This window comes from Akebia trifoliata, chromosome 8, assembly GCF_017979445.1.
Source record: "Akebia trifoliata isolate Shusen 1 chromosome 8, ASM1797944v1, whole genome shotgun sequence".
Classification (NCBI taxonomy): domain Eukaryota; kingdom Viridiplantae; phylum Streptophyta; class Magnoliopsida; order Ranunculales; family Lardizabalaceae; genus Akebia; species Akebia trifoliata.
This window is the reverse complement of record NC_141382.1, coordinates 3,609,549-3,753,727: the sequence shown is the minus strand read 5'-3', so window position 1 is coordinate 3,753,727 and position 144,179 is coordinate 3,609,549. Positions and strand designations below refer to the sequence as shown.

At 33.1% G+C, this 144,179-nt stretch overlaps 8 protein-coding genes, 1 long non-coding RNA gene and 6 pseudogenes across 23 annotated transcripts; 11 read left to right on the top strand and 4 right to left on the bottom strand.

Annotated features, from left to right (window-relative positions):
* Positions 1-3,115: 3,115 nt before the first annotated feature.
* LOC147395543 (secoisolariciresinol dehydrogenase-like) lies at positions 3,116-6,349 on the top strand. Its single transcript, XM_086452275.1, has 2 exons — positions 3,116-3,279; positions 5,344-6,349. Exons 1-2 carry the CDS (start codon positions 3,242-3,244, stop codon positions 6,215-6,217), a joined length of 912 nt encoding a protein of 303 aa, XP_086308401.1. The 5' UTR covers positions 3,116-3,241; the 3' UTR covers positions 6,218-6,349.
* Positions 6,350-17,065: 10,716 nt separating this feature from the next.
* LOC147395542 (secoisolariciresinol dehydrogenase-like) lies at positions 17,066-24,300 on the top strand. Of its 3 annotated transcripts, none has more exons than XM_086451641.1 (2): positions 17,066-17,191; positions 19,198-20,162. In XM_086451641.1, exons 1-2 carry the CDS (start codon positions 17,154-17,156, stop codon positions 20,069-20,071), a joined length of 912 nt encoding a protein of 303 aa, XP_086307767.1. In that variant the 5' UTR covers positions 17,066-17,153; the 3' UTR covers positions 20,072-20,162. The 3 variants fall into 3 exon arrangements, with proteins under 3 accessions (XP_086307767.1, XP_086307770.1, XP_086307768.1); XM_086451644.1 differs by lacking the exon at positions 19,198-20,162 and adding an exon at positions 23,344-24,300 and having other exon boundaries at positions 17,077-17,191; XM_086451642.1 differs by lacking the exons at positions 17,066-17,191; positions 19,198-20,162 and adding exons at positions 21,221-21,353; positions 23,344-24,289.
* Positions 24,301-39,989: 15,689 nt separating this feature from the next.
* On the top strand, positions 39,990-43,438 carry LOC147395541 (secoisolariciresinol dehydrogenase-like; annotated as a pseudogene). Its single transcript, XR_015180872.1, has 2 exons — positions 39,990-40,147; positions 42,440-43,438. The product of XR_015180872.1 is annotated as a secoisolariciresinol dehydrogenase-like (transcript).
* Positions 43,439-52,872: 9,434 nt separating this feature from the next.
* On the top strand, positions 52,873-56,829 carry LOC147395540 (secoisolariciresinol dehydrogenase-like). The gene is made up of 2 exons (XM_086450960.1): positions 52,873-52,989; positions 55,941-56,829. Exons 1-2 carry the CDS (start codon positions 52,952-52,954, stop codon positions 56,812-56,814), a joined length of 912 nt encoding a protein of 303 aa, XP_086307086.1. The 5' UTR covers positions 52,873-52,951; the 3' UTR covers positions 56,815-56,829.
* Positions 56,830-67,452: 10,623 nt separating this feature from the next.
* Positions 67,453-71,232, bottom strand: LOC147395539 (primary amine oxidase 2-like). 7 transcript variants are annotated; one of them, XM_086450375.1, is made up of 10 exons: positions 71,090-71,232; positions 70,835-70,890; positions 70,651-70,757; positions 70,364-70,421; positions 69,773-70,157; positions 69,572-69,685; positions 69,150-69,434; positions 68,986-69,036; positions 68,194-68,252; positions 67,453-67,711 (listed from the first exon to the last, which is right to left on the bottom strand). In XM_086450375.1, the coding sequence occupies exons 3-10, from the start codon at positions 70,691-70,693 to the stop codon at positions 67,627-67,629; spliced, it is 1,080 nt and encodes a 359-aa protein (XP_086306501.1). In that variant the 5' UTR covers positions 70,694-70,757; positions 70,835-70,890; positions 71,090-71,232; the 3' UTR covers positions 67,453-67,626. The 7 variants fall into 7 exon arrangements, with proteins under 7 accessions (XP_086306501.1, XP_086306502.1, XP_086306503.1 ...); XM_086450376.1 differs by having other exon boundaries at positions 71,070-71,154; XM_086450377.1 differs by lacking the exon at positions 71,090-71,232 and adding an exon at positions 70,990-71,074.
* On the bottom strand, positions 70,898-74,624 carry LOC147395538 (uncharacterized). The gene is made up of 3 exons (XM_086450382.1): positions 74,054-74,624; positions 72,230-72,278; positions 70,898-71,447 (listed from the first exon to the last, which is right to left on the bottom strand). Exons 1-3 carry the CDS (start codon positions 74,159-74,161, stop codon positions 70,975-70,977), a joined length of 630 nt encoding a protein of 209 aa, XP_086306508.1. The 5' UTR covers positions 74,162-74,624; the 3' UTR covers positions 70,898-70,974.
* Positions 74,625-78,945: 4,321 nt separating this feature from the next.
* LOC147395537 (secoisolariciresinol dehydrogenase pseudogene) lies at positions 78,946-79,923 on the top strand (annotated as a pseudogene).
* A 1,253-nt stretch (positions 79,924-81,176) lies between these two features.
* LOC147395536 (secoisolariciresinol dehydrogenase-like) lies at positions 81,177-82,448 on the top strand (annotated as a pseudogene). The gene is made up of 3 exons (XR_015180716.1): positions 81,177-81,230; positions 81,310-81,824; positions 82,164-82,448. The product of XR_015180716.1 is annotated as a secoisolariciresinol dehydrogenase-like (transcript).
* Positions 82,449-89,795: 7,347 nt separating this feature from the next.
* LOC147395535 (uncharacterized) lies at positions 89,796-92,289 on the bottom strand. 2 transcript variants are annotated; one of them, XR_015180682.1, is made up of 3 exons: positions 92,162-92,289; positions 90,169-90,346; positions 89,796-90,060 (listed from the first exon to the last, which is right to left on the bottom strand). It is a non-coding gene; the product is annotated as an uncharacterized LOC147395535 (long non-coding RNA). The 2 variants fall into 2 exon arrangements; XR_015180683.1 differs by lacking the exons at positions 89,796-90,060; positions 90,169-90,346 and adding exons at positions 91,475-91,570; positions 91,810-91,888.
* Positions 92,290-94,791: 2,502 nt separating this feature from the next.
* Positions 94,792-97,362, top strand: LOC147395534 (secoisolariciresinol dehydrogenase pseudogene; annotated as a pseudogene).
* Positions 97,363-97,757: 395 nt separating this feature from the next.
* Positions 97,758-98,985, top strand: LOC147395533 (secoisolariciresinol dehydrogenase-like; annotated as a pseudogene).
* Positions 98,986-109,702: 10,717 nt separating this feature from the next.
* On the top strand, positions 109,703-112,999 carry LOC147395532 (secoisolariciresinol dehydrogenase-like). The gene is made up of 3 exons (XM_086449238.1): positions 109,703-109,792; positions 109,937-109,996; positions 111,983-112,999. The coding sequence occupies exons 2-3, from the start codon at positions 109,959-109,961 to the stop codon at positions 112,854-112,856; spliced, it is 912 nt and encodes a 303-aa protein (XP_086305364.1). The 5' UTR covers positions 109,703-109,792; positions 109,937-109,958; the 3' UTR covers positions 112,857-112,999.
* A 17,041-nt stretch (positions 113,000-130,040) lies between these two features.
* Positions 130,041-134,240, top strand: LOC147395531 (secoisolariciresinol dehydrogenase pseudogene; annotated as a pseudogene). Its single transcript, XR_015180641.1, has 2 exons — positions 130,041-130,129; positions 133,311-134,240. The product of XR_015180641.1 is annotated as a secoisolariciresinol dehydrogenase pseudogene (transcript).
* Positions 134,241-136,607: 2,367 nt separating this feature from the next.
* LOC147395529 (uncharacterized) lies at positions 136,608-142,670 on the bottom strand. 3 transcript variants are annotated; one of them, XR_015180542.1, is made up of 4 exons: positions 142,445-142,670; positions 142,260-142,312; positions 139,861-139,996; positions 136,661-136,815 (listed from the first exon to the last, which is right to left on the bottom strand). XR_015180542.1 is itself a non-coding variant. In XM_086450678.1 (3 exons), exons 1-3 carry the CDS (start codon positions 142,366-142,368, stop codon positions 136,664-136,666), a joined length of 360 nt encoding a protein of 119 aa, XP_086306804.1. In that variant the 5' UTR covers positions 142,369-142,432; the 3' UTR covers positions 136,608-136,663. The 3 variants fall into 3 exon arrangements, 2 of the variants coding, with proteins under 2 accessions (XP_086306804.1, XP_086306805.1); XM_086450678.1 differs by lacking the exon at positions 142,445-142,670 and having other exon boundaries at positions 136,608-136,778; positions 142,260-142,432; XM_086450679.1 differs by lacking the exon at positions 142,445-142,670 and having other exon boundaries at positions 142,260-142,422.
* Positions 138,077-139,305, top strand: LOC147395530 (expansin-A1-like). Its single transcript, XM_086450680.1, has 3 exons — positions 138,077-138,110; positions 138,237-138,549; positions 139,023-139,305. Exons 1-3 carry the CDS (start codon positions 138,107-138,109, stop codon positions 139,303-139,305), a joined length of 600 nt encoding a protein of 199 aa, XP_086306806.1. The 5' UTR covers positions 138,077-138,106.
* Positions 142,671-144,179: the final 1,509 nt, after the last annotated feature.

Genomic DNA, 144,179 nt, shown 5'->3' with positions numbered 1-144,179 from the left:
AACAAGTAATTTAAGAAATTATGGTGTAATAAGTAAGAGTTAGGGTGCCAATAGTAACTCTAAAATTATAAAACACAAAAAGATAAAATTGCTTCGTTTCTGGTCAAATTCGTCTTAAAAAATAATACTTGGCGGCATTTCAAAAGCTCGATTTAGAAGGTGGTAATCAGGTTCATGCGCTTTTTAAAACAAAGTCTGCGGTCAATAAACCATTTTTTTTGTATAAATGTTATATTTCTATAAAACGACTTACTCTTTGCACCTCCATAAAATTCCTTATTCAAGGCCCATTTAGACCTTATGCAACAACTTACTCTTTGCACCTCCATAAAATTCCTCCAATCTCAACCTATCTTACCTAAGTATTCCGTCTGCTTAGTTTGAATTTGATTTATGGATTGCCACTTGAGAACGAATCGGGTTTGTAGGTGCAAACAGAGATGAGAGAATTTGAAGGTTGAAGTGACGAGTAGGGTAAAAGAGTGACTGAAGATGATAGATTTTGGGAGAAAAAAATCAAGATTTAATTTCATTGATAGGTTGAAGTTGAATGTATTTTTTTTATTTTTTTTCATCAATTTATTAAGAAAGACCAAGGTCAAAAGGGTATACTATCAACTTAAAATTTTAAGGGTATATGTCAATCTGTCACTAGGGTGAAAAGAAATTATGACAAAATACTGGAATTCGTTTGGTTTGCTAATTTTCATAAACCCAGAGTGAATTGTACTACAAACTGGTTCGCAGTTTGGTGCCTCAATAACGGATTGGGTAACCCTGATCCCAACACACCTATCTCCCCATCCTAATTTTTTTTTTTTTTGTATATTCTTTGCACCCATTGTCGCCACCTAACCTCATTCGTTGTTGTTCTTCTTCCTTGCATAAGATTTCAATGAGAGTTTTAAGAAAGATTTCATGGTATAAGAAGCAATATCCTTACATCTTACAAAGTAGGCTACAGAGATCATGAAAATCTCAACTCATAATTTAGAGATTATTAGGAAATCTCAACAAAAATAAAAAAAATAATATCAAGTTGAAGCTTCATTATACAATGAGAAAGATTCGGTAGCTAGGTTCCTATCGAATCAATTTAGAAAAATTCAATAACTTGCCTACTGTTTCAAATTCAGTAGGATCCAATAGAGTCCTTTCAAATAAATATAGTATAATCATAATAATTCACAACAGAAATTTTTGTTGTGGTCAATTTGATCATTTCACACTTTTCAATTCTCTTTTAAGGGGTGCATAGAGTCTACTCATTCATTGGGTGCAAGTGGAAAACCTCAAATGTACACATACTTTTAATATTTAATAATCGAAAATCACTTCATAGACTCTAGGATCATGTTTCTAAATGCACCCTGATGGAATCTTAACACACTAGTTAGTAAAAATAGGACTTAAAATGGTGTTTGGGTTGGATATGAGTATATTTATATTCATATTCCATTTTTTTTATTTAGATCCATATATGAATTCAACTCAGATCTTACTAGCTAAAATCATATTTGAATCATTTTATTTTTATCAAACCCATATATGAATTTGACCCAATTGATTTAATTGATTCAGATTAGTTAGGATCAGAAAAGTTATTGCAATAAATATCATTAAAGGTGTGACTTGAACTCAAGATCACTTCCTTTATTAAAAGAGGTCTTAGCAACTATGCCCAACACTTGTTAGTTAAAAAAATATATCTTGACAAATATAAAATATAATTTACAAAGTAATATATCATTCAGATCTTGACAGATATAGGGATGGATCAGTATCCGACCTAGATCCGACTCAGGTCAAGAGACATCAACTCATATCCGACCCATTTTTTTTTTTAAATTCGAATATACTTTTAGGAACCAAACCCGTTAAATTTGGATTCAGAATCACTTGAATTTTGGATAAAATCCGACTCATTTTAAGCCCCAAGTAAAAATCATTCTTTCTTAATGCCCCTCCCCCAAGAAATATCAATCTCAAATTATATTCAAATTGTTGAGATTAACCATTAAAATCATCGATTTGAATTGTTGATCTCGACAATAAATCATTGATCTCAATGATTCATGTTCAAATGTCGAGATTGATGATTTATAATCGTTGATCAAGACATTATAAAAAGTCGATTTCAACGATTGTAGCAAAGGTTGATATCAATGATTTGTATGGTAATACAAGGGCAAAGATTCAAAGAGGGGTAAGATGCCACTTAGTAGTAAAAAAGAGTTTAATAACCAGCTGTCAAATTGCCAAGGATCAGTTACAAGACATTTAGAAAGAAACCCTTGGCTAGGTTCAGTAAGTAATTTTCACTTCAACTAAACATAAATTAATGAATGCTTATATGACACACTTTTAGTGTATGGACTTGATGCATGCTAACATGGTAGCACATAACTTTAGGGGGAAAAAAAAAAAAAAAGTTTCTCTCTCCTGTCTATAGTGAAAAAAATGAAATTTTCACATCTAATTACTCTAAGACATTCAAAATCATGATCCAATGAATTAGACTTGTAGAGGGTAAAATTATATAAAGATAAAAAAAAAATATTTTTCCCCATTGAATTTTATTTTAAATGTGGATGCTCGATAGCCATCCGTTTTATACACTATGGATCAAGTTCGAAAAATAATAAATTTTTTTTTTAATATGAATATTTTTAGATGACTGTGTTGTTGGATTATTAATATGATAATCAATGTAGGTCCAATGATTTTTTTAAGATTTAAAATCTAAAAAAATAAATATATAGGTAGAGAACGGTGAAGAGAGAGAATTATTATTATTTTTTTAATAAGTTATTTACTTCACCATCAGCGTGCATTACATCCATCCACCAAAAGTCTGTCATATTAACAGCACTCTAAATTAATTCAACCCATTAGAACTAGGGTCATACCGTCATCATCAAATGATTTGATGATTTTTGGTTCCATTATTGATTTATTTTTATTTTTATAAAACAACTTATTATTTAGGGTGTCGTCTATTTCAAACTTACTAATAAACAAAATTAAAAAATCTAGAAGAAAAAAAAACGGAGTCAAAGACGAGGGGTCGGTTGTATCTGAATCCTCCATCTATATATTCTTCCATTTCTCTTCTTTCATTCCATCTTCCTCCATCTCTGTTTTTTCGCTAAGTAATCTTTCATTCTAACTTCCTCCATCTCCATCTCCATCTCTTTTCTAGTTAACCCATCTTCGCAGATAATCTACACAAAAGGAAAAGATGAAGGCTGCCCACTTAATAGCTCCAGTTGCAAGAAGGTATATCTTTCAAAACTTAAGGATGTGTTTGGGTACAGAATATATAACTCTGTCCTGAATATATTTGTCTAATATTATTTACCTTACAAGGATTATTGGGGTGTGAACCCGGAGGGGGTCGTTCAATGGCAATTTCCGATCCAATAAGTAGTGAGAGTCCATAGGTTGTGTTCGATACCCAATATGAGCAATATTTTCTCGGGGCCACTTGCGTGGGCGCTCCCTCACTTCCCTGTTGCATGTGGCGTGCGGGAGTTGCATGTGCCCAGGGAAGAGACCCATATGCCTTGGCTCCAACCCTGATTCATCCGGTCCCCCTAGTCGGACGTAAGTCCAGACACCCCGCCATCCAAAAATATATATATATTGGGGTGTGCAAGACGTTAATATTATCTTCCATATACAGTGGTTCTATAGAACATTTAAATGGCTCCACCAGCTAATTAAGTGAAGTTTTTTATTTTTATTTTTTTATAACTGATTTTTGAATGCTTATTTTTCCAATATAAGATTTTTGGTCTGATTTTCATGGGATGGTTCTATCATGATAACATTAATGGTACAAATATTCTGTTTTTTCTTTCACCAAAAAATTTCCTTTAGGAAAATCCATAATTTTATTCATAGTCCTAGATTCCATTTTTATGACCTGCATTTTGTAAACCCCACGTTCCTATTGGTCCACCTGTATAAGAATTCCAAATTTGCAAAAATACCCACCTTCTCGGCTACTACCATGTTGGGAGTCCACCAATACACAAGGAACAATAGAAATGTGGGGTCTGAACAGGGGGGTCTCCAAAATAGACTCATAGTTTTTAAGCTTGTCGTGTGGACTCAAAACTGGTCCAGATTGGATTTCCAGGTGAGCTTCTTAATTTGACTGAACCAACTAATCAAGTAGCCCACTTGTTAACATGATCTCGTCGTCTTGAAAATGCACAAAGTTGGATTAAAATCTTGACCAAAATATTTTGTTGTATATATTAATATCTTTTAAAGTTTCATATAAAAAAAAAAAAATTTTATTTTAAATATTTTTGGCCACTCACGGATTTATCCCAACTTACTTGGTATGTGTGATTTGTTGGATAGTATATATACCCAAAGGATTTGGGCAAGATATGGAGCTCTAAGAGGCTAGTTGCCTCATTTTTGCTAATCCAGCCTACAGGTCCATACACTCTCATCATTAAAAAAGAAAAATTAACTTTTATTTTTTATTTTTAAATATTTATAGAATCAATACATTTTTATTGATTCATTTGAGTCATTTAGGAGTTTTTGAGCTGACTCAACTTGATCGATATTCGAGATAAATCATGTTTTCAATTTTTAAAACCATAATCCTAATGTGTAATATAACTAAATGGTCTAATTGCAATATTGTTGAAAAGATTTTGAAAATTCGTTCCAAAATCAAAGAAAAAAAGAAAAAGAGAATAATCGCAAAAGATTTTTTACGTGATTAAACCTGGGTATTACTTACATCCATTGGTTCGAAGAGTCATTCTACTATATTTCAAATATAATATTACATGATTGCATTCCACCATCTCCACAGATCTCATTTTCCTCTTATTTCTCCTCCCGTTTATATCGACTTTAATCTTTTTAGATAAATAAATAAAAATCCTAAACCTACAAGAGACATTCAAGCCTCTTCAGATTACAATTTTCATATTCACCCATGTCCAAATACAGTAATAATTCAGAAGGGAAGAATCCTTTACATTATTATCCATCTAGATCCGAATAATATATTGCTTTGAAAATTATATTCTCTTGTCCTTCAAGATATCTTTATTCTATTACTTTAATAGAGGATTAGTTCTTATAAATAAATAAAAATTATAATGGTAAAATAGAATAATATAGCAATGAAATAGAATTACAGGAAAAGAAAAAAAAAATGTTGTACGGTCTGAAATTATCTGATCCAACCGATTTGAATCAGGATAAAAATTCAGATATGGTTATGGATATACTCAGATCTGATTTGAATTCGATCCATTCAAGCCGTAAGTGTTAATTATGAAAATTTAAATGTATTTACTTGTGCAGGTTAGAAGGCAAGGTAGCAGTAATAACAGGTGGTGCGAGTGGGATTGGTGAGAGCTGTGTGAGGTCTTTTATCCGTCATGGTGCAAAAGTTGTCATAGCTGATGTCCAAGATGATCACGGCCTATCCATTTGCAATGACATCGGCTCGGATGACAATATATCGTACATCCATTGTGATGTTAGAAATGATTCAGATGTTCGAAATGTTGTTGACACTACCGTCTCGAAGTATGGAAAGCTTGATATCATGTTTAACAATGCTGGTATAATTGGAGAGTTTGAACCTAAAATAGTAGATATCGATAATGAAGAGTTCAAGAGAGTGTTCGATGTCAATGTACATGGTGCCTTCTTGGGCGCAAAGCATGCTGCGAGAGTTATGATACCAGAAAATAAAGGAAACATACTCTTCACTGCAAGTTTATCTTCGGTCACTGCTGGCTTGACATCGCATGCATATTCTGCATCAAAGCATGCTGTGGTGGGATTGACAAAGAACTTGTGTGCCGAGCTTGGACATTATGGAATTAGAGTAAATTGTATCTCTCCTTATGGGATTATCACCCCGCAAATGATTGCTATGAAGATGAGAGAATTGCGCCAGGGAAAGGAGGTGCCTAATTGGTTTACTAAATCGAAAGGGCCGATGATGAAAGGGGAAGATTTAGCTGAGGCATCTATTTTTTTGGCTAGTGATGAGTCCAAGTATGTGAATGGTCTCAACCTCATTGTCGATGGGGGTTTTAGCACAACCAATCAAGCTTTCTCCATAGGTACTGAGGAGTCCAAGTTTGTGAACAGTCTCAAGAACCTCATTGCTGATGGAGGTCATAACACAACCAATCAAGTTTTCTCCGCAGCTATGAAATTTTGAAATCCTATTTCTATTAGTAGAATACTTCTTGTTCTATGAAGGTCAAATAAATTAATATCATTATTGTGCATGTTATGTTCGAAATTGTAGTTGTGGATTGCAAATGTGAAATTGAACAAATATTAAAAGAAACTTTGGTAAGTAAGGTTCGTTCCACAGGAACAATAGTGATTCAAATTTTTTTTCGAATTGAAATCAAAATAAATTTTGAAAATAGATTTTAAAATTAAAATAGATTATAGAAGAATTACAACTAAGAAGGAAAATGAAATTAAAACAATGGTAGAAATTAAAGTAATGTAAAAGAATAGAAAGATCAATTCAACCTTTGCAAGTTATCTTAGTAATTTAAGAACTCTAATTCAATCTCAATCCACGCAATAAATCATTGTTCGTGAATTGAAAGATAATTCGATTAAGTCTAATAGATGAATCCAATAGTAGGTGATTAGTGAATCAAGATGGTATTATCAGATTTATATATCAAGTTGTCTTTAAGCATAATTAAGCTTCATCTTATCTAAGCATGAATCATCAAAGTGAGGACAATCGATACAAATCGGATAATCCAAACTTAATAAACTTCACATAGGCACAGTTAAAATAAAAATATTATAATTGCTTAAACTAGATCAAGATAGATTCGTTCCGGCATCATTGACCTTTCTATAGAGAGTCTAGCCAGTCATTGCGATGAGCAAGTTGCAACAAAATAAAACAGAGAAAATATGGTGGAGAAGAGAGTGAGACAATCTATGTTGCAATTTGATTCTCAAACTTTAGCTTGAATCTCTCTTATTACAAAGCTTCAAAATAAACTAAGAACTAAACTAAGATTACAAAAAGAAAAGAGAAGAAATGGTTCTTTTAGCTCTCACTCTAAAAGAACTCTCACACAAAAATTAGAAAAATACAGAGAAATTAGGAAGATCAAGAGGGACCCCTTCCTTTGGGACAACTCCTCAATTTATAAATTTTCTATTCGGATTTTTGGGTTGTCTTTCTGCGATATTTGATTCGAGAAGAGTCCACCGTTACAACGGTCCTAGAACTTTCAGTACAAATCTTGAGACATAAGTCCTCGAGATTACCACTAAGCACTAGGGGTCTATCGTGACACTATGACGTGGTGGATTTTGGCTCCAAATTTTGGGTGTATAATCCATATTAGCTCCCTCATTGTAACTAAAATTGTTACAAAATTATTTGTTTAAGAAATTGCCTCCTTTTAAACCTACAAATAATAAGAAATTTTATTAGTTTTAATAATTTTGCAATTTAATACAATTTGCTTTTATTTAAGTAGAAATAGCAATCACGTTGAAAGCACCCTCGATCCGCGAGTAACAAATCCATTTTTTTTTTATAGTTTGGGAGTCATCACCTAGTTATTATAGTCTAGAACCGAATATTGACTCTAAATAGATAAAACATTAGATCTACAAAAAAAGAACGAGTCCGAGGACCACGTTATGGGGTTGGAAGGTGTTAGGCACCAACCTCACTCGACAATCGCCAGTCTATACTTTTTCGCAAAAAAATTACATTACTAAACCGACCTAAAAATAAATAAATAAAAACAATACTTGGTTGATTGCGACAACTGGTTCCCTCTGAGCTAACGGAGAGCTTCTTCGTATGAGTTTTCTTATTTTTTTCTCTGTCACTAGATCTGCTTTTGATCTTCAAGTTGAGGTATCCTCCTCCTAGAGTATTTTCTGATTTTTTAGATATTTTTTTAAGATTTCTAGGTGTTTTTGACGGGTTTCTAGGTGTTTTTTGAGTAGAAACTAGGGTTTGGATGTTAGATAGGGAGTTGGGGCTTCAAATTTAGGATTTTGGGAAGGCTATGGAGTGTTTCTAATCTATTTTTCCTAGGTTTCTCTTGACCTATGAGATTGGGTTGTGGAGACTCCTATTTATAGATTTTTTAGAAGAGTTGGTGTTTAATTAGGTTTCTTTTAGATAAAGTGAATTAGGATTTTGACTTAAGTCTTATTTAATTGACTAGGTTTCTTTAGATTTTTACGTATAATGAAAGAATATATTTTTGATTTTTGGAGAACCCCCTTAATTATATTTTAATTCTTTAGACCCCCAGATGGAGGGGTCCTTTAATAAATATCAGGAGGTTCCACTTAAATAAGTGGGCAACCATCAACAATTTTACCTAAAAGCTTGATTGATTGGTTTAAAAATTTTAATTTTAATTAGGATTTCACTTTATATTAATTAATGTTTTAATTATTAATTTTAAAATTTTAAATTCTTAAAATTGAAAAATTACTGTTTTGCCCCTAAAAAAGACTTTTGCATTGAAAAGTCATTTTTTGATGTTTTGAAATGTTTTGGATTAATTTTTCGTAAGGAATTCGGTGAGATTATCGGTTTGTGTCACTCATGAATTTTTTGGCATGAAATGATCATGGACCTTATGAAGGGTATTTTCGTAATTTTGTTAAATATTATGAAAATTGACGAAATGGTTTATTTGGTTTTAGTTTGTTGTTTTATATATTCGAAAGGATTTTCCTTAGCGTAATGTAAGCTCTAAGGATGTTTTGATGTTATGGGTATTTTGATAATTTGATCATTTTTTAGTGATTTTTCCCGTAAAACTTTTTTTGTCTGAAGAATGATGATTTCTATGTTTTGAGGTCATATTTTCTTAGCGTAGCGTGATTTCTAAAGTTTTGTTTGCTTGAGATACCTCATCTGAATTTCTGAAACATATCTAGTAACAAACAAAAACATTGGAATATGCATCCATCATTGGGAACCGTCACAATTGGGTTGATGAGTTGATTAATCAGGCGAGTGCGAAAATGGGGTGTCTACACACGTGTCGATAAATCTTGTGAAATAATGGTCCCAAAAATGGTTTTATGGGACCTTATCATGTTAAATATGTAAGAATATTTCATATTTTTGTATGACCCACACACCCACCATGTTTTGGGTAAATTTTTTTTTTTCTTTCTGAAATACTATTGAATTCTATAAAAGCTTAAATCAATCATAATAATTCCTATGACAAAAATCCTCTTGCTTGCTTAGATAAAAGAAAAGAAAAAAAAAAGAATGGTTTTCTGATATACTTCCCCATCATAGAACTGTAGATCATTTGCCTCAGGATACGCAAACCCATAAATCTTTTTCTTATGTATCTCGAAGCAAATGATCTACAGTTCTGTGATCGGGGTGCATGTCAAAGGGGGGCGTTAGATTATCACGACTTAAAAAAAAAAATCCTATATCAAGTAAAATAGCAAAACGTATAGAGTCTAGAATAAAAAGCTTCATGTTAGGAAGCATAAGATAAAATGAAGAATAATGTTGACGTGATCTCAAGATTGTACCTCATATCACACTTTCTTGATGTGGAAGTGTATAGCAATCATAGATGATTTTCATCGAGACATGATAAATAGTTATCTTCCACTTCTTAGGTAAAATTTTTTAGCCTAGGTAGCCTTTAACCACAAAATTATTTTATTTAAACCTTCAAGCATAAAGAACAAGATACAATTCTTGAAGCAGAAGATGATGAGATTTTTTTCATAGAAAATTCTAGATTATTTTATAAGGGGTTAAAGCATGGTTAAAAATGATGAATCTAAGATGAGGTTAAATAGATTAAATTTCATTTATTATAAAGATTGAAGAGCTTGAATATGAAAGGAAATTAAAGATTTTTTACAGCAAAATGAAAATGAAGGTATGTAAATTATTTTTTAGAATAATGATTTCCTGATGCTCTCCTAGGCCCCATCATAGAATCGTAGATCATTTGTCTCAGGATACATAGAACCATAAATATTTTCTTGTGTATCCCGAGGCAAATGGTCTCTTCTGTGATAGGGGAGTATGTCAAAGGGGGGCGTCACATTATCACAACTCTATTTTTTATTAGCTTAGGAAAAAATATAAAGGTCAAAGGTGACATAACAAGAATTTGAAACCATAGGGATACCTCAAATATTCACCAAAATGAGAAAGTATCTCGAATTAGAAAACTGGCGAATATAGGGTGTGTTTAAATCACCCCCAAATATTGAATGAGGGGACAACAATGTCAAATGCGAGTTTTCATCAATTTGGAAACATAGGGATCACCCCATATAATGAGGGAGGGAGCGACAAGGTTAAAGTGAGTCATTTCATTAAGTTTCTGAAAACATGGTAGATACCTCAAATATTTACTAAAATATTGAGGTGTTTGAAATCGACCAAAATATTTAGTGAGGACAACAAAATCAATGGGGCATGTCATTAGTTTGAAAACACAAGGGATTATCTCCAATACATCAAAACACGGAAGGGCTATAACCCTAACCGCCCCCATTTGGCTCTGCCCCCTAGTGAGATGGTGACCGACTTCACAAAAAAATAACGAAGAGAAAGAACGATCAGACTTAAAGGCATGGTTTCGAAACCTAGTTTTTCACATGTTTGAAGACTCAGTGAGGTTGAGTATTCTAAGTAATAATTGTTTTTATAATTATATAATATTTAAATAATAATTATTTTTCTATTATAAACTTGATTGAAAGAAGCAAAATCTCATTTTATATAAGATCAAAAATATTTAAACTCTTCAAAATAATTTTATTTAGGGTGAATTACTATTTCGAGCGCTTAAAATAAGTTATTTACGATTCTGGCTCACTGTCCATTTTAATTACCAAAATGTGCATAATCACATTTTCGTTAAAAAAATTAAGAACAAGATGACTATTTTGTAGGTTTAAAGTAAAATTGTCACTTTAAACCTAGGAAATTGTCACTTTAAAAATCTCCAAATTCGTTATCGTTCACACTGCTTTACCCTAACGCATATCGTTCGTGGTTAGAACGGCGATTTGTCAAAGAGAAACCATGCTTTCGAGTCAAGCCTGGTTTGTTTATGCAGTTGTTTTACTCGCTTTCTATTCATTCACGTTTTGGTAATTAAAATGAATAGTGAGCTGGAATTGTAAATTCTTCAAAAATTGATCACTTTTCTGTAAATATCTCTTTAATTAAAATTTTTTTTTTAAAAACACGCGCACACACAGACAAAGGGATTTATGCCTGAATTTGGTCAGGTTACCGAATATATATGATGAAATTCAATGGAAATTCCCACTCTAATTAATGCCTCCAAAGTTAAGACTTAAGAGAACCCTCCTTAAGTCATCTTGGTATTTGGCCGAACAATGAATTTAACAACAACCCAACGAAATTTAGAGTAAGACTAGTCTTACTAAGGGTCGTTCAAAATTATTCTTTTTTAATACCAGTAGAAACGTGTTTCTAATTGCATCCAAAATTGTTGGGCGGTATGATCTCTCAACAAACCTAAAATTATTCTTTATTAATGTCAAACTCATATCATATTCAGATGTTGATCACAATGAATAATTTTCACTTTAAAAAATTAAGCCCACCAACTTAATAAAGTGTTGGCTGCAGGACAACTCTTTCCTGATTGTATTTGATCTAAGATTATTTTGCTTACACGGATTATTGGGGTTTGCACTCATAATTTCTTATCTTGATTTCTTTCACACTCATAATTCATATTTTAATATGTATACTTTTGTTTATCTATACATCAAAACTAATGTGATTATTTTTATTAGATAAAGAATTGCTTCATTATTGATGCTTTGTTTGAAGTGTTGTTCGTATTGTCATACAATGATTATATTACAATTTTAAATGTTTTTTTTTTCTTAAAAATTATGATTATTAATTAAAAAATAATTATTTTAATTAATCTTATTATTTTTGTTCTCAAATTATATTTTCTTATAATTTAATGTATATAAAATTTTGAAACATATTTTTAAAAATAATTATTAAAAATTGGAAAATGTTGGAATGACACAGGGTATTTACTGTGATTCTCACAAGTTTGACGTAGGAAGTGCACATAAACATAGATGTGTTTCCTCATGATACGAGTAAAAACCATCTACGGTTATGTATGCATGTCCACGTCCGAATTGTGAGAATCACAGTAAATCCTGTGTCACCCCAGCACGACTCTTATTGATTTTTAGATCTTTTACACGCCACTTATCTTTACATAAACCCTTATTAATATTAAATTACCATAATATTAATGAGGAATGCATTAATCCCAGCAACCCAATTTAGCTAGGGTTCGACTGGGTTGAGCATTTCGTGACGTAATAACTTGAACCAAATTTTTATAATATTTGAACGGTTTGTTTTAATTTTTAATTCAGAGGTGTAATAAGTAAAAGTTGGAGTGTCAACAGAAACTCTAAAATTTATAGATCACAAAAAGGTAAACTTCCTTCGTTTATGGTCAAATTGTCTTAAAAAAATAATATTTGGCCGCATTTTAAAAGCTGGATTTAGAAGGTGGTAATCAGGTTCATCTGTTTTTTTTTTTTTTTTTTCAACTAAGTCTGCCGTCAATAAACCATATTATATAAATGTTATATTTCTTTAAAACGACTTACGCGTTGCACCTCCATAAAATTCCTTATTCAACGACCACTTAAACCTTATGCAATGACTTACTCTCTGCAGCTCCATAAAAATCCTCCAATCTCAACCTATGTTACCTAATTATTGGGTTTGCTTAGCTTGAATTTAATTTGTGGTTTGCCACTTGAGAATGAACCCGGTTCGTAGGTGCACACAGATATTAGAAAATTTGAAGATCAAAAGTGACAAGTAAGGTAAAATAATGATTGAAGAAGGTAGATTTTGAGAGTAAAAATCAAGATTTTATTTTATTGACAGGTTGAAGCCGAATGTATTTTTTGCATTTTTTTCATCAATTTATTAATAAAGACCAAGGTCAAAAGGGTATGCTATCAATTTAAAATTTTAAGGGTATATCTCAATCTATCACTATGTGGAGGGGTGGAATGAAATTATGACAAAATATTGGAATTTATTTGTTTGCTAATTTTCACAAACCCAGAGTGAATTGTACTACGAGCTGATTCGTGGTTCGGTACCTCAATAACGAATTGAGTAACTGTGATCCCAACACACCTACACAATGTGAAAAAAGCCCAAATTTAACGATCCTAGGCCGTCAAATTTCATAAAATTCGATGGACAAAGGGGTTGAATTGGCTTCGAATTTTTCATTATCAGATTTTTTTTTTTCGACATGATGAAACTATCAAATTAATGAAGAATAGGAGAAATTCGATAGCTCTAAGCCGTCAAATCTGAGAATATCTAGAATTTTGACGGTCCTAGACCATCAAAATTTAGTTTAAAAAATTCATGGGCTTTGGCCCGTCCATTTTCTTTGTGGGATTTTTCAATTTTCATGTAGTGCTACCACCCCATCCCAACTTTTTTTTGTATACTCTTTGCACCCATTGTCACCACCAAACCTCATTCGTTGTTGTTGTTCTTCTTCCTTGCAAAAGATTTCGATGGTTTTCAAGAAATATTTCATGGTATAAGAAGCAATATACTTATATCTTAGATAGTAGGCTACACAAATCATGGAAATCTCAACTCATGACTTAGAGGTTATTAAGAAATCTCAACAACAAGAAAAAAAAAAAAATCAAGTTGGAGCTTCATTATATGATAACAAACATTCAGTAGCTAGGTTCCTATCGAATCAATTTGTAAAATTAAAATAGCTTACCTATTGTTTCAAATTCAGTACAATCCTATAGAATCCTTTCAAATAAATATAGTATAATCATACTAATTCACAACGGAAATTCTTCTTATGGTCAATTTGATCATTTCACACTTTTCAATTCTCTTTAAGGGGTGCATAGATTCTACTCATTCAGTGGGGGCAAGTTGAAAGCCTCAAATATACACATATTTTTAATATTTAATAAGTGAAAATCACTTGATAGACACTAGGAACGTGTTTCTAAATGCACTCTGATGGTATCTTAAAAAACTAGTTTGTAAAAATAGGGCTTAAAAAGGGTCGTGCTAGGCTTGGATATGAGTATATCTATATCTAATTCCGATTTTGTTTATTTGGATCATAACTGAATCCAACTCAAATCCTACTAACTAAATTCATATTCGAACCATTTTATTTTTATCAAACCCATATCTGAATCTGACCAAATTGATTTTAAGTGATTCGGATCGGTAGGAATCAAATGAGTTATTTCAATAAAAATCATTAAAGGTGTGACTTGAATACAAGACAACTTCATTTATTGAAAGAGGTCTTAGTAACTATGTCAAACACTTGTTAATTGAAAAGATATATCTTAAAAAATATAAAATATAATTAACAAAGTAATATATCATTCAGATCTTGATAGATATAGGGATGAATAAGTATCCGACCCAAATTTGACTCAGGTCAAGAGATATTAACTAATATCCGACCCATTTTTTAATTCAGATATACTTAAAGGAGCCAAGCCCCCTAAATTCGAATTCGGAATCACTCGGATTTTGGATAAAATCCGACCCATTTTAAGCCCCAAGAAAAAAATCATTCTTTCTTAATGCCCGTCCCTCATGAAATATCAATTTCAAATTATATTCAAATTGTTTAGATTAACCGTTCAAATCGTAGATTTGAATTACTGATCTCGACAATGAATCGTTGATCTCAATTATTGATGTTCAAATGTCAAGATCGATGATTTATAATCGTTGATCAAGATATTATAAAAAGTTAATATCAATGATTGGAGCAAAGGTTGATATAAATGATTTGTATGGTAATATCAGGGCAAAGATTGAAAGAGGGGTAAGATGGCACTAGGGTGTTGTTTGTTAAACTGAAAAAAAGAAGTGCTGAATAGCTTTAAGCGCTGAATTTAAGTACTAAAAAAGTTGTTTGTTTAGATGCTGAATCATAATTGTTACACATTGCTGAAGTTAGTAAATTGTCTTTGTTATCCTTACAATCATATTATACATTGTTTGCATGTTTCAAATGTCTATTTCTTATCAAACCCAATAAAATATATTATTTCTTATAAAATTAAAATACAATTCATTTTTAAATAATAAATAATACTCAAATCTTCAATTTATAAATAATAATTTCTATTTATAAATGCCCTACAAATTTCAAATTAAAAATAATAATGTTATACAATTCACCAAAATTTGAAATCAACAATAAAAAAACTTAATTTTTGATGAATAATTTTCGATGGAAATGAATGATGTGTAATTATAAAAATACCCTATGAATTAATAAAGGCAACTCACACCATAGCCAAATTTTTTTTTGTTTTATATGAGTTAAAGTTTTTGGAATGAGCAAATTTTTAGTGAGGATGATCTATATGGTCTAGAGACTATCCTCACCAAAAATCAGTTAATTTTGAAACTTCTAACTCGTCAAAAATAGTTTTCAAGAAAAAACAAAAAGACGATTTGAACTTGTTTTGATAGGGTTAGAAGTTTCAGGATGTGTTGATTTTTTGTGAGGATGATCTCCTCATTGTAGACATCATCCTCATCAAAAATCAACTTATTCCAAAAAATTTAACTCATATAAGACAAAATAATTTAGCCATGGTGTAGGTTTATTAAGTTGTGGGGTGCTTATATACTAATGAGGAAATCATCCTCACCAAAAATCAACTCATTCTAAAACTTTTAACTCATATAAGACAAAATACTTTAGCCATGTTGTGGGTTTATTAATTTGTGGGGTGCTTATATACTTATCCATAGGATATAAGAGGTAATATCCTTTTAAGAGTAATGGCATACTTGTCCGTGCTAAAAAAAAATGAAGGGCATACTTGTCCATATCGAAAAAAGCGAAGTGCTTATCGCTTCAGCACTTTTTTCAGCATCAAAATAATGCTGAATTTATTTTGCTTATTTTCAGCAATAAGAGCTGAAAATATACAGTAAACAAACGCTCTATTTTGACAAAAAGTACTGAATTTATTTTTTTTCAGCAATAAACACAAACAAACACTACCTAAGTAATAAAAAAAAGTTTAATAATTGCACTATCAAATTACCAAAGAACAGTTACATGGTATTTAGAAAGAAATCCCTCGACCAGGGTTCAGTAAGTAATTTTCACGTCAACTAAACATAAAATTAATGAGTGCTGATAATATGACAGACTTTTGATGGACGAACTTGATGCAAGCTGACATGGAAGCACATAACTTATTAAAAAAAGAAAAAGAGAATTTCTCTCTCTTGCTCATAGTGAAAAAAGAAATTTTTAGATCTAATTTACCTTGTGACATTCAAAATCATGATCTAATGAAATGGGGTTGTAGAGGATAAAATTTTATGAAGTTAAAAAAAAAAAAAACAGTTATTTTTCCTCATTGAATTGTATTTTTAAATGTGGATGCTTGGTACCGGTCCGTTTATACACCATGCATAAAAATCGAAAAATAATAATAATAATAATTATTATTTTAATATAAATATTTTCATAAAATCTAGACGTCTGTTTTGGATTGTCAATGTGATAATCAATGTGGGTCCAACGATTCTTTTTTAGATTAGAAATCAAGAAATATAAATATGTGGACAAAAAAGGGGTAGGAGAGAGACCTTTTTCTCCTTTTTTTTTTTTTTTTAATAAGTTATTCTGTGCTTTGACGGTCAAGTCCGTCGTGTTATCAGCACCCTAAATTTATTCAACCCAATAGAATTAGTGTCATGATTTGACAATTTTTAATTCCATTATTGATTTATTTTTATTTTTATAATACAACTTAATATTTAGGGTGTCATCACTTTCAAACTTACTAATAAACAAAATTAAAAATCTAGAAAAAAAAAAAACGGAGTCAAAGACGACGGGTCGGTTATATCTGAATCCTCCATCTATATATTCTTCCATTTCTCTTCTTTCATTCCATCTTCCTCCATCTTTTTTTTTTTGCTAAGTAATCTTTCATTCTATCTTCCTCCATCTCCATCTCTTTTCTAGTTAACCCATCTTCGCAGATACTTTACACAAAAGGAAAAGATGAAGGCTGCCCACTTAATAGCTCCAATTGCAAGAAGGTATATCTGTCAAAACTTAAGGAAATGTTTGGATACAGAATATATAACTCTGTCCTGATTATATTTGTCTAATATTATTTACCTTACAAGGACTATTGGGGTGTGAACTCCGAGGGGGTGGTTCAATGTCAATTACGGATCCAATAAGTAGTGAGAGTCCGTAGGTTGTGTGTTCAATACCCAATATGAGCCATATTTCGTTGGGGCCACTTGCATGGGCGCTCCCTCACTTCCCTATTGCATGTGGCATGCGGGCGTTGCACGTGCCAAGGGAAGAGACCCATATGCCTTGGCTCCGGCCTTTACTCACCCGGTCCCCCTAGTCGGACGTAAGTTCGGACACCCCGCCATAAAAAATAAAATAAAACTATTGTGGTGTGCAAGACGTTAATATTATCCTCCATATACAGTGGTTCTATAGAACATTTAAATGGCTCCACCAGCTAATTAAGTGAAGGTTTTTATTTTTATTTTTTTATAACTGATTTAGAATACAAAATTTTTGAATTATTATTTTTCCAAAATAAGACTTTTGGGAAAGTTGGTCAGATTTTCATGGGATGGTTCTTTCATGATAACATTAATGGTACAAATATTCCATAATTTTAGATTCCGTTTTAATGACCAGCATGTCGTAAACCCCACGTTCCTATTGCTCCATCTGTATTGAAGACTTCCGAATTTACAAAAATACCCACCTTCTAGGCTGCTACCTACCAAGTTGGGAGTCCTCCAACACACATGGACCAATATAAATGTGGGGTCTGATCAGGGGGGTCTCCAAAATAGACTCATAGTTTTTAAGCTTGTCGTGTGGACTCAAAACTTGACTGGATTAGATTTCCAGGTGACTCAGCCTCTTAACTTGACGAAGCCAACTAATCAAGTAGCCCACTTGTTAACAAGATCTCGTCATCTTGAAAATGTACAAAATTGGATTAAAACCTTGAACAAATTATTTAGTTGAATATATTAATATTTTTTAAAGTTGCATAACTAAAAATAAATTTTATTTTAAGTACTTTTGGCCACTCACAAGGATTTTTCCCAGTTTACCTGGTATGCGTGTTTTGTGAGGTAGTATATATACCCAAGGTATTTAGGCGAGATATGGAACTCTAAGAGGTTAGTTGCCTCGTTTCTACTAATCAAGCCTACGGGTCCATACATTCTCATCATTAAAAAAGAAAATTTAGTGATTCATTCGAGTCATTCAAGAGTTTTTGAGCTGACTCAACTTGATTGATATTCCAATCAAGTCGTGTTTTCAAGTTTTAAAATCATAATTCTAATGTGTAATATAACTAAATGGTCTAGTTGCAATACTGTTGAAAAGATTTTGAAAATTCATTCTAAAATCATAGAAAATAAGAAAAAGAGAATAAACACAAAAGATTTTTTTATGTGATTTGGCTGAGATACTACTTAATTCCATTGGTTCGAAGAGTCATTCTACTATATATCAAATACAATATTACATGATTGCATTCCACCGTCTCCATAGATCTCATTTTCCTCTTATTTTTCCTCCCAGTTTTTATTGACTTTTATCTTTTTAAATAAATAAAAAATCCTAAACCTACAAAAGACATTCAAGCCTCTTTAGAGTAAAATTTTCATATTCATCCATGTCCAAATACAGTAATAATTTAAAAGGGAAGAATTCTTAAGATTATTTTCCATCTAGATCCGAATAATATATTGCTTTGAAAATTATATTCTCATGTCCTTCAAGATATCTTTATTCTATTACTTTAATAGAAGATTAGTTCTTATTTAAAATAAAATAAAAAATTATAATGGTAAAATAGAATAATAAAGCAATGAAAAAGAAATATAGTTAAAGAAAAAAAAAAGTTGTACGGTCTGAAATTATCCGATCCGACCGATTTGAATCAGGATAAAAATTCAGATTTTGTTATGGATATACTCAGATCTGATTTGAATTCGATCTGTTCAAGCCATAAGTGTTAATTATGAAGTTTTAAATGTATTTACTTGTGCAGGTTAGAAGGTAAGGTAGCAGTAATAACAGGTGGTGCTAGTGGGATAGGTGAGAGCTGTGTGAGGTCTTTTATACGTCAGGGTGCTAAAGTTGTCATAGCCGATGTCCAAGATGATCTAGGCCAATCCATTTGCAATGAAATCGGCTTGGATGACAGTATATCGTACATCCATTGTGATGTTCGAAATGATTCAGATGTTCGAAATGTTGTCGACAGTACCGTCTCGAAGTATGGAAAGCTTGATATCATGTTTAACAATGCTGGTATAATTGGAGACTTTGAACCTAAAATAATAGATATCGATAATGAAGAGTTCAAGAGAGTGTTCGATGTCAATGTACATGGTGCCTTCTTGGGCGCAAAGCACGCTGCGAGAGTTATGATACCAGAAAAGAAAGGCAACATACTCTTCACATCGAGTTTATCTTCGGTCACTGCTGGCTTGACATCACATGCATATTCTGCATCAAAGCATGCTGTGGTGGGATTGACAAAGAACTTGTGCGCCGAGCTTGGACATTATGGAATTAGAGTAAATTGTATCTCTCCTTACGGGATTATCACCCCGCAAATGATTGCTATGAAGATGAGAGAATTGAGCAAGGGAAAGGAGGCGCCTAATTGGTTTACTAAATCGAAAGGGCCGATGATGAAAGGGGAGGATTTAGCTGAGGCATCAATTTTTTTGGCTAGTGATGAGTCCAAGTATGTGAACGGTCTCAACCTCATTGTCGATGGGGGTTTTAGCACAACCAATCAAGCTTTCTCCACAGGTACTGAGGAGTCCAAGTTTGTGAACAGTCTCAAGAACCTCATTGCTGATGGGGGTCATAGCACAACAAATCAAGTTTTCTCTGCAGCTATGAAATCTTGAAATCCTATATCTCTTACTAGAATACTTCTTGTTCAATGAAGGCCAAATAAATTCATATCATTATTATGTGTGCTAAATATGTAAGAATATTTCATATTTTTGTATAACCCACACACCCACCATGTTTTGGGTAATTTTTTTTTTCTTTCTGAAATACTATTGAATTCTCTAAAGCTTAAATCAATCATAATAATTCCAATGACAAAAATTATCTTGCTTGCTTAGAAAAAAAAAAGAAAAAAAGAATAATGATTTTTTGATAGGCGCCCCAATCATAGAACTGTAGATCGTTTGCCTTAGGTTACGCAAACCCATAAATCTTTTTCTTATGTATCTCGAGGCGAATGATCTACAGTTCTATGATGAGGGTGTATGTCAGAGGGGGGCGTTAGATTATCACGACAAAAAAAAAAATCCTTTATCAAGTAAAATAGCAAAACTTATAGAGTCTAGAATAGAAATTAAGCTTCCTGGTTAAGAAGCATAAGATAAAATGAAGAATAATGTTGAAGCTTTTAGATCAAATCACCTTGTGACATTCAAAATCATGATCCAATGAAATGGGATTGTAGAGGATAAAATTATATGAAGTTGTTTATAATATTAAAAAAAAAAAAACTGTTATTTTTCCTTGTTGAATTTTATTTTTAAATGTGGATGCTTAGTACCCGTCTGTTAATAGAAATATTTTCATGAAATCTAGATGTCTGTGTTTTTAGATTGTCAATGTTATATTCAATATGGCCCAACAATCCTTTTCTAGATTTGAAATCTAGAAATATAAATATGTGGACAAAAAAGGGGCAAGAGAGAATTTTTTTTCTTTTTTTTTAATAAGGTATTATGTGCTTCTCCGTCGTATTATCGGCACTCTAAATTTATTCAACCCAATAGAATTAGTGTCAGACCTTCATCTTCAAATGATTCGACAAATTTTTATTCCCATATTAATTTATTTTTATTTTTATAAAACAACTTATTATTTAGGGTGTCATCACTTTCAAACTTCCTAATAAACAAAATTAAAAAATCTAGAAAAAAAAAAACGGAGTCAAAGAGGGGTGGGTTATATCTGAATCCTCCATCTATGTATTCTTCCATTTCTCTTCTTTCATTCCATCTTCCTCAATCTCTTTTTTTTTTTTTTTTTGCTAAGTAATCTTTCATTCTATCTTCCTCCATCTCCATCTCCATCTCTTTTCTAGTTAACCCATCTTCGTAGATAATCTACACAAAAGGAAAAGATGAAGGCTGCCCACTTAATAGCTCCAATTGCAAGAAGGTATATCTGTCAAAACTTAAGGAAATGTTTGGGTACAGAATATATAACTCTGTCCTGATTATATTTGTCTAATATTATTTACCTTACAAGGACCACTAGGGTGTGAACTTCGAGGGGATGCTTCAATGGCAATTTCAGATCCAATAAGCGGTGAGAGTACGTAGGTTGTGTGTTCGATAGACAATATGAACAATATTTCCTCTGGAGCACTTGCGTGAGCACTCCCTCACTTCCCGGTTGCATGTGGAGTGCGGGCGTTGCATGTGCCCAGAGGAGAGACCCATATGCCTTGGCTCCGGCCCTGACTCATCATGTTCCCCTAGTAGGACGTAAGTCCAGCCACCCCGCCATAAGAAAAATACAAAACTATTGGGGTGTGCAAAACATTAATATTATCCTCCATATACAGTGGTTCTATAGAACATTTAAATGACTCCACCAGCTAATTAAGTGAAGTTTTTTTTTATATTATTATAACTGATTTAGAATACAAAATTTTTGAATGATTATTTTTTCAATATAAGATTTTTAAGAAAGTTGGTCTGATTTTCATGGGATGGTTCTTTCATGATAACATTAATGGTTCTTTCATGTTGTAAACACCACGTTCCTATTGGTCCACCAATATTGAAGAATTCTAAATTTACAAAAATACCCACCTTCTAGGTTGCTACCTACCATGCTGGGAGTCCTCCAACGCACAAGGACCAACATAAACGTGGGGTCTGATCAGGGGTTCTCCAAAATAGACTCATAGTTTTTAAGCTTGTCGTGTGGACTCAAAACTTGACGAGATTGGATTTCCAGGTGACTCAGCCTCTTAACTTGACGAAACCAACAAATTAAGTAGCTCACTTGTTAACATGATCTCGTCATCTTGAAAATGCACAACGTTGGATTAAAACCTTGATCAAATTATTTAGTTGTACATATTAATATTTTTTAAAGTTGTATAACTAAAAATAAATTTTATTTTAAGTACTTTCAGCCACTCGCACGGATTTATCCTGACTTACCTGGTATGTGTGGTTTTTGGGATAGTGTATATACCCAAAGGATTTGGACGAGATATGGAACTCTAAGAGGTTAGTTGCCTCGTTTCTGTTAATCAAGCCTACGGGTCCATAGGAAAAATTAACTTTTTATTTTTTAATTTTAAATATTTATAGAATGAATACATTTTTATTGATTCATTCAAGTCATTTAGGAGTTTTTGAGTTGACTCAACTTGATCGATGTTCAAGTCAAGTCGTGTTTTCAAGTTTTAAAACCATAATCCTAATGTGTAATATAACTAAATGGTCTAGTTGCAATATTGTTGAAAAGATTTTGAAAATTTGTCCCAAAATCATAGAAAATAAGAAAAAGAGAATAAACGCAAAAGATTTTTTACGCGATTTGGCCTAGGTACTACTTACATCCATTGATTCGAAGAGTCATTCTACTATATTTCAAATATAATGTTGCATGATTGCATTCAACCATCTCCACAAATCTTATTTTCCTCTTATTTTTCCTCCCCATTTATATTGACTTTTATCTTTTTAAATAAATAAAAAATCCTAAACCTGCAAAAGACATTCAAGCCTCTTTAGATTATAATTTTCATATTCACCCATGTCCAAATACAGTAATAATTTAAAAGGGAAAAATCCTTTATATTATTATCCCTCTAGATCCAGATCCGAATAATATATTGCTTTGAGAATTATATTCTCATGTCCTTCAAGATAATTTTATTCTGTTACTTTAATGGAAGATTTGTTTTTATTTAAAATATTTAAAATAATTATAATGGTAAAATAGAATAATTTAGCAATGAAAAAGAAATATAGGAAAAGAAAAAAAAAATGTTGTACGGTCCGACTGATTTGAATCAGGATAAAATTTCAGATATGGTTATGGATATACTCAGGTCTGATTTGAATTCGATCCATTCAAGCCATAAGTGTTAATTATGAAAATTTAAATGTATTTACTACTTGTGCAGGTTAGAAGGCAAGCTAGCAGTAATAACAGGTGGTGCTAGTGGGATTGGTGAGAGCTGTGTGAGGTCTTTTATCCGTCATGGTGCTAAAGTTGTGATTGCCGATGTCCAAGATGATCTAGGCCTATCCATTTGCAATGACATCGGCTTGGATGACAATATATCGTACATCCATTGTGATGTTAGAAACGATTCAGATGTTCAAAATGTTGTTGACACTACTGTCTCAAAGTATGGAAAGCTTGATATCATGTTTAACAATGCTGGTATAATTGGAGACTTTGAACCTAAAATAGTAGATATCGATAATGAAGAGTTCAAGAGAGTGTTCGACGTCAATGTACATGGTGCCTTCTTTGGCGCAAAGCATGCTGCGAGAGTTATGATACCAGCAAAGAAAGGAAACATACTCTTCACCGCGAGTTTATCTTCGGTCACTGCTGGCTTGACATCACATGCATATTCTGCATCAAAGCATGCTGTGGTGGGATCGACAAAGAACTTGTGCGCTGAGCTTGGACATTATGGAGTTAGAGTAAATTGTATCTCTCCTTACGGGATTATCACCCCACAAATGATTGCTATGAAGATGAGAGAATTGAGGCAGGGAAAGGAGGCGCCTAATTGGTATACTAAATCGAAAGGGCCGATGATGAAAGGGGAGGATTTAGCTGAGGCATCGATTTTTTTGGCTAGTGATGAGTCCAAGTATGTGAATGGTCTCAACCTCATTGTCGATGGGGGTTTTAGCACAACCAATCAAGCTTTCTCCACAGGTACTGAGGAGTCCAAGTTTGTGAACAGTCTCAAGAACCTCCTTGCTGATGGCGGTCATAGCATAACCAATCAAGTTTTCTCCGAAGCTATGAAATCTTGAAATCCTATATCTATTAGTAGAATACTTCTTGTTCTATGAATGTCAAATAAGTTAATAGCACTATTGTGTATGCTAAATATGTAAGAATATTTCATATTTTTGTATGACCCAGCATGTTTTGGGTAATTTTTTTATCTTTCTGAAATACTATTGAATTCTATAAAACTTAAATCAGTCATAATTGTGGACATGGGATTTTCATCATTCTTAAACATCCCTCGACTTTGGGGGATTTTGGAGTCGCCACCATTCATTTTCGGAAATGGGTGTGAATGGTTATCCAAATTTGTATTTTTTGAAAAACATGTCATTTTGACATTTGATGACTCTCGTATGGATAAGGTACATGGTCCAACCTTGATTCAAGGTAAGGGGGTCCATTTATGGAGTAAGGAAGGTGTTAGGCACCCTACTCCATCCACCATAGGTGATAACCTCGGATTCGGTCTTTTAAAAATAAAAAGGAAAATAAAATAGAAAAGATTCGATCTATACCCTCAAGTATGAGGGGCTTTTGATATTGGTTCAAACCATTGAGTCACTCTTATTGAAGAAGGGGCCCTTTGGTGATTTAAACCATTGTGGTATGTGCAAATATGTAGGGAAGGGGGTGAGTAGAAGAAGGGAGTTGGGGGGTGTTCTTTTGTCCAAACCCACATTGTTCCTTCCTTGACTTCCTTTAACTTTCCTTGATGAGTCTTCTTTTTCTTTTCTTGATTTGTTTGAGAGAAGGTTGAGAGTTGAGAGTTGTGAGATGAGTTGAGAGCTGGGTGTTGAGAGTAGAGTAAGAGTAGAGAGTTGAAAGAGTTTTAGTTTTAAGATGTGTTTTTCTTAATTTTTCATTAGGTTTTGGATATTGGATTTTTCATTAGGGATTGAAAATTGAGAATGAGAGGGTTTTTTTAGAATTTGGGAGTTATTTTTAGGGGAATATGGGGTGAAATGATGGGAAAGAATAGAATGGTGTGGGATTTAAGAGAGGGGTGTGTATAAATTGATGGGGATTGAAGGGTATTTGTGTAAGAAGGTTAAATGGGTGAGTTTTGACCCAAATGGTTTGGATCCTACCCAACCCATTTGGGTGGAGTGTTTGGTGAGGTGAGATGATGGGTGTTTAAGATGGTGATTGTAATTAAGTGGTGTTTGGTTTAAGAGAATGAAGGATTTAAGATGGTGGTTGATGATATTTTGGAAGGGTGAGGGAGATGATGCCATGTGTCAAAGTGTTGCAATTAATGGTTGAAATGAGTTGATGGGAAAGGATGAGTGTTTGATTTGAGAGGATGGTGTAGGTTTAGGTTGTAGAGATGGGTTTTGTAGGGAATGATGGGGGTAGATTAGGGGGAGGTGTATGTTATAAGTGTTAATTTGAGAGAATGGATAGGATAGGTTAGGGAGGGTGTAGGTTGTAGGTGTTTGATTTGAAGGTATAGATAGGATAGGTTAGGGGGGTGTAGGTTGTAAATGTGGGTAGATGATATTTAGAGAAAAGTAATGGGATAGTTAAGGTAATGGGAGTTGGTGATTGGATGATGGAGGTGAGATGGGATGATGACATGTGTCATACCTTGATGATATTGGGTGATTGGTTGTGATGTTAGGCTTGAGTAGAGAATTGAGTTTGGGTAATGGGTAGAATAAGGATGGGTTTGGGTTTACATTGGGTTGAATTGATTAGGCTTGAGTAATGGGTTTAGGTTGAATGAGTTGAATTGAATGGACTTGGGTAATGAGTAGAATAAGGATGGGTTTGGGCTTCCATAGGTTTGAGTTTAAGAATGTAGGAGGGTGATGAGATGTTTGGATCCATGGGCCACGTGAGTAGTCTTGGGCCGTTTATTGAAAAATAATAACAGAATTAATTGGATTTTTGTAGGTTTAGGCTTCAGGGCCCATTCCATTTTTTTTCGATTTTTGGGGCATTTTGCATCGAGGACCCGGTCAAATTTGGGTGTCTACAATAATAATTCCTATGACAAAAATCCTCTTACTTGCTTAGGAAAAAAAGAAAAAAAAAAAAAAGAAAAAAAAAAAAAGAATAATGATTTTATGATATATGCCCCCATCAGAGAATTGTAGATCATTTGCCTCAGGATACGCAAAATCATAAATCTTTTTCTTATGTATCTCGAGGCAAATGATCTACGGTTCTGTGATGGGGGTGTCGGATTATCACGAAAAAAAAATCCTACGTCAAGTAAAATAGCAAAACTTAAAAGTCTAGGATAGAAAGCTTGTTGGTTAGGAGGCATAAGATTGAATGAAGAGTAATGTTGAAGTGACCTCAAAATTGTACCTCATATCACACTTTCTTGATGTGGAAGTGTGTAGGAATTATAAATACTTTTCTTTGAGATACGAGAAATAGTTATTTTCAACTTCTTAGTTAACAGTTTTTAGCCTAGGTAGCCTTCAACCACAAAATTAATTTATTTTAACCTTCAAACATAAAGACCAAATACAATTTTTGAAGTAGAAGATGATGAGATTTTTTTCATAGAAAATTCTAGATTGTTTTCCAAGGGGTTAAAGCATGGTTAAAAATAGTGAATCAAAGACAACGTTAAATAGATTAAATTTCATTTACTGTAGAGATTGAAGAGCTTGAATATGAAACGAAAATTAAAGATTTTTGGCAACAAAATGAAAATGTACGTAAATTAATTTTTAGAATAATGATTTTCTGATGCCCCTATGCCCCATCATAGAATTGTAGGTCATTTGCCTCGGGATACTCAGAACCATAAATATTTTCCTTGTGTATCCTGAGGCAAATGGTTTATCTTGTGATGGGGGCATATGTCAAAGGGGGGCGTCAAATTATCACGACTCTATTTTTTATTAGCTTAGGAAAAAAGATCAAGGTCAAAGGTGACATAACAAGAATTTGAAACCATAAGGATACCTCAAATATTCATCCAAATGTAGAGAGTATCTCGAATTAGAAAACTGACGAATATAGGGTGTGCTTAAACCACCCCAAATATTGAATGAGGGGACAACAATGTCAAATGTGATTTTTCATCAATTTGGAAACATAGGGACCTCCCCATAAAACAAGGGAGGGGGTAACAAGGTCAAATGTGAGACATTTCATCAAGTTTCCGAAAACATAGTGGATACTTCAAATATTTACTAAAATAGAGGGGTTTGAAATCAACCAAAATATTTAGTGAGGGCAACAAAATCAAAGGGGCATGTCATTAATTTGAAAACACAAGGGATTATATTCAATACATCAAAGCATGGAGGGGTTGTAATTCATGGAAACCCTCGCTGCCCTTGGATGAGATAGTGACCGACTTCACAAAAAAGTTATGAAGAGAAAGTACGATCGGACTTAAAGGCATGGTTTCGAAACCTAGCTTTTCATCATGTTTGAAGACTCAGCGAGGTTGAGTATTCTAAATAATAATTGTTTATATAATTAGATAATATTTAAATAATTATTATTTTTCTATTATAAACTTGATTGAAAGAAGCAAAATCTCATTTTATATAAGATCAAAAATATTTAAATTCTTCAAAATAATTTTATTTAGGGTGAATTACTATTTCGTGAGCTGAAAATGAGTTATTTATGATTCCGGCTCACTGTCCATTTTAATTAACAAAACATGCATATTCACATTTTCGTTAAAAAAATTCAGAACATAGTGACTATTTCGCAGGTTTAAAATAAAATTGTCACTTTAAACCTAGGAAATTGTCACTTTAAAAATCTCAAAATTCGTTATCGTTCACACTACTTCACCCTAGCGCATATCTTTTGTGGCTAGAACAGCAATTTGTCAAAGAGAAACCATGCTTCCGAGTCAAATTTGGTTTGTTTATGCAGTTGTTTCACTCATTTTTTATTAGTTCATATTTTGGTAATTAAAATGAATACTGAGCCGGAATCGTGAATTCGTCAAAAGTTTGATAACTTTTTCCTAAATATCTCTTTTATTTATATATATAGGGTAGCGTTCAATGGCCAACTTTTTGGCAAAACATTTTTCAAAACATGAGTTAGAAGTTTTGGAATGGGCTGATTTTTGGTGAGGATGATCTCTACGGTGAGGAGATCATCATCACCAAAAGTCAGCCCATTCCAAAACTTCTAACCCATGTTTACTAGTTGAAAAATGTTTTGCCAAAAAGTTTGCCATTGAACGTGACCCATATATATATATATATATTTTTTAAACACACGCACAAAGGGGTTTATGCCTGAAATTCAATGGAAATGCCCACTCTAATTAATGCCTCCAAAGTTAAGACTTAAGAGGACTCTCCTTAGTCATCTTGATCTAATCAGAGATTAAAACCATACCTCAAGGAGTCAATGACTCATGATATTTGGCCAACCATTGAATCTAACACCAACCCAACAAAATTGCATCTAATTGGGCGGTATGATATTTCAACAAACCTAAAATTATTCTTTATTAATGTCAAACTCATATCATATTCATATGTTGATCACAATGAATAATTTTCACTTTAAATAAACAATAATTAATCCAACCAAATTGACCCAGGGTTTTTGACCATCATCCGACGGATTTGATACTTTTGCTTCGAACATCTTTGTTTTTTAGAAATTATAATTATATACTGTGTCTTCAATTTAAAACCTACCAAATAAAATGAAATTAATAGACTTGAAAAAAAAATTATTTTGTAGGCACCAAAATTTTGAAGAGGCCTTTACAAATTTACAAATAAAAAATTCCTAATTTTATTAATGAGCCTCAAATCCAAATTGAGTCCATTAAATGGAAAATGCCTCTTACAGGCCACATATGGTTTGGATTTGGGCTTTCGCAAATAAAGCTCATGATCTAAATAAAAATCAAGTAATCCACACATTAAATATTGAGTCTTATACCCAAATAAATGAGTTTGGTCCAATAATAATCCATAGAATCCTTAAATGGGATTGGGACAAATTTAGCCTTTTAAATAAATAAATTAAATATCTTTAAATTGGGGGTATAATTGGAAAGTTAAATTATCTTTAAGTCTATAAATACAAGAGCCTCTCTCATTGAGAGGGGATCTGAATCACTTTCTCTCAGAAGACAGGAGTTCTCCCTCTAGAGAAGAAGAAGCTCTCAAGCCCTCCTCTAGAGACAAAATAAGGTTCTTCAGATATCCGGACTCCGATTAAAGAGAAGATCAAGCATAAAGCCCTTTTCCGGAAGTCAAGAAAAGATTCTCAACCGATAAAACGCGAAGTCCGGAGAGAAGAAAATCTACAGAAGCCTCTAAAAAAGATCAAGCACAAAGTAAAGTCACCGTCCAAGCATCATTCTCAACCGATAAAGCGCGAAGCCCGGAGAGAAGAAAAGTTACATACATGGTCACTATTTTTTTTGTATTTGACTGTTAATCAGAGGAAACATTGAGATCTGTATCCATTTTTCATCAAAAATCAATAAAAATCATTTGCGATCTTATTTCACAAATCTCGAGGTAGATCTATGTTTTTTACCATCATCCGACTGATTTGATACTTTTGCTTCGATCATCTTTGTTTTTTTGACATTATAATTATATACTGTGTCTTCAATTTAAAACCTACCAAATAAAATGAAATTAATAGACTTGAAAAAAAAATTATTTATTTATTCTTCCACTTCTTTTCTTTGTTTCCATCTCATTGCTATCAACATTTACGGTGAGTTAAATTGAAGTACTTATTGAAGAGTACAATATTATTAGTATAAAAATTACAAAATTATCAATCTATAAGAATTTTTATTTTCTTTTGGGCTCATTTTCTTTATTTTTCTTAATAGCTCCAGTTGCAAGAAGTTAAGCCCGCCAACTTAAGAAAGTGTTTGGGTGCAGGACAACTCTGTCCTGGTTATATTTGATCTAAGATTATTTTGCTTACACGGGCTATTGGGGTTTGCACTCATAATTCATATTTCAATATGTATGCTTTTGTTTATCTATACATCAAAACTAATTTGATTAGATAAAGAATTGCTTCATTATTGATGCTTTGTTTTAAGTATTTTTCGTTATTATCATACAATGATTATATTCTAATTTTAAATGTTTTTTTTTCTTGAAACTTGTGATTATTAATAAAAAATAATTATTTTAGTTAATCTTATTATTTTTGTTCTCAATTTAAATTTTCTTATAATTTTATGTATATAAACTTTTGAAACTTATTTTTAGAAAAAATAATTATAAACTTTTAGATATTTTACACGCCACTTATCTTTACACAAACCCTTACTAATACTAAATTACCTTAGTATTAATGAGGAATGCATTAACCCGACCAACCCAACCTAGCTAGGGTTCGATTGGGTTGAGCATTTCATGCCCAAGGTTAAGTTGAACAAGGCGGCGAATTGATCCCCAACCCGACCTAACCTAGTCGAGTTGCGGCCTTATATAGAAAGGGAATATATATATGGGTCGGGTTCCGTAGACCCCCATTACGACTCACCGTTTTGTCTTATATGGGCAAAAATGTTTGGAATGGGCTGATTTTTTGTGAGGATGATCTCTATGGTGAGGAGATCATCCTTGCCAAAAATCAGCTCATTATGAAACTTCTAGCCCCATGTTTACAAGTTGAAAAATTTTAGACCGTCAAATTTTTGTAAATCAATTTTGATGGGGTTAGAAGGTTTGGAATGGGATGATTTTTTGCCAGGATGATCCCCTCATCACAGAGATCATCCTCACAAAAAATCAACCCATTCCAAAAAAAATTTCCCATATAAGACAAACGGTGAGTCGTAATAACACCATCCTATATATATATATTTGCCAATTTTCATTCATTTACCAAATTTCTAGATAAAGTGTTTTGTCTTATATGGGCTAAAATTTTCAGAATGAGCTTATTTTTTGTGAGGACGATCTCTATGGTGAGGAGACCATCTTCACAAAAAATCAACCCATTATGAAAATTTTAATTCTAGTTTATGTGTTTAAGAATTATAGATCGTCAATTTTTAATCGTTAATTTGTAAACATTTTTCATGGGGGTTAGAAGTTTTATGAAGGGCTGATTTTTACAAAAAAAATCAGCTCATTCTAAAACTTTTTGCCCATATAAGGCAAAACTTTGTCCAAGATTTTGACTATTAAACCATCTTAGGAAGACAACTTTGGGAGACAAAATTTGTCCTATATAGCTTAAATAATTTAGATTGGACTGATTTTTTGTGAGGATGATATCTATGATGAGGATATCATCCTCACAAAAAATCAGCTCAATCTGAAACTTCTAACCCCATTAAAAATGATTTACAAAACTGAAGAATTGTAGATCATCGATTTTTATTGTAAATTTGTAAATCACTTTTGATAGGGTTAGAAGTTTCAGATTGGACTGATTTTTTGTAAAGATGATCTCCTCGTCAATCTAATCCAAAACTTTTAAACTGTATATGACAAATTTTGTCAACCAACGTTGTCGTCCTTAGATTGTGAACTGACCATGACCTAAAAAGTTGTTTCTAAGACCCTATTTACAAAGATTTTAAAATTTAATAATACATAAAATCTCCTAAATAGACATAACATGTTGATAGTCCATGTTTATTATTGTTTTTGAAGAAATTGTGAATTTTCGAACAAATTATGATTATTTATTTGTGATAAGCCAAAGTCGCAAAATTCAAAAAGATGGACCAAGACAATTAAAAATATATATTAAGATTCAAGCCCCAAGACAAGACTACGGACTAAAGACCAAATTCATTGGACCTATAAGCATTGCGGCACGATGATGTCAACGAACTGAACATCGAGATTCGTGCAATGTTGAGGCAACGTGATTTGTAACGTAGCAAGTTAGGTTTCAAAGTCCTAGTAAAATACAAAAGTGTTCTAAATCCTAAAAAAACCCTAATCTAGTCTCTATAAATAAGAGATCAGACCAAAATTGAATCTTATCTCATATCCTCTGAGGTCATTCTCTCCTTTCTTCTTCTTCTACCTATTTTCTTTTATTTTTTAGTTTTTAGGTTTACTTTTTGTTCAAGCTTTGTAAACAGAAGGAATACTCTGTCAGTTTCAAGTCAAGATTAATAAAATGAGTATCACTTTCTTCCCAATCTCTTCTCTATTTAATTTTTATTTTGCTTTTATTATTCTTGTTGTGATCTATGGCTAAACTTCTATTAGAGAGGCCGATGAAACCTAAGAAAAATCATCTTAAATAATTTTATTTATTTCTAATTATGCTTCAATTATCTATTGTGATACCAATTTATTAAATAGTGATCATTAGATAAAATATTTATTCTCATAATTTTAATAGTTTAATCTTAGATAAATTCAAGTTAAATTATACTTTGTTGAGATTTAATATTTAATCTTTTGATTTCGTCTTATCAAATATCATCATAGAATTTAGATTCAATATTTGAATTAACAGGTTTCATCTTCCGATCCAATAACATTAGCTTTGTTGATTGGATCGAGATAATAAGTAAACAAATAAATTAATAAAATGAATTATCTTAATGGATTTGACTGATCTAATTCTTTACATTGTGATTCATATTCTTGTTTATTTTAAATTAATTTTATTTTAGTTTTCTTGAATACTTTGAACTATGATCATTCCTAATAATATAATGTATCAAATGTTGAACAACAGTGTCTAGCCCAATCCGTGTAAATTAAGGCATGAGGGTGCAACATTGTATCTCAAATTTAATGCAATGATAAAGGGTCATATTTGCATATCGAAGAATGCATTCTACAAAAAGATAATTGACACCCCTTTCTTGCCTATATAGCGAAAAAAAAAAAAAAAAAAAAAAACTTTAATACAAACTTGAATCAATGTATTCAGTTGGCTATTCCATGCATACTTCTTCAATCAAAAATCCATGTAAGAGTAAAGGATATCTCTTTATGGCCAGCATGTTTTTATCGACTTGGATTCTCTTTTCTTGGTTAGTGCTTTTAAGAGGAGGGACTTTTATAGGGAAGGTTGATGAATGACAATATAATTTGGAATTGTCAAAAAGAAGTTTCTTCGACTGTTAGCCATGTTTTCGAAAAGGTAATACAATGGCTGACTCTCTCACGGCCCATGTAGGGGGACAATAGATCATCCAGTGAGTATAATTAAATGAATGCTTTACCATTCCCTGTGAGACAATCTCATGGGTGATTTACTAGGTCTTTTGGGCATCTACGTAATGCATGTAGTGGGTATGCCCCTAATATTGTTTGTATAATTTTTTTTCCTTTCTATATAATTCTCCATTGCTTGCATATATAGATGCGCATAGGTAATAGAAATAGATTTCAAAAAAAAAAAAAAAAAAACACTTTCATTTTCCTTTTTATTTATGCATATATGTCAATAACGTAGAAATGGAATGAAAGGAAAATGGATGGTTAAGGCAGACAAAACAAAGTACTTATTTTGAGGGAGAGAGAGCTGCACACACAAACCTTAGCTTGCAGAGGAGAGAAACTCAAATTCAACTCCATTATGAAATCATGATAATAATTATCCACTGTCCCCAAGCACTTCAAACTTGTCTTAATTAAGAGACAAATCAGAAGCCATTGAGGGAGAGTGAGTAATGAATGCCATAGTGTGGCTCAAACCCAACCTACTATCCACTTTGATCAATCTACTCCACATATATAAGTATGACAGTTGTCATCCACTCCCCCACCTGGACTTCAAACTGACCTACTATAAGACAAGACAGAAGCCCTTGAGGGAGAGTGGACAATGGTTGCCCTGTTCAAACTCCCACACACCACACTCACAAAAAATAAAAAATAAAAAATTTGTTTTTTTTCTAATTAACCCAAGTATTTCAATCTTTCTTGCTTACCCATCTTAACTACTAATGGCATGAGTCCTAATTGGGTTCTTGTCCTTGCTCAATCTAAACTGGACTGAAGATCTCTCCTTCTTATTGGTTACAAAATATGTAATAAAACAAGTCAATATAAATTGGTGGGACCTTCATATTTTTGACACTTGATAGTAGTGGCAATACCAGATCCCTTTAACTCAGACTACAATACTAATAAAAGTTAGCCCTTACTAGCCTGGGTAAGCCACTTTTGTTGAATAAAAACAAGAATAAAGCGGCTTTGCATCTCATCATTATCCATGGGGGGTCGTTATCAGCCATGGATAACAAGTACACAGTTTGTTCAATATTAGAGAGAAAAGAAGAATAGTGTTGACATTCCATAGATGCCATACTTTTTTATCCAGTGGTATATTACAAAGAATCGTGATAATCGGACGCTCCTGCTTTATACGCTCCCTTCATGGAACTATAGGTTCTTTTCTAACTTAAGCATCAAAGTCTCTATGGTACAAGAGACAGAGAAAAGACCTCAAGGACTTAAAGACCAAACGATGAATAGGTAGAGAATCTCAAGGTATTCACTAAAGAAACCTCTACAATTATTTATGATTTTGTGAAGGGAGCGTATGAAAAAAGAATGTCAAATTATCACGACTCTATTACAAGTGGACCATGGTATGTCATTCAATTCAATTTCAATAACCTAAGCCACCTTGTTTCAATTGTGATAATCTATATTTATGAAATTATAATATTCATTATATTTGTTTGTTGACAAAATTCGGGACCCACCAATCACAGGAGCCCGAGTGCATTGAATGCATCATCAATTTACAAATTTACCCTTGTTAGACGTGGTGTGTCACACGCTAGAGAGTTAGTGAACACTGTGATGAGAAATTCTATGAGCAAAATTCATTCCAAAATCCTGGCTCCTCCCCTAACTGAAAGGGATTTATACCATGAATTTGGTTTAAAAAGTTTCCGTATTTTATTCAAAATCTTAAAGTCTTGGTGAATTATAATGGAAAATCTCCATCTAATTAATGTCTCGGAGGTTAGAGGACTCTCATGATTCATATTAATAGGGGTGTCAATGGATAGTCAAAAATTCGAATTCAAAAAATTGGATAGCATCAAAAAATTTCAAATTCGAATAGTTTTATATATTCGAATCCTTATCGGATATGGATTCGGATATTAACATTTAGAATCCGATAATATCTGATTCGAAATAATATATAATATTTATTATTTTATTTGATTAATTTTTTTATATAAATAATATAATATATATTATTTATTTTATTTATTTATTATATAAATACTATAATATATAATATAAAAAATGCTAATAATGAAAAATCAGTTGGATAAGAAAAAATTATGTTTTTTTAATGTACAAATTATTTGAATTCTAATGGGATATTATCCGATATCCAATAAGATAATCGGATTCGAATTCGGATAGAGTTTTAGAACATCTTTTAAATTCGAATTCGAATTTGAATATTAGATAAAAATTTCGGATTCAAATTTGGATATAGTTGTATCTGAACCAATAAGCATTCGTTGACAATCCTACATCTTGATCTGCCAGAGAGATTTAAAACTATAACTCATGGAGTCAATGACTCAAGGAATGATCTGGCAGATAGATTTAAAACTATAAGTCAATAATGACTTAAGCTATGGCTGACCATTGAATTCCACACCAACCCAATTAAATTTGTACAACACAAAACAAGTCAAATATTCATTCCTTTCTGCTGCAAATTGTCTTAAAAAAAATACTTGGCAGTGTTTTAAAAACCGAATTCAGAAGGTGATTCACCGGGATTTTTAAATAAAGTCTGCGGTAATAAACCATATATATATATATATATATATGCTATATTTCTGTGAAAATGTATAGGGGCATTCTATATGCACCCACTTAGTCTTTGCACCTCCATAAAATTCCTCCAATCTCGACATATATTCTTGGGATACATCTTTTATCCCAATCAATGGATCTCACATATAAACCGTCAGGAGTAGTGTAAACATATGAGTTAATTTTTTAAGAGTCTACCAATCCTGATCCCATACAAAATATTAAATACTCAACATAATAAATGGAAATCTCAACCATTTACTTATTCTTTTTATTTTAATAGGGGTCTAATAAGTAAAAGTTGGCGTGTCAACAACTACTTAAAAATTTACCATCCTTTTCAAAGAATTACTGAGGATAAATTTATATATATATAATCTGAAAAATCGTTGTTTTCAGACATTTAATTACCTATTTTATTCGGAATTCAACCCACAAATTGGGAATGCTTTCGTGCCACAGTTACCTTGACCTTGAAATAAAAAATCATCGTTTTCTAAATTGAATTTGAAATCGCATATGTAATCAAATGTCTGAAAAACATGCATTTTCAGGTAATTTTTTGGGTCTATTTTTCATATGTAATTTTTTTAAATAATAAAAAATGAATGTGCAACAAACGTGGAATGTACATAAAACCATAGATTTTCCTTATGTATCTCGAGGAAAATCTATGGTTCTATGCACATTTCACATTAGTTGAGTATTTTTTTTTAAGATTAGCATTGCTGTAATTTTTTAGAGCTACTATTGGCACCCCAACATTTACTTATTACACCCTATTAACAAAATATCTCAATGGTTGAAAGCAAGTAAAAGTTGGGGTGCCAATAGAATATCTTTCTCATTAGATTTAGGAATTTATATGACCCTAAGCCTAATGGTAAAAAATTGTTGAATTTGTTTGAGTGTGTTATAATACTATGTAACGTTGACGTAATAACTTGAATCAAAATTTTGTAATATTTGAATAATTTGTTTTAATTTTTAATTTTTAATTAAGAGGTGTAACAAGTAATTTAAGAAATTATGGTGTAATAAGTAAAAGCTGGGGTGCCAACAGTAACTCTAAAATTTATAGAACACAAAAAGATAAAATTCCTTCGTTTCTGGTCAAATTCGTCTTAAAAAATAATACTTGGCCGCATTTCAGAAGCTGGATTTAGAAGGTGGTAATCATGTTCATCCGTTTTTTTAATCAAAGTCTGCGGTCAATAAACCATTTTTTTTTTTTTTTATATAAATGTTATATTTCTATAAAACGACTTACTCTTTGCACCTCCATAAAATTCCTTATTCAACGACCATTTAGACCTTATGCAACGACTTACTCTTTGCACCTCCATAAAATTCCTCCAATCTCAACCCATGTTACCTAATTATTCAGTCCGCTTAGTTTGAATTTGATTCGTGGTTTGCCACTTGAGAATGAATCTGATTTATAGGTGCAAACAGAGATGAGAGAATTTGAAGGTTGAAGCGACGAGTAGGGTAAAAGAGAGAATGAAGATGATAAATTTTGGGGGAAAAAATCAAGATTTTATTTTATTGACAGGTTGAAACTGAATGTATTTTTTTAATTTTTTTTCTTCAATTTATTAATAAAGACCAAGGTCAAAAGGGTATGCTATCAATTTAAAATTTTAAGGGTATAAGTAAATCTATCACTATGTGGAAGGGTGAAAAGAAATTATGACAAAATACTGGAATTCGTTTGGTTCGTTGATTTTCATAAACCCAGAGTGAATTGTACTGCAAACTGGTTCGTAGTTTGGTACCTCAATAACGAATTGGGTAACCCTGATCCCAACACACCTACTTCCCCATCCCAACTTTTTTTTTTTTTTTTTGTATACTCTTTACACCCATTGTCACCACCGACCCTCATTTGTTGTTGTTCTTCTTCTTCCTTACATAAGATTTCAATGAGAGTTTTAAGGAAGATTTCATGGTATAAGAAGCAATATCCTTACATCTTACAAAATAGGCTACAAAGATCATGAAAATCTCTACAAAAAAAATAAAATATCAAGTTGAAGCTTCATTATACAATAACAAAGATTCGGTAGCCAAGTTCCTATCGAATCAATTTAGAAAAATTCAATAACTTATCTATTGTTTCAAATTTAGTAGGATCCAATAGAGTCCTTTCAAATAAATATAGTATAATCATAATAATTCACAACAGAAATTTTTGTTGTGGTCAATTTGATCATTTCACACGTTTCAATTCTCTTTTAAGGGGTGCATAGGGTCTACTCATTCAGTGGGTGCAAGTGGAAAACCTCAAATGTACATATTTTTAATATTTAATAAGTGAAAATCACTTAATAGACACTAGGAACATGTTTCTAAATGCACCCTGATGGTATCTTAACAAACTAGTTAGTAAAAATAGGACTTAAAAAGGATTGTGTTTGGGTTGGATATGAGTATATCTATATTCATATTCGAATTTTTTTATTCAGATCCATATATGAATTCAACTCAGATCCTACTAACTAAAATCATATTTGAATCATTTTATTTTTTATCAAACCCATATGTGGATCCGACCCAATTGATTTAATTGATTCAGATCAATTGGGATAAGAAAAGTAATTTCAATAAAAATCATTAAAGGTGTGACTTGAACTCAAGACCACTTCCGTTATTAAAAGAGGTCTTAGCAAATATAAAATATAATTTACAAAGTAATATATCATTCAAATCTTAACAAATATAGGGATGGATCAGTATTCGACCTAGATCCGACTCAGGCCAAGAGACATCAACTTATATCCGACCCCTTTTTTTTTTTTTTTTTAATTCGGATATATTTAAAGGAACTAAACCCGTTAAATTCAGATTCGAAATCACTTGGATTTTGGATAAAATCCGACCCATTTTAAGTCCCAAGTAAAAAATCATTCTTTCTTAATGCCCCTCCCCCATGAAATATCAATCTCAAATTATATTCAAATTGTTGAGATTAACCATCCAAATCATCGATTTGAATTGTTGATCTCGACAATGAATCATTGATCTCAATGATTCATGTTCAAATGTCAAGATTGATGATTTATAATCGTTGATCAAGATATTATAAAAAGTCGATTTCAACAATTGGAGCAAAGGTTGATATCAATGATTTGTATGGTAATACAAGGGCAAAGATTCAAAGAGGGGTAAGATGCCACTAAGTAGTAAAAAAAAGTTTAATAACCAGCTGTCAAATTACCAAGGATCAGTTACAAGACATTTAGAAAGAAACCCTTTGGCTAGGTTTATTAGGTAGTTTTCACTTCAACTAACATAAATTAATGAATGCTTATATGACAGACTTTTAGTGGTTGGACTTGATGCACGCTAACATGGAAGCGTGGAAAAAAAAAAGAATTTCTCTCTCCTATCCATAGCGAAAAATAGAAAGAAATTTTCAGATCTAATCGCTGTGAGACATTCAAAATCATGATCCAATGAAATAGAGTTGTAAAGGATAAAATTATATAGAGTTAAAGAAAAAAAAAACAATTATATTCCCCATTTAATTTTATTTTAAATGTAGATGCTTGATAGCCATCCATTTTATACACCATGGATCAAGTTCGAAAAATAATAAATTTTTCTTTTTTTTTAATATGAATATTTTCATGAAATTTAGATGTCTGTGTCGTTGGATTATTAATGTGATAACCAATGTGGGCCCAATGATCCTTTTTAAGATTTAAAACCAAAAAAATAAATATATAAGTAGAGAACGGGTAAGAGAGAGAATTATAATTATTTTTTAATAAGTTATGTGTTTCACCGTCAGCATGCATCAAGTCCATCCACCAAAAGTCCGTCATATCATCAGCACTCTAAATTAATTCAACTCATTCGAACTAGGGTCACACCGTCATCATCATCAAATGATTTGAAATTTTTTGGTTCCATTATTGATTTATTTATAAAACAACTTATTATTTAGGATGTCATCAATTTCAAACTTACTAATAAACAAAATTAAAAAATCTATTAGAAATAAAAAAACGGAGTCCAAGATGAGGGGTCGGTTGTATCTGAATCCTCCATCTATATATTCTTCCCTTTCTCTTCTTTCATTCCATCTTCCTCTATCTCTTCTTTTTTGCTTAGTAATCTTTCATTCTATCTTCCTCCATCTCCATCTCTTTTCTAGGTAACCCATCTTCGCAGATAATCTACACAAAAGGAAAAGATGAAGGCTGCCCACTTAATAGCTCCAGTTGCAAGAAGGTATATCTTTCAAAACTTAGGGAAGTGTTTGGGTACAGAATATATCTCTGTCCTGTATATATTTTTCTAATATTATTCAATGGCAATTTGCAATCCAATAAGTGGTGAGAGTCCGTAGGTTGTGTGTTGGATACCCAATATGAGCAATATATCCTCGAGGCCACTTGCGTGGGCGCTCCCTCACTTCCCTGTTGCATGCGGCGTGTGGGCGTTGCCAGGGGCGGAGCCAGGTTTTTGTTTTCGTGGGGGCAAATTACAAATAGAAAAATTTTCTGATTTTCTATGGGGGCAAAGCAGTAGAATGTTAAAAAATTTTGTGGGGGCAAATTACAAATAGAAAAATTTTCGAAACTTCTGTGGGGGGCAAAGCAGTAGAATGTTAAATTTTTTTTAAAATTATTAATACCTCCATATTGATTTTAGAAATTCTTGTGGGGGCAATTGCCCCTACTGCCCCCACTGTAAATCCGTCCCTGGGCGTTGCACGTGCCCGGGGAAGAGACCCATATGCCCTGGCTCCGGCCCTGACTCATCCTGTCCCCCTAGTCGGACGTAAGTCTGGACACCCCGCCATAAAAAAAAAACAAACTATTGGGGTGTGCAAGACGTTAATATTATCCTCCATATACAGTGGTTCTATAGAACATTTAAATGGCTCCACCAGCTAATTAAGTGAAGTTTATTTTTATTTTTATTTTTTATAACTGGTTTAGAATACAAAATTTTTGAATGATTATTTTTCCAATATAAGATTTTTGGGAAAGTTGGTCTGATTTTCATGGGATGGTTCTTTCATGATAACATTAATGGTACAAATATTCTGTTTTTTCTTTCACCAAAAAATTTCCTTTAGGAAAATCCTTAATTTTATTCATAGTCCTAGATTCCATTTTTATGACCTGCATGTTGTAAAACCCACGTTCCTATTGGTCCACCTGTATAAGAATTCCAAATTTGCAGAAATACCCACCTTCTGGTCTACTTCCATGTTGGGAGTCCACCAATACATAAGGAACTATAGAAATGTGGGGTCTGATCTGCGGGGACTCCAAAATAGACTCATAGTTTTTAATCTTGTTATGTGGACTCAAACTTGATTAGATTGGATTTCCAGGTGCTCAGCCTCTTAACTTGACGAAACCAACTAAAAAAGAAGCCTACTTTTTAACACCTTGACCAAAATATTTTGGTGTATATATTAATATTTTTTAAAGTTTCATATAACTAAAAATAAATTTTATTTTAAATACTTTTCGCCACTCACATGGATTTATCACGGTTTATCTGGTATGTGTGGTTTGTGGGGGTAGTGTATATACCCAAGGGATTTGGGTGAGATATGAAGTTTTAAGAGGTTAGTTGTTTCATTTTTGCTAATCCAGCCTACGGGTCATACACTCTCATCATTAAAAAAGAAAAATTAAATTTTTTATTTTTATTTTTAAATATTTATAGAATCAATACATTTTTATTGATTCATTCGAGTCATTCAGGAGTTTTTGAGCTGACTCAACTTGATCATTATTCGGAGTCAAGTCGTGTTTTCAAGTTTTAAAACCATAATCCTAATTTGTAATATAACTAAATGGTCTAGTTGCAATATTGTTGAAAAGATTTTGAAAATTCGTTCCAAAATCATAGAAAATAATAAAAAGAGAATAAACGCAAAAGATTTTTTTACTTGATTTGGCCTGGGTACTACTTACATTCATTGGTTCGAAGAGTCATTCTACTATATTTCAAATATTATATTACATGATTCCATTCCACCATCTCTGCAGATCTCTTTTTCCTCTTATTTTTCCTCCCCGTTTACATCGACTTTAATCTTTTTAGATAAATAAAAAAAAAAATCCTAAACCTACAAAAGACATTCAAGCCTCTTCAGATTACAATTTTCATATTCACCCATGTCCAAATACAGTAACAATTCAAGAGGGAAGAATCCTTCACATTATTATCCATCTAGATCCGAATAATATATTGCTTTGAAAATTATATTCTCTTGTCCTTCAAGATATCTTTATTCTATTACTTTAATTGAAGATTAGTTCTTATAAATAAATAATAAAAAAAAAAATGATAATGGTAAAATAGAATAGTATAGCAATGAAAAAGAAATACAGGAAAAGAAAAAAAAAAGTTGTACAGTCTGAAATTATCCGATCCGACCGATTTGAATCAGGATAAAAATTCAGATATGGTTATGGATATACTCAGATCTGATTTGAATTCGATCCATTCAAGCCATAAGTGTTAATTATGAAAATTTAAATGTATTTACTTGTGCAGGTTAGAAGGCAAGGTAGCAGTAATAACAGGTGGTGCTAGTGGGATTGGTGAGAGCTGTGTGAGGTCTTTTATCCGTCATGGTGCAAAAGTTGTCATAGCCGATGTCCAAGATGATCAAGGCCTATCCATTTGCAATGACATCGGCTCGGATGACAATATATCGTACATCCATTGTGATGTAAACGATTCAGATGTTCGAAATGTTGTTGACACTACCGTCTCGAAGTATGGAAAGCTTGATATCATGTTTAACAATGCTGGTATAATTGGAGAGTTTGAACCTAAAATAGTAGATATCGATAACGAAGAGTTTAAGAGAGTGTTTGACGTCAATGTACATGGTGCCTTCTTGGGCGCAAAGCATGCTGCGAGAGTTATGATACCAGCAAAGAAAGGAAACATACTCTTCACCGCGAGTTTATCTTCGGTCACTGCTGGCTTGACATCGCATGCATATTCTGCATCTTAGCATGCTGTGGTGGGATTGACAAAGAACTTGTGTGCCGAGCTTGGACATTATGGAATTAGAGTAAATTGTATCTCTCCTTATGGGATTATCACCCCGCAAATGATTGCCATGAAGATGAGAGAATTGAGGCAGGGAAAGGAGGCGCCTAATTGGTTTACTAAAGCGAAAGGGCCGATGATGAAAGGGGAGGATTTAGCTGATGCATCTATTTTTTTGGCTAGTGATGAGTCCAAGTATGTGAATGGTCTCAACCTCATTGTCGATGGGGGTTTTAGCACAACCAATCAAGCTTTCTCCACAGGTACTGAGGAGTCCAAGTTTGTGAACAGTCTCAAGAACCTCATTGCTGATGGAGGTCACAGCACAACCAATCAAGTCTTCTCCACAGCTATGAAATCTTGAAATCCTAAATCTATTAGTAGAATACTTCATGTTCTATGAAGGTCGAATAAATTAATATCATTATTGTGTATGCTATGTTCGAAATTGTAGTTATGGATTGCAGATATGAAATTGAACAAAATATTAAAAGAAACTTTGGTAAGTAAGGTTCGTTCCACAAGGATAATAGTGATTCAAATTTTCTTTAGAATTGAAATCAAAATAAATTTTGGAAACAAAATTTAAAATAGATTATAGAAGAATTACAACTAAGAAGAAAAATGAAATTAAAACAATAGTAGAAATTAAAGCAATTTAAAAAAATAGAGAAAACAATTCAACTTTTGCAAGCTATCTTGGTAATCTAACAACTTTAATTTGATCTCAATCCACGCAATAAACCATTATTCGTGGATCAGAAGATAATTCGATTAAGTCTAATAGATGAATCCAATAGTAGGTGATTGGTGAATCAAGATGGTATTATTAGATTTATATCTCAAGTTGTCATTAAGTTTGATCTTATCTAAGCATGAATCATCAAAGTGAGGACAATTGATATAAATCGGATAATCCAAACTAATAAACTTCACACAGGCACAATAAAAATAAAAATAATAGAATTACTTAAACTAGATCAAGATAGACTTGCTCCGACCTTATTGACCTTTATAGAGAATCTAACCAGTCATTGCGATGAGCAAGTTGCAACAAAGTAAAACAGAGAAAATATGGTGGAGAAGAGAGTGAGACAATCTATGTTGCAATTTGATTCCCAAACTTCAGCTTGAATCTCTCTTATTACAAAGCCTCAGCATAAACTAAGATTAAAAGAAGAAATGGTTCTTTTAGCTCTCACTCTAAAAGAACTCTCTCTCTCTCACACAAAAATAAAAAAAATACAGAGAAATTAGGAAAATCAAGAGGGACCCCTTCCTTTGAGACAACTCCTCAATTTATAGATTTTCTATTCGGATTTTCTTATCGTCTTTCTACGATATTTGATTCGAGAATAGTCCACAATTATAACAACCCTACAAGTCTTTAGGTATAATTCCTCAAGATTACCGCTAAGCACTAGGGGTCTATCGTGATGCGGTGACGTGGCGGACTTTGGCTCCAAATTTTGGGTGAATGATCCACATTGGCTCCCTCATTGTAACCAAAATTGTTACAAAAGTATTTGTTTCCGAAATTGTCATTAAGTTTGATCTTATCTAAGCATGAATCATCAAAGTGAGGACAATTGATATAAATCGGATAATCCAAACTTAATAAACTTCACACAGGCACAATAAAAATAAAAATAATAGAATTACTTAAACTAGATCAAGATAGACTTGCTCCGACCTTATTGACCTTTATAGAGAATCTAACCAGTCATTGCGATGAGCAAGTTACAACAAAGTAAAACAGAGAAAATATGGTGGAGAAGAGAGTGAGACAATCTATGTTGCAATTTGATTCCCAAACTTCAGCTTGAATCTCTCTTATTACAAAGCCTCAGCATAAACTAAGATTAAAAGAAGAAATGGTTCTTTTAGCTCTCACTCTAAAAGAACTCTCTCTCTCTCACACAAAAATAAAAAAAATACAGAGAAATTAGGAAAATCAAGAGGGACCCTTCCTTTGAGACAACTCCTCAATTTATAGATTTTCTATTCGGATTTTCTTATCGTCTTTCTGCAATATTTGATTCGAGAATAGTCCACAATTATAACAACCCTACAAGTCTTCAGGCATAATTCCTCGAGATTATCGCTAAGCACTAGGGGTCTACCGTGATGCGGTGACGTGGCGGATTTTGGCTCCAAATTGGCTCCCTCATTGTAACCAAAATTGTTACAAAATTATTTGTTTCCGAAATTGCCTCCTTTTTACCTACAAATAATAAGCAATTCTATTAATTTTAATAATTTTGCAATTTAATACAATTTGCGTTTATTTAAGTAGAAATAGCGATCATGTGTCAATAAATCTTGTGTAATTATGGTCCCAAAAATGGTTTTACGGGACCTTATCATGTTAAATATGTATGAATATTTCATATTTTTGTATGACCCACGCACCCACCATGTTTTGGATATTTTTTTTCTTTCTGAAATACTATCGAATTCTATAAAGCTTAAATCAATCATAATGATTCTTATGACAAAAATCCTCTTCCTTGCTTAGAAAAAAGAAAAGAAAAAAAAGAACGATTTTTTGATATACGCCCCCATCATAGAACTGTAGATCATTTGCCTCAGGATACACAAACCCATAAATCTTTTTCTTATGTATCCCAAAGCAAATGATCTACGTTTCTGTGATGGGGGTGTATGTCAAAGGGGGGCGTTAGATTACACGACTTAAAAAAAAAAATCCTATATCTAGTAAAATAGCAAAATGTATAGAGTCTAGAATAAAAAACTTCCTCTTAGGAAGCATAAGATAAAATGAAGAATAATGTTGACGTGATCTCAAGATTGTATTTCATATCACATGATCGGTTGTAAAACTTGCTGTGTAAAATAGAGATTAAAAAATAGACTTTGGGTAAGTCGAATTCGTTCCACAAGGACAGTTGGGATTCAAAAAGTTATTCGGATTAAAATCAAAACAGAGTTTTAAAATAAATTCTTTAAAAATAAAACAAATTTGTTGCACATATAAAATCGAAATCAACTTGTAAATTGGAATTAAAACAAAAAAGAGATATTGAAAATATAAGAAAGAGGTTTAGAGAATTCAAGTCTACTATTGCAAGTCATCCAAAAATGCTAATTAATTCTAAATATGACTCAATCCACGTAGCAAGTCATTGCTCATGGATCGAAAGATGAATCGATGTAACAATTAATTGAAACCCAAAAGTCTCCATGAAGATCTCTGGTTTAGGTAAGACTATCCGACTTATGCTTCCATTCATCACAGAGCATGAATGTTCTTGAGCTTATGTAAGTAACACTCATCAAATCTCGAAATAGAAGTATAAATTAGATGATCTTATCATGAAGAGATTCACAGAATTAGTATGTAAAACAGAAGTAATGAATTAAAATAACATTAATAGAGTGAATTTGCTCCGGCAATCTTGACTTCTCTAATGAGAGTTTAGCCGATCATCGTAAGGATTATAATTGCAGAAAATAACAACAGAAAAGAGAAGATGGATGAAGAAGATGATGCTGTACTTTAATCCTTCTTTAATAGCTCCCAAAAGAATTACAGAAAGTACTAATGGATTACTCTTGATGTTCTCACTACACTCAAAAGCTCTCCCAAAAGAAAATTACAGAGAATTACGAAGAGAAAATGAAAAATTACAGAAGAAGAGAATGCCCTTTCTCTGAAATCAACCCTCCAATTTATAACATTCGTATTCGGGTTATTGGGTTGATTTGGTGGATGATTTGATTCGAAAAATCCATTCAGTTACAATCACCAAAGCAATTGGAAACTTTTATGCAAATCTCGAGGACAAATTCCTCGAGATGACCGCGGCGCGGTGACGTGAAGGCCAAATCCCTCGAGTTTTTGTTGGATGCTTCTTTTTTGCTCGTGTAGTGTAATCATAATTGTTATATCTTTTATTGATTTTCGAATGTACCTGAAATTAATAACGAATTTTTGTTAGCTACATTAATTTGGGATTTTAATATAATTCATTATTATTTAAAGGAAGTAGCATGTATACCATGACAATCTTAGTGTAATTATGGTCCCAAAATCGAATAATTGGGAGCTTATCATCACACTTTCTTAATGTGGAAGTGTGTAGTAATCATAGATGATTTTCATCGAGATACGATAAATAGTTAGCTTCCACTTCTTAGGTAAATTTTTTTAGCTTAGGTGGCCTTCTACCACCAAATTATTTTATTTTAACTTTCAAGCATAAAGAACGAGATACAATTTTTGAAGTAGAAGATGATGAGAATTTTTTCATAGAAAATTCTAGATTATTTTACATGGGGTTAAAGCATGGTTAAAAATGATGAATCAAAGATGAGGTTAAATAGATTAAATTTCATTTATTATAGAGACTGAAGATCTTGAATATGAAAGGAAATTAAAGATTTTTGACTGCAAAATGAAGGTGAAGGTATGTAAATTATTTTTAAGAATAATGATTTTCTGATGGCCTCCCATCATAGAATCATAGATCATTTGCCTCAGGATACATAGAACCATAAATATTTTCTTGTGTATTCCGAGGCAAATGGTCTCTTCTGTGATGGGGGATATGTCAAAGGGGGGCGTTAGATTATCACGACTCTATTTTTTATTAGCTTTGGAAAAAATATAAAGGTCAAAGGTGACATAACAAGAATTTGAAACCATAGGAATACCCCAAATATTCACCAAAATGAGAGAGTATCTCGAATTAGAAAACTAACGAATATAGGGTGTGTTTAAATCACCCCCAAATATTGAATGAGGGGACAACAATGTCAAATGTGAGTTTTCATCCATCTGGAAACGTAGGGATCACCCCATATAATGTGGGAGGTAGCGACAAGGTTAAATGTGAGACATTTCATCAAGTTTCCGAAAACATGGTGGATACCTCAAATATTTACCAAAATATTGAGGGGTTTAAAATCATCCAAAATATTTAGTGAGGGCAACAAAATCAATCGGGCATGTCATTAGTTTGAAAACACAAGGGATTATCTCCAATACATCAAAACATGGAAGGGCTGTAATTCATGGAAACCCTAGCCGCCCCCATTTGGCTTTGCTCTTGGATGAGATAGTGACTGACTTCACAAAAAAGTAACGGAGAGAAAGAACGATCGGACTTAAAGGCATGGTTTCGAAACCTAGTTTTTCATCATGTTTAAATAATAATTATTCTAAACAATAATTTTTTTATAATTAGATAATATTTAAATAATAATTATTTTTCTATTATAAACTTGATTGAAAGAAGCAAAATCTCATTTTATATAAGATCAAAAATATTTAAACTCTTCAAAATAATTTTATTTAAGGTGAATTACTATTTCGAGAGCTGAAAATAAGTTATTTACGATTCTGGCTCACTATCCATTTTAATTACCAATACGTGCATAATCACATTTTCGTTAAAAAAATTCAGAACAAAATGACTATTTTGTAATTTTAAAGTAAAATTGTTACTTTAAACCTAGGAAATTGGAAATTGTCACTTTAAAAATCTCCAAATTCATTATTGTTCACACTGCTTCACCCTAGTGTATATCGTTCGTGGCTAGAACGGCAATTTGTCAAAGAGAAACCATGCTTCCAAGTCAAGCCTGATTTGTTTATGCAGTTGTTTTACTCCCTTTCTATTCGTTCACATTTTGGTAATTAAAATGAATAGTGAGCAGGAATTGTAAATTCTTCAAAAATTGATCACTTTTTTTTGTAAATATCTCTTTAATTTATATTTAAAAAAAGACACACACACACAGACAAACGGATTTATTCCTGAATTTGGTCAGGTTTCCGTATATATACGATGAAATTCAATGGAAATTCCCGCTCTAATTAATGCCTCCAAAGTTAAGACTTAACAGGACTCTCCTTAGTCATCTTGGTATTTGGCCGAACACTGAATCTAACAACCCAACAAAATTTAGAGCAAGACTAGTCTTACAAAGGGTCGTTCAAAATTATTCTTTTTTAATACCAGTAGAAACGTGTTTCTAATTGCATCCAAACTTGTTGGGCGGTATGATATCTCAACAAACCTAAAATTATTCTTTATTAATGTCAAACTCATATCATATTCAGATGTTGATCACAATGAATAATTTTCACTTTAAAAAATTAAGCCCACCAACTTAATAAAGTGTTAGCTGCAGGACAACTCTTTCCTGATTGTATTTGATCTAAAGATTATTTTGCTTACACGGATGATTGGGGTTTGCACTCATAATTTCTTATCTTGATTTCTTTCACACTCATAATTCATATTTTAATATGTATACTTTTGTTTATCTATACATCAAAACTAATGTGATTATTTTTATTAGATAAAGAATTGCTTCATTATTGATGCTTTGTTTTTAGTGTTGTTCGTATTGTCATACAATGATTATATTACAAATTTAAATATTTTTCTTTTCTTAAAAATTATGATTATTAATTAAAAATAATTATTTTAACTAATTTTATTATTTTTGTTCGCAAATTAATTCTTCTTGTAATTTTATGTATATAAAATTTTGAAACATAATTTTAGAAAAAATAATTATAAATTGGAAAATGCTAGAATGACACAGGGTATTTACTGCGATTCTCACAAGTTTGACGTGGGATGTGCAGATAACAATAGATGTGTTTCCTCGCGATACAAGTAAAAACCATCAACGGTTATGTATGCATGTCCACGTCAGAATTGTGAGAATCACAGTAAACTCTGTCACCCCAACACGACTCTTATTAATTTTTAGATCTTTTACACACCACTTATCTTTACATAAACTCTTATCAATACTAAATTACCATAATATTAATGAGGAATGCATTAACCCAAGCAACCCAACTTGGCTAGGGTTCAACTCAGTTGAGCATTTTGTGACGTAATAACTTGAACCAAAATTTTGTAATATTTGAATGGTTTGTTTTAATTTTTAATTAAGAGGTGTAATAAGTAATATAAGAAATTTGGGTGTAATAAGTAAAAGTTGGAGTGTCAACAGTAACTCTAAAATTTATAGAACACAAAAAGGTTAACTTCCTTCGTTTATGGTCAAATTGTCTTAAAAAAATAATACTGGGCTGCATTTTAAAAGCTGGCCTTAGAAGGTGGTAATCAGGTTCATCCGTTTTTTTTTTTGGTCAACAAAGTCTGCGGTCAATAAACCATTTTTTTTATTATATAAAAATGTTATATTTCTTTAAAACGACTTACGCTGCACCTCCATAAAATTCCTTATTCAACGACCTCTTAGAGCTTATGTAATTACTTACTCTTTGCACCTCCGTAAAATTCTTCCAATCTCAACCTATGTTACCTAATTATTGGGTTCGTTTAGTTTGAATTTAATTTGTGATTTGCCACATGAGAATGAACTCGGTTTGTAGGTACAGACAGAGAAGAGAAAATTTGAAGATCAAAGTGACGAGTAGGGTAAAAGAATGATTGAAGAAGGTAGATCTTGGGAGAAAAAATCAAGATTTTATTTTATTGACAGGTTGAAGCCGAATGCATTTTTTGCATTTTTTCATCAATTTATTAATAAAGACCAAGGTCAAAAGAGTATGCTATCAATTTAAAATTTTAAGGATATATCTCAATCCATCACTATGTGGAGGGGTGGAAAGAAATTATGACAAAATATTAGAATTTGTTTGTTTGCTAATTTTCACAAGCCCAGAGTGAATTGTACTACGAACTGATTCGTGGTTCGATACCTCAATAACGAATTGGGTAACTCTGATCCCCACACACCTACATAATGTGAAAAAGCCCAAATTTGACAGTCCTAGGTCGTCAAATTTTATAAAATTCAACCGATAAAGGGGTTGAATTGGTGTCGAATTTTTCATTATCAGATTTTTTTTTTTTTCGACAGGACAAAACTATCAAATTAATGAAGGATAGGAGAAATTCGATAGCTCTAAGCTGTAAAATCTGAAAATGTCTAGAATTTTGACGGTTCTAGACCATCAAAATTTAGTTTCTAAAATTCGTGGGCCTTGGCCCATTAATTTTTTTTGTCGAATTTTTCAATTTTCATGTAGTGCTACCACCCCATCCCAACTTTTTTTTTGTATACTCTTTGCATCCATTGTCACCACCAAACCTCATTCGTTGTTGTTCTTCTTCTTCCTTGCATAAGATTTCAATGGTTTTTAAGAAATATTTCATGGCATAAGAAGCAATATCCTTACATTTTACAAAGTAGGCTACACAGATCATGAAAATCTCAACTCATGACTTAGAGATAATTAAGAAATCTCAACAACAAGAAAAAAAAAAAATCAAGTTGAACAAACATACAGTAGCTAGGTTCTTATCGAATCACTTTGTACAATTAAAATAGCTTACCTATTGTTTCAAATTCAGTACAATCCTATAGAATCTTTTCAAATAAATATGGTATAATCATACTAATTCACAACGGAAAATTTTCTTAAGGTCAATTTGATCATTTCACACTTTTCAATTCTCTTTAAGGGGTGCATAGATTCTACTCATTCAGTGGGTGCAAGTTGAAAGCCTCAAATCTACACATATTTTTAATATTTAATAAGTGAAAATCACTTGATAGACACTAGGAACGTGTTTCTAAATGCACTCTGCTGTTATCTTAACAAACTAGTTAGTAAAAATAGGGCTTAAAAAGGGTTGTGTTTGGCTTGGATATGAGTATATCTATATCTAATTCCGATTTAATTTGTTTATTTGGATCCACATCTGAATCCAACTCAAATTCTACTAGTTAAAATCATATTTGAATCATTTTATTTTTATCAAACCCATATCTGAATCTGACCAAATTGATTTTAAGTGATTCGGATCGGTAGGAGTCAAATAAATTATTTTTAAAAAAAATCATTAAAGGTGTGACTTGAACACAAGAAAACTTCATTTATGGAAAGAGGTCTAAGCAACTATGCCAAACACTTGTTAATTGAATAGATATATCCCAAAAAAGATAAAATATAATTAACAAAGTAATATGACATTCAGATCTTGATAGATATAGGGATGAATCAATATCCGATCCAAATTTGACTCAGATCAAGAGACATCAACTAATATCCGACCCATTTTTTAATTCAGATATACTTAAAGGAGCCAAGTCCCCTAAATTCGACTTCGGAATCACTCGGATTTTGGATAAAATCCGACCCATTTAAGCCCCAAGAAAAAAATCATTCTTTCTTAATGCCCCTCCCTCATGAAATATCAATCTCAAATTATATTCAAATTGTTTAGATTAATCGTTCAAATCATAGATTTGAATTGCTGATCTCGACAATGAATCATTGATCTCAATCATTGATGTTCAAATGGGGTAATTGGATTGGTTCGGTTACAAATTTGTAGAACCGATCATGTTTGGTTCGATTTCAATTTTGCTAAAATCCGAACCAATCCGAATCATGTGCACCCCTAGTTTATACACCATGCATAAAAATCGAAAAACAATTATTTTTAATTAATTTATTTATTTTAATATAAATATTTAAATAAAATCTAGATGTCTGCTATTTTGAATTGTCAATGTGATAATCAATCTGGGTCTAACGAATCAATTTTAGATTTGAAATCTTGAAATATAAATATGTGGACAAAAAACGGGCAGGAGAGAGACCTTTTTTTCTTTTTTTTTTTTATAAAATAAGTTATTCTGTGCTTTGACGGTCAAGTCTGTCGTATTATCAGCACCCTAAATTTATTCAACCCAATAGAATTAGTGTCATGTTTTGACAATTTTTAATTCCATTATTGATTTATTTTTATTTTTATAATACAACTTATTATTTAGGGTGTCATCACTTTCAAACTTCCTAATAAACAAAATTAAAAAATCTAGAAAAAAAACACGGAGTCAAGGACGACGGGTCGGGTATATCTGAATCCTCCATCTATATATTCTTCCATTTCTCTTCTTTCATTCCATCTTCCTCCATCTCCATCTCCATCTCTTTTCTAGTTAACCCATCTTCGCAGATAATTTACACCAAAGGAAAAGATGAAGGCTGCCCACTTAATAGCTCCAATTGCAAGAAGGTATATCTGTCAAAACTTAAGGAAATGTTTGGATACTGAATATATAACTCTGTCCGGATTATATTTGTCTAATATTATTTACCTTACAAGGACTATTGGGGTGTGAACTCCAAGGGAGGTGGTTCAATGGCAATTACGGATCCAATAATAAGCGGTGAGAGTCCGTAGGTTGTGTTCAATACCCAATATGAGCCATATTTTGTCGGGGTCACTTGCGTGGGCCCTCCCTCACTTCCCTATTGCATGTGGCATGCGGGCGTTGTACGTGCCTGGGGAAGAGACCCATATGCCTTGGCTCCGGCCTTGACTCACCGGGTCCCCCTAGTCGGACGTAAGTTCGGACACCCCACCATAAATAAAAAAAAAAAAAAACTATTGGGGTGTGCAAGACGTTAATATTATCCTCCATATACAGTGGTTCTATAGAATATTTAAATGGCTCCACTGTTAAAATAAATGTTAATAAATGATGATTAATATTTATTTAAAATTGATTCAAATAAAATTAATTTGGTTTATTTTAAAATGATATTTGAAAGTTACTTTATGGTTGGTGTACTTTTTGTTAAAAGAAAAGTAAGTATTTTTTAAAAAGAGCATTTCTATTGGTTGATAACTTTTCACATGGATTGGAATTTTTAAAAGTTCTTTTGACTCCTTTTTTCAAATTTTTATAAATCCCACATTGCTTTTTAAAATGTTTTGGAGGGATTTTTAAACCTATATATAAGAACCTATTCTCAACTCTTTCTTCATTCCAAAGACTCTCTCCTTGAGAGCTCCTAATGGCTTCAAGCTATATGGAAATTTAATAATTCTTTTTTATTTTATTTATATATATATATATATATATATATATATATATAAAATAAGAAAGAAAGAAAGAAAAGAGAGAGAGAGAAAAATTAATTATTTAATAGGGCCGTCCAATTTTGGATAGGCACCAAGGCCGAACCGAAAGGTGTCGAAGGGGCTTAAGGGTGTTTAACGGATTCCTTGATCCGAATAGGTGCCTAGTGGTTCCAATGGGTTTCATACCTATTGAGATTCAAAAACCATTTACGAATGGGTGTGATTTTTAAATTGATATATATTTATGGAGATTAATTCTGTTAAAAATAACTAATTTTAAAAAAAAATTTCTACAAAAAGAGGCATTCGTGTATCCGAGATTCTGAGTGACAGATTTTCTCAAAATAATGCAAATTTTGAGGAAATATACAGTTGTGTTAGAACTGGGTTCTGTTGTATCCTGAAGACAAGTTCGCCAGCAACCCATCTGCATCTTCGTGTTTAATCGGAGTGGGGGCGTCTGTTGTCTATAAGACAACGTAGATTACTACGTGCCTCAGAGCAATACAATTTAAGTTCAAGTTCTTTTATTCTAACATCCACCAGCTAATTAAGTGAAGGTTTTTTTTTTTATTGTCTTTTTTTTTTATAACTGATTTAGAATACAAAATTTTTGAATGATTATTTTTCCAATATAAGACTTTTGGGAAAGTTGGTCGGATTTTCATGGGATGGTTCTTTCATGTTGTAAACCCCACGCTCCCATTGCTCCACCTGTATTGAAGAATTCCGAATTTACAAAAATACCCACCTTCTAGGCTGCTACCTACCATGTTGGGAGTCCTCCAACACACATGGACTAATATAGCTGTGGGGGTCTGATCAGGGGGGTCTCCAAAATAGACTCATAGTTTTTAAGCTTGTCGTGTGGACTAAAAACTTGACTAGATTAGATTTCCAGGTGGCTCAGCCTCTTAACTTGACGAAGCCAACTAATCATGTAGCCCACTTGTTAACATGATCTCGTCATCTTGAAAATGCACAAAATTGGATTAAAACCTTGACCAAATTATTTAGTTGTATATATTAATATTTTTTAAAGTTGCATAACTAAAAATAAATTTTATTTTAAGTACTTTCGGCCATTCATAGTGATTTTTCCCAGTTTATCTGGTATGTGTGGTTTGTGGGGTAGTGTATATACCCAAAGGATTTAGGCGAGATATGGAATTCTAAGAGGTTAGTAGCCCCATTTCTGCTAATCAAACCTATGAGTCCGTACACTCTTATCATGAAAAAACAAAATTTAACTCTTTTTTTTTTTTTAAATATTTATAGAATCAATACATTTTTTCATTCGAGTCATTTAGGAGTTTTTGAGCTGACTTAACTTGATTGATATTCGAATGAAGTTGTGTTTTCAAGTTTTAAAACCATAATCCTAATGTGTAATATAACTAAGTGGTCTAGTTGCAATACTGTTGAAAAGATTTTGAAAATTCGTTCCAAAATCATAGAAAATAAGAAAAAGAGAATAAACGTAAAAGATTTTTTTACATGATTTGGCCTAGATACTACTTAATTCCATTGCTTAGAAGGGTCATTCTACTATATTACAAATATAATATTACATGATTGCATTCCACCGTCTCCATAGATCTCATTTTCCTCTTATTTTTCCTCCCAGTTTTTCTTGACTTTTATCTTTTTAAATAAATAAAAAATCCTAAACCTACAAAAGACATTCAAGCCTCTTCACAGTAAAATTTTCATATTCACCCATGTCCAAATACAGTAATAATTTAAAAGGGAAGAATCTTTTAGATTATTATTCATCTAGATCCGAATAATATATTGCTTTGAAAATTATATTCTCATGCCCTTCAAGATATCTTTATTCTATTACTTTAATAGAAGAGTAATTCTTATTTAAAATAAAATAAAAAATTATAATGATAAAATAGAATAATAAAGCAATGAAAAATAAATATAGTTAAAGAAAAATAAATGTTATACGGTCTGAAATTATCCGATCCCGCCGATTTGAATCAGGATAAGAATTCAGATTTGGTTATGGACATACTCAGATCTGATTTGAATTCGACCTGTTCAAGCCATAAGTGTTAATTATGAAAATAAAAATGTATTTACTTGTGCAGGTTAGAAGGTAAGGTAGCAGTAATAACAGGTGGTGCTAGTGGGATTGGTGAGAGCTGTGTGAGGTCTTTTATCCGTCAGGGTGCTAAAGTTGTCATTGCCGATGTCCAAGATGATCTGGGCCTATCCATTTGCAATGAAATCGGCTCGGATGACAATATATCGTACATCCATTGTGATGTTAGAAATGATTCAGATGTTCGAAATGTTGTCGACACTACCGTCTCAAAGTATGGAAAGCTTGATATCATGTTTAACAATGCTGGTATAATTGGAGACTTTGAACCTAAAATAATAGATATCGATAACGAAGAGTTTAAGAGAGTGTTTGATGTCAATGTACATGGTGCCTTCTTGGGCGCAAAGCACGCTGCGAGAGTTATGATACCAGCAAAGAAAGGAAACATACTCTTCACATCGAGTTTATCTTCGGTCACCGCTGGCTTGACATCACATGCATATTCTGCATCAAAGCATGCTGTGGTGGGATTAACAAAGAACTTGTGCGCTGAGCTTGGACATTATGGAATTAGAGTAAATTGTATCTCTCCTTACGGGATTATCACCCCGCAAATGATTGCTATGAAGATGAGAGAATTGAGCAAGGGAAAGGAGGCGCCTAATTGGTTTACTAAATCGAAAGGGCCGATGATGAAAGGGGAGGATTTAGCTGAGGCATCGATTTTTTTGGCTAGTGATGAGTCCAAGTATGTGAACGGTCTCAACCTCATTGTTGATGGGGGTTTTAGCACAACCAATCAAGCTTTCTCCACAGGTACTGAGGAGTCCAAGTTTGTGAACAGTCTCAAGAACCTCATTACTGATGGGGGTCATAGCACAACAAATCAAGTTTTCTCCGCAGCTGTGAAATCTTGAAGTCCTTTATCAATTAGTAGAACACTTCTTGTTCAATGAAGGCCAAATAAATTCATATCATTATTGTGTATGCTAAATATGTAAGAATATTTCATATTTTTGTATGACCCACACACCCTCCATGTTTTGGGTAATTTTTTTTTTATTTCTGAAATACTATTGAATTCTATAAAGCTTAAATCAATCATAATAATTCCTATGACAAAAATCATCTTGCTTGCTTAGAAAATTAGAAAAACAAAAAAAAAATTTTTTTTTTTGATAGACGCCCCAATCATAGAACTGTAGATCATTTGCCTTAGGATACGCAACCCATAAATCTTTTTCTTATGTATCTCGAGGCAAATGATCTACACTTCTATGATGAGGGTGTATGTCAGAGAGAGGGGGGGGGGGGGGGGGGTATAGAGTTTAGAATAGAAAGCTTCCTGGTTAGGAAGCATAAGATAAAATGAAGAATAATGTTGAAGCGACCTCAAGATTGTACCTCATATCACAATTTCTTGATGTGGAAGTGTGTCGTAGTAATAGATGCTTTTCATCGAGATAAGATTAATAGTTATCTTCAACTTCTTAGGTAAAAGTATTTAGCCTAGGTAGCCTTCAACCACAAAATTAATTTATTTTAACCTTCAAACATAAACAACAAGATACAATTTTTGAAGTAGAAGATGATGAGATTTTTTTCATAGAAAATTCTAGATTATTTTACAAATGATGAATCAAAGATGAGGTCAAGTAGATTAAATTTCATTTATTATAGAGATTGAAGAGCTTGAATATGAAAGGAAATTAAAGATTTTTGACAACAAAAATGAAAATGAAGGTATGTAAATTATTTTTTAGATTGATGATTTTCTACCCCCTAGGCCCCATCATAAAATCATAGATCATTTACCTCTGGATACATCGAACCATAAATATTTTTTTTGTGTATCCCGATGCAAATGGTCTCTTCTGTGATGGGGGAGTATGTAAAAAGGGGGGGGGGGGGCATTAGATTATCACAGCTCTATTTTTTATTAGCTTAGGAAAAAATATAAAGGTCAAAGGTGACATAACAAGAATTTGAAACCATAGGGTGTGTTTAAATCACCCCCAAATATTGATGAGGGGACAACAATGTCAAATGTGAGTTTTCATCAATCTGGAAACATAGGGATCACCCCATATAACGAGGGAGGGGGCGACAAGGTCAAATGTGAGACATTTCATCAAGTTTCCGAAAACATGGTGGATACCTCAAATATTTACTAAAATATAAAGGGGTTTGAAATCAACAAAAATATTTAGTGAGGGCAACAAAATCAAAGGGGCATGTCATTAGTTTGAAAATACATGGGATTATATTCAATACATCAAAACTTGGAAGGCCTGTAATTCATGGAAACCCTAGCCACCCCCATTTGGCCCTGCCCCTGGATGAGATAGTGACAAACTTCACAAAAAAGTAACGAAGAGAAAGTACGATCGGACTTAAAGGCAGGGTTTCGAAACATAGCTTTTCATCATGTTTGAAGACTCGGCAAGGTTCGGTACTCTAAATAATAATTGTTTATAGAATTAGCTAATATTTAAATAATAATTATTTTTCTATTATAAATTTGATTGAAAGAAGCAAAATCTCATTTTATATCAGATCAAAATACATTTATTTAAGGAGAATTACTATTTCGTGAGCTGAAAATAAGTTATTTATGATTCCAGCTCACTGACCATTTTAATTACCAAAACGTGTATAGTGACATTTTTGTTAAAAAAATTCAGAACCACTACAACAAATCTGATGTACAGCGGCGGTTTATAACAGCGGATGATCTCATCCGCCGCTATATATTAATATATTACAGCGGATAATATGATCCGCCCTTATAGGTAGATTTTTTGCAGCGGATAATTACATCCGCCACTATAGGGACCAAACACATCTCCACACTTATCGTTAGCTGGTTATTCAGGGCATATAGCAGCCGATAAATATTGCCGCCGCTAAAATTTTTTATTTTTTATTTTTTAGAAAAAATCAATAAATCAATTTTTTTTAATATATAAAAAGTTTAGTGATTTTTTAATTGAATATGGCAGCGGATTAATATATCCGCCACTAACAATTAATTTTTTATTATAATTTTTTAAATTACACATAGCAACGGATATATTTATCCGCTACTAAAAACCAAATATTAATATATTAATATATATATATTTCAAAAAATTAAATACAACAGCGGATATATGTATCCGCCACTAAAAATGAAATTTTAATATATATATATATATATATATATATATATTTAAAAAAATTAAATATAGCAGCGGATATATATATCCGCCACTAAAAATGAAATTTTAATATTAAAAAAAATTAAATATAGCAGCGGATATATTTATCCGCCACTAAAAATGAAATTTTAATATATATATATTTAAAAAAATTTAAATATAGCAGCGGATATATGTATCCGCCACCAAAAATGAAATTTTAATATATATATATATATATTTAAAAAAATTAAATATAGCAGCGGATATGTATATCCGCCACTAAAAATGAAATTTTAAAAAAATTAAATATAGCAGCGGATATATTTATCCGCCACTAAAAATGAAATTTTAATATATATAAAAAGTTACATTTTTGTGAGTTCGCCTGGGCGGGGTTTTTTTAAGTGAATATAGCAGCGGAGGAGGGTTTCCGCAGCTGTAGAGTTGATTTCCAAATCAAATTTAAGCCCCGCACACTCCATTCGCGCTAATTTTTCGCGGGGATTTTAGAGAAGCTTCGTTCTCATTCTCTCTCTGTCATTTTATCTCCTCTTCTTCGCATTCTCTCTGTCTCTTTGAAATCCCTAAAGTTTTAATGATTTGTGCTAATCGTTTGAGTCTCAGTTGGAGTTTCGATTAACCCTTCTGTTTAGAAGCTTCGTTCGGCCCCTGATTGCATCGTCTTGTGTAACACCTGCTTCGTGGTGGCTGTTGTAAGGGTAGACGAGGGGGATTCCTTGATCCAAGTCGACATTTTTCGCCACCCTAAACCTCAGCTGGTAAGTCTCTCTTTCTCTTTGTTTATCTTTCTCTCTATGAATATATATCCACATGTGTGGTCGAGTCACCACATCCTCTCCTCATTAATGGCGGATTTGGTGAGGAATGAGAGTTGAAGAGTTTTATTTTTCTTTTCATGTATAATTTTTTTTTGGGTTTTAGATGATTTTGTTTAGATTATCACGAAAAAAAAATAATATATCAAGTAAAATAGCAAAACATAAGAGTCTAGAATAGAAAGCTTGTTGGTTAGGAGCATAAGATTGAATGAAGAATAATGTAGAAGTGACCTCAAGATTGTACCTCATATCGCACTTTCTTGATGTGGAAGTGTGTATGAATCATAAATACTTTTCATTGAGATACGAGAATAGTTATTTTCAACTTCTTAGTTAATAGTTTTTAGCCTAGGTAGCCTTCAACCACAAAATTAATTTATTTTAACCTTCAAAGATAAAAACCAAGATACAATTTTTAGAGTAGAAGATGATGAGATTTTTTTCATAGAAAATTCTAGATTGTTTTCCAAGGGGTTAAAGCATGGTTAAAAATAGTGAATCAAAGACAAGGTTAAATAGATTAAATTTCTTTTACTGTAGAGATTGAAGAGCTTGAATAGGAAAGGAAAATTAAAGATTTTTGGCAGCAAAATGAAAATGTACGTAAATTAGTTTTTAGAATAATGATTTTCTGATGCCCTTATGCCCCATCATAGAACGATAAATATTTTTCTTGTGTATCTGGAGGCAAATGGTCTACCTTGTGATGGGGGCATATGTCAAAGGGGGGCGTCAAATTATCACGACCCTATTTTTTATTAGCTTAGGAAAATAGGAGGTCAAAGGTGACATAACAAGAATTTGAAACCATAAGGATACCTCAAACATTCACCCAAATGTAGAGAGTATCTCGAATTAGAAAACTGACGAATATAGGGTGTGCTTAAACCACCCCAAATATTGAATGAGGGGACAACAATGTCAAATGTGAGTTTACATCAATTTGGAAACATAGGGATCACCCTATATAACAAGGGAGGGGTAACAATGTCAAATGTGAGACATTTCATCAAGTTTCCGAAAACATAGTGGATACTTCAAATATTTACTAAAATAGAGGGGTTTGAAATCAACCAAAATATTTAGTGAGGGCAACAAAATCAAAGGGGCATGTCATTAATTTGAAAACACAAGGGATTATCTTCAATACATCAAAACATGGAGGGGTTGTAATTCATGGAAACCCTTGCTGCCCTTGGATGAGATAGTGACCGACTTCACAAAAAAATTACGAAGAGAAAGTACGATCGGACTTAAAGGCATGGTTTCGAAACCTAGTTTTTCATCATGTTTGAAGACTCAACAAGGTTGAGTATTCTAAATAATAATTGTTTATATAATTAGATAATATTTAAATAATTATTATTTTTCTATTATAAACATGATTGAAAGAAGCAAAATCTCATTTTATATAAGATCAAAAATATTTAAATTCTTCAAAATAATTTTATTTAGGGTGAATTACTATTTCGTGAGCTGAAAATGAGTTATTTATGATTCCGGCTCTTGTCCATTTTAATTACCAAAACATGCATATTCACATTTTCGTTAAAAATATTCAAAACAAAGTGACTATTTCGTAGGTTTAAAATAAAATTGTCACTTTAAACCTAGGAAATTGTCACTTTAAAAATCTCCAAATTCGTTATCGTTTACACTACTTCACCTTAGCGCATATCTTTTGTGGCTAGAACGGCAATTTGTCAAAGAGAAACCATGCTTCCAAGTCAAATTTGGTTTGTTTATGCAGTTGTTTCACTCGTTTTTTATTCGTTCAAATTTGGTAATTAAAATGAATAGTGAGCCGGAATCGTGAATTCATCAAAAGTTTGATCACTTTTTTATAAATATCTCTTTTATTCATATATATATATATATATATATTTTTTTTTTTAAAACACACACGCTCAAAGGGGTTTATGCCTGATTTTGGTCAGGTTTCCGAATATATGTGATGAAATTCAATGGAAATGCCCACTCTAATTAATGCCTCCAAAGTTAAGACTTAAGAGGACTCTCCTTAGTCATCTTGATCTAATCAGAGATTTAAAACCATACCTCAAGGAGTCAACGACTCATGATATTTGGCCAACCATTGAATCTAACACCAACCCAACAAAATTGCATCTAATTGGGCGGTATGATATTTCAACAAACCTAAAATTATTCCTTATTAATGTCAAACTCATATCATATTCATATGTTGATCACAATGAATAATTTTCACTTTAAATAAGCAATAATTAATCCAACCAAATTGACCCAGGGTTTTTGACCATCATCAGACTGATTTGATACTTTTGCTTCGATCATCTTGTTTTTTTGAAATTATAATTATTTAGTGTGTCTTCAATTTAAAACCTACCAAATAAAATGAAATTAATAGACTTGAAAAAAAAATTATTTATTTATTCTTCCACTTCTTTTCTTTGTTTCCATCTCATTGCTATCAACATTTACGGTGAGTTAAATTGAAGTACTTATTGAAGAGTACAATATTATTAGTATAAAAATTACAAAATTATCAATCTATAAGAATTTTTATTTTCTTTTGGGCTCATTTTCTTTATTTTTCTTAATAGCTCCAGTTGCAAGAAGTTAAGCCCTCCAACTTAAGAAAGTGTTTGGGTGCAGGACAACTCTGTCCTGGTTATATTTGATCTAAGATTATTTTGCTTACACGGGCTATTGGGGTTTGCACTCATAATTTCTTATCTTGATTTCTTTCATACTCATAATTCATATTTCAATATGTATGCTTTTGTTTATCTATACATCAAAACTAATGTGATTATTTTTATTAGATAAAGAATTGCTTCATTATTGATTCTTTGTTTTAAGTATTATTTGTTATTATCATACAATGATTATATTCTGATTTTAAATGTTTTTTTTTTTCTTGAAACTTGTGATTATTAATAAAAAATAATTATTTTAGTTAATCTTATTATTTTTGTTCTCAATTTAAATTTTCTTATAATTTTATGTATATAAACTTTTGAAACTTATTTTTAGAAAAAATAATTATAAATTTTTAGATCTTTTACATGCCACTTATCTTTACATAAACCCTTACTAATACTAAATTACCTTTGTATTAATGAGGAATGCATTAACCCGACCAACCCAACCTAGCTAGGGTTCGATTGGGTTGAGCATTTCATGCCCAAGGTCAGGTTGAATAAGGGCGCGAATTGATCCCCAACCCGACCTAACCTAGTCGAGTTGCGGCCTTATATAGAAAGAGAATATATTAATATAAATATATATATTTGCCAATTTTCATTCATTTACCAAATTTCTAGAAAAAGTGTTTTGTCTTATATGGGCTAAAATTTTCAGAATGGGCTGATTTTTTGTGAGAATGATCTCTATGGTGAGGAGACCATCTTCACAAAAAATCAGCCCATTCTAAAAATTTTAATTCTAGTTTATGTGTTTAAGAATTATGGATTGTCAATTTTTAATCGTTAATTTGTAACCATTTTTCATGGGGGTTAGAAGTTTTATAAAAGGCTGATTTTTACAAAAAAATCAGCTCATTCTAAAACTTTTTGCCCATATAAGGCAAAACTTTATCCAAGATTTTGACTATTAAACCATCTTACGAAAAAAAATTGGGAGACAAAATTTGTCCTATATAGCTTAAATAATTTAGATTTGACTGATTTTTTGTAGGGATGATCTATATGATGAGGAGATTATCCTCACAAAAAAATCAACCCAATCTGAAACTTCTAACCCCATCAAAAATGATTTACAAAACTGAAAATTGTGGGTCATTGATTTTTATTGTAGATTTGTAAATCACTTTTGATGGGGTTAGAAGTTTCAGATTTGACTGATTTTTTGTAAAGATGATCTCTTCGTCAGTCTAATCCAAAACTTTTAAGCTATATATGACAAATTTTGTCAACCAATGTTGTCGTCCTTAGATTGTGAACTGACCAGGACCTAAAAAGGTGTTTGTAAGACCCTATTTACAAAGATTTTAAAATTTAATAATACATAAAATCTCCTAAATAGACATAACATGTTAATAGTCCATGTTTATTATTATTTTTGAATAAATTGTGAATTTTCGAACAAATTATGATTATTTATTTGCGATAAGCCAAAGTCGCAAAATTCAAAAAGATGGACCAAAACAATTAAAAATATACATTACGATTCAAGCCCCAAGACAAGACTACAGACTAAAGACCAAATTCATTGGACCTATAAGCACTGTGGCACGATGATGTCAACGACCTTAATATCGAGATTCGTGCAATGTTGAGGCAACGTGATTTGTAACATAGCAAGTTAGGTTTCAGAGTCCTAGTAAAATACAAAAGTGTTCTGAATCCTTAAAAAAAACCCTACTCTAGTCTCTATAAATAAGAGATCAGACTAAAATTAATCATATCTCATCTCCTCTGAGGTCATTCTCTCCTATCTTCTTCTTCTACCTATTTTCTTTTATTTTTTAGTTTTTAGGTTTATTTTTTATTTAAGCTTTGTAAACAGAAGGAATACTCTGCTAGTTTCAAGTCAAGATTAATAAAAGGAGTATCACTTTCTTCCCAATCTCTTCTCTATTTAATTATTATTTTACTTTTATTATTCTTGCTATGATCTATGGCTAAACTTCTATTAGAGAAGCCAATGAAGCCTAAAAAAAATCATCTTAGATAATTTTATTTATTTCTAATTATGCTTCAATTATCTATTGTGATACCAATTTATTAAGTAGTAGTCATTAGATAAAATATTTATTTTCATAATTTTGATAGTTTAATCTTAGATAAATTCAAATTAAATTATACTTTGTTAGAGATTTAATCTTCTGATTTCGTCTTATTAAATATCATCATAGAATTTAGATTCAATATTTTAATTAACAGGTTTCATCTTACGATCCAATAACATTAGCTTTGTTGATTAGATCGAGATAATAAGTAAACAAATAAATTAATAAAATGAATTGTCTTAATGGATTTAACTGATCTAATTCTTTATATTGTGATTCCTATTCTTGTTTATTTTACATTAATTTTATTTTAGTTTTCTTGAATACTTTGAATTATGATCATTCTTAAGTCAAAACTTATTGGATCAACGTTGTCTCTGTGGATCGATCCCTTCCTTGCTAAGGTTTTTATTTATTTTTTTCACTTTTATTTTTATTGATAATCTGCACCGAACATGAGCCGAATGGGGGGTGTTCGGCTCACAATCTTATTCTCACAAAAGATAATTGACATTTCCTAATAATATAATGTATCAAATGTTGAACAACGAGTGTCTAGCCCAATCCGTGTAAATTAAGGCATGAGGGTGCAACATGGTATCTCAAATTTAATGCAATGATAAAGGGTCATATTTGCATATCGAAGAATGCATTCTACAAAAAGATAATTGACACCCCTTTCTTGCCTATATAGAGAAAAAAAAAAAAAAAAAAAACTTTATTACAGACGTTATGGTTAAGGCAAAAAATATCATGGAATCAATGTATTCAGTTGGCTATTCCATGCATACTTCTTCAATCAAAAATCCATGTAAGAGTAAAGGATATCTCTTTATGGCCAGCATGTTTTTATCGACTTGGATTCTCTTTTATTGGTTAGTGCTTTTAAGAGGAGGGACTTTTATAGGGAAGGTTGATGAATGACAATATAATTTGGAATTGTCAAAAAGAAGTTTCTTCGACTGTTAGCCATGTTTTCGAAAAGGGAATACAGTGGCTGACTCTCTCACGGCCCATGTAGGGGGACAATAGATCATCCAGTGAGTATAATTCAATGAATGCTTTACCATTCCCTGTGAGACAATCTCACGGGTGATTTACTAGGTCTTTTGGACATCTACGTAATGCATGTAGGGGGTATGCCCCTAATATTGTTCGTATAATTTTTTTTCCTTTCTATATAATTCTCCATTGCTTGCATATATAGACGCGCATAGGTAATAGAAATAGATTTCAAAAAAAATAAAAAACATTTTCATTTTCCTTTTTTTTTATGCATATATGTCAATAACGTAGAAATGGAATGAAAGGAAAATGGATGGTTAAGGCAGACAAAACAAAGTACTTATTTTGAGGGAGAGAGAGATGCACACACAAACCTTAGCTTGCAGAGGAGAGAAACTCAAATTCAACTCCATTATGAAATCATGATAATAATTATCCACTCTCCCCAAGCACTTCAAACTTGTCTTAATTAAGAGACAAATCAGAAGCCATCGAGGGAGAGTGAGTAATGAATGCCACGGTGTGGCTCAAACCCAACTTACTATGCACTTTGATCAATCAACTCCACATATATAAGTATGACAGTTGTCATCCACTCCCCCACCTGGACTTCAAACTGACCTACTATAAGACAAGACAGAAGCCCTTGAGGGAGAGTGGACAATGGTTGCCCTGTTCAAACTCACACACACACACTCACAAAAATATATATATATATTTCTAATTAACTCAAGTATTTCAATCTTTCTTGCTTACCCATCTTTACTACTAATGGCATGAGTCCTAATTGGGTTCTTGTCCTAGCTCAATCTAAACTGGACTGAAGATCTCTCCTTCTTATTGGTTACAAAATATGTAATAAAACAAGTCAATATAAATTGGTGGGACCTTCATATTTTTGACACTTGATAGTAGTGGCAAAACCAGATCCCTTTAACTCAGACTACAATACTAATAAAAGTTAGCCCTTACTAGCCTTGGTAAGCCACTTTTGTTGAATAAAAACAAGAATAAGGCGGCTTAGCATCTCATCATTATCCAAATCTACCACTAAGTCTACGAAAATATCATGTCAACCATGGTGGGTCGTTATCAGCCATGGATAACGAGTACAGTGTTTGTTCAATATTAGAGAGAAAAGAAGAATAGCGTTGACATTCCATAGATGCCATACTTTTTTATCCAGTGGTATATTGCAAAGAATCGTGATAATCGGACGCTCCTACTTTATACGCTCCCTTCATGGAACTATAGATCTATCGCTTCAGAATATACAAGCACAAGTATTGTAAAGGAAAAATTTATCAGTCTCGGAGCAGGGACACGTGGCAAAATGGTCATCTGAGCCATCGGCGAGAATACACAAAAAGAAAACATAAGCCAGAAGATTGAAAAAAGTGTCTTGATCTGAGATTCCTAAAAATACGGGATCTTATACTAAGTCAAGCAATTCTATTTCGAATGAAAAATAAAGAAAGGATGAGATTAGGAGATTAAGACACTATGTGAAAAAGGCCCATATTTGACGGTCTTAGCCCGTCAAATTTCTCAAAATTTGACGGACCCTCCCGTCAAATATGCCTGTCAAATATTCTCTTGTAGAATTTTTTTTTTGACGGCCCTGGACTATCAAATTATTGGAGAATGGACTTCAAAAAAAACAAAAAAAAATCCATAGAGTATGACCGTCAAATTTGGAGGTTTAACAAACAATAGCACGGTCCTCTAATTCACCAATCACAATGAACAAAATAATAAATAAAAAAATCAGAAAAAGAAAAAACAAAAGAAAAATCATAAAACAAGCTCCAAATTAAATTAAATAACCCAAAATTAATATACATGTAAACCTCTTTGTTAAGATCGAAAATTTTGTCGAAGCTACAAATAACTGACAATAATTAAACTAAATAAGACCAAATGATATTGAAATTACTGGATCCGCAACATCTTTGGTGGAGGTCGGTGTTGTTATCGTTGTAAATTGGGGAATGAACCCTTGTGCTTCACGTGCCGCTTTTTCCTTAGCCTTTTTCGTCCTTTCCAGCACATCCTCCTGCATGCAGCATTTCATTAATCATTTTCCCTATATTGCATCCATCGATAAGTAAAAACCATTCAAAGGGGAATCTGAAGACTAGACTGTACAAGAACAAAGCCTTCAATGCCAAATTAGTAGACTAACATTCAAACATATGCCTTAAATAGGAGTGTCCCTATGATTTATTTGACTCACTATTAACTCAAATTCTAACATAAAAGCACAAAACATAAAAATAAAAATACAACAAACAAAGATATATTTATACAAAATATCGAAAACCTCCCTGATCCATTGTGGAAGAAAGGATCAAAGTCTCTGGGAATCCAAGAAAGAAAAATCATGAATCTACCAAGTTAGTGGGACATAAGAAGGTATTGTAAAGGATAAACTTTGCAATCTTAATAATGAGGCAAGGCATGACGATTTGATTCTAGAAGACAAACTAAGATACCTGAAACTGTTACATACAAAGTGTTAGAAGTCAGAGTTTATACCCATATTCATCAAAACATCCACCCCGGCCTTCAGTTCCGAAATCCTCCCTGAACACAATCTACAAGAAACACAATAAGTGTTAAAGCGAGTTGTTTTGAAGTGATTAGTAGTATTCAAGCAAAACAAGAATACTCTCATAATACTGTGTCAAATTTGAAGAGAAACGTCACAGATTTTCTTTTCTATTGTGTGAGCTGGAGTTGGCCCAAGAGCGCAATGTTACAACACTATCGATTATGACAACTAAGATAACAACCTATATATTAGAAAAGGGGCAAAGAATTTCTTAGGTGATCTTGGGAGGAATAGAAAAATCAAAATACCCTTTATTAATGATAATACTTCCACCGATCTAGATTACGTTGAGTGGAGACAACCAAGAGATCATTGAGAGAGAGAGAGTAAATTATAAAAACCAACACAAGAGAGTTTCAAAGAAATCCTCACCTGGACGTTATCGATGTTATCGCGATTCCAAAGGGGCAACTTATGAAATTTGATATTTTGAAGTGCTGATGTTTCACTAGTATTAAACCCAATTTCAAATACATACAATATGCAATGTTGCGTTCCAATATTATGTATGTACAGAACAATATATAGCTCTCTAACCATACCTCCTTAAATTGGAGCATGAATATAAAGACAAATATTTTTCCAACACATAATGACTTAATCCAGTCTGCCCTTAAGAAGTGAAAATTGAATTTCACTTTAATGTGCTCAGATTCTCTGAACACAGGAGTGGTATAAAATTATAAACATGATTTTATTCAGGTTGGAGACTTTACCTGTAATGAGTTCAGAATCCAGTATTTGGTAGAACAAGTAGCACTGTAAGTCTGCACAATCAATCAGAATTAATATTATTAAAAATAAAAACCTGAGATGTTGGTCAGAAACATTAGATCCAAGATTCAATCATCAAATCTTGGACCATTCACCAATGACTCACCTTAACTATCTGCACTACAAGGAAGGCCACCCACACAAACATAAGCAACCCAAACAGAAGAAAACTTGGTGAGCTGTTGTCCGTTACTTTCTTAGTTTCCAACTTGGCTTTGACGAAGGAGTTACCGTTACCGTCAACGTCAAGATCAAGATGGTAGGTGAGGAAATGGTCGTGGTTTACTCCAATAGTGTAGTCCGCCAAGAGTGTACCATAGACATCTTCTTTTATCTGGTCTGTGTGGGTGTACGGTACGCCCTTTACTTCTAGTATACCTGTTAGTCCTACCTGAAAGAGGGTAATATGGTAATTTAGGACCTGCTTATGACTTGTGAGGGAGACAATAGTGAGACACTCTTTATTGGCACCATAAGTTCCACCGAAAAAAAAGTACAAAAAAAAAAGAGGAATAATTTGTAGCATACCACAACTTTGATTGAACCACTAGGCTTGAACTCCCAATCAATAATATAGTCATAGTTGCCCACAGTTGAAACCATCCTCACTACTAAACTCACATCAGGTCTAACTTCCCTTATCTGCAAAACCAAACAATTCTCATATATCTTCATCCAAGTTAAAAACCACATGGGAAGACCACTTATACCTATAAGAAAACCACTTACCACTTCACCTGGTATTCCAGTTTCCGTGTGCCGCCACATGACATCTCCGGGATACCGTTCAAATATGCAGAAAACGTTGGAAATCTTAACTGGCTGCCCATCCGGCCAGGCATAGTACCCGTCCATAAACACTGTGTTGGCCGGGCAATCAGTTAAAGGTTCCAATGAAAACGCACATAGACCAAAACCATATTCGCCTGAATTGAAGAAGGTCTTGTAATACCATTCCTCAGTTGGATCCATGTATGGTACAAACATTTCTGATATGTATCCTTTGTATAATACAGGACGGAATTTTTCCTTTTCGAAATCATAAATTGATGCTAGAGATATGATTGAACCTGCTTGAGTGTCAAAGCTTAGGTGGAACTCCCAGTTGGCCCACCTGATCGATCGAAGTAACAAATAGCCATTAAATATGCTCAAACTATAATAAAGTAATCGAATTAATGATGCACAATAATATAGGTTAGTGAATCCCAAGAGATTGGCTCAATGGCAATTTTGGACTGATAAGCAATTAATGCCTGTAAGTTATGAGTTTACTTTAAAATTCAGGCAAGAATCATGGAGTACAGACCATTTCCTCACCTACCATCTGGATCGTTTCGAGGTAAAGTATGGTGCAGTGGCACCAAGGAACACAGTTATAATTACTATCAATGAAAACAAACAGAAGAAAAGTTGAAAGCAGGAACCAAATGGCAGTAGTAAGGTAACTAATCTAAACTTGACCGAGGACCGATCATCTAAATTCTGTCAATGGCAGTAAAACAGCAGGGAGAGAGAGCTTGAGGAAAGCAAACCCACATCCATACTTCGACCCTATTATGATAACAACAATAATAACACCACTACGGAAGTAAAAGGAAGGATACTAGTAATCCTGACTAAATATATCAAAACACCAGATTTAAGCATGCATCATCATCTTTCTTCCAGTTTATGAGTAGTAGAGCAGAGGATCCAAGGTCGGCCTGATTCACTGCAACAAAGGTTGGACAGGAAAATAATTAAGAGTCCAATCAAGTTAAGAGTTGAATGGAAAAATGCACGACTCACCTCAGCATCTTCGCCTCCACCAGCTCTGGCAGAATTGCCAATCTTCTGGGCGTCTTCTGTTTGGGATAATAAGCATTAGATAAATAAGTTGAGCACACAATTGGAAAGGAGACAACATAGTAAGCAACAAGCATAAGCATTCAGAGCAAATGTACCAGATTGCAAGGCAAATCACATAAGTGGACAAGTGAAAGAAACAACTCAAAGAAGAAACTAAAGGGCATTGGCTTAGTACTAGATGATGGCATCACAGACCCACTACTCGGGCATTGGATGGTGTGCTGATTTTTGGGTTCCACAACAGAACAGCAACATATCAATTTGACATAATGTGAAGGTCCAGAGTTGAAGGAAGTGGACTCCTGCAGATGATTGACAGGTGTAAAATGGGGATTTGCTGAAGATGGGAACTGTTGATGGCTTGACATAGTATCTGTATAACGAGGATCAGCAACATGTTGATACTGATCATGATAAATGTGACTGTGCTCTTCGGGTCTGCCAATATGTGTAAATTGTGATTGCGGATGCTGATTTTCCATGGCAACTTTAGCTGATGCCCATGCTCTGGCTCTGGCAGCCCAATCTTCCTCATTGTTATTGGGAATTTTTTCTGTCATTACACAGATTATGAAAACATCACCAACAAGAAATCCTTGTCCCAAATATAGGGTCAGCTACACAGATCACGAAAAACAAACCAAAATGGCAAATATGTGCATCTAAACACAAATCGTCAGGTCTAGACCAGCCCCCTAAACAATGGTTTATGTATTGTTAACCAAAAAGACTTCTATAAAGATTATATTTCATTCGTCAGGAGCCAACAGCTAACTAAAGAGCATTAATTACTGGCACACATGCATCAAGCCATGCAACAGACTAGGCAAAACAAGTTTCAATGGTGAGTTGATATTTGCATTCTCACCCAAACAAATATATGAGCAGGTTTTATGATGAGCTGACATCAGCATTGGTTTCCTTTTTATTGAAAGATGTGACCTCACACTTATTTTAAAAAATTCTGTAACTTTTTTTTCAGGTGGGGGAGTTAGGTCCTGGGGTAAGTCCCCAAGGAAGAAAGTCAAATAAGTATAACTGGAATTGTGCCTCCAAGAAATCTTTGGGCCGAAAATAATGACAAGAAATCTTGGTGATATATAATTCATAAACATAACATTCATATTTTCATGTGTAGAAGAACCATAACTGTTGGTACACAATAGTTGTGCATCTACTACAAAGATAGGAACTTGGAAACTCATTTAAGAATGATGAAAATCAAGGATAGATAATATCTACAAGTAAACAAGGCATGGAGAGGGTTAAACAGATAACATATTATTTAAAGATGAGCAACACATGGTAAGCACTAAGTTGCAGAGCACAACGAACCTGGATGTTCCCAACCTTGGTGATGAGCCCAATTTGAATTTCCCAATGTCTACAAGCATTTATAAATAAAATAGATTAGTTGACCAGCAAACAAGTAACGAAAATAACTATTTCCATATCACATTGTAAGGCAATGGAAACTGTCACTGAATGATGTTTGATCTAAATAATGCTGAAGTTCAGAATGTCAAATTGTTTTCTAATTTACAATAATAAACAAAAAAATCATAACTTTATTGATGATAAACCATTAAGGCTGAGAAGGAATGTAGCCATTAAGGCTATTACCACTCAAGTTGAGAAAAACCAAACTCGTGAGGTTTTGATAGAGGTGTAACCTTCATTGTAATTCAATTTTCAGATTTATAAACAGAAATTAGAACTTTTGCTTGATTCTCTTCTCAATCCTAGTTTTCAAAAGAAAACTTTTGGATTTATCTCTCATTTTCTCACTGATTTGAGATCATATTATTATCATTGGGAACTGAGGTACATTTTTCGTACTTCCTTTCATCCTCAAACTGATGGCCAAACAGAAGTGGCCAACCGGAGCCTTGGAAATTTGTTGAGATGTCTAATTGGTGAAAATCCTAAGGACTGGGATAGAGTTCTTCATTTTGCTGAGTTTGCTTGCAACTCTTCTCTCAATCGAACTATCAATACTTCTCCTTTCTTAGTGATTTTTGGCTCTAACACTTCTAGTGTTACGGATTTGGCTCATTTGCCAATTTCGAAGAAGATATACAACAAGGCAGAGTTTATGACTACATCTATGAAGATTGTTCATGCTCAAGTGAGGGCCAAAATTGAGGATTCTATAACTCCAGATACAAGGCAGCTGCTGATGTGCATAAACATGAACTTATTTTCAACGAAGGAGATCTTGTATGGGTGATAGTATTTTGTTTGAGTTTGTTAGTTGTTAGTCTATAAATAAAGGTGCAACCTTCATTGTAATGGGTGCTCCCTATTGTAGGTTAATAATGCAACATTGTTAAAAGAAATCAAGGAGATAAACCAGCAGCTAATCCCTCCACGATTCTTGTTTTAAATTTAACCCCCTCCAGTTTCATTGACCAACAATGCATCATCTACAAAGAAAGCATAAGGGACCTCCCCATAAATGTAAGTAGTTAATTGACTCATAAGTAGTGCAAAATGGTATGAAATTGGGACTGAACTCTAATGCAAACCTACAGTAACCAGAAAGACCCCTGTCTTGTCACCAACTATTCCAACATTACTTACAAATTATATCATATATGTCCTTAATAACACTATATACTCATCACCAACTATTCCAACATTAGTTACTATGTCATGAATATAAAATGAGACTGCATTCTGATGGACTGAGACTTGATAATTATGTTGCCTATGTATGGCAAATATATGCAGGTACATCATGGGTGTAGAACACAACTTTGAAGTGTTAGGAAAACTATCTTGGCCATAACTGAAGTCTAAATAGCAGTCTAGGAACCAACATATTTGATTAGAGAGTTTTTGCAGCTTGAGATGGATAGTGTACAAGTGCTGGGTACTAACAGCAAATAGCTTAGGACTGACATGATCTGACTTTGTTTAGAAGAACAGATAAGAGATTTCAAACAAGTTTGGATCATCAATTTGGCATCCAAAAGTGGAAATCAAACAAGGCCTAAAATTACATAATAGCCAATTCAAATTTTCGAAAAATAATATAACTTAAGATTCAAATATACCTAAATTAAACAGATTTCATTTGAACACCGATATATAAAAACCATAACAACAAAAAGTGAAATCGATCGAACAGAAATGCGAACAAGAATGGAAACTCACCGGCTGGCAACATAAATCACAGCCATTGTAGCGAACATAGAGAGCATGAGAAACTTGGGATCGGATAACCAAACTATTTAATCGGTTATTCGATCCCCGACTCTGCATATCGTTTGTCTTTTGTAGTCGATCTTCAGATGCCCCTCATTCACGCCTTGATCGATCAAAAATGTTTCGATTTTTAGAACTAGATCCACTGATATCTAGGGTTGGAAAGAAGTTCTAGAAACAAATCTGATAACTAGTGTTCGAAAGAAGTTCTCGATCGAGATCGATCGATCAAATAGAATGGGAGATGAGATCGATTGAGGGAGACAGATCGAAACAAAGATCGAGAGAGAGAGAGAGATGGAGACGTCGATTGATCAAGAGAGCGACTGTGAGAAAGAGATGGGGAGGTCGATCGGAAGAGAGAGAGAGATAAAGAGCGATGTCGATCGAGAGAGAGAGAGATACAGAGAGGTCGATCGAGAGAGAGATTGTGAGAGAGACGCAGAGAGAAAGAGACAGTGAGAGAGAGACACAGAGAATGAGAGAGAGATGAGATCGGGTGATTGAGAGTGAGATCGAGATTTGGAAACGTGGTCCGCAGGCCGCGGAATTTGGGTATCAAAATTTGACGGGCCAAGCCCAACAAATTTTTTGGTTAAAATAGGAGATTTTCACGTAGTGAGATGAACAAGGAGTTTCTCAAAAATTTATAAATAAGGGCTCAACATCAAGAAAGAGGTACGCAAGATTTGCTAGCTAAAAGAGGTCTTACAACATAGGTTCTTTTCTAACTTAAGTATCAGAGTCTCTATGGTACAAGAGACAAAGAAAAGACCTCGAAGACTTAAAGACCAAACGATCAATAGGTAGAGAATCTCAAGGTATTCACTAAAGAAACCTCTACAATTATTTATGATTTTGTGAAGGGAGCGTAAGAAAAAAGAATGTCAAATTATCACGACTCTATTACAAATGGACCATGGTATGTCATTCAATTCAATTTCAATAACCTAAGCCACCTTGTTTCAATTGTGATAATCTATATTTATGAAATTATAATATTCATTATATTTGTTTGTTGACAAAATTCAGGATCCACCAATCACAGGAGCCCGAGTGCATTGAATGCATCATCAATTTACAAATTTACCCTTGTTAGACATGGTGTGTCACACGCTAGAGAGTTAGTGAACACTGTGATGAGAAATTCTATGAGCAAAATTCATTCCAAAATCCTGGCTCCTCCCCTAACTGAAAGAGATTTATACCATGAATTTGGTTTAAAAAATTTCCGTATTTTATTCAAAATCTTAAAGTCTTGGTGAATTATAACGGAAAATCTCAATCTAATTAATGCCTCAGAGGTTAGAGGACTCTCATGATTCATATTAATAGGGGTGTCAATGGATAGTCAAAAATTCGAATTCGACAAATCGGATAGTGTCAAAAAATTTCAAATTCGAATAGTTTTATATATTCGAATCCTTATCGGATATGGATTCGGATAATAACATTTCGAATCCGATAATATCCGATTCGAAATAATATATAATATTTATTATTTTATTTGATTAATTTTTTTTATATAAATAATATAATATATATATATTATTTATTTTATTTATTTATTATATAAATACTATAATATATAATATAAAAAAATTTACTAATGAAAAATCAGTTGGATAAGAAAAAATTATATTTTTTTAATGTACAAATTATTTGAATTCTAATCGGATATTATCCGATATCCGATAAGATAATCGGATTCGAATTCGGATAGAGTTTTAGAACATCTTTTAAATTCGAATTCGAATTTGGATATTAGATAAAAATTTCGGATTCAAATTTGGATATAGTTGTATCTGAACCAATAAGCATTCGTTGGCAATCCTACATCTTGATCTGCCAGAGAGATTTAAAACTATAACTCATGGAGTCAATGACTCAAGGAATGATCTGGCAGATAGATTTAAAACTATAAGTCAATAACGACTCAAGCTATTTGGCTGACCCTTGAATTCCACACCAACCCAATTAAATTTGTACAACACAAAACAAGTCAAATATTCGTTCCTTTCTGCCGCAAATTGTCTTAAAAAAAAAACTTGGCTGTGTTTTAAAAACCGATTTCAGAAGGTGGTTCACCCGGATTTTTAAATCAAGTCTGCGGTCAATAAACCAATTATATATATATATATATATATATATATATATATATATATATATATATATATAAATCAAGTCTGCGGTCAATAAACCATTTATATATATATATATATAAATGCTATATTTCTATGAAAATGAATAAGAAAATGTATAGGGGCATTCTATATGCACCCACTTAGTCTTTGCACCTCCATAAAATTCCTCCAATCTTGACACATCTGCCAGTCTACCACGCCAAGTCCCAAACCCAACCGTTTTTTTTTTTTAATATACTCTTTGTACCCACTGTCACCACCGTAACAGATTCATTTTTCTTCTTATTTGCATAAGATTTCAATAATGATTATAACGAATTAAAGATTTCATGGTATAAGAAGCAATACCCTTTAAATGTTACAAAGTAGACTGCAAAAGATAATGGAAATCTCAACTCCTAATTTAGAGTTCATTATACAATTACAGCGATTCAACAGCTAAGTTCCTATCAAATCAGTTGAAAAAATATTCAAAAAAACATAAATTAATCCAACCAAATTGAACAAGGGTTTGACCATCATCAGGCTCATTTGATAGTTTTTGGTTTCATTATCGATTAATGTTTTTTTATAATTTCAGACCCACATAATAATTAATAAGACAAATTAAAATAATTGAGTCAAAGGAGGCACCGCAGGCGGGGGTGGATTATATCTAAATCATCCATCTATTTATTCTTCCACACTTCTCTTCTTTCATTCCATCTTCCTCCATCTCATTGCCAACAGCATTTCTGGTGAGTTAAATTTCAACCTATTACATTGGAGAGTATGATATATATATATAGATAGGTAAAGAAGTCTGGGTTCAAGGGAAAAGTATGATATTATTAGTGTAAATATTAGCAAATTTTCTATTTTCTTTGGGGTTCATTTTGTTTCTTGTTCTTGAATTTCTGGATAAATAGGGATATTTTTTAATTAAAAGAACTAATTAAACTAGTTTACCCATCTTCGCAGATAATCTACATAAAAGGTAAAGATGAAGGCTGCTTGCTTAATATCTCCAATTGCAAAAAGGTACACATATGATATATCTCACAACTTAAGGTAGTGATTGGGTGCAGGAAAACTCTGTCCTGATTATATTTGATCTTATTGGGCTTACAAGGGCTGTTGAGTTGTGCAAGACATTTATCTTCCATATATAAGGAGTGGTTCTAGAATAGTTAAATGGCTCAACCATCTTAATCAAATGAAGTATATTTTTATAGCGGATTTAAAATAGAAAATTTTGGAATTAGTCTTTTCCGTTAAGATTTTTGGGAAAGTTGATCTGATTTTCATGGGATAGCCCTTTAATGATAACTTTAACGGTACAAATATTATGGTTTTTTTTCATTCACCAAACAAAAGTGTCCTTTAGATTGCATTTTAAGTCCCCATTTTGGGTACCCCATGATCGTATTGGTCCACGTGTATTAAAGGGCATTCTGAATTTTCAAAAATTACTCGAGAACCCACATTTGGAGCCCTTCAATACATATAGACTAATAGAAATGTGGGGTCACTGGGAGTCTCCAAAATACACTCATAGTTCTAAAGCTTGTCCTTTGGAGTCAACACTTGACTAGATTGAATTTCCAAGTGACTCAGCCCCTAACTACAACGAGAACAAAGCCTATATTTGACGTCCCAAGGCCGTCAAATTTCATAAAATTTGACGGATCAAGACGTCGAATTTTTCATTGTCAATTTTAGTTTTTCAATGGATTGAAACCATCAAATTAATGGAGGATGGGAGAAATTTGATGGCTCTAAACTGTCGAATTGGGGAACATCAAAATTTTCAATGGCCATGGGTCGTCAAAATTCAGTTTCTAAAAATTGTGAGCTTTGACCCTATCAAATTTTCTTGTCAAAATTTTCAGTTTTCATGTTGTGAAAGTTGACGAAACCAACTTGTCAATTCAACCAATTAATACGATCAAGTCAGCCTGAAAAAGCTTAAAGTTGCGTCAAAATCTTGACCAGATTATTTAATTGTATATAATACATTTGTAGAGTTGTAGAGAACTAATTTTTTTTTTTTATAATACTATCGACCACCCACGGCCACTTATCCGAGCTTACTTGGTATATGTGATTTGTATGGTGGCTTACTTGACATATGTGATTTGTGGGGTACTGCATGAACCCAAGGGATTTGTGTGAGATATTGGGCTCTAAGCCTTCAGCTCTTTGCCCCTGCTCGTTGGTCCTACGGGACCAGACACCCCTGACATTAAAAAAAAAATTTAACTTTTTTATTTTTAAATATTTATAAAATCAATACATTTTTATTTATTCATCCTAGTCCTTTGCGAGTTTTTGAGTTAAATCAACTTAATGGATATTCAAGTCAAATCGGGTTTTCAGGTTTTAAAACTATGATCCTAATGTGTAATATAATTAAATGGTCTAGTTGTAATATTATTGACAAGATTATGAGCATTCTTTCCAAACCCAAACATAAAATAAATCAAACATTAATATTATTTCATTGAATGTCAAAGTTTTGAATTTTTTCATAACTGATCACTTACACTAAAATAATAATAAATGCAATTCTAAGATTCTAAACAACCGAAATGAACTGATTGCCAAACATTAATGGGTGGGACGTCAAGAGTGTTCCACATGCTACAGATATACATTATATTTGGTACAAGAACTAGTCCATTCATGCAATATGTTCATGACATGACACTTCAAGTGGAATTGAATGAAGGATCACAATTTGTCAATCCAATAAGAATTTAAAATTTTGAATAAATTTAGTGTTAGTTGGGAAATTTTAAATATATTGATTACTTGTGCAGGTTAGAAGGTAAGGTAGCAATAATAACAGGTGGTGCTAGTGGGATTGGTGAGAGCAGTGTGAGGTCTTTCATCCGTCACGGTGCTAAAGTCGTCATAGCCGATGTCCAAGATGATCTAGGCCTCTCCGTCTGCAAGGATATCGGCTCGGATGACATTATATCGTTCATGCATTGTGATGTTACAAAAGATGCAGATGTTCAAAATGTTGTTGACGCTACAATTTGGAAGTATGGAAAGCTTGATATCATGTTCAACAATGCTGGTATAAGTGGGAACTTTGAATCAAATATATTAGACATCGATAACAAAGAGTTCAAAAAAGTGTTCGACGTCAATGTATATGGTGCCTTCTTGGGTGCCAAGCACGCTGCGAGAGTTATGATACCAGTAAAGAAAGGAAACATACTCTTCACATCGAGTCTTGCTTCGGTCACTGCTGGCTTGACATCCCATGCATACACTGCATCAAAACATGCAGTGGTGGGTTTGACAAAGAACTTATGTGTTGAGCTTGGACAATGTGGAATTAGAGTAAATTGTATATCCCCTTATGGAGTTACCACCCCATTGCGAAAGAATGCTACAAATTTGAAGGTGAGAGAAGCGAGCAAGGTAAAGGAGTCATACAATTGGTTTGCTAAATCTAGAGGAACAGTGATGAAAGCCGAGGAATTGGCCGAGGCATCGATTTATTTGGCTAGTGATGAGTCAAAGTATGTGACTGGTCTCAACCTCATTGTTGATGGGGGTTATAGCACAACCTACTAACCTTTCTCCATAGCTATGAAATCAGAAAATTCTTGATCTATTTGATATCATTATTTTGCATGTTAAATATGGAAGAATATTTTGTATTTTGGTATGGCCCGTACACGGGAGCGGATCCTCTGTAGCCCATTTTTCATGTAGTTCTTGTTCCACAGTCCACGAAACCTTATATATATATATATTTTTTAAATAACCAAGTAAATAACAACTCAGTTCTGTTGTACTCATGGTATAGGTCAGATTTAAAATAAAATAAAATAAAAAATAAAAAAAAAATATTTTTTACTGAGGTCAAGTGTTTGAAAAAATGTATAATGAAAAACTTAAAAAAAAAAAAAAAAATGAGTAACTTAAAAAATCTTTAAATAATTATTGATATTTGAGATACCTCATATGTTTCATAATTTAAAATGACTCATTAATGACAAAATAACTAAACTTGTCAAATTGGGTTAAGTGAGTTAATGTTACTAATCCAAATCCGACTTATTTAATAATCGTGTTAGACAGATTGACATTATTACATCCTAAACCCAATTAAGTTTGATCCAAACTCACTAATTTCACGTCCTTTTTTATTGCTGTCATGATTCGTATTAAATTGCCATCCCTACTACTATTAACCATCTCCATCCATATATAAATAAAGGAAAGTGTTGAAGTGCACACAAAACCATATAGAATATAGAATTCAGACTAATTAGACGAACAGAGCATCAGTTTATCTTTATTGTTTATGTAACAACTTTGTCGCTTAGAAAGGTGGAATAACTCATTTGATTTAGGGATCTTCTTAGCTAGCTAGCTAAATTATCAAGTCTCTTGTGTTCTCTTGAAAGTAGTTTTTGTAGAAAATTAATTTTTGAGAATTTGTATTTCCTGGTAGACATGTTTGCTAGCATTTGATTGCAATAATAGTTGGTTTTTTTTACTTGGGGTGGTGGGGAACCGGTGAGAAAATAACATTAGGATATTTCCGGACCAAAGAAAATTCATATTCCTAAGAGAGAGGGGTGAATATTTCCTTGTCAGGATGAATAAATTTTTTTCTTAAGTTTTTTTTTTTTTTTTAAATATGCATTTTTAATTTGGCCCTGCTTGGTATGGTGAAAAAATGATTTTCAGAAATCAATTTTATGAGTGTTTGGGTACACAATACTAATTATTTGTATGGATCACCCAAATTCCTAAGAAATTGCACTAAATGGTTTGCCGCACAAAATTACCCTTAATAATTGAACTCCGACATATACATATCAAAATTACTGAAATGCCCCTTATCAAAATAATTGGGTAGTCTTGTAACATCTTTAAGATACCAACCTCACATTCAATAAGCTCAACAGTTCTCACAATTTTCCAGATCTAGCCAAGATGAAAGGTGGTTCCTTGCTAGCTCCCATAGCCCAAAGGTAGTTTCAGCTTTCTCAAGCTTCCCATTTTATCTATAATTCAACATATAAATTAAATTAAAATCATCAAATTTTGCAGGATAGAAGGTAAGGTGGCACTCATAACTGGTGGGGCTAGTGGGATCGGAGAGAGCACCGTGAGGTTGTTTGCTCGCCATGGTGCCAAGGTTGTCATTGCCAACATCCAAGACGACCTTGGTCACTCAATTTGTAAAGATATTGGATTAAATGAAACCGTCTCTTTCACCCATTGCGATGTTACCCAAGATTCCGACGTCGAAAATGCTGTAAACACTGCTGTAGCTAAGTATGGAAGCTTGATATATCATGTTCAATAACGCTGGTATCACTGGCAGCACTGATTTCAGCATAAAAAATGCTGATAATGAAGACTTCAAGAGAGTCTTTAATGTTAATGTCTATGGTGCATTCTTGGGTGCCAAGCATGCTTCAAGAGTTATGATCCCAACAAAGAAGGGAAGCATCATCTTCACATCGAGTGTTGCTTCTGTAATCGCTGGTGAAACATCGCATGCTTACTCCGCGTCAAAGCATGCTGTGGTGGGTTTGATGAAGAATTTGTGTGTGGAGTTTGTTGAAATAATAAACTTGATTTATTATAGTTTGTCTCTAGAGTTTCTAGAATTTTCTTGTAATTGTTAGACTTTCTAGAATTTTCATTTATTTACTAGAGTCTCTAGAAATACTCTTGTATTTTCTAGAACACTCATTTATTAATTGGTATATAGGAAGTATCTAGAATAATCTAAGTCATTTAATGGTGTATCTAGAATTGTCTATAGAGTCCTATAAATAGAGATGTTCTCCCACCATTTTGGATCAACCAAAAAAGATCAAGTTGAGTTCAATAATAAAAAACCTCTTCCATCCAAAAATTATTCTCTCCAATCTTCTCTTTAATTCCCAACAGAGTTAGGTCAATATGGGATTAGAGTTAATTGCATATCTCCTTATGGAGTTGCTTCCCCAATGTTAATGGATGTATTAGGGAGGGAGGAAACTAAGGTGGAAGAGTTAGTTTATCAATCGGCGAACTTGAAAGGGACGGTGCTGAAAGCTGAGGATGTGGCGAAGGCGGCCATCTATTTGAGCAGCGAGGAGTCTAAGTATGTGAGTGGGCTTAATCTTGTCGTCGATGGAGGTTACAGCACTACTAATCCTGCTTTTAACATGGCTGTAAAAGCTTGTACTTCTTGATACAATGTTGTCCTTGGTGCATGTTTTTACAAAAGGTTGTCTGATTACTCACCCAACTCTGCATAGTTCACAAACTAGACAAGATGCAATAAACCAATACCCATTCTTCTTGTTTTTTTTTTTTTCTGATCTATTGATCTGCAAAAAGGCTTTGATCTCTGAGATGCCAAGATGACTTGTCCAGTCACCTCATTTGGCTTGCCAGGTAGACCTATTTGTTGTTTTTTTATTAGTTGTAATTTTCCAACTTCACACTCACATAGGTGATTCCTATTAAGAGTACCATATTGTACCTCACTTGAGAATCAAGTTATAGGCATCATTAAAAGTAAAGTTTATCCTAAAAATTCTTATAGGCAACATCGTTACATCATAGGAGTAGGTAGAATGGTTTTTCTCCTCAATGCTACTGGTGAGTCACATACAATTAGTTGTCCCATTGAACCTAGATCTTGAGATCTTCAATCAACTACGTTGGGTTGCCATTGTGATGGTCATTTTGTGTAGGCTTTAATCTCATTTCCCTCGATGTGCAGTATAATTACTCCTTGTTAAATCTTTGGTAAGCGGATCCGAGAAGTTGTCCTTAGACTTTATATAATCAATGGAAATAATTCCATTTGAGAGCAACTATTTAATAATATTGTGTCTATGACGAATATGTCGAGACTTGTCATTATATATATTATTTTGTGCCCTTGTTATCGATGTTTGATTATCACAATGTACAAAGATGATGGGCACAGGTTTTGGCTATAATGGAATATCTTCTAAAAAATGTTGAAGCCACTTAATTTCTTCTATTGTTTTATCTAAAACTATAAATTCCGATTTCATGGTGGATCGGATTATACACATCTACTTAGAAGATTTTCAAGAAACAGTTGCACTTCTAAATGTGAAAATATATATGTAGACACGTGATTTCGTCATTACGATACCCACATCTACTAAGGTTAGGAGTCGCCACCATTCATATTGTAAGTGGGTGTGAATGGTCACCCGATGTGCATTTTTTGAAAATATGACATTTTTGGCATTTAGTGACTCTCGGTGAATAAAAACTAATCGAACCTTGAGATTCGGGGTAAGCGGCTCGGTTGGAGAAAAGGGAAGGTGTTAGGTACCCTTTTCTCCCCACTAAATAGTGGTAACCTCAACTCAACTCGGTTATTTTGATTTTTTTAAAAAAGTAAAAAATAAAGTGCCACGTGTGAGTATTTGTACCCTAAGTAGAGATTTACTTTCGGCTCGATCATAGGATCATCTCATTGAAAGAGATGATCCTAATGGATCATTTGCCTTGAGGTTCATTCATCACAAATCCATTTGAACAAACTGAAGAGGAGGGGGATGATGGAAGAGGGAGGAGGAGAGTGTGTAGAAGAGAAGGGGGTTATTTTTGTTGCACCCACCTTGTATCTTCTTTCTTCTTTTCTTCTTCTTCTTTGAGTCTTCTTAAGTCCTTAGTATTTTAAGAAAATACAACTCTTGTATGGTTGAAGGAGTAGAGATGAGATGATGAGAGAGATGAGTGTAGTATGTGTTTTTTTTTGTATGAGACTTGGGGAGGATTAGTGAGAGAGAATTGGTAAGATTTTTCTTAGTGAGAATGATGATAATTGTTAGTAGAGAGAGTTGGAGAGAATTTTTGTAGTGAAAGTTGGGGGCTTTTTTGGGAAGAGGATGAGAGTATTTATAGATGTTGAGGAGTTATTTTAGGGGTATAATGGGGTGAAGTGGAGAAAAAGGATAGAATGATTATGAGTTTGAGAGAGTAGTGGGTGTAATTTGGGAGAGATAGGAGGGTATTTAAGGAAGGGAGGTTAAATGGGTTGGATTTTTCAACCCATTTGGGTTGAGTGTTAGATGGAAGAGAATTGATGAGAGTGATTGAGAAGATGAGATTGTGTGAGGGGGTAATTAATTGGTGGTTGTGATTAAGTGGTGTTTGATTTAAGAGAATGGAGGATTTAAGAGGGTGGTTGATGATATTTTGGGAGGGTGATGGAGATGATGCCATGTATCAAAATGGGTGGAGATGAAGGGTTGAGATGGGTTGATGGGAGAGGTTGAGTGTTTGACTTGAGAGCATGGGTGTAGGTTTAGGTTGTAGATGTGGGTTTTGTAGGGAATGATGAGAGTAGATTATGGGGAGGTATAGGTTAGGGGTGTGGGTAGATGTCTTTGATTTGAGAGAAAAGGTGATGGGTTGATGTGTAAGTAGATGAGGTTTAAAGAAAATTAATGGGGTAAGTAGTTGGGTGAGGGAGGTGAGATGGGGTGATGACATGTGTCATCTTTTGATGATAAAAGAGTAATTGGTTAATGTGGGTAGTGGTTTGTGGGTTAGGGTTGTGGGTTGGATATGAATTGGATATGGATTTAGGCTTAGGGGCTTTTGAGTATTTTGGGTTTGGGTTATGAAATGGTTTTTGGGTTTTAGGAATTGGTTGGGGGTTATTTTGGGATGGGTTTTGAGGGTATAAGTTGGTTTTAGATTTTAGGTGATGTGGGATTGATTTTAGGTTAGGGGTAAGGTGAAAAATTGATTTAGGAAAGTGTTGAGGGCTTGTGGGCCTTAGGTGGGCTAAGGTTTTTGCGGATTCGGAGGCGAAGCGGTGAAGGGATAGGTGTGGTAGGCGTCCCAAGTCTCGTTTTTTAATTTTATTTATTTTTTTTTTTGTGATTTTTAAAATCATCGATTTGATCAAAGATGCCACGTGTTGGCAAATCGGACTTTTTAAGTCCCGTCGATAAATTTTATTGAGAATTCATTATTTTCGATTTTGGGAATGGTGCAGTGAATATTGGGAAAGTGTAAGATAGGCCGAGTTCTTTTGGTGGGCCTCATAAACCATTGAGAGGTCTTAGAGGCCTCGATTTGGTCAAAATGTCACTTTTCAATGACTTGGGCCCTTAAGGCCCGTTGGCCCATTTATTTGGAAAATCAATATTTTTGTGCCCTTTCGAGTAGTGGCCCGTTCAAATTGAGGTGTCTACAATATCCATTTGTGAATTTTTATTATTCAGAATCTGATATCCAATTGACATCACAATATCCTTCAAGTACCGCTAGATACCTAGTATAGTGCAATCCATAGTTCAAAGTAAATTTTAAGTATCTTAAAACCTTAACTAATGTCTTCCAGTGATCTAATCCTGGATTACGTGTATGTCTACTAAGTTTACTAATTGAGTAAGCAATGTCTGACCTTGTGCAATTTATGAGATACATTAAACTGCAAATTATTCGAGAGTACTCTAATTGAAAGATACTGTCACCAGCATTTTACTTCAAATGAAAATTAATTTCTATTGGTGTTTTAACAGGATTACAATCAAATTAATTAAAAAATTTAGGCATTTTTTCAATATAATGTGATTGAGATAATACAAGTCCTTCTATTGTTTTACTAATTTTTATTTCTATTATAACATCTACAATGCCAAAGTCTTTCATTTCAAACTTATTGGTCAATATTTTCTTTGTTGACTTGATGATATTTTTAATAATTCTTAAAATTAACATATCATCAATTAAAAGGCAAACAATGATATAAGTATCTTCAATGTTCTTAAGGTAAACATATTTATCACATTCATTAATTTTAAAATCATTCGACAACATTACATTATCAAATTTTTCATGTCATTTTTTAGGTGCTTGTTTCAATTCATAAAGTGATTTCATAAGTTTACATACTTTTCTTTCTTGTTCTTTGACAGTAAAACCTTCTGGTTGTTCCATATAAATTTTCTCATTTAAATTACCATTTAAAAAAAATGTTTTAACATTCATTTGATGTATTTCTAGTTTATGCAATGTTGCAATAGCTATCAACATAAGTAAAAACAATGTAATAACAATAATTTTTCGAACTATGGGTTAGAAGTTTTGAATTTAGCTGATTTTTTGTGACGGTGATCTTTATGATGAGAAGATCATCATAAAAACAAGTCAATCCAATCTGAAATTTCTGACCTCATCAAAAGTGATTTAGAATGTGGACCATTAATTTTTTACCAATAATTTGTAAACGACTTTTAATGGATTTAAAAGTTTTAAATTGGGCTAATTTTTTGTAAAGATGATCTTCTCATCATAGATCATCCTCACAAAAAATCAGCTCAACCCCAAACTTCCATATATATATATATATATATATGGGAGGCAGATCATGGCATATAAGTAAAAGCATATGTAAAAGCAATGGTTTTTCAAAATATGGGTTAGAAGTTTCGGATTTAACTTATTTTTTGTAAAGATGATCTCTATGACAAGAAGATCATCCTCACAAAAATCTGTCTAATCTAAAACTTTTAAATTCATTAAAAGTGATTTACAAATTATTGGTAAAAAATCGAAGGTCCACATTTTAAATCACTTTTGATGGGATTAGAAGTTTTAGATTGGGCTGATTTTCATTTATTTTTTTAAATGATCTTCTCATCATAGAAACCATCCTAAAAAAAATCAGCTCAATCCGAAACTTCTAACACACACACACACACACACACACACACACATATATATATATATATATGAAGAATGACTCTAAAGGACTTTTTATTAAAAATATGTAATGAATAATGCCCTGGTAAAGATTACGGACCATTTAATGACTCTGAAGGACTTTTTGTTAAGAATATGTAGCGAATGGTCCCATAGTAAAGAATACGGACCATTAAATCTCATTTAATAAAATATTAGTCTATTAAGGATCTTTGGAAGATTTTTTTAAAGAAAAATATCTGAAATACCCTTTTAACAACTTTACAAAGTGTTTGATCTAAAAATGTAGGGAGTCAAATAAAAAACTTTATTAATTTATTTAGTTATTAATAATTTTGAGAAAAATAAAAAATCAAATTATTATCTCAACTAAAAAAAGATTATAAAACCCATTCAAATAATTTCAAGAGTTGATATAAAATTATAACGCAAAAAAGAAATCTAACAAAAAAAATAGAGTTTTTATTGGCACTCCAACTTTTACTTATTACACCCCAATTTATTAAATTATTTGTTACACCATAATTAAAACACACCCTTCAAACATTACAAAAATTTGCTCAAGTTATTACTTCAACTTTATAGACCATTATAACACATTGAAATCACTTCAAAAGTTGTTTACAATTAGGAATAAGCTCATATAAAAGGGTCGGAATCCATGGACTCAAGAAAGTGAACTCATATGTTCACACACAATCTCAACTGTACATATGTGAGATTCCATAGTTGAAATTAATCTTAGAGATTCATGGTACATTCTCGGGATACGTCTTTATCTCAATCAATGGATCTCACATATAAACCGTCAGGAGTATGTGTGAACATATGAGTTAATTTTTTAAGAGTCTACCAATCCTGACCCATACAAAATATTAAATACTCAATATAATAAATGGAAATCTCAACCATTTACTTATTTTTTTTATTTTAATAGGGGTCTAATAAGTAAAAGTTGGGGTGTCAATAACTACTTAAAAAGTTACCATCATTTTCAAAGAATTACAGATGATATATATATGTATAATTTATCTGAAAAATCTATGTTTTCAGACATTTGATTAACTATTTCATTCGGAATTCAACCCACAAATTGGGAATGCCATCGTGTCACAGTTGCCTTGACCTTGAAATAAAAAATCTATGTTTTCAGACATTTTCCAGGATGTAAAATTGAATTTGAAATCGCATACGATAATCAAATGTCTGAAAAACCTGCATTTTCAGGTAATTTTTTTGGTCCATTTTTCATATGTAATTTTTTTAAATAATACTAAAATAAATATAAAAAACGAATATGCAACTGACTTGGAATGTACATAAAACCATAGATTTTCCTTATGTATCTCGAGGAAAATCTATGGTTATGTGCACATTTCACGTTAGTTGAGTGTATTTGAGTAATTTTTTTAATCAGATTAGAATTGCTCAATTTTTTAGAAGTGCTATTGGCACCCCCAACGTTTACTTATTACACCCTATTAAAAAAATATCTCAAGGGTTGAGAGCAAGTAAAAGTTGGGGTGCCAACAGAATCTCTCTCTCATAGATTTCTATTCTTTAGATTAAGGAATTTATCTGATCCTAATCCTAATGATAAACAATTGTTGAATTTGTTTGAGTGTGTTATAATGCTCTGTAAGGTTAACGTAATAACTTGAATCAAATTTTTATAATATTTGAATGGTTTGTTTTAATTTTTAATTAAGAGGTGCCACAAGTAATTTAAGAATTTGTGGTGTAATAAGTAAAAGTTGGGGTGCCAAGAGTACCTTTAAAATTTATAGAACGCAAAAAGGCAAAAATCTTCGTTTCTGGTCAAATTCGTCTTAAAAAATAATACTAGGCCGCTTTTTAAAAGCTGGATTTAGAAGGTGCTAATCAGGTTATCCTTTTTTTTTTTAACAAAGTCTGCGGTCAATAAACCATTTCTTTTCATATAAATGTTATATTTCTATAAAACGTCTTTGCACCTCCATAAAATTCCTTATTCAACGACCATTTAGACCTTATGCAACAACTTACTCTTTGCACCTCCATAAAATTCCTCCAATCACTACCTATGTTACCTAATTATTGGGTTCGCTTAGTTTGAATTTAATTCGTGGTTTGCCACTTGAGAATGAACCTGGTTCGTAGGTGCAGACAAAGATGAGCGAATTTAAAGGTTGAAGTGACGGGTAGGGTAAAAGAGTAATTGAAGATAGTAGATTTTTGGAGAAAAGCTCAAGATTTTATTTTATTCACCGATTGAAGCTGAATGTATTTTTTTCACTTTTTCATCAATTTATTAATAAAGACCAAGGTCAAAAGAGTATGCTATCAATTTAAAATTTTATGAGTATATCTCAAGCTATCACTATGCGGAGGGGTGAAAAGAAATTATGACAAAATATTGAAATTCGTTTGATTTGTTAATTTTCACAAACCTAGAGTGAATTGTAATGCAAACTGGTTTGTGGTTCAGTACCTCAATATTGAATTAGGTAACCCTAATCCCTACAAACCTACCACCCCATCCCATCCTTTTTTTGTATACTCTTTCCACCCATTCACTATGTGAAAAAGGCCCATATTTGACGGTCTTAGCCCATCAAATTTTGAGAAATTTGACGGACCCTCTCGTCAAATATTCTCTTGTAGATTTTTTTTTTTTTTTGACGGCCCTGGACTATCAAATTATTGGAGAATGGACTTTAAAAAAAATAAAAAAAAATCCACAGAGTATGACCATCAAATTTGGAGGTTTAACAAACAATAGCACGGTCCTCTAATTCACCAATCACAATGAATGAAATAATATTTAAAAAAATCAGAAAAAGAAAAAACAAAAGAAAAATTATAAAACAAGCTCCAAATTAAATTAAATAATCCAAAATTAATATACATCTAAACCTCTTTGTTAAGATCGAAAATTCTGTCGAAGCTACAAATAACTGACAATAATTAAACTAACAAATAACTTTGCAGCAGAAACCACCCTAATATAAGAACCTTGAAGCGCATCAACTTTGCATGGTAACTTCTGTATGTGCGCATTCCCAGTACCGAGTTGATAGTTTGCACCACTTCCCCAACTGCAGACCTCCAAAGAAACTGAAAACATAAGTGATCACTCATGATATCAACTAACCCATCTATGGAAACCACAAGAACAAAATGAACCTCAGAAGTTAAACATATAGTCACATTGTGATAACAAACCTGAATTACGCTCATTTCCAACAACCTGCAACACAGGCCCACAGAAGAGATCAACAGGGGTTCGATTTTTGGAGTCCTCCAATGCAAGTGAAGCACCAGATTGAAGAAGAATGCTCGCCACAGCTAGATGTCCAAAATGAAGAGCTCTATGTAAACTAGTCCATCCTGATTCTCCATCCTAAAGGAGAAAAGCTAAAGGGTCATGCACTCAGAGAATTATCTCAATTTCAAAACTACAAAAAATGGACCCAGAGAAGAATACTTTTGCTAATATTAAGAAGCTGTAATACTCCCTAAAAAACCAAGACAATTTCTCAAATCTCAACAACTCACCCCAAAAGTGAAATGAATGTAACCCCTGGTATTAGTGAAGTTTCCATCTTTAGTATTTTGACAGCTTCAGTGTTCCTCGTTTAATTACTAAGCTTATCTTTTGATAAACACTAATTATGCTTTAAGTTGCTGCACTGACTCATAATTAGTTGTGTGTAAAAACCAAGGAAGGGGAATCTGAAGACTAGACTGCATAAGAACAAAGCCTTCAATGCCAAATTAGTAGACTAACGTTCAAAAATATGCCTTAAATAGGAGTGTCCCTATTTTTGTCTTCTGCAACTGTTTTGAGTGTTTGCTTTGGTCCTTAACTCATAATCTCTATAAACTATATAAACTAATGCTATAAAACTACAAAACTTTACCATGACCAAGCATAATAGAACATAAATATCTCAAGAAATTTGGGAAGAAACAAAAAAAAAATCACTTACAATCCCCATAATTTTCCCAATTTTTCTGAAACTGTCAAGGATTTATCCAAATCAAATTGAATTGAACACTGCTGAACAATTGTAATATCCAAACTTGGTTACTGTGAGTGATACTGGTATAAGCTACAAAAGAAGAGTTTTTATTATGTCCAAGCTACAACTCATTTGTCAAATAAGCACAGTTTGACAGTAATAAACTAAATTTCAGGGCAATTCTAGCAAGGGAAGTGGGTCCAGACATGACTTAGTGGGTAAATATGTAATTTAATTATTAAGTTGGCTGGAATGAACTAAGAGTGAGGGGATCAAAGGTCTAGATTCTCCTGGACTATCTTTTCTCTTCTACTTCTCCTTCCCTTATATTATTCTATCAAACATCCTATCTCCTCACAAATTTTAAGTTCATCTACTTCTAGACTAAGATGGGTAGAAAAGTATTTGATTACACATATATTAGCAATTTCACTCACCATGGTAGACAAAGAATCAAAAAATAAATAAAAATTGAAAAAGCACCTAATCAGAAGATCATATGCTTACATGAAGCCAGTAAAACATTATCTTCCGCAAATCCCTCTCCACCACTAGGCCCGTCAAGGAGATCACCTCGCTTGTTTTCAAGACTGCTTGAATATCTGTTTTGCAATCCACAAAAATATGAACTAAAATCTAGTGAAAGACTTAAAGAGAAGTTATGAGGGTTTGAATTAACTGAAATAGTTAACTATGGTATTAACAGAAAAATTAAAGATCTATATGGCAATGTATTGTACTCGGGGTTGCTAACAGATCGGGTTCAGATCAGATCAATGGTGATCCTCCATGACTGATCCAATAGGAAACTTATCAGAGAAAACCAGATATGATAAAGTACCCATTTGTAAGTTGATGATTAGACTGATTCAAGCCATCGCACGTTTCTTTCCGCAACAAAGAAAGGTGGCCCTTGCCACCTGCCATCATACTCTGTTCGTCATTACAGCCATTTTCCAGTCTCTATGTATTTTCTAACAAAAAGGCCTTTAAATTTTGAAAAAACAAACCAATAATGAGAGATTTAGGTAATAGAGTAAATAACAAGCACAGATTTTACTTTACCCAGGTCGAAAAATTGGTTTCCTAATTATCAACGAGGTTCATCAACCCAACAGAAAGATGTGATGGCTTGCCTAGGTGCAATATACAAAAAAATAAAATGGTATCTTCTATGGATAGTTGATACTTACTGCTTTTTGAGAGCAACATAAGAATTTAATTCTTTGATCTGCACAGAAAAGACACCAGTATTCAGATCGATTTTGGATGTATACTAAAAAATATGGAAGTAACTAATTATAATATTATATAACAAGTCATCCTGGGCTTGGGCTTGTTTCTTGCTACATTCATTGAAAAAAGAGGGAAAGCAATATTTAAAACATCCTTTACATGTTCTTAACATGTTGGTTTGGGTCTCTCACAAGTTAGAAGTTAATTTAAGGACTTCTACTTAATTGTTGTGCATGTGCTTCATTAATTATCGGAACTGGAGGAATTGAAGTTTCAGTAAGTGAGGATTTGATATTTATGTCATTGTGCACAGACTGCGCGCTGCACCTTTAGGGATATATAAGCTTCCACCAATATTCCAAGACAGATCCAACTCACTAGTTTTGCCAACAGTAAGAAAATATCTCTCCACTCATTCCAACTTTGTTGCTTTCTATGTAACAAGAACTTTCTGTTTGGAATGCATGTAGACACTCAGCACATTAGTACATTATTTTTCTAATTGTACAAGAGAATTATTGGCTAGCATGTTATTATTTTCAAACTTTCAGCTTAATTTGGGTAAAACAAAACAGCACAAGGTTCATTTTATGTTTCCATTCTCTTCTTTTTTCTCAAAATCGATATGGGGTGACAGACTATCCTATCTTGCTATCAATCTTGTTCAATGTATTGGTCTTCTTATGAGTGAACTAGAATCAGATTTGTGTGCTCTTCTTTACAGGTTTGTCTTGTAGATTCCAGTGGAGATAGCTTTGCCAAGGAAGGCAACATCATTGGTTTTGATCCTGCATATGAGTCGGTTATTCTGAAGGTATTGTGTATTTCAGAACATATACCTCCTTAATAGATTTATGATATACTAAACTACTGAAAGTGTTTGTGTGTACTAACAATTTAAGAATATATTGTTATTAGGGTGCTGTTAATTTGTGCCCGGTACACGTTAAGGTGCATTAAATACACCTCCAAAATTTATGTTAGGAGCGGATGGAATTTGGATTTTCTGCTTGTGGATTGGCATACACTACGTGAAAAAAGCCCATATTTGATGGTCTTAAAACAACAAAGAAGTCTAACCTGAAAAAGGAGATTTAGAATATATATGTTATGTTGATGATTACAAAACTAGTAGTAAAGAAGGTGGAACAGAGTGGCTCATCAGCAACACAAACAAGATGTTGGCCAGCTTGAGCTAGGTGAAAGAGGGTACTTACCTCAAGAAGTGGTCGGTCATGTTCAACCTTTGGAAGAACAGATAGAGAGCAATCATACGCACTAATGCCGCATCACCCTGCACAAGGAATGACACAATTCTCAATTGGATCTAAAATCGAAAATTCCAATAAAAGAGAACACATTACTAATAAACGCCATTGTTGGAACCTAGAGCAACAAAATCACAACAAAAGAGAACACATTATCTAACTGCAATTTTTTACAGATCTAACAATAAACAGAGATGACAGCTTACATACATCTCACTTAATACTATTGTACGGTTATTTGTTGCAAAAAATATGCTCAAATGAAAGGCATGAATCTAGATATTCATTCACCACGGAACTTATGATACAGAGATAAGTTGACTTGAGAATATTACGTTGGTTAAGTACACAAATATTAGCAAAAGATTAAAGAATACCAAAGCATTGCTTGATGAATAACTAAGAGTACCTAAGGTAAAGCAAAGGAGCAAGACCTGCAATGAAACATTGTGAAAGTCATTAATGTATTTATATGATTAAAATCAATAAAATTTTATTTTGAGAATATTACGTTGGTTAAGTACACAAATATTAGCAAAAGATTAAAGAATACCAAAGCATTGCTTGATGTATAACTAAGAGTACCTAAGGTAAAGCAAAGGAGCAAGACCTGCAATGAAACATTGTGAAAGTCATTAATGTATTTATATGATTAAAATCAATAAAATTTTATTTTGAGTTCTATTTGAAACCAATAAAACATAAAACCAGGAAAATGTAGAATTCTTGTTACCTTGGAGAATTGGTGTTTATCTCTCATTGAAGTTTTTCATGTCCCTTGATCCGTTCCCTATATATAGGTACAGGGGCATTCTATATGCACCCACTTGGTCTTTGCATAAGATTTCAATCATGGTTATAACGAATTAAAGATTTCATGACTGCAAAAGATCATGGAAATCTAAACTCCCAGGTTAGAGTTCATTGAGCAATAACAGAGATTCAATAGCTAAGTTCCTATCAAATCAGTTAAAAAATAGTAAATAATAAATAAAATTAATCCAACCAAATTGAACAAGGGTTTGACCATCATCAAACTCATTTGATAGTTTTTGGTTTCATCATCGATTTATGTTTTTTTTTATAATTTGAGACCAACATAATAATTAATAAGACAAATTAAAAAAATTGAGTCAAAGAAGTTTGGGTTCAAGGAAAAAGTATGATATTAGTGTAAATATTAGCAAATTTTCTATTTTCTTTGGGGTTCATTTGTTTATTGTTCTTGAATTTCTGGATAAACAGGGACATTTTTTAATTAAAATAACCAATTAAACTAGTTTACCCATCTTTGCAGATAATCTACATAAAAGGTAAAGATGAAGGTTGCTCACTTAATATCTCCAGTTGATATATCTCACAACTTAAGGCAGTGTTTTCGGGATAAGTCTGTCCTGATTACATTTGATCTTATTGGGCTTACAAGGGCTGGTGGGTTGTGCAAGACAGTTATCCTCCATAAGGAGTGGTTCTAGGATAGTTAAATGGCTCAACCATCTTAATCAAGTGGAGTATATTTTTATAACGGATTTAAAATAGAAAATTTTGGAATTAGTCTTTTCCAATAATGGTACAAATATTATGTTTTTTTTCTTTCACCAAACAAAAGAGTCCTTTAGAAAAATCCTTAATTTTATTCATAGTTTCAGATTGCGTTTTTAAGTCTCCATTTTTGGACCCCACAATCCTATTGACCCACGTATATTAAAGGGCATTCCAAATTTTCAAAAATTACTCGAGAACCCACGTTTGGAACCTTTCAATGCATATGGACTGTTAGAAATGTGGGGTCTGTGGGAGTCTCCAAAATACACTCATAGTTCTAAAGCTTGTCCTATGGAGTCAACACTTGACTAGATTGAATTTTCAAGTGACTCAGCCCCTAAACACAACGTGAACAAAACCTATATTTAATGGCCCAAGGCTGTCAAATTTCATAAAATTCAACGGACCAAGACGTCCAATTTTTCATTGTCAAATTTATTTTTTCAATGGATCAAAACCATCTAATTAATGGAGGATGAGAGAAATTTCATAGCTCTAGGGTGTCGAATTGGGGAACATCAAAATTTTCAATGCCGGCCATAGGCCATCAAAATTAGGTTTCTAAAATTTGTGAGCTTTAACCCATTGAATTTTCTTGTCAAATTTTATATTGCGAAAGTCGATGAAACCAACTTGTTAACACAATCAAGTCAGCCTAAAAATGCTTAAAGTTGCATCAAAATCTTGATCAATTTATTTAATTGTACATAATACATTTGTAGAGACGTAGAGAACTAATTTTTTTTAATACTTTCAACCACCTGCAGTGACTTATCCGGGCTTAATTGGTATATGTAGTTTGTGGGGTATTGCGTGTACCCGAGGGATTTGTGTGAGATATTGTGCTCTAAGACTCAAGTTGCTTTGCCCCTGCTCTTTGGTCATAAGGGACCGGACACTCCCAACATTAAAAAAAAATTAATTTAAGTTTTTCATTTTTAAATATTTATAAAATCAATACATTTTTATTGATTCATCCTAGTCATTTTCGAGTGTTTTTGAGTTGAATCAACTTAATGGATATTCAAGTCAAATCGGGTTTTCAAGTTTTAAAACTATTATCCTAACGTGTAATATGATTAAATGGTCTAGTTGTAATATTATTGAAAAGATTATGAACGTTCTTTCCGAACCCAAACATAAAATAAATCAAACATTAATATTATTTCAGTGAATGTTAAAGTTTTGAATTTTTTCATAACTGATCACTTACACTAAAATAATAATAATAATAATAAATGCAAGTCTAAGAGTCTAAACAACCGAAATGAACTGATTGCCAAACATTAATGGGTGGGACGTCAAGACTGTGCCACATGCTACAGATACACATTATATTTGGTACAAGAACTTGTCCATCATGCAATATGTTCCTAGTCCAAATCCTTCTTCAAGTCCTATTATTTAAGATACATGACATGACACTTCGAGTAGAATTGAATGAAGGACCACAATTTATTCATCCAATAAGAATTTTAAATTTTTGAATAAATTTATGGTGTTAGTTAGGAAATTTTAAATATATTGATTACTTGTGCAGGTTAGAAGGTAAGGTAGCAATAATAACAGGTGGTGATAGTGGGATTGGTGAGAGCAGTGTGAGGTCTTTTATCCATCACGGTGCTAAAGTCGTCATAGCCGATGTCCAAGATGATCTAGGCCTCTCCGTCTGCAAGGATATCGGCTTGGATGACAATATATCGTTCATGCATTGTGATGTTACAAAAGATGTAGATGTTCAAAATGTTGTGGACGCTACAATTTGGAAGTATGGAAAGCTTGATATCATGTTCAACAATGCTGGTATAAGTGGGAACTTTGAATCAAATATATTAGACATCGATAACAAAGAGATCAAAAAAGTGTTCGACGTCAATGTATATGGTGCCTTCTTGGGTGCCAAGCACGCTGCGAGAGTTATGATACCAGCAAAGAAAGGAAACATACTCTTCACATCGAGTCTTGCTTCAGTCACTGCTGGCTTGACATCCCATGCATACACTGCATCAAAACATGCAGTGGTGGGTTTGACAAAGAACTTATGTGTTGAGCTTGGACAATGTGGAATTAGAGTAAATTGTATATCCCCTTATGGAGTTACCACCCCATTGTGGAAGAATGCTACAAATTTGAAGGTGAGAGAAGTGAGCAAGGTAAAGGAGTCATACAATTGGTTTGCTAAATCTAGAGGAACGGTGATGAAAGCGGAGGAATTGGCCGAGGCATCAATTTATTTGGCTAGTGATGAGTCAAAGTATGTGACTGGTCTCAACCTCATTGTTGATGGGGGTTATAGCATAACCAATCAACCTTTCTCCATAGCTATGAAATCAGAAAATTCTTGATCTATTTGATATCATTATTTTGTATGTTAAATATGGAAGAATATTTTGTATTTTGGTATGGCCCGTACACGGGAGCGGATCCTCTGTAGCCCATTTTTCATGTAGATCTTGTTCGACAGTCCACGAAACCTAATATATATATATATATATATTTTAAATAACCAAGTAAATAACAACTCAGTTCTGTTGTACTCATGGTAGGTCAGATTTAAGTCAAGCAATTCTATTTTGCCGCACAAAATTACCGTAGATAATTGAACGCCGGCATGTACGTATCAAAATTACTCAAATGCCCCTTATCAAAATAATTGGGTAGTCTTGTAACATCTTTATAAGATACCAACCTCACATTCAATAAGTTCGACAGTTCTCACAATTTTCCAGATCTAGCCAAGATGAAAGGTGGTTCCTTGCTAGCTCCCATAGCCAAAAGGTAGTTTCAGCTTTCTCAAGCTTCCCATTTTATCTATAATTAAACATACAAATTAAATTAAAATCATCTAATTTTGCAGGTTAGAAGGTAAGGTGGCACTCATAACTGGTGGGGCTAGTGGCATTGGAGAGAGCACCGTGAGGTTGTTCGCTCACTACGGTGCCAAGGTTGTCATTGCCGACATCCAAGACGACCTTGGTCACTCAATTGGTAAAGATCTTGGGTTAAATGAAACCGTCTCTTTCACCCATTGCGATATTACCCAAGATTCCGACGTCGAAAATGCTGTAAACACTGCTGTAGCTAAGTATGGAAAGCTCGACATCATGTTCAATAACGCTGGTATCACTGGCAGCACTGATTTCCCCATAAAAAAAGCAGATAATGAAGACTTCAAGAGAGTCTTTAATGTTAATGTCTATGGTGCATTCTTGGGTGCCAAGCATGCTTCAAGAGTTATGATCCCAGCAAAGAAGGGAAGCATCATCTTCACATCGAGTGTTGCTTCTGTAATCGCTGGTGAAACATCGCATGCTTACTCCGCGTCAAAGCATGCCGTGGTGGGTTTGATGAAGAACTTGTGTGTGGAGTTAGGTCAATATGGTATTAGAGTTAATTGCATATCTCCTTACGGAGTTGCTTCCCCAATGTTAATGGGTGTATTAGGGATGGAGGAAACCGAGGTGGAAGAGTAAGTTTGTCAATCAGCGAACTTGAAAGGGACGGTGCTGAAGGCTGAGGATGTGGCGGAGGCGGCCATCTATTTGGGCAGCGACGAGTCTAAGTATGTGAGCGGGCTTAATCTTGTTGTCGATGGAGGTTACAGCACTACTAATCTTGCTTTTAACATGGCTGTAAAAGCCAGTATTCTTGATACAATGTTGTCCTTGGTGCATGTTTTTACAAAAGGCTGTCCGATTACTCACCCAACTCTGCATTGTTCACAAACTAGACAAGATGCAATGAACCAATACCCATTCTTCTTCTTCTTCTTCTTTCTGATCTACTGATCTGCAAAAAGGCTTTGGTCTCTGAGATGCCAAGATGACTTGTCCAGTCGCCTTATTTGGCTTGCCAGGCAGACCTTGTTGAGTCATGTGGGTCTTATTTGCTAAGTTTATTTAATTTATTTAAGATATAGAGTCAGTTGTTAGTGTCCTAGAATATAGGAGTTTGTTATTAGTATGTAGTTTGTGGTGGAGAACACGGCTTTGTGTTTACCAATGCTCTGTTTGGAAAAGCTGTATGTAAAGTTGCTGATGCTGAATTAAATTGCTGAAGCTGAGAGAAAGTTGTTGTTGCTGTTGCTGAAGCAACTTGCTGAATTGAATATATTATTTGATAACATGCTGTTTAATTATGCTGTTAAGATGTTGAAATGTTTGGTAACCCGTTGTCTAAAAATTGCTGGATGAAATTAAAAATAATATTTAAAAAAAAAATTATTTATTTGATATAAATACTAATATGTTAACAATAAGTATAAATGTTGATAATTTTGTTACTGTGTTTGGGCCCACTTGTTGAACATGGAGATTGTGCCTGCTCAATTTTCCATCGGTGCTTATCTTGATGAACTCGTACATACTCGATGATTCCTATAAAATATGTTGTTATTTCCTAGTTATTCTTTATTTCTATTTTGTTGTTTGTAAGCAGATTTTCTTGGCCTCCTTTGTATAATTGATTTATTTTTTCTAACAAACTTCTCAAATAATTTTTTATTTTTATTTTTGGTTAGTGGATTCAAATTTGTTTTTGATGTTTTTGGTATTGGATGTAAAATCGATTTGTTTTTAGTATGGTATGAGTACCAAAAGATCAAGGCCTAGGATTCACGTTGTTAATTTTAAAAGCATGACGGTCTCTCTAATATCGATAGAAAATTTGGGGAGTTAAATAATTTTTTTTTCTTTTTTTGAGTTTCTATTGGCACCCAAACTTTTATTAATTATATCCCAAATATTATTACACTAGTTCAAACAATTTTAGTAGTTGTTTTACAATTATAATTAGGCTCGTATAAAATCTTTAATCCAAAAAATAGACATCTAGCAAAAATGATAAACAAGAAAGGACTTTTACTGGCACCCCAATTTTTATTTATCCTCAATTATTAACTCTTTTTTTTTTCTTTCTTTTAATTTGGGTTTAATAAGTAAAATTTGGAATGCCAATAACAGTTCGTTATTGAAAATAAAATTGAATGGGCTCCAGCTGGATGCAAATCGATAGTTTGAAAATTAGGCGAGGTGTATCAAATATCAATTAAAACATAGGTTTTAAAATCTACTTTTGTGTATTTTATAAGTGCAGACAACAACTTTGGTGCAGTGGGGTTATATATTATATTATTATTTTTATTATGTATGTTGTCAGTATGAGAAAAAGGGGTAAATTCTAATATACCTCAAAGGTAGGGGGTTAAATCAGAGTTTTTTTTTTCTTTAAAAAATTCAATGACTTGCCCCTGGGTAGCTCTACCCCTAACCCCATCTCAAGCGAGAGTTTCTGAATTGGTGGTGTTGACGTTGAGTCTTCTAAGTTGAAGGACGAATGGGTCAAAAAGACTCGTGTGTGGTGTCGGAGAAGGTTGAATCATGAACCTGATCAGGGTTTTGGGTTTTGTAGGAGATGGGTTGAGATGGTGGAGGCGAAAGGGGAGTGGGAAGGTTGAAGAGGCCATTAGAGAACTTTGAAACAGTGAAGTAACATAGAGGATTGAAGAAGACGAGTTGAATTTCACAAACCGAGTTACGAACTCGGTGCTTCAATCAAGGGAGGAATCGGGTAGAGTTTTATCAACTGTGTGATTTTGCTGAGGCTCGTTGAAGAGTTGGCAGTCGAGAGAATAGGCTGATTTAGCCGAACGAATCGGCAACTAAAATGTGTTCTCATCGATTCCAAACACAGAAGTTTCAAAAACGGAATGAGTTCGGTGTGATTTTAGCCGTGCGAAGGCTTTTCCAAACGGAGTACAAGTCAGTAGGAGGTTGGTTTCTGCACGTTGTTTTTCTAGGATTTAGTGGATGCATTTTCTTTATTTCATGTTATTATTTGTTAAAGATTAGCTCTATATAAAAAGCATCAGGTTGAAAGTTTTTCGTGTTCTGTTGTAAGTAATAAAATTAGTTCATCTCATATTTTTTATGTCCTTTTTTCTCTCTGATATTGTAACAGTGGTATCAGAGCCAGATTGGTGAGTGAATGATTTATACAGAGCCCTATTGAGAATTAAAATTAAAATAAAAATAAAAGTGGAAGATTGAGAGAGTGAAACACGTGAGGTCACGAGTGTAAAAAAAAAAAAAAGGAGTGATATAGAGTTGGTAGCTGTAGCTCTTTTCTATTTCACTTGGTTTCTTTTTGCAGCAGCAGCAATGAAGAAACATGGCCTCTGAAAATTTTGTGTAGCCAGTTATCCATCAACTTGATAGTCACTATGATCATTGGAGCATGCTGATGGAGAATTTCTTGAAATCCAAAGAGTACTGTCATGTCGTTTAATCTGAAGTAGCAGAACCAGCGGCTAGAGTCATGTTGACAGATACTCAAAGAGCTGATTTGGATGCGTTGAAGCTAAAAGATCGTAAGGCCAAGAACTACCTTTTTCAAGCCATTGATCGGTCAACCTTGGAGATAATTCTTTGCAAAGACACCTCCAAGCACATTTGGGACACGATGAAGAAGAAGTATCAAGGGAATGCAAAGGCAAAACGTGCGTACCTTCAAGGATTTCGAACCAAGTTTGAGAATTTGTGCATGAAGTCGGGGGAGTCAATTTCTGATTATTTATCAACAACAATGACAATTGTTAACAAGATGCGGATCCATGGCGAGAAGATGGAAAACGTCACCATCATTGAAAAGATTCTTCGGTCAATGACACCGAAATTCAATTTTGTTGTTTGTTCTATAGAAGAATCGAAAGATGTTGATGCACTTTCAATTGATGAATTGCAGAGTTCTTTGCTGGTTCATGAGCAAAAAATTGTCCAGCAAGTTCAAGAGGAACAAGCATTGCAGGCAGCAGTAAATACAAAAGGTCCTATTCATAGGAAAGGGAGATGGAAAGATAAAGAAACACACCAAAAATCATCATGCTAGTGTTTCCAAATGGAAAGCAAAAGGCCGTGATAGTAAACATCCAAATGGTTATAAACCAAAGTCTATAGACAAGTCAAATGTCAAATGTTATAGATGTCACAGGTATGGCCATTACAAGTCTGAATGTAGAACTAATCTCAACAGAAATTGTGGTGTGAAATCAAATTTTGTAGAGAAAGAAGAAGGAGTTCCCTCTTGATGGCTTGTCATGCAAAGGAAGAAGTCCACCAAAACTTGTGGTATTTAGATACCGGCTGCAGCAACCATATGTGTGGAGACAAATCAATGTTTTCAAATTTGGATGAATCATTCCGCAACTTCGTAATCTTTGGCGACAACTCTAAAGTTTCTATCATGCGTAAAGGAAGTGTGAAAATGCACACCAAAAAAACTCCAATCATATTATTTCTAATGTTTTCTTTGTTCCAGATTTGAAAACCAACTTGTTAAGTGTTGGACACCTCCAAGAGAAGGGATATGAGATTTATATCAAAGATGGAGTTTGCCGCATTCAAGATGAAAATTTGAGATTAATTGTTCAAGTCAACATGACAACAAACCGGATGTTTCCGTTGTATCTCGACAACACCACTAAATCATGTTTCTCTACAAGACTGAAAGATGAAGCATGGTTGTGGCATTTTCGCTACGAACATCTGAATTTTGGTAGTCTAAAAACGTTGCAGCAGAAAAACATGGTAACAGGTCTTCCGAAAATTCAAAGTCCTTCTCAAATATGTAAAGAATGTATTGTTGGCAAAAAAACATCGAGACTATTTTCCAAAAGGAAAATCATGGAGAGCAAAGAAGGTGCTGGAGCTGGTTCACTCTGATATATGCAGGCCCATTAATTCAACATCAAACAGTGGTAAACGTCATTTTATAACGTTCATTGATGATTATAGTAGGAAAACTTGGGTTTATTTTTTACAGGAGAAATCTGAGGCTTTTTCAGCTTTCAAAAACTTCAAGGCGCTAATCGAAAAAGAAGTAGGCATGCCTATAAAGACTCTTCGCAGCGATCGTGGTGGAGAATACAACTCACAAGAATTTATAAATTTTTATGAGAAGCATGGGATTCAAAAGCAGCTTACAACAGCTTATACCCCACAGCAAAATGGCATTTCGGAGAGGAAGAATCGTACAATCTTGAACATGGTGCGGACTATTTTGTCAAGAAGCAGTATCCCAAGAAGCTTTTGGCCCAAAGCTATCAATTGGAGCATTCATGTACTGAACAAAAGTCCTACACTTGCTGTCCAGAACGTGACGCCTGAAAAAGCTTGGAATGAATGAAGACCAAGTTTCAATCACTTTAGAATCTTTGGTTGCATTGCATATGCTCACATTCCAGATCAGAAAAGAAGAAAGCTTGATGACAAATGAGAAAAATGCATTTTTCTTGGTGTTAGTGAGCAGTTAAAAGCATACAAATTGTATAATCCTATCACCAAGAAAATTTTCATTAGTCGTGACGTAGTGTTTGATGAAGAATGGTTCTGGATTTGGGATGAAAACAATGTTGAATAACAAATACAAGCTAATTTTGATGGAGAAAATAGAGAAGAAATGCAACAGCCTTTGAAAAATGCACAACCTGTAGAAAATGAGCAACAACCAACAATCAATCAACGCATTTCAGCCTCTAAAACAAAAGATGAACAACGACCTCAACGAATTAGAAGAAGACCAGTTTCGATGAGTGATTATGAGGTAACCAGGATTGACCGAACTGAAGACCCCCTTACTCATTTTGCTCTATTTCAGATTGTGACCCAATAGCTTTCGGTGATGCCGTTAAAGAACCAAAGTGGCGGAAGGCGATAGATGCTGAAATCGCAATCATTGAAAGAAATAATACTTGGGAGCTAACGGAACTTCCAAAAGGGCAAAAAACCATTGGTGTGAAGTGGGTGTACAAAACGAAGCTGAAGGAGAATGGTGAAGTTGACAAGTTCAAGGCACGTTTAGTAACAAAAGGCTATAAACAAGAATACGACGTCAATTATAAAGAAGTTTTTACTCCAGTTGCAAGGCATGATATAATCAGATTGGTAACTACCTTGGTTGCACGAAATTCATGGCCTATCTTCCAGTTGGACGTGAAATCGACATTCTTGCATGGAGACTTGGAAGAACAAGTATTCATTGATCAACCTCCTGGTTATATTAAGATTGAAAACAAGTATAAAGTATATAAATTGAAAAAGGCTATTTATGGACTAAAACAAGCTCCAAGGGCTTGGTATAGTCGTATTGAAACTTATTTTTTGAAGGAAGATTTTCATAAATGTCCATATGAGCATACACTTTTTTATTAAAATTGGAGATGGGAGAAAAATGCTCATTGTTTGCTTAGAAGTGGTGCAAACTTCTACTGGTATTTTTATTTCTCAAAAGAAATATGTGCAAAAAATTTTAGACAAGTTTCAGATGAAGAATTTCAATTATGTTAGCACACCAATTGAGTTTGGTTTGAAGCTGATGAAAGATGTTGAAGGAAGAAAGGTGGACAACACTCTATACAATCAAATTGTGGGAAGCTTGATGTATTTGGCCGCAACAAGGCCTGATATAATGCATGTTGTAAGTCTCATTAGTAGGTATATGGAATATCCAAGAGAGATACATCTTCTTGCTGCAAAGAGAATTTTTCGATACTTGCAAGGTACAACAGATTTTGGGTTGTTCTACCAAAAGGGAGAAAAAGCAGATTTAGTTGGCTTTACTGACAATGACTATGCTGGAGATCTAGATGATAGAAGAAGCACATCCGAATATGTTTTTATGATGGGCTTGGGAGCTGTTTCGTAGTCTTCAAAAAAGTAAGAAATTGTTACTTTATCAACAACTGAAGCAGAGTTTGTTGTTGCAATAACCTGTACTTGTCAAGCTATTTGGTGCCCTAAAGTCTGCCAAGTTTGGTGCCAAACATTTTTTGTAAATCACTTTTGATGGGGTTAGAAGTTTTGGAATAGGCTTATTTTTTGTGAGGATGATCTCTACGGTGAAGAGATCAACCACACAAAAAATCAGCTCATTTTGAAACTTCTAACCCTAGTTTACAAGTTGAAGAATCATGGACCGCCCAATTTTTGTAAATCACTTTTTATGGGGTTAGAAGTTTTGGAATAAGCTGATTTTTTGTGAGGATGATCTCCTCATCATAGAGAACATCCTCACAAAAAATCAGCTCATTCCAAAGCTTCTAACCCATATTTTGAAAAATGTTTGGCATCAAACTTGGCAAACTTTAGGGCTGCTGAACCGTCCCTTCTTTAAATTAACACATGTTATATCATTTCTCCTCTCAACATCTATTCTTGAAAATATGGAGAGGATACACTGGGTTTAAACAAAGAACTGAGAGTACTATAGTTATTTATTCATTTACAATGATGACACTTTCCTTATTATGTTTGTAAGGAAAGTTTCTTGATGGCATCAATTTTTGACAATCAAAAACATAATATAATTTGCACTAAGTTGTAGAAGATAAAATTATAACAACTTTGAGAAATAAAATATCAACAAAAGAAAAATAAGTTAATTTGCACCATTGAGTTTTAATTCAAAATTTGGGAGTTTGATAGATTTATTTTCATTTTCAACTTCTGTGATCAAGAATGCTAAAGTCCAAAACCTCATGGAGACATTCACTACATGAAAATTGGAAAATTCGACAAAAAAAATTAACGGGCCAAAGCCCATGAATTTTAGATACTGAATTTTGACAGTCTAGGATTGTCAAAATTCTTGAAGTTCCCAGATTTGACGACTTAGAGCTATTGAATTTTTTCCTTCCTTCATTAATTTAATAGTTTCAATTCGTCGAAAAAAAAATTGACAATGAAAATTTTGACGTCAATTCAACCCCTTGGACTGTCGAATTTTATGAAATTTAACGGCCTAGGGCCATCAAATTTGGGCTTTTTTCATATTCTGATTAGCATTCTCTAGTCTTTTAGAGAAAAAACGAAGGCATTTTAGTTTTTTACGTAATAAATGTTTGGTTAGATAATAAATATTAAGCACATTGATTTTTAAAAATAAATAAATAAATAACAAATAAACACCTCAACTATTTGGTGAATAGGGTGGTTTCCTAGTGGCCATTTATATAAGCATTCATGAGCATAATGGAAGGATAATAAATAGGGTTGGGATAGGTTAACTCCTAAGAATGACTCATGAAAAAAACAAATGATCCCAACCTTTTAAACATAAAATCCAATGGTTGAAGTTTATGAGTATCTTGATAATACAAATCTCGGAGATACTTATCTAGAAGATAAATCTTAACCATTGAATTTTGCATTTAAAGGGTTGGCATCATGTGTTTATTTTATGAGTCATTCTTAGGAATCAAGGTATCCTGACCCTAATAAATATATTTACAAAAGACAAATATTTCATACATTTTTCTATTAAATATACACAATGTGGAAAAAAACTTATATTTGACAACCCAAGGCCATCGAATTTCATAAAATTCGACGGACCAAGATGTCAAATTTTTTTTTCAACAAAGCGAAACCATTAAATTAATGGAGGACGACAGAAATTTGATGGCTCTAAGCCATCAAATTGGGGAATATCAAAATTTTCAACAGCCATGGGCCGTCAAAATTCAGTTTCTAAAATTTGTAGGGTTTGGCCCGTCAAAATTTCCAATTTTCACATAGTGATATAGTCCTAAATGTTTCACAATATACCAAGGTTGATTCAAACGTTGATAGCTTAAATAGGAAACTTGAGGTTTTGGTTACTGAAAATTTGACCCTTGTGTTGATCTGGAACCGAATCTAGGCATGCAATAGTAGTGCACTATGTGAAAAAAAAAAAAAAAAGGACAAACTTGATGCCAAGATCTCTCAAATTTACCCCTTTTTCCGTATAGTGTATAAAAGGGTCACGTCAAATTTACCTATTTTTTCACATACTAATTGGTTCCATAATCACAAAACTGCTTCAAAACTGACTTGGTTCCAAGATGTAGGATCCATGTTGAATCAACACTTAGGGAGGTTACTTATCAACACAAACTTTAACCAACTAAGCAAGTTGGCACCTTCTATTGAACCTGTACAATTATGAATTTACTTGATAAATGATCTCAGCTATTCGACTCAATATTATTTTATTCTAGCACTTAAATCCATTTTTTTAATGATTTGTTACTGATTGGTAAGAGAATGTAATTACAAGGGACATCATCAATAAGAATTGAAGAGAGATACATATTTAGCTATTAGAGTTTGATATAATAGAACTCTTGCTCTTACTCCAATCTTAGCCAGAAAAATCAGTTGCTTATCGTATTTGCTTCTCGCCAATAAAACTCAAACTTACATTGGGACTACTCTTTTATTGGAGCAAATTGAACAAAGACTTTGAAATAGCATTCTTTGAGGATTTTGTTTTCAAGTCGAAACAAATGTGCTCTTTGTATTATGGAGAGTTTTGGAATTTTGTTTCAATGCTAAAGTTTTTTTTTTTTTAGTTTTTTTCTTGCTTGTACTTTTGGGGGGTCTTGACCTCCTTTTCTTTCATTTTCTAATAAATTTATACTTATTAAAAAAAAAAATCAAAATTACATGAGTTAAAGGTCTGCCCAAATTCTCTAGTATCTCTAACCAAAACGTATCTCCATGCAGGATGAATCTCCCGATTAATGATCCTAACAGCACATAAAGAGACCGCACTGATCACAATCCGGTCAGTGTGCTTGCAACTAGGCCTGTCAATGGATAATCGAAAATTTGAATCCGATTCAAATTCGTATTCGAATTTTCACTTTCACATTTGAATGCTTATCAGATTCGGATTCAGATAATGATATATCGAATCTGATAATATTTACTGTGAAATATAAAACATAAAATATACTTTTTTTTATAAATATATAGATTTAAATATTTATTTTTAACTCCCTCCCTCTTTACTTCTACACTTAGTAACATATGGATATTACTCTCTTTCATTACTTCTATACCAAAATGACGAGCTCCTTACACAGCAATTCCACCATCTCTCTCTCTCTCTCTCTCTCCTATATATGTATATATATATAGATCGATTGTGAATCCGATGGATGGATCGATTAATGAGCTTAAAAAGAATCGGATGTGAAATCTTCTCCTTATGAATGGATCTGATGGAAGAACAAATGAGCTTTCCATGTTTGAAGGTTGATGAGGAATAACAGATTCTTGAGATGGCCGTCATTAGAGAAGAATCAGAGAAATGAGAGGGAAAAAACTTCAGAAAAAAGAAAAATTCAGGTTTTTAAAAATTAATACATAGCTAGACCACATCAAATCGTATCAACTTGAAAATCCAAAGTGGACTCAAATGAGTCAAATTAAAGTATATTAGCTTTATGAAAATTAAAATATATTTTTAACATTTAACATATATTTTTTCTTTAAAAAAAATAAAAAATTATACATAAACAAATAACTAGATCAAATTTTTGACCTTATCTTGTAACGGGGAAGGTTCGTTCAAATTTTGAAGAGGGCTCATGGTGATGATATCATTAGAGGAAACACCTCCTAAAAGTAATGATTCAAAATATACCTGATGTCCAAATCAATCCGATCCAAAAAATATATATATGAAAAATTGGATTCAAATTGAAATCTTGGATCCAACATAATTTTAGATTGGATATAAATCTACTCCAATCCAATCCAAACAATATTTCAATAATTTTTATTATTATTCTTAATTTCATATAAATACATATAAATAAAATATTTTAGTCATTTTGATTGTCCACTATATTTATAATAGGAAAGTAAATATTTTAAAATTTTATATATTTTAAATTTTGAACAATGATAATTTAAAAATAAGGCATGTGTTCGGATCGGACCAAATCAATTTAAGATTAAGGATGAAATGAAACGGATTGGATTTGATTCATATATTCATTAATCTATTTGATTTGGGCACATCGTTAAAAAAAATCGGATCAATATTGGAGTGGCACTGAATTCGATACTGAATCGATCCGTTACCAGCCCTCACCTCCTCCAATCTCTATCATAAACAACCTCGCATTACGCTCAATAATTAAAGTCAAAACCAGCATTTTCAAAGATAACGAGACATATATATTTATTTTAAAAATTTAAAAGAAAACTATTGGATGGAGTTTGAAAAATTAACCAATCCAAAGAAAAGCCTCCACTTCTAGATGAACTATTTGATAATAGCTCTATTAAATATACATTCAACATTCTTTACGTCATGAAATTTCAACGCCGCCCGATTTGTGGAGCTGATTATTTTCAAAGATTCAAATCACTGTCGTCACACCATAGGGACCAATACAAAATGCCACAAACCCAACTTCGACCGATATGAATCCAAATAATTAAAGTCCAACTTTGAATAAACCGTCCTTCTTACAAGACATGTGTTTTGAATTTATTTCATACCCTTACGTTTCCACTAAAATTTGAAACACCTCCTTAAAAATGCCACATGTAATCCAATGAAGAGAGTTCCTTCTAAGAAATCACTAATAGAAACAAACCCCTCGGCCAAGGTTCATCAAGTAAATTTTAATTCAAATAAATATTAATTAATTATCCAACCAAATTGAACTAAGGTCTAGTCATCATCTGACTGATTTGATAAATCTTTGATTCATCGTTTTATTTATTTCATAAAACAATTAGTTATTTAGGGTGTCGTCGAGTTCAAACCAACCTAATAAATGAAAATTAAAAAAACTACAAATAATAGAGTCAAAATTGGGGGGGCGGTTTTGTCTAAATCATTCATCTATTTATTCTTTCCACTTCTCTTGTTTCATTCCATCAACATTTCTAGAGAGTTAAACTCAAATCTATTATTCAAGAGTAAGATATTATTAGTGTAAGTATTACAATATTATCAATCTAGTACAAATTTTCTATTTTCTTTTGGGTACGTTTTCTTTATTGTTCTTGAATTTCTGAATAATTATGGGATATTTTATAATTAAAAGAACCAATTAAACTAGTTTACCCATCTTCGCAGATAATCTACACAAAAGAAAAAGATGAAGGCTGCTCACTTAATAGCTCCAGTTGCAAAAAGGTAATTATTTCTCACAACTTAAGGAAGTGTTTGGGTACAGTATAACTCTGTCTTGATTATATTTTAGAGAAATTTATCAAAACGGTACAGTTTTCATAATCATAATTAATTATCAAAACACTAAACTGTAGCAATTAATTCCAAAAATGGTAATTTACCATTTTTGGAATTAATTGCTACAGTTTACTGTTTTGATAATTAATATTTTTACCAAAACGGTAAAAACAGTAAAATTTCTGTATCGTTTTGATAAATTTCTCTAAAAGGAAATGTGGTGCATGTTTTGGTAAATTTGCCTATATTTTATCTAATATTATTTAGCTTACAAGGACTATTTTGGGTGTGCAAGGCAATCCTATCATCCTCCAAATACAGTGGTTCTAGAATAGTTTAATGGTTCCACCAACTAATCAAGTGAAGTAACTGATTAAAATACAAAAGTTTGGAATAATTATTTTTCCACCATAAGGATTATTGGGAAAGTTGGTCTGATTTTCATGAGATAGTTCTTTCATATTAACTTTAATGGTACAAATATTATGTTTTGGAAAAATTATTTAAAAAAATAATATATTATTTTATAAGTACTAAAGAATAATAATTTTTAAGAATTTACCGAAAAAGTAATAAATTAGTGGTCCGATCGTCGGTTTTCAAGCTGACAAAAATACTCTCTTCAAACCTGGCAGTCCAATCGCAGGTTTTTGCAAAAATTTATAAGTTTAAAATATGTAAATTGTTATATTATTTTATTAATTTTTAATTTTTAATAATTATAAAATTTAAAATAATTATTATTATATTAAATTTTTAGTAATATCATTATACTATCTATATTTTATATTATTTTAAAATTATAATTATTTTTTTTATAATAGTTTTTTATTTTTAAATTATATATAATGGGATTTTCTAAAATAGTAATTCCTAAAACTTATTTTTTTGTAACAACATCATTTTATTTATTCGTAACAACATTATAATGAAATAATAAAATAATAAAATTGATTTCTAGCAATATTTCAAAATAAAAAACATAACTTTGTTACTCGACGATTCAGCATCTAAAACTGCACAAATTAAGTTGGGTCAAAACCTTGACCAAATTATTTAGTTGTATATAATATTTTTGTAAAGTTGCATATAATTAAAAATAAATTTTATTTTGAAATACTTTCGGCCACTTATAGGGATTTATCCCGACTTTCCTGGTATGTATGGTTCTTTGGAGTATATATGAATTTACAAAAAAATGGGTAGATGTCCCTTGACTTGAGTTGGATCTAAGTTGGATATGTATCCATCTCTATAAACGTTTAAATCCGAAAATATATTGATTTAAATGTCAGACTAAGGCACACTTGGAGGGAGGAAAACTTTATGGCAGATGGTCTTTTTCGAAGCCAAAGCTTTGCTATTTTCTCTTCTATATTGATTCTCTCCCATTGATTGTCAAAAAAAGCTATGTGGGAGACAAGCACGATCTGCCTCAATTCAGGCTTCTAAAATATTGAGGGCCACCCTCTTTGTAAATTTGCCTTACATCAATATATACTTTGCTAACTTAGCCAAATATATATATATATATATATTTCTTTGAAATTATATTCTCATATCTTTATTCTTTTACTTCAATATAACATTAATTTTTGTTTTAACAAAAAAAGAAGAAGAAGAAGAAGAACTATAAAGGTAAAATAGAAAAATATAGTAATAGAAAAGGAATATAGTAAAAAATTTTGAACCATCCAAAATTATCCGATCCGACCGATCTGAATCAAGTGATTCGGTCAAGTCAGATCTGGATATGGGTTAGTGAAAGCAAAATGGTTTGGATGTGGTTTTCACTAATAGGATCTAGTCGGAATTGAATCCATAAAAATTTCGGATAGGAATATGGATATACTCAGATCCAGTCCGAACCTGATCCATTTAAGCCCCAAGTGTTAATCATGAAAATCGATTTAAATGTATTTGCTTGTGCAGGTTAGAAGGTAAGGTAGCAGTAATAACAGGTGGTGCTAGTGGGATTGGTGAGAGCTGTGTGAGGTCTTTTATCCGTCAGGGTGCTAAAGTTGTCATAGCCGATGTCCAAGATGATCTAGGCCTATCCCTTTGCAATGACATCGGCTCGGATGACAGTGTATCGTACATCCATTGTGATGTTAGAAACGATTCAGATGTTCGAAATGTTGTCGACACTACTGTCTCGAAGTATGGAAAGCTTGATATCATGTTTAACAATGCTGGTATAATTGGAGACTTTGAACCTAAAATAGTAGATATCGATAATGAAGAGTTCAAGAGAGTGTTCGACGTCAATGTACATGGTGCCTTCTTGGGTGCAAAGCACGCTGCGAGAGTTATGATACCAGCAAAGAAAGGAAACATACTCTTCACCGCGAGTTTATCTTCAGTCACTGCTGGCTTGACATCGCATGCATATTCTGCATCAAAGCATGCTGTGGTGGGATTGACAAAGAACTTGTGCGCCGAGCTTGGACATTATGGAATTAGAGTAAATTGTATCTCTCCTTACGGGATTATCACCCCGCAAATGATTGCTATGAAGATGAGAGAATTGAGCAAGGGAAAGGAGCCGCCTAATTGGTATACTAAATCGAAAGGGCCGATGATGAAAGGGGAGGATTTAGCTGAGGCATCGATTTTTTTGGCTAGTGATGAGTCCAAGTATGTGAACGGTCTCAACCTCATTGTCGATGGGGGTTTTAGCACAACAAATCAAGCTTTCTCCACAGGTACTGAGGAGTCCAAGTTTGTGAACATTCTCAAGAACCTCATTGCTGATGGAGGTCATAGCACAAACAATCAAGTTTTCTCCGCAGTTATGAAATCTTGAAATCCTATATCTATTAGTAGAATACTTCTTGCTCTATGAAGGCCAAATAAATTAATATCATTATTTCAAAATATGTAGGTATATTTCATATTTTGTTACGCCCACACTGTTAAAAAAAATGTACTTTGTTTGTATTTAGTGTTGGTTCAAATAAATTTAATTCCATTTATTTGGAAATTTAAAATTACTCTTAGTATAGTGTGTTTTTTTGTTTAAAATTATAAAGTAAATATCATTAGTTGGGAGTAACTTACACAACATGAAAAAAAAAGGCCATATTCCATGGTCAAGGCTGTCAAATTTCATAAACTTTAATGGGCCAAGACGTCAAATTTTTCATTGTCAATTTTATTTTTGATGGGCTGAAAACGCCAAATTACTTGAGGATGGGAAAAATTCGACAATTCTAAGCCGTCGAATTGGGGAACATAAAAAAAACTTGACAGTCATAGTTCGTCAAAATTTGTGGGCTTTGGCCTGTCAAATTTCCAATTTTTATATAGTGTTAGTAAGTTACTTCCTACTTATGGGATTAAACCCTAATTAGTTATAACTTAAAATCTCATTCAACGTGTTCTTTGACAATATAGAATCCATTATCAACCAACTCATATTGCACAGTTAACAAGGCACTGATTTGATTTTACCCTTGGGTGATAGTTCGGTCAAAGGGTATACACACCCATTCGGTTGATGGCACCATTTAGTGCACACGACCGAATGGCACCATTTAGTGCACACGCCCTTTGCGAAACGTTGAAACCCCTTTGGTGTTTATAAATATGAATAGATCAGAATTTTAAATATGATTAAAATCTCTCTCTCTTTCTCTCTTTCTAAATGTCTTCTTAATTAAATTATTTTTCTACAAAAAAGAGGCATATATGTATCCAAGATTCTGTCTGACGGATTTTCTCAAGGATAGTACAAACTTTGAGAAAATATATAATTTTGGCTCAACTGGACTTTATTATATCTTGAAGGCAAATTCACCAGCAACCCATTTGTATCTTCAATTTCAACTAGTGTGGAGGCAGCTATCATCTATCATCTATCGTCTATAAGACAACGTAGATTACTATGTGCTCTAGAGTAACCATTTCATTCTTCTTTATGTGAATTGTTATTCATAGACATGTTTCGATGTGAATAGTTATATTGAGTACCTATGTAGTATTTGTTAATCAATGGTGTTTTAGTATTTGTTCAAGCATTTATGGATAAATTAGTAACTTGATACACATAAGGGTATTTTAGGTATTTTACAAAATAATATGGACGTAAGTTACTAAAAATCCTTAAGAGGAAAACGTTTAGAAAATTGAGTCTTAAAAAGTCCAAAATTTCGTACATAGAACTTTTTAGTAAATATTTTTAAAAATATTTACTATGCGGTCATTTTCCCAAGAATTTTTTTTTTTTTTTTTTTGATAAATGAAGATAAAATGGAGAATAATGTTAAAGTACTTATAATAAAAAAATAATAATAATAATAATAATGTTTAAAGGACTTCAAGAATGTACTTCAAATTGTACTTTCTTGATGTGGAAGTGTGTAGGCATCATAGAAACTACAGTGAAAAGGTTTGTACCAATGGTTTCTACACACTTCCATCTTCAGGAAAGTAAGATATGAGATACAATCTTGAAGTCACTGCAGCACAAATCTAAAATGAAAATGCACTAGATCCTCTCCATCAATCCATAAATGAAAGAATAAGAGAATTGCTGAAATGTTTTTCTTCAACACTGTTCTAATGTCATAGTATGTAGAGAATCACAGATTTCCATCTTGATCTCGAGTAAAAAATCTATGATTTTTTTGCACACTGTCACATCAACACGATCTCAAAGGAACTCAATTTAGAATGATTGAAAGAATAATGCTAAAGTGACTTAAAAAAGACACTCAAAAACACTCACATACGTGACAGTGTACACAGAATCATAGATTTCTTTTATTCTTAGTGCCTCTAGAGGAAGGAAAAAAAAAAAATATGGTTCATGCACACTATCTTGTTAGTAAGTATTTTTTAATGTCTTTTTTTGAGTTTGTTTATTAACTCTAAATAATAATGTATCCCCATCTAATGACCTCACAAACCAAATGCATTTAATAAAAGTTAGAAAGAAGGAAGAAGCAGGTCAGTCAAAAGAACATCAAGACTTATTGCGGATTGAAATTTTCATTGATGGTAAAGGGAATAGATGAAGGATGATCGTGATTGGGACTTCAATGTAAGGTATACAATTTACCCTTGTTATTTATTTATGTTTAAGTCTATCATGGCATGATACCAAAATCCCCAGATTGCTTTTGATTTTACAAGGTTGATGAAAATTCACGAAAATATGCATAAAACTCAGGGTGGCGTTGGTAGCCCTAAAGAAATCCAAACATTGTGCCAAATATTTTTTCAATATATGGGTTAGAAATTTCACAATAAGCCGGTTTTTTGAGAGGATGATCCTTAGCTAATTTTGAAACTTCTAATACCATCAAAAATGATTTACAAAAATCGGACAGTCCACAATTCTTCAACTTGTAAAACAGGTTTAGAAGTTTCGGAATGAGCTGATTTTTTATGAGGATGATTTCTTCACCATAAAGATCATCCCCACAAAAAATCAGCCTATTCTGAAACTTCTAACCTCTATTTTGAAAGATGTTTGGCACAATTTTTTACTCTCTTTAGGGCCTCCACTTCCCTAAAACTTATGGGTATTTAACCTAAGGTTTTGGAAAGTGCGATTTTCAAATCCTGATGAATATGATAAATCTCAATTCATTGGATTTATGTTTAGATTTTGTCAGATATCATTCAAATCAAAATGAATAGAAAAAGCATGGGCTTTTTTTAACATAAAAACTTTCTCTTTTAATTTTTGGTCAAGTATTCATCTGACTACTATTATTTGGTCGAAATTAGCGTAAGTCGGAGGTCTCTTTCCGAGCATTCCAGGCCATCAGCTGATGGTGTTCGCTTGCTTAAGAAGAGAACCATCTTAGTCACCGGCCGTCAATAGCTGCTATCCAGCCAGAATTTTTGCCGTGGCAGGTCGCCATTGTGTGGTAGGTTGGATTGGGCAGTTTTGTGGGGTTTGCTATTGGTTGGGTCAAGCCCTTAATTTAAGCCCAAGTAAATCAATGCCTGAACCTAATAAGTCCCCTTATGTTGCTGGAACAAGGCTATAAAAAGCCAGTTGGGCTAAAGTAAACCAAATCCAACCCTGCTCCAGATCCGAACCGATCAATTATGAACAGGATCAGAACAAATCCATGATCCGATCCATTCGGATCAGTTGAATTGCCTTATAACCGTTCCTATTCTTTCTCCCATCAAAGATGCCAACCTCACACATTCAACAATTCTCACTGTTTTCCAGATCTAACAATGATTAAAGGTGGTTCCTTGCTAGCTCCCCGTCGACAACAAATTTCATAGATCTATCTCGAGATTCATGAAATAAGATCGTAAATGATTTTATTGATTTTGATAAAAAGGGATATAAATCTCAGTGCTATCCTCTAATTAATAATCAAATACAAAATAAAGATGGTGACATGTGTATAATTTCTTCTCTCCGAGTTTCGCACATAATCGGGTAAGAAGGTTGCTTTGACGGTGGTTTTGTTTATGTTTTATCTTCTGTAGAGACTTCTGTAAATTTTCTTCTCTCCGGATTTTGCGCTTTATAGGTTGAGAAAGATTTCTTAACTTCCAAAAAAGGGCTTTAGGCTTGATCTTCTCTTTAATTAAAGTCTGAGTCTTTTAAGAACTTTGTTTCATCTCTAGAGGAAAATTTGAAAGCTTCTGTCTTTTGTGAGAGAGTGATCCAGATCCTCCCCAGATAAGGAAGGCTTTGGTATTTATAGACTTAAGTTAAATTATCTTTCCAACTATACCCTTGACTTAAAAGATTTGATTAGTTGGTTTAAGGGTTAAGTTCGTCCAAATCTTATTTTAAGGATTATTGGTGGGCCTAACTCATTTATTTTGATGTAAGGCCCAACACTTAATATGTGGATCACTTGATTTTGTTTTGATCACGAGCTTTATCACAAAAAACTCAAATCCAAACTATATGTGGTTTGTCTTGATCAATAGGGCCTACTTAAAATGTGTATGCCTAAATCTGATTTTAGGGGTTTTTCGATAATTCAAAGATTTGCAAGCTCTCTTGAAATTTTGATGCCTACACTCTCATAGTCAAAAGGTAATTTCAGCTTTCTCGAGCTTCCCATTTTATCTATAAACATAAACATTAATTAAAACCATCTAATTTTTCATGCTAGACGGTAAGGTGGCACTCATAACTGGTGGAGCTAGCAAGATCGGCGAGACCACTGTGAGGTTGTTCGCTCACTACGGTGCTAAGGTCATCAGTGCCGACATCCAAGATGACCTTGGCCACTCAATTTGTTAAGATCTCAGGTTAAATGTAACCGTCCCCTTCACCCATTGCGATGTTAAACAAGATTCCTATATCAAAATCGGTGTAAACACTGCTGTAGCAAAATATGGAAAATGTCATGTTCTATAATGCTGGCATCAGTGGATAAACCAATACTTTCTTACAATAATCAGCATATAAAGAATTATTTAACTTATACTTGAAACTTTTGTGATAGGTGTCGCATATTTTGCAGATCAATGTGGGAATTATTTGGTTGCACCTCATAATGGGGGGGGGGGGGGGGGGGGGGGGGGGGGCGTAGGAGAGAGAGAGAGAGAGCTTAACTAACATAGAAGGATAAACACTCAACTGATGAAATCCATGAAAGCATGAAAAACATTAGAAACTCTTTGACAAGTTCTTCTAACATGCCTTAAGAGACAAATCAGAAGTCCTCGAGGGAGAATGAGTAATGAATGCCATGGTGTGACTAGCTCAAACACAAGTAACTGATCACTCAAAAGCATGACAACATATCCACTCGCCATGGGTTTTGGGTTCGAGGTGGCTCGGTCACAGACACAGACCCTTGACATAGAGTGAATCCATGTCCTGCAGCCACACAACATGTAATAGAATAAACCAATCAGGTGGGGCCTCCATATATATCTTTGACACTTGATATTAGTGGAAAAACCAGATAGATACCTTTATCTCTCTAAACAACAATAATATAAAATAAATAAATAAAGCCCTTACTAGCCTTGGCAAGTCATCACTTCTGTTTCAATAAAAACAAGAATAAAACAGCTAATTAGGAATCTCAACCATACCCAAATCACACACTAGGTTGTCTAGTAAAATATCCTGTAAACCCATTGTGTTCCTTTGTCATGGGTTACAGACCATTGGATGATCTTCAGGATTCCTAAGTTGTGAATCTCAAGGACCATACAATGGTTTGAACCTTGTGATGATAATTTGGCCAGGGATGACGGCAAAACAGCTCTGAAGTCTATCCAAAAAGGTTATTTGAAAAAAAGGAGTCCTTTTGACATTCGCCAAATGTCTTACTTTTGTTCTCCATCCATATCTGATTCTATTATAGATGGAGTCCATATTCAATTCAGCACATGTTTGAGAATTTATATTAAAATCACACTTAATTCTTCTCCCTCATCTTTATTAGTGTTGAGAAGTAGACAACAACTTTTGTCACATAATGGATGATAGGGTGTTTTTTTTTTCAATTACTTGCTCATCAATCCTTGTGGGGGATGAAAATGTATTTTATCCTCTCATTATTTTACATTATTAAGGTCATTTTCATCAAAATAAACAAAATTACAATTCATAACTTTATGGACTGGACTTAAAACAGTCAGATGCTAATCAGATTTCAAAATCCTAAGTGAGTCAAGCCCAAACAGTTTTGATCATTGAAATGTGTGATAATAGGCCAATCACAACCCATAAGTCGTATCCACAAATAGTCCAAGAAAGGAGTCCTACTCTGTTTTACCCAATTCGTTGCTACTAGTCCGAATCACAATTGGTACGAATTGAACTAGTTTATGGTATGATTCATATTAAGTTCGTGAAATCAAGCGAACCATGAACCCAACAAATTTTGATTTAGTTCGGCAAACTAAACTAATTTATTATATTTTCTTTTTTCATGGTTTACATTTAGAATTTGGATTATTATATTAATTTTTATTTAATTTGAAAATTTTTAACATTATAATTATACTTATAACTTATATACTTGAATTACATATATGTACAAGTGAACCAATATAGGAAACCAAAGCGAATCAAGATATAAATTATCTCTACCCACTCTACAAACTGGGTTTATTCTAGAGTGGTGAACCACAAACCCAAATTTGAACCATGTAAGATATGTCCTATACTAAGGAAGTGATCAGCTTGGAAAATGGTAGATTTCCAAAATCATGGGATCCATGTTCTCTTAGGGTATGTTTGATTGCACATGGAAAATAAGGTGGAAAATGACATTTTTCAAGTGTTTGATTGCACATGGAAATGGAAATTCATTTTCCACCCCAATCAAAAAGTCCACCAAAATATGGATTTCACTTTCCCACCCATATGGGTGGAAAAGTCAAATCCACCCATATTTTGCATCCTCAATTCTTTCTCACTCATATATTTTTCTTTCCTACCACTACCACCACCATTACACTAACATCGTGGTCATCGTCATCACTGTTGTCGTTGCCGTCTCCGTCTCTATCATCACTATCTCTAGCCAACTTCTCTCTCTCTCTCTTCTTTTCCTTCTTCCCCATCCCTCACCTCCTCCGTCACCACCACCATCACGTTTTCCCCCCATCTTCCTCATCATCTTCTTCATCACTTACCTCCGTCGTCGTCACCATCACCATCACGTTCTCATTTCTTCTTCCTCACTTACCTCCACTATCATCATTGCCGTCGACGTTGCCGTCGCCACCACCACATCCTCTTCCCCCTCATCTTCTTTTCTTCTTTTTTCTCATATTTTTTTCATGATTTTATCCAAGTAAAATCAAACAATGAAATGTGATTTTCCAACCCTACCTATTTTCCATAATTATTTTTTCATGGAAAGTCATTTTCCATACAATCAAACATACCCTTAGAGGATTGCTTGAAGCAATTAAAAGAAATTAGAAGTTTTCCTTTTCTGTTTTTTTTTTTAAGTTAGAAGAATTAGAAAATATAGATTTAGGAAGTGTTCCATGCTTGGGAAACTTGATGATTTAGGTATTTTAATTTTATTTTTTTTTAAATCTTTAGATGGATATTTTTTATTTTATCAAATTTTTCTTAAAATTTACTTAATAAGTTTCAAAGTCATGTAGGTTGTGAGACTTTTGGCATCTTCTGTCGTCCACTCGTCTTTTCCTGTTTTGGTGGGACTATAGAGTGTGATTTCGTTCCATCTGTGAGATTAAATTAGTATCATTGATAAAGACATCCTGGTCCACAGTTTGTTTGGAGGACTTTTACTTTTCAGCAAAAGTAAGCAAAATATAAATAAACTAATTCATAAATTTAAACAAAATATATAATATAATATAAATAATTTTTCACATTTTATGGGATTGGGACCCTAATTGGGATTGGGATATAATTGATCCAGGACAAATCCAATAGGTTATCAAAACGGATCTTGTTGGAACCCAAATTTTTGATCCATATCCATTGTTATTGGACTTGAACAGGTCAGATTTCAGGTCAAGTCAGATCCGTTGAAAACCCTAATTCATTTAATAAACACATAAAGTCCAAGCGTAATAAATCATGGTCTGACCACGATTACCAGTTTGATTTTTAAGACATTTTTTTTATTTTTAAACTTTCCTATACTAAATAAATTAGGTGTACTAATTAATACTAATAACATTGATTTTGAAAGTTTTTTTTTTCTTTATTTTGAAAACAAAGCAATAGACATCAATGGTGTGATAAAGTTTGGAGTCAAAATAATATATAGGCCCATCTATAACACATTTTCGGTCAAAATTTCACGAGTATAGGCATAGTGACTGCATGTAGTGGGTGTGGATGCGATAATGTGCATGGAACCATAGATATTTTTATCTCGAGAGAGTATTTGATTGTCTTTTTTTAGTCAATTAAAATGTTCATTTTCTTTTGCTTTACCTACTCTATCCTTCTCAAAGAAATCACTTTTTCTACTTTAAATTGACAATCTTTAAGAAAGTAAAATATTTTAGCTAATTGAAATGTGCATTAGAAAAGATAATTATGGTTCCATGTCTTAGTTATATTAAGATTGAAAATGAGCATAAAGTATATAAATTGAAAAAGGCCATTTATGGACTCAAACAAGCTCCACGGGCTTGGTATAGTTGTATTGAAACTTATTTTTTGAAGGAAGGTTTTCAGAAATGTCCATATGAGCATACACTTTTTATTAAAATTAGATATGGAAGAAAAATGCTCATTGTTTGCTTAGAAGTGGTGCAAACTTCTACTGGTATTTTTATTTCTCAAAAGAAATATGTGCAAGAAATTTTAGACAAGTTTCAGATGAAGAATTACAATTATGTTAGCATACCAATTGAGTTTGGTTTGAAGCTGATGAAAGATGTTGAAGGAAGAAAGGTGGACAACACTCTATACAATCAAATTGTGGGAAGCTTGATGTATTTGGCCGCAACAAGGCCTAATATAATGCATGTTGTAAGTCTCATTAGTAGGTATATGGAATGTCCAAGAGAGATACATCTTCTTGCTGCAAAGAGAATTTTTCGATACTTGGAAAGTACAACAGATTTTGGGCTATTCTACCAAAAGGGAGAAAAAGCAGATTTAGTTGGCTTTACTATGCTGGAGATCTAGATGATAGAAGAAGCACATCCAAATATGTTTTTATGATGGGCTTGAGAGCTGTTTCGTAGTCTTCAAAAAAGTAAGCAATTGTTACTTTATCAACAACTGAAGCAGAGTTTGTTGCTACAATAGCCTGTACTTGTCAAGCTATTTGGTTGAGAAAAATTCTTGAAGAGCTTCATTTCAAGCAAAAAGGAGTCACTACAATTTATTGTGACAACAGTTTAGCAATAAAGCTATCCAAAAAACCTCTTTTACATGGAAGAAGCAAGCATATAGATGTAAAGTTTCACTTCTTAAGGGATCTCACGAAGGAAGGAGTCATTGATCTCATCCATTGCAGAAGTGAAGATCAAGTTGCTGATATTTTTACCAAGTCCCTCAAGTTGGCCACATTCAGAAGTTGAGAAAGCTGCTTGGTGTTCGCAAGTTGGATTAAACTAAATGTTGGCAAACTTTCAGTTTAAGGGAGGGAATGCTGAGTCATGTGGGTCTTATTTGCTAAGTTTATTTAAGTAGGGTCAGTTGTTAGTGTCCTAGAATATAGGAGTTTGTTATTAGTATGTAGTTTGTGGTGGAGAACATGACTTTGTATTTACCAAGTCAGTAGGAGGTTGGTTTCTGCACGTTGTTTTTCTAGGATTTAGTGGATGCATTTTCTTTATTTCATGTTATTATTTGTTAGAGATTAGCTTTATGTAAAGAGCATCAGGTTGTAAGTTTTTTGTGTTCTGTTGTAAGTAATAAAAATAGTTCATCTCATATTGTTTATGTCTTTTTTCTCTCTGATATTGTAACAGACCTATCTATTGTATTTTTATTAGTTGTGATTTTCTAACTCTCCCCCCCCCTCCCCCCTAAACTCTCCCCACGTGTCTATGCTTAGAACCATAGATTTTTGTTCCTTGAGATGTACATCCCATAAATACATGCAATTGTGTATCCTGAGAAAAATCTATGATTCTATGTACAGCCACACAGGGAAAGCTTGGAGGAGTTAGAAAATCATTATTCTTTTTATTACAAAAAACTCAAAAACTCTTACTTCATCAAGTTTAATTTGTTACTCAACATACCTATTAAAGTGGATCCACATGTTTTGAAAGATTATATATATATAATACTCTAGCTTCTTTAAATTAACACATGTCATATCATCTCTCCTCTCAACATCTATTCTTGAAAATATGGAGAGGATACACTGGGTTTTTTAAACAAAGAACTGAGAGTACTATAGTTATTTATTCATTTACAATGATGACACTTTCCTTATTATGTTTGTAAGGAAAGTTTCTTGATGACATCAATTTTTGACAATCAAAAACATAATATAATTTGCACTAAGTTGTAGAAGATAAAATTCTAACAACTTTGAGAAATAAAATATCAAAAAAAGAAAAATAAGTTAATTTGCACTATTGAGTTTTAATTCAAAATTTGAGAGTTTGATAGATGTATATCCATTTTCAACTTCTTTGATCAAGAATGCTAAAGTCCAAGACCTCATGGAGACATTCACTACATAAAATTGAAAATTTTGACAAAAAAATTAACAGGCCAAAGCCCATGAATTTTATATACTGAATTTTGACAGTCTAGGACCGTCGAAATTCTTGAAGTTCCCAGATTTGACGACTTAGAGCTATTGAATTTTTCCCTTCCTTCATTAATTTAATAGTTTCAACTCGTCAAAAAAAATTTGACAATAAAAATTTTGACGTCAATTCGACCCCTTGGACTGTCGAATTTTATGAAATTTGACGGCCTAGCTAGGGCCATCTAATTTGGGCTTTTTTCATATTCTGATTAGCATTCTCTAGTCTTTTAGAGAAAAAACGAAGGCATTTTAGATTTTTACGTAATAAATGTTTGGTAGATAATAAATATTAAGCACCTTGATTTTAAAAAAATAATAAATAAATAACAAATAAACACCTCAACTATTTGGTGAATAGGGTGGTTTCCTAGTGACCATTTAAATAGGCATTCATGAGCATAATGGAAGGATAATAAATAGGGTTGGATTGGTTAACTCCTAAGAATGACTCATGAAAAAAACAAATGATCCCAACCTTTTAAACATAAAATCCAATGGTTGAAGTTTATGAGTATCTTGATAATACAAATCTCAGAGATACTTATCTAGAAGATAAATCTTAACCATTGAATTTTGCATTTAAAAGGTTGGCATCATGTGTTTATTTTATGAGTCATTCTTAGGAGTCAAGGTATCCTGACCCTAATAAATATATTTACAAAAGACAAATATTTCATATATTTTTCTATTAAATATACACAATGTGAAAAAAAAAAAACTTATATTTGACAATCCAAGGCCATCGAATTTCATAAAATTCGACGGATCAAGATGTCAAATTTTTTTTTTCCGACAAAGCGAAACCATTAAATTAACGGAGGATGGCAAAAATTTGATGGCTCTAAGCCATCGAATTGGGGAATATCAAAATTTTCAACAGCCATGGGCCATCAAAATTCAGTTTCTAAAATTTGTGGGCTTTGGCCCGTCAAATTTTCCAATTTTCACATAGTAATATAGTCCTAAATGTTTCACAATATACCAAGGTTGATTCAAACGTTGATAGCTTAAATAGGAAACTTGAGGTTTTAGTTACTGAAAATTTGGCCCTTGTGTTGATCTAGAACCCGAATCTAGGCATGCAAGATTAGTGCACCATGTGAAAAAAAAAAAGGACAAACTTGATGCCAAGATCTCTCAAATTTACCCCTTTTTTTCCCATAGTGTTTAATAGGGTCACGTCGAATTTACCTATTTTTTCACATACTAATTGGTTGCATTATCACAAAACTGCTTCAAAACTGACTTGATTCCAAGATGTAGGATCCATGTTGAATCAACACTTAGGGAGGTTACTTATCAACACAAACTTTAACCAGCTAAGCAAGTTGGCACCTTCTATTGAACCTGTACAATTATGAATCTACTTGATAAATGATCTCAGCTATTCAACTCAATATTATTTTATTCTAGTGTGCTTGCAACTAGGCTTGTCAATGGATAATCGAAAATTTGAATCCGATTCATATTCGTATTCGAATTTTCACTTTCACATTTGAATGCTTATCGGATTCGGATTCAGATAATGATATATCGAATCTGATAATATTTAATGTGAAATATAAAACATAAATATACTTTTTTTTATAAATATATAGATTTAAATATTTATTTTTAACTCCCTCCCTCTTTACTTCTGCACGAAGTAACATATGGATATTACTCTCTTTCATTACTTCTATACCAAAATCACGAACTCCTTACACAGCAATTCCACCATCTCTCTCTCTCTCTCTTTCTCTCTCTCTCCCCTATATATATAGATCGATTGTGAATCCGATGGATGGATCGATTAATGAGCTTAAAAGGAATCGGATGTGAAATCTTCTCCTTATGAATGGATCTGATGGAAGAACAAATGAGCTTTCCATGTTTGAAGGTTGATGAGGTGTAACACCCCGAATTTTTAATTCATATCTCGAGGAAAAAATAAATAGTAGAATTTTAAGAAAATCTTGAAAGTGGGATTTAGGGGTAAAATTTTATAATATTTCTGATCATTTTTAATGGAATCTGACCTTACCATTGGATTCCAAATGATCGAAAAACATACTTTAGCCTGTAAGCACGTTCAAATGCGAGTCCGAATATAAAAGTTGCAAAATCCTCGATTACCGGGTCGGACCAGGCTAAAACAGTGACTTTTTGTTAGAGCAATAATTTTTAAAATTTGATTATACCATTGGGTTCATAACGAAAAATTATTCAACATGAACTATTTATTTATCATTTTTGGAGACCAGGAAGTCGAATTATCGTCAAAAACGAAAACGACATCAAGTTTAGGGGTCACCTCAGGCCAAAAATGTAAATTTTTGATGGAGACATAATTTGTAGAAATTGGCTATACCATTAGATCCGGAACGAAAAATTAGGCGAAATAGAGTATTCATTTGTCAGTTTTGGAGTCCAGACGGTCAAGTTATCGTCGATCAAAACAATTGACAAAATACCGAATTCGTCCCACATTTTATATAAATAATATTTTTAAATTTTTTTTTTCTCTCAACAGCCGAGACTTATACGAAACGAAAATTTTTTCTATTCGACCTTCCACCTCAGATCTCTCACAAACGGTTCGCCGTCGACGATCGACGCAGAAGGGAGAAATGTCCGCAGCTGCGTTCTCTACAAAACCCACCCATCCTCTTTCCATTTCACTTTCTTTTTCATTCAATATCGTCAAAAATCAGCCGTATTTGGATACGAAAATTTCGAAACTTTGACCTCGGATTTCATCCATTTCGGGGTCAAATCGCTTTCCGACGCAGAAGGGAGAAACGTCCGCAGCCTCATTCTCTACATAACCCACTTAAATTCCTTTCCTTTTCTGGTCTTTTTCACCCCGTATAGTCAAAAATCAGCCGTATTTTTATACGGAGATTTTCGTAATTTCGACCTCGGTTTTCATCGGTTTCGGGGTCAAACCGCCTTTCGCCGTAGAAGGGAGAAGAGACGAGCACATCGAGATCTTCGAAACCACCAGGCCGATTTCGAAAATTAGCCGCTTCGAAGTTCGGTCCGTCTTGATTTTCGTGTCGATCGCCTCGATTTCCGCGCACACGCTCTGATCCTTTCGCGTAGAGATTGTAAGGAACTCTCAATTTCTATTAGTAATCGTAGATTGTGAAAATTGCATTTAGGACTTTATTGGAAAATTTTGGATGCATTTCCAAAATATAGAATTCTTTTATTATTTCAAAAATTCATGCCAGAAATTGCATGTTTGATATGTTTAATTGTATTTTTAACAAATTATACGTGGGTAGGGTATTTTAACGGGTTATTTCCATAAATTGGGTCTTGTGCATTGCTCGGACCCCGTTTTGATATAAAATTTGTATTCTTTTTCAATATTATTGATAAAAATAAATTATATAGTTGGAAAATGTGATTTAATATTCAATGAACTCATATTGAGTTGATGAATATCAGAAAATGGATATTTTATTGAAGAGATTGAAAATTGTAAAAATCGAAAAGAGGGAAAAGGGTATGAAACGGTAAAATGTCAGAGTCACACCCGAGGGGTGATGTCTACATTTTACGTTGTTGTGTTGTGTGTAGGTTGGTGAACAGATATCCAGGGATAATATTATTGGTTGCATGTTTATTTCCTTTCTGTTAGCGCGAGGCGCTGTTTACGTTTCCGTTATGTTATTTATTTTAGGCCGGGTGGCCACACTTGCATGGTAGGAAACTAGATATCTATTCTCAACCTTGTATTGTTAATTTCTCTTTTCTTTTCAAATGAAAATAATATATATATGTAACTATTTTGTGAGCTGTTAAAGAGTTTGTGAATGCTTGAAGGGATAGTGCATCATATCATCCGGAGTGGTGTACTATCCTGGGATGTACGGTAGGGACCACCAAGCTCATACGTGGTATGGGACGCGTATGAGAGTGGAGTCACAACTGGAATCCGGATTTATTCCTCTCTATCTTTACCAATGAACTTGTAATGTAAAGGTGGTCGTATACGAATGGTTTGTATATTTGGGAATTACATGTACGCCTGATAGGCATAGACGAAGATGATTGGTCAGTGATCACTAACAATCTACAGTAGTCGAACGTTCTGACACATCGAAAAGAGACCCATTGCTTACGGTCACGTCAAACGGCCAACCTGAGCCGGATAAATGGTCAACCAAACGTGGTAAGGGCAGCGACCGGCCACAAAATCAGGAACTAAAAGCCAGAGAGAAATTGTAACATCATGTCCCGACTGGGAGCGATCCAGTCGTGAATCCCAACACTCTAATTCCAATACTCCACCATTGTATATTATGTATTTGTTGTTTATTTTGATATATAAAATGAAATCCATGTTTATTATTTTTTATTTGATCAATTAGATTTGTATAAAAAGATAATGTTATAGTGAGTACTGCTGATCGATGTAATGTGAGTTTTAAAATGTTTAGTTGCTCATCCCTGGCTATATGTACCAGTTAATCGTAGTTTATTTTGTAAAACTTTGATTATTTTAAAATGATTCAGTATGCTTATTCGTTCATGCTAGGAGGGGTTATTGGCAGAAATTGTTTGTTTCCTTACAGGGTAACCATTGTTACTCACACTTTCCTTCTCTATTTTTTTTTAGTTTCAGATCTGAAACTTGGCGAAACAAGTGTAGAAAACGAACGAAGATCATATGGTTGGTCAGATAGACAACTAGAGTCTGTCACCTGGTAAGTAGTAGGGCTATACCCCCTAGTGGTGTCAATTTCTCCAGGTAGTCTTATGGATTCTATCTTGAGTGTTAGGAATTCTGTTAGAGTGAGGAATTTTGTATAATCCTGTATATAATTTTTCTTCTTCCGCACTCTGATCTATCGGATATTATTAGACGTATATAGGATTCCGCTAGTATTATATTTGGTTTGTTATATGCAGGATTGTATGTCGTTTATCAGGTACAAGTTAAATCGCCTTGGAATGCTAACATAAACAGAGGAGACCATGCCGAAATTTCGAGGTGCCACATCGTACCTTGAAATCTGACATGGGAATTTGTGTTAGCGTTCGGCGGGGCGCCACATGAGGAATAACAGATTCTTCAGATGGCCGTCATTAGAGAAGAATCAGAGACATGAGAGGGAAAAAACTTCAGAAAAAAGAAAAATTCAGGTTTTTAAAAATTAATACATAGCTAGACCACATCAAATCGTATCAACTTGAAAATCCAAAGTGGACTCAAATGAGTCAAATTAAAGTATATTAGCTTTATGAAAATTAAAATATATTTTTAACATTTAACATATATTTTTTCTTTAAAAAAATAAAAAATTATACATAAACAAATAACTAGATCAAATTTTTGACCTTATCTTGTAACGGGGGAGGTTCGTACAAATTTTGAAGAGGGCTCATGGTGATGATACCATTAGAGGAAACACCTCCTAAAAGCAACGATTCAAAATATACCTGATGTCCAAATCAATCCGATCCAAATATATATATATATATATGAACAATTGGATTCAAATTGAAATCTTGGATCCAATATAATTTTAGATCGGATATAAATCTACTCCAATCCAAACAATATTTCAATAATTTTTATTCTTATTCTTAATTTCATATAAAAATACATATAAATAAAATATTTTAGTCATTTTGATTGTCCACTATATTTATAATAGGAAAGTAAATATTTTAAATTTTGAACAATGATAATTTAAAAATAAGGCATGTGTTCGGATCGGATCAAATCAATTTAAGATTAAGGATGAAATGAAACGGATCGGATTTGATTCATATATTCATTAATCCATTTGATTTGGACACATCATTAAAAAAAATCGGATCAATATTAGAGTGGCAATGAATTCGATATTGAATCGATCCGTTACCAGCCCTCACCTCCTCCAATCTCTATCATAAACGACCTCGCATTACACTCAATAATTAAAGTCAAAACCAGCATTTTCAAAGAGAACGACACATATATATTTATTTTAAAATTTTAAAAGAAAACTATTGGATGGAGTTTGAAAAATTAACCAATCCAAAGAAAAGCCTCCACTTCTAGATGAACTATTTGATAGTAGCTCTATTAAATATACATTCAACATTCTTTACATCATGAAATTTCAACGCCGCCCGATTTGTGGAGCTGATTATTTTCAAAGATTCAAATCACTGTTGTCACACCATAGGGACTAATACAAAATACCCCAAACCCAACTTCGACCAATATGAATCCAAATAATTAAAGTCCAACTTTTAAGAAACCGTCCTTCTTACAAGACATGTGTTTTGAATTTATTTCATACCCTTATATTTCCACTAAAATTTGAAACACCTCCTTAAAAATGCCACATGTAATCCAATGAAGAGAGTTCCTTCCAAGAAATCACTAATAGAAAGAAACCCCTCAGCCAAGGTTCATCAAGTAAATTTTAATTCAAATAAATATTAATTAATTATCCAACCAAATTGAACTAAGGTCTAGTCATCATCTGACTGATTTGATCAATCTTTGATTCATCGTTTTATTTATTTCATAAAACAATTAGTTATTTAGGGTGTCGTCGAGTTCAAAGGGGCGGTTTTGTCTAAATCATTCATCTATTTATTCTTTCCACTTCTCTTGTTTCATTCCATCAACATTTCTAGAGAGTTAAACTCAAATCTATTATTCAAGAGTAAGATATTATTAGTGTCAGTATTACAATATTATCAATCTAGTACAAATTTTCTATTTTCTTTTGGGTACGTTTTCTTTATTGTTCTTGAATTTCTGAATAATTATGGGATATTTTATAATTTAAAGAACCAATTAAACTAGTTTACCCATCTTCGCAGATAATCTACACAAAAGAAAAAGATGAAGGCTGCTCACTTAATAGCTCCAGTTGCAAAAAGGCAATTATTTCTCACAACTAAAGGAAGTGTTTGGGTACAGTATAACTCTGTCTTGATTATATTTTAGAAAAATTTATCAAAACAGTACAGTTTTCATAATTAATTATCAAAATAGTAAATTGTAGCAATTAATTCCAAAAATGGTAATTTATCATTTTTGAAATTAATATTTTTATCAAAACGGTAAAAACAGTAAAATTTCTGTATCACTTTGGTAAATTTCTCTAAAAGGAAATGTGGTGCATGTTTTGGTAAATTTTCTTATATTTTATCTAATATTATTTAGCTTACAAGGACTATTGGGGTGTGCAAGGCAATCCTTTCATCCTCCATATACAGTGGTTCTAGAATAGTTTAATGGTTCCACCAACAAATCAAGTGAAGTAACTAATAAAAATACAAAAGTTTGAAATGAATCTTTTTTCAACATAAGATTTTTGGGAAAGTTGGTCTGATTTTGTCATGGGATAGTTCTTTCATATTAACTTTAATGGTACAAATATTATGTTTTGGAAAAATTATTTAAAAAAATAATATATTATTTTATAAGTACTAAAAAATAATAATTTTTAAGAATTTCCCGAAAAAGTAATAAATAAGGGGTCAAATCCTCGGTTTTCAAGCTGACAAAAATACTTTCTTCAAAACTGGCTGTCCAGTCACAGGTTTTTGCAAAAATTTAAAAGTTTAAAATATGTGAATTATTATATTATTTTATTAATTTTTAATTTTTAATAATTATAAAATTTAAAATAATTATTATTATATTAAAATTTTAATAATATCATTATACTATCGATATTTTATACTATATTAAAATATAATTATAAATTTATAATAGTTTTTTGCTTTTAAATTATAATAAATAATATATATATATACGGAGCGGTTCAGCAGCCCCATTATGGTGCCACGCATTTTTCAAAACATGGGTTACAAGCTTTGGAATGAGCTGATTTTTTGTGAGGATAATCTCTATGATGAGAAGATCATCCTCACCAAAAATCAGCTCATTCCAAAACTTCTAACCCCGTCAAAAGTGATTTACAAAAATTAGACGATCCACAATTCTTCAACTTGTAAACTAGGGTTAGAAGTTTCAAAATTAGCTGATTTTTTGTAAGGATAATCTCTTCACCGTAGAGATCATCCTCACCAAGAATCAGGCTATTCCAAAACTTGTAACCCCATCAAAAGTGATTTACAAAAAATGCATGGCACCATAAGGGGCTGCTGAACCGCTCACATACATATATATATATATATATATAGAGGGAAATGTTCAGCAACAAACATTTTGGCAAAACATTTTTCAAAACATGGGTTAAAGGTATTGGAATGGGCTGATTTTGGTGAGGATGATCTCTACGGTGAGGAGATCATCATCACCAAAAATCAGCCCATTCCAAAACTTCTAACCCCATCAAAAATGGTTTGCAAAAAATGGACGGTCCACGATTTTTCAACTTGTAAACTGCGGCTAGAAGTTTTGGAATGAGCTGATTTTTGGTGAGGATGATCTCCTCACCATAGAGATCATCGTCACCAAAAATCAGCCCATTCCAAAACCTCTAACCCATGTTTTGAAAAATGTTTTGCCAAAATGTTTGTTGTTGAACGGGACCCATACATATATATATATATATATATATATATATATATATATATATATATATATATATATATATATATATATATATAATGGGACTTTTTAATATTTTCTAAATCGTAGTTAATTATGAGAATTGTTATTGCACCCGAACTTTTAATTAAAATTATTTATCACAGGTTACGAAGGGCACCCCAACTTTTACAAAGGTTTTTATCCACGGAGCTGCTATTGCACCTCGAGTTTTACTTATCACACCCAAATTAAAAATAAAGAAAATAAGAATAAATAAAAGTTGGGGTGCCAATAGAAGCTCTCCCCTTTTTATTTTATTCTTTTGCTAGATTTCTATTTTTTAGGTTTAGGATTTTATTTATGATTTTAATAATAATTGTAAATGACTAGTGAAATTGTTTCAACATGCGTTATAATTGCTAATTATTTAACAAAAAACAAATGATAATATTTTATACATGCAAAATATTTTTATAAAAAATTATTATTAATTATAATTATTAGATAAAATATTTTAGATAGTATGATTTTTATAAAATGTTATAATAATAAAAAATATTATTCCTAAAAATTACTTTTTTAATAATTATAAAATAGTAATTCCTAAAACTTATTTTTTTGTAACAACATCATTTTATTTATTCGTAACAACATTATAATGAAATAATAAAATAATAACATTGATTTCTAGCAATATTTCAAAATAAAAAACATAACTTTGTTACTCGATGATTCAGCATCTAAAAATGCACAAATTAAGTTGGGTCAAAACCTTGACCAAATTATTTAGTTGTATATAATATTTTTGTAAAGTTACATATAATTAAAAATAAATTTTATTTTGAAATACTTTCGGCCACTCATAGGGATTTCTCCCGACTTTCCTGGTATGTATGGTTCTTTGGAGTATATATGAATTTAAAAAAAATGGGTTGATGTCCCTTGACTCGAGTTGGATCTGAGTTGGATATGTATCCATCTCTTTAACCACCTAAATCCGAAAATATATTGATTTAAATGTCAGAATAAGGCACACTTGGAGGGAGGAAAACTCTATGACAGATGGTCTTTTTCGAAGCCAAAGCTTTGCTATTTTCTCTTCTATTGATTCTCTCCCATTGATTGTCAAAAAATGCTATGTGGGAGACAAGCATGATCTGCCTCAATTTACTTTGCTTACTTAGCAAAAAAATATATATATTTCTTTGAAATTATATTCTCATATCTTTAATCTTTTACTTCAATATAACATTAATTTTTATTTTAACCGAAAAAAAAGAAGAAGAACTATAAAGGTTAAATAGAAAAATAGAGTAATAGAAAAGGAATATAGTAAAAAAATGTTGAACCATCCGAAATTATCTGGTCCAACCGATCTAAATCAAGTGATTCGGTCGAGTCGGATCTAGATATGGGTTAGTGAAAGCAAAATGGTTTGGACGTGGTTTTCACTAATAGGATCTAAGTCAGAATCGGATCCGTAAAAAATTTGGATAGGAATATGGATATACTCAGATCCAGTCCGAACCTGATCCATTTAAGCCCCAAGTGTTAATTATGAAAATCGATCTAAATGTATTTGCTTGTGCAGGTTAGAAGGTAAGGTAGCAGTAATAACAGGTGGTGCTAGTGGGATTGGTGAGAGCTGTGTGAGGTCTTTTATCCGTCAGGGTGCTAAAGTTGTCATAGCCGATGTCCAAGATGATCTAGGCCTATCCCTTTGCAATGACATCGGCTCGAAACGATTCAGATGTTCGAAATGTTGTCGACACTACCGTCTCGAAGTATGGAAAGCTTGATATCATGTTTAACAATGCTGGTATAATTGGAGACTTTGAACCTAAAATAGTAGATATCGATAACGAAGAGTTCAAGAGAGTGTTTGACGTCAATGTACATGGTGCCTTCTTGGGCGCAAAGCACGCTGCGAGAGTTATGATACCAGCAAAGAAAGGAAACATACTCTGCACCGCGAGTTTATCTTCGGTCACTGCTGACTTGACATCGCATGCATATTCTGCATCAAAGCATGCTGTGGTGGGATTGACAAAGAACTTGTGCGCCGAGCTTGGACATTATGGAATTAGAGTAAATTGTATCTCTCCTTACGGGATTATCACTCCGCAAACGATTGCTATGAAGATGAGAGAATTGAGCAAGGGAAAGGAGGCGCCTAATTGGTTTACTAAATCGAAAGAGCCGTTGATGAAAGGGGAGGATTTAGCTGAGGCATCGATTTTTTTGGCTAGTGATGAGTATGTGAACGGTCTCAACCTCATTGTCGATGGGGGTTTTAGCACAACAAATCAAGCTTTCTCCACAGGTACTGAGGAGTCCAAGTTTGTGAACAGTCTCAAGAACCTCATTGCTGATGGAGGTCATAGCAAAACCAATCAAGTTTTCTCCGCAGCTATGAAATCTTGAAATCCTATATCTATTAGTAGAATACTTCTTGTTCTATGAAGGCCAAATAAATTAATATCATTATTTCAATATATGTAGGAATATTTCATATTTTGTTGCGCCCACACTGTTAAAAAAAATGTACTTTGTTTTTATTTAGCGTTGGTTCAAATAAAATTAATTCCATTTATTTGGAAATTTAAAATTACTCTTAGTATAATGTGTTTTTTTGTTTAAAATGATAAAGTAAATATCATTAGTTGGGAGTAACTTACACAATATGAAAAAAAAAAAAGGCTATATTCGACCATCAAGGCTGTCAAATTTCATAAACTTTGATAGACCAAGACGTCAAATTTTTCATTGTCAATTTTATTTTTGATGGGCCGAAAGTGCCAAATTACTTGAGGATGGGAAAAATTCGACAATTCTAAGCCGTCGAATTGGAGAACATAAAAAAAACTTGATAGTCATAGTTTGTCAAAATTTGATTTTCAAAATTTGTGGGCTTTGGCTTGTCAAATTTTCCAATTTTTATATAGTGTTAGTAAGTTACTTACTACTTATGGGATTAAACCCTAATTAGTTATAACTTAAAATCTCATTCAACGTGTTCTTTGACAATATAGAATCCATTATCAAACTCATATTGCACAGTTAACAAGGCACTGATTTGATTTTACCCTTGAGTGATGGTTCGGTCAAAGGGTATACACACCCATTCGGTTCATGGCACCACTTAATGCACACGCCCTTTGCAAAACGTTGAAACCCCTTTCGTATTTATAAATATGAATAGATCAGAATTTTTAAATATGATTAAAATCTCTCTCTCTCTCTCTCTCTCTCTCTCTCTCTTCTAAATGTCTTCTTAATTAAATTATTTTTCTACAAAAAAAGAGGCATATATGTATCCAAGATTCTGTCTGACGGATTTTCTCAAGGATAGTACAAACTTTGAGAAAATATATAATTTTGGCTCAACCGGACTTTGTTATATCTTGAAGGCAAATTCACCAACAACCCATTTGCATCTTCAATTTCAACTAATGTGGAGGCATTTATCATCTATCATCTATCGTTTATAAGACAACGTAGATTACTATGTGCTCTAGAGTAATCTTTTCATTCTTCTTTATGGGAATTGTTACTCATAGACATGTTTCGATGTGAATAGTTATATTAAGTACCTATGTAGTATTTGTTAATCAATGGTGTTTTAGTATTTGTTCAAGCATTTATGGATAAATTAGTAACTTGATACACATAAGGGTATTTTAGGTATTTTACAAAATAATATGGACGTAAGTTACTAAAAATCCTTGAGAGGAAAACGTTTGGAAAATTGGGTATTAAAAAGTCCAAAATTTCTTACACAGAACTTTTTAGTAAATAATTTTTAAAAATATATACTATGTGGTCATTTTCCCAAGATTTTTTTTTTTTTTTTTTTTTTTGATAAATGAAGAATAATGTCAAAGTACTTATAATAAAAAATAAAAAATAAAAAAGAATAATATTAAAGTGACTTCAAGAATGTACTTCAAATTGCACTTTCTTGACGTGGAAATATGTAGGCATCTTAGAAACTACAGTGAAAAGGTATGTATCAATAATTTCTACACACTTCCATGTCAGGAAAGTAAGATATGAGATACAATCTTGAAGTCACTGCAGCACAAATCTAAAATGATAATACACTTGACCCTCTCCATCAATACATAAATGAAAGAATAAGAAAATTGCTGTAATGTTTTTCGTCAACACTGCTCTCACTACAAAATTTTAGGTTTTTAGCGGGGGTCAAAAACCGCCGCAAATACCAAAAAACCGCCGCTATTAGTAATAGTGTTGGCCACGTGTAACGCCACTATATGTGGCGTCGCTAAAGGCCATATGAAGCTCTATAGTGGCGGTCAAAAACCGCCGCTAATTGATTATATTACCGTCGCTATAGATATGAGTGAGACCTATAGTGACGGTCAAAAACCGCCGCTAATATATTGTATTACCGTCACTATAGATATAAGTGAGTCCTATTGTTACAATCAGTAACCGCCGCTAATAGTGTATTACTGTTGCTATAAATATGAGTGAGATCTATGGTGATGGTTAAAAATCGCTGCTAATTAGTTTTTTACCATAGCTATAAATACAATTTTGAATGCTTATAGTGGCGGTAATGGCCACCGCAAATAAGATTTATTTATTTTTTAATTTCTTTTATTTTAAAATTATTTGTAATTAAATACCTATTTTTATACAACCTGTCAATTAAACACAATTACTTAGTAAATCAAATTAGTTAAGAGACAAGTACAACAAAATAATAAGTCGATTGAATTAAGAGTCAATGCTTATAAATCCATGTTTATCACTCAAAAAACAAAAACTATTTATCATGGTTGTTGTTGTGGACATTGATCATTGTTGGGTTGATTGTGTTGCTCATCAACCTACAATTCATATACATTAATCAAATTAGTCATATAAATAAATATTTATTTATTAATAAAATATTTTAAAACACAACATATTCTATTATCGGTGAGAATTTACCTTTCTCATTAGAGTAATGATTAATTCCTTGACTCTCTCCACCTCAACATCTCTCACAATCTGTTGTTGCTCCAAAGACTCTAATTTCTTCTTCAACCTATGTATCTCAGCAGAATCTAATGTCCAGGTTCCATCTGCAAATGTAAAGTGCAACAGAATGTTCAAAAGGGAGTATAATAATAATGCCACTTATAATGCCCCTTTCATGGTTACCTGCTGATTGTGAAAAAGTATTTTCCAACTTATGGCATTTCTATAGGATATCCTTAACTTTAAAATCAACTGTGTTTGGATACATGCATGCATACAACATCAAATCTAGAATAGTGTGCAAAAACACAGTTTTTTATTACAGATTTAATAATTAACATCACGGGCGTAAAATCCCTTCATGGGCCCTTTACAGTCATGTAGAGGAAAATAATTCATAGTACATATCTCAGAATATGTGTTGACACTTGATCCACTCGCTCTCACTTCAATCTGAATTGAAATACATGATGTAAAATAACAAGAGAGAAAAATAATTATGATGTGCGGAATGACCTAGAACCTGATTTCACAGTGAGTTAATTTCCCACCCAATATCCATAAACCACCTATTAAATCTGAATTCAACAAAGGCTCTCAACTTTCCATAACACAAAAGTACCTATAATAACAGCAATAGATCATTAACTTCTAGTTATCATTCAAGAGAAGATGAGAGAGTACTAGTTTGAATTAGTTTGCTTATTAATTAGGTGTTTGAGTCCTTTACAAATCCCCCTTTACAAATCACTTGATAACACAAACACTGGTTCTAATTGCAACAAAGTACCTATAATAACAGCTATAGATAAGCTTCTACTTATCATTCAGGAGGAGAGTATTTTCAATTAGTTTTCTTATTAGGCTGCACTTCGATCCCTTGTTGGGTTCTACTTCTACCTTGGTACCACTGCTGATACATATCGAATTTCTTTCTTGCATTCTCACATAAAAGCACAAGTCTTCAATTCAAATCAAGTGACACAAAACATGCTAAGCACAGAACTTACATTCAATAGCAGTGTTCTATCTTAAATTGACAATCTAGATTAGAGATTAACGTGGGAGTGTTAAAGTAGGACATAATACAAGAATATTTCATATAGAGTATACTACAAAGAGGAAGAAACACTGAAAAAAGGAATGCAATATAACATTCCCTCGTTGGGTCCCCAAAAATGCAATATAGCATAAAATGGGGTGCCACCAGAACTTGGTTAGGAATGGGACACCTGACTAGATCCCTACTCAATAACCACATGAGGAGATAAATTATACTAAAAGAAAGTTGCCTCGGGGTTTAGTGTCCATGATATGGTATGTGATATGATTAGAATGATTGCCAAGGAACCTATACAGACAAATGGTGGCAGAGGTGGTGATGCTTCTGGGACAATGGGTATGTTTCCAAACCTTATTTTTTGGTGCTATCATGCACTTTAGGTGCATTTTAGAGAAGATCCACCACATGACACAATTTAGTTATTTATTTTTAATTTTAATATTTTTTTGTGTGTGTGTGTAGGTGGGGCTTGTGGTTATGGGAACCTATACAGCCAAGGCTATGGAACTAACACAGCAGCTCTTAGTACTGCCTTGTTCAACAATGGGTTGGCTTGTGGGTCTTGCTATGAGATTAGGTGTGTGAATGATCCAAAGTGGTGTCTGCCAGGCTCCATTGTGGTCACAGTCACTAACTTCTGCCCACCAAATAATGCCCTCCCAAACAATGCAGGGGGTTGGTGCAACCCTCCTCAGCAGCATTTTGATCTCTCTCAGCCTGTCTTCCAACATATTGCTCAATATAGAGCTAGAATTGTACCTGTGTCTTACAGAAGGTATGTGTGGGAATCTTTTTCTTCTCTTTTGGGCCCTAATTTTTTCTTGTGGGGGTTCTCTAGTCCTAGTGTATCATGCATAGTGACCTTTGGGTCTGAGTCTATTACTAAAGTAAACATCTTATTTCTAAGTAAGTGACCCTTCCAATACATCCTATTTTTTTAAGGTCTAAAACCCCCTATTTTTAATGTTGGATTACTTATTTGGTAGCCTTAATTTCATGTAAACCAGTTCACACCCTTGTTTGTTTTTTATTTTCATATTTTGGACTCTTTTGTGGGGTTACATTTTGAGTTTTGTCTTATATGTGAATCTTCTCATATTCTTTTTTTCCTTTGTTTTCATGTTAGAATGGGGATTCCTTTCTTTCCCAAGGGTCTTGTGTTTTTTTTTTTTAAACCTCTCCATTGATTTTTAACTTAATAGATTGCTAAAGCCTTATTTATTTATTTTTACTCTTTTGGATTTGTAGGGTACACTGCAGGAAGAGGGGAGGAATCAGGTTCATCATCAATGGTCACTCTTACTTCAATCTAGTCCTCATAACCAATGTTGGAGGTGTTGGTGATGTGCATGCTGTTTCAATTAAAGGTTCAAAAACTGGTTGGCAACCATTGTCAAGGAATTGGGGCCAAAACTGGCAGAGCAACACTTACCTTAATGGGCAAAGCCTCTCTTTCAAGGTCACCACAAGTGATGGGCGTACTGCTGGCTGGTCCTTTGGGCAGACTTTTAGTGGAGGACAGTTCTATTAGAGTCCTCCTCCACCTCTAAAATAGCAGAACCTCCTCTATATTTAGCAGTAGAAGTAGTGGTAGTATTAATGTATTATATGGTATATAAGTATATATTTGGGTGATGGGTCCATGTTGAGTCAACATGAGAAGGCTTATTTTAAAATGGCCTCCATCATTTTAATTTGATTGTTGTGTGATTTCTATTGTAATTGTGTGTGAGAGAGAACATAAGTACGGTATTGTTCTGTTTAAGACAAATGGTGGCAGAGGTGGATTTCAACTACCCACCCACTAGAAGTACTACCAGATTCTATTGGAAATCTTCGAAACCTTCAAATTTTATATCTTGAAGGCTGGCCTAATTTAAAGAGATTCCCAAGAAATGTAGAATCTCTAGAGAAACTAACCACTCTGTTTTTAAAAAATTGTAAGTCCTAAAAATGCCTGCCCATGGAGCTTGAAAATATTTCTAAACTTCAACTGCAGTGGCATGGTATCCCCAGTTTCATGTCCTACAATAACCACAGTCCCGTTACGAGGACTATCAAATTAAACAAAATAAAGCGGTCACACCTTTGTTCGATGATTTTGCACTTTAGAAGATATCCACTTTCTTTTTCTGCATGTCTTGCTTCCACTTGGGCTGCCTGTAGAAAGCTTCTTTTGCCATGCCCATAACAGTCTGGAACTCTTCGTCTGACAGATAAGCCTGTTAAATTGAACAAAAGAGAAAAAAAAAAGGAAATAAGGAATATGTAGGTTATAAAGTTGGCAATCAATCAGATCAGACCCAATTAAACTAATCATTTCTTTCTTCAAGATTTATCACTATGACCTTCTTTGTCTCAGATAGGTCCTCCCAATAAACAATTCTTAAAATTGAATGACAAGAATGCATGGAATGCAAAAGATGTTACTGATTCTATCTTATCTGACAAGTCTGCATTGGTATTTGGTTTGTTCAGCTCTTTACTTGACACAGCCTTAAGTTTGCAACAATGAAACCAAAGAAGATTGAATGACAAGAATGCATGGAATCACTTTAGTGTATTCCTCTTGCAAAACAAAGAAACCAAAAACACATTTAGAATGAAATAAAATATTACCACTCTAGAATGGTTCATAATAAATCATTACAACTTTGTTATACAATTTCAATTAGTCCAAGTGTCCAACCAAAATGTGACAAAATCTCATTAGATTGATATTCATAACAGCAGTCACCTGCTGCCATTTCATGCCCACAGAAACTTCATTTGCGCATTGTGCGATTTCTCCTTGTAAGTTTATAATTTTAGTAATCTCACCTTATCTGAGATAAACAAACTATTGCTAAGTATATATCTATCATTCTCTCACCATTTCCAAGGTCCCCATATCTCAAATTCCTTTTAGAGAGTGTTTGGGTGCAATCATAATATACAAAAGCAGCCAAACTTGATGGTTTAACTGTATTCTCCGAAAAGATCGACATGGTTCACACTTGACAAACTCTATCAGAATGGAGTTATGATTGCAGCCAAACACACCTACTTACAGTCTTACACTCTTACCATGCACATTTCAATCTCATTTTAAATATCACATTGGTTATATAATGCAGGTTTTGCTGTCCATATGTTCCCTGCTGACTGACGCAAACCCAGATGATCCCTTGGTACCTGAGATTGCACATATGTACAAGACCGATAAAGCTAAGTACGAATGGACGGCTCGCAGCTGGACCCAGAAATATGCCATGGGCTGAGCCCTTATCATCCAATGATGCACCACTCTTGTCTACTTAAAACTTGTGTTTAATTTCTACATGAACTATAGAGAAAGATTGTACTTAGTTTTGCTATTTAATAACATCACAGCTTCCAAGTTGTATGTTTTCTCATATCTAAAGCTACGTGCATTTTGTCAATGATGTCATGATCACCATCGAAGAGTTATCACAAATATTTGGGGTCGGCCATTTTTTATAATAATGTCCAAAACAATAATATAATTGTAAATCAAATTTCTTTCTTGCATTCTCACATAAAGAACAAGTCTTCAATTCAAATCAAGTGACACAAAACATGCTAAGAACAGAACTTACATTCAATAGCAGTGTTCTATCTTAAATTGACAATCTAGATTAGAGATTAACGTTGGAATGTTAAAGTAGGACATAATACAAGAATATTTCATATAGAGTACACTACAAAGAGGAAGAGACACTGAAAAAGGACCTTTGTCAATGTATCTCCACATAATTCCTATGGTCTAGAAGTTAATTAGATCAATACGAAAAGTTTTTCGGTTTCTTTTTTCTGTAGTTAAAGAATCTTTTTTCGGATGACTACAATGGGGGATTTAATTTATTCCGTTGTTGGGCTGTCCTTGAGACATTAGTGATCCAAGTTGTAGTTGAATGGTGTGAAAATACATCCATCAACATATAATAGAACAGATCATAAGAAAAGATATGAAGATTGACTAAGTATATAACTATAGTTGGAAAATTATGTTGCTGTTGTGGCTGACCATGTCACTCAAGATCTAGAATGTTAGACGATTCTTGAGATAGACAACACATGACACGTGAGAACCATCTAATGGTCTAGACCTTGACACGACGATCTGATTTTTGGGGTTGAAGATAAACTACAGCAACCAACAACCATTCTATATAAAGAAATGTTTCATAAATAATGTGAAACTGAACTTAAAAGGATTCAGCAGTGAAAGAAATGTTTCATAAACTCACCAAAGTGGAATAACTACAAGAAAGTGAACAACTCTGAACTTGATCTCAAATCTAAAACTGATTTAAGCATTTTGATCTTTAAATCAATCTATAAAATGGAATAATTGAGATCGATTTGATCTCCAATCAAACCAAAGTGGAAATCGTCATTTGATCTCAAATCAATCTGAAGTCTTAACCATTTGATTAAATCGAAAGAGGAGATGCATAAAGAAAGAGACGAAGAAGAAGATACCTGTTAGAAAGAGCAGATTTCCGCCATTAATTCCGAAAACCCTAGAATCGTAGCTAGAAAGGAGAGGAGAAGATACAGAGAGCAGAGAGAGTGAGATAATTTCGGCCATTTTGTTTAAACCATTTGATTAAGTCGAATGAGAAGATACAGAGAGAGAGAGAGAGAGAGAGAGAGAGAGATGATACCTCTTCTATCAAATTTCCGCCATTAGCAAAGGAGAAGAGAAGATACAGAGAGAGAGAGAGAGAGATGTTCCGATTTGGTAAATTCGCGCCAAGAATTTCGTGAATAATTGTATGGAGAAGTGATTTGGTAGATGGGGAGCAGCGGTGGTAAGTATAAGACGAGTTCTATAGCGACAGGAATTTTTTGGTCGCCACAATGATAGTGTCGCTAAAAACTAATAATTTTGTAGTGTTGACGAATCATAGATTTCCATCTTGATCTCGAGTAAAAAATCTATGATTTTTTTCGCACACTGTCACATTAACACGATGTCAAAGGAACTCAATTTAGAAAAATTGAAAGAATAATGCTAAAGTGACTAAAAAAGACACTCAAAAACACTCACATACGTGACAGTGTACACAGAATCATAGATTTCTTTTATTCTTAGTGCCTCTAGAAGAAGGAAAAAAAAAAAACCATGGTTCCATGCACACTATCTTGTTAGTAAGTATTTTTGAATGTCTTTTTTTGAGTTTGTTTATTAACTCTTAATAATGATGTATCCCCATCTAATGACCTCACAAACCAAATGCATTTAATAAAAGTTAGAAAGAAGGAAGAAGCAGGTCAGTCAAAAGAACATCAAGACTTATTGCGGATTGAAATTTTCATTGATGGTAAAGGGAATAGATGAAGGATGATCGTGATTGGGACTTCAATGTAAGGTATACAATTTACCCTTGTTATTTATTTATGTTTAAGTCTATCATGGCATGATACCAAAATCCCCAGATTGCTTTTGATTTTACAAGGTTGATGAAAATTCACGAAAATATGCATAAAACTCAGGGTGGCGTTGGTAGCCCTAAAGAAATCCAAACATTGTGCCAAACATTTTTTCAATATATGGGTTAGAAATTTTAGAATGAACCAATTTTTTGAGAGGATGATCCTTATGATGATGAGATCATCCTCACCAAATATTAGCTCATTTTGAAACTTCTAATACCATCAAAAGTGATTTACAAAAATCGGACAGTCCACAATTCTTCAACTTGTAAAACAGGTTTAGAAATTTCGGAATGAGCTGATTTTTGGTGATGATGATTTCTTCATCATAAAGATCGTCCTCACAAAAAATCAGCCTATTCTGAAACTTCTAACCTCTATTTTGAAAGATGTTTAACACAATATTTGACTCTCTTTAGGGCCTCCACTTCCCTTAAACTTATGGGTATTTAACCAAAGGTTTTGGAAAGTGCGATTTTTCAAATCCTGATGAATATGATAAATCTCAATTCATTGGATTTATGGTAAATCATAATGTTTAGATTTTGTCAGATATCATTCAAATCAAAATGAATAGAAAAAGCATGGGTTTTTTTAACATAAAAATTTTCTCTTTTAATTTTTGGTCAAGTATTCATCTGACTACTATTATTTGGTCGAAATTAGCGTAAGTCTGGGGTCTCTTTCCGAGCATTCCAGGCCATCGGCTGATGGTGTTCGCTTGCTTAAGAAGAGAACCATCTTAGTCACCGGCCGTCAATAGCAGCTATCCTGCCAGAATTTTTGCCGTGGCAGGTCTCCATTGTGTGGTAGGTTGGATTGGGCAGTTTTGTGGGCTTTGCTATTGGTTGGGTCAAACCCTTAATTTAAGCCCAAGTAAATCAATGCCTTAACCTAATAGGTCCCCTTATGTTGATGGAACGAGTCTTTAAAAAGCCCGTTGGGCAAAAGAGCACTTTATTA

Excerpts from the sequence above, each read along its gene's own strand:
- LOC147395543 (XM_086452275.1), top strand. The coding sequence starts at position 3,242 with ATGAAGGCTGCCCACTTAATAGCTCCAGTTGCAAGAAG. Across the intron at positions 3,280-5,343 it reads ATAGCTCCAGTTGCAAGAAG|GTTAGAAGGCAAGGTAGCAG; the intron begins GTATATCTTTCA and ends TTACTTGTGCAG.
- LOC147395542 (XM_086451644.1), top strand. The coding sequence starts at position 17,154 with ATGAAGGCTGCCCACTTAATAGCTCCAATTGCAAGAAG. Across the intron at positions 17,192-23,343 it reads ATAGCTCCAATTGCAAGAAG|GTTAGAAGGCAAGCTAGCAG; the intron begins GTATATCTGTCA and ends CTACTTGTGCAG.
- LOC147395540 (XM_086450960.1), top strand. The coding sequence starts at position 52,952 with ATGAAGGCTGCCCACTTAATAGCTCCAATTGCAAGAAG. Across the intron at positions 52,990-55,940 it reads ATAGCTCCAATTGCAAGAAG|GTTAGAAGGTAAGGTAGCAG; the intron begins GTATATCTGTCA and ends TTACTTGTGCAG.
- LOC147395539 (XM_086450375.1), bottom strand. The coding sequence starts at position 70,693 with ATGCTTAAATCTGGTGTTTTGATATATTTAGTCAGGATTACTA. Across the intron at positions 70,158-70,363 it reads CGAAACGATCCAGATGGTAG|GTGGGCCAACTGGGAGTTCC; the intron begins GTGAGGAAATGG and ends TCGATCGATCAG. Across the intron at positions 68,253-68,985 it reads GGATTCTGAACTCATTACAG|ATTGTGTTCAGGGAGGATTT; the intron begins GTAAAGTCTCCA and ends TGTTTCTTGTAG.
- LOC147395538 (XM_086450382.1), bottom strand. The coding sequence starts at position 74,161 with ATGCAGAGTCGGGGATCGAATAACCGATTAAATAGTTTGGTTATCCGA. Across the intron at positions 72,279-74,053 it reads GTGATTTATGTTGCCAGCCG|ACATTGGGAAATTCAAATTG; the intron begins GTGAGTTTCCAT and ends AAATGCTTGTAG. Across the intron at positions 71,448-72,229 it reads CCAAGGTTGGGAACATCCAG|AAAAAATTCCCAATAACAAT; the intron begins GTTCGTTGTGCT and ends GTGTAATGACAG.
- LOC147395532 (XM_086449238.1), top strand. The coding sequence starts at position 109,959 with ATGAAGGCTGCTCACTTAATAGCTCCAGTTGCAAAAAG. Across the intron at positions 109,997-111,982 it reads ATAGCTCCAGTTGCAAAAAG|GTTAGAAGGTAAGGTAGCAG; the intron begins GTAATTATTTCT and ends TTGCTTGTGCAG.
- LOC147395530 (XM_086450680.1), top strand. Across the intron at positions 138,550-139,022 it reads GTACCTGTGTCTTACAGAAG|GGTACACTGCAGGAAGAGGG; the intron begins GTATGTGTGGGA and ends TTGGATTTGTAG.
- LOC147395529 (XM_086450678.1), bottom strand. The coding sequence starts at position 142,368 with ATGGCCGAAATTATCTCACTCTCTCTGCTCTCTGTATCTTCTCCTCTC. Across the intron at positions 139,997-142,259 it reads AAATCTGCTCTTTCTAACAG|GCTTATCTGTCAGACGAAGA; the intron begins GTATCTTCTTCT and ends TCAATTTAACAG. Across the intron at positions 136,779-139,860 it reads TGCAAAATCATCGAACAAAG|GTTGAAGAAGAAATTAGAGT; the intron begins GTGTGACCGCTT and ends TGAGATACATAG.